The sequence below is a fragment of the Rhipicephalus microplus genome, chromosome 7 (assembly GCF_043290135.1).
Source record: "Rhipicephalus microplus isolate Deutch F79 chromosome 7, USDA_Rmic, whole genome shotgun sequence".
In the NCBI taxonomy this organism is placed as follows: Eukaryota; Metazoa; Arthropoda; class Arachnida; order Ixodida; family Ixodidae; genus Rhipicephalus; species Rhipicephalus microplus.
This window is the reverse complement of record NC_134706.1, coordinates 116,648,328-116,792,506: the sequence shown is the minus strand read 5'-3', so window position 1 is coordinate 116,792,506 and position 144,179 is coordinate 116,648,328. Positions and strand designations below refer to the sequence as shown.

Below are 144,179 nucleotides of genomic sequence, written 5' to 3'. Positions count from 1 at the left end.
GCATGCTGAACTTGCATGAGCAGTGTGGAATATTTCACATCTCTTTTTCATTACTACTTCACGGACGTCAGAAGAGCACATAAAAATTTTTTCCTATAGTGCCATGCAATCTCTGATAGGTCTTTTGATAATTAATATGTGGGGGTTAACTTCCCGAAACCACCATATGACTATGAGATATGCCGTATATAGTGGAAAGCTCCGGAAATTTCCACCAGCCGGGGTTCTTTAGCGTGCACCCATATCAGAGCAAACAGGGCCTACAGCATTTTCGCCTCCATCGAAAATGCCGCCGCCACCACCCGGATTTGATCCCGTGACCTGCGGGTCCAGCTATAGGTTTCTTGCGGCTTCAATAAAAAGTGTTAGTTGCTACGTGCCAAATTTAGAATGATATGCAACAAACTGAAGTGCACGAGCCTTAGCATTTTACACTCATCAAGATTCAGCCGCCATGGCCGCGATGTGATCAGAAGTCGTACATCATGACCACAAACCTAGGTGGCGGATGCTGTACCGAACATATCACGAATTTGGAAACATCCTTCGAATGCATGCGATCAAAGCACGTTCAAGAAACTATCATACTCGCAATGTCAGAGTGTTTGGGCAAAAATTTCTGTCAATCTATGTTTTCAGAGACGCCACAGCATACCAAAGTACTCCATGGATGACAGCCTTACGACTTAGATAATTTCATAAGATTAGCTATGATATATCACAAATCGAAGATTAACCTTGCCAGATATAATTTCCTATATTTAACTCACCGACAGAGAGCCTACTTCAATTAAATGTGTTTTGTATGTGAACAAAAACTTGCCTGAAGTAATTGAAAATCAACATTAGCGCAGCATTTGCGCATTTTTACGCAGGAAGCCAATCGAGCAACGCATTTCAAGTGCGAAACGTTACGCATATATTGATTAGCCTTTGATGAAAAACACAACCCGTACGTTACACGACGAAATAATCTAAATTAAACGTTTTTCCTCCAATAGAGCATGCCTCAGCAAGGTGGAGGGCCTCTCTAAACGCGAGGCAACAATACGCTGTCGCCGAAAAGACGGCGCGCTTCATGACTGGCCAGATCGGAAATACCGCGGTGCGTCTCCGTCAACCCTAGTCTGGCCCACGGGTAGACCCCAGAAGTTGCACTTCTCCGGAAAGACGCCGTCGGGCTGCGAGCACCCGAACGCGTCGGAAAACTCCATGAGGTGCGTAAGCGGCACGTTACACCTCTTCTCGTCAGTGCTGTACAGGCCGCGCCGCCCTCTGCGACCCCGCCGGGAACCCCCGCCGTCCACGTTGTCCGGCGAGCACAGCTTGAAGCAGTAGTTGAGGAAGAACAGCTGTTCTCCCGAGAACTCCAGGAAAGTGGGCGTCTGGCCTAGCTCCCGAATGTACGACCGGTACCGGTACGCCCCCAGGGCCGCCGGGAGCGAGGCGAAGTCGGCGACGTCTTCTACGGTGATGTCGACGTCACCCCCACCACCATTTCCGTAGGCCTGTGCCAGGCACCCGACTCTGTTATGGTACTCGACGAGAACGTCGGGAGACCACCAGGGCCGGAGCCTGCCTCGGGCGTCCCTCTCCTTGCCCCGCTCGTCGAAGCCGTGCATAACTTCGTGGCCCACGACGGCACCGAGGCCTCCGTAGCTGAACGCGGTCCACCTCTTCTCGTCGAGGTACGGCGGTTGCATGATGGCGGCGCCCACGAACATGGCGTTCAGCTCGCGCTCGTAGAAGGCGTTCACCTCGAGCGGGTTGAAGTCCCGAGTGGCCACGTGAACGCCCGCGGTGAAGCTGGTGAGAAAGAGTCGTGTCGCGGAGCGGGCGGCGCTCAGCGACGAGGAGAGGAAGTCGGCCTGAATGGCGAAGTCCGCGTAGTGCTGGTCCAGGGCGTCCTCGTCGACGAGGTAGGATGGCTTGGCGAGCACTTCGTCCATGGTACGAATCTTGGCCTCAGCGGCGCTGCGAGTGGGCTCGTCCATCCACGGAGTGTTGGCAAAGATGGCGCTGAACTCCCGTCGGACGTCCTTGGCGATCTTCTTTGCCAAGATCTGCGAGTCGAGCGAGATGCGAGCGATATATGGGAAATCAACGTGAACGATCAGTTGACTGAACGTATACGGCAACCTAAGTTCACAGGGTAGAGTACAAGGATATGTCTAAGAAGACGCCGAAGACATGTCTCCTAGGCCCAGATTTAACCAGCATGTACGGAAAAGTTTATAACTTAGGAAAAAGAACCACCTGGCAACTATAAATAACATGGGTCTATTGCTGCTTTAAACCCCACACATAACTGAAATTCGTTTTGTCATTTACCATTATCGAATCAATACGAAAATTTCCTTTCGGAATAAAAGCTATTTCCTCTCATATACGTTAATATTCACAATATACCGACAACATGGCTCCTACCGCACGAAGAAGATAAGCGAGAAAATGCGCGAAAAGGTCCCGCACCAGCTCACCGTTACGTCCGATTTCGTCAAGGGTGTTTGCTAAAACCTATGTAATTGTTCATTAGTAAAAACTGCTTAACTTATGTTCTGAGAAACCCATTGTCTAAACATAGGAAGTTTCAGTACATTTTAGTCTACCAATGCCTCCAAAAATGCCAATGACTAAAATGCGTGACTTCACACTGGCCTTCATGCTCTAGAGTTCCTTGCGCGAAATTCAAACATAGAACTTTAACATTCGATCGCTTCTAGCTGTAATCGGGCCTCGTGATGGAAAAACTATTGACGACTTGACTAATGACTAACCGTTTCAGTCTTTAACATTATTTAACATTAGTACCAACTAACACCTGCTTTAACGCTTATTAATAGATGGCGTTCGTGCCAGATACGAGGTGTGATTACCATTCTGGAGATCGCGTAATTTAAAATGCAAGGAAAAGATCAACTGGCAGAGTGGAAGCTGCCACCCCTCACCTCAGCATCTGGCGTCGGAGTGTTGTTGAGAAACGGGTACGCGGCCGCCAGCGGCATGACATCGACGACGCGTCGGAAGCAGTCGCGCACATAGCTCGGTTTGTCCTTGAAGACGAAGGTTGCCGCCTTGTAAGACGCTCGCGGAGCCAACTGTCGAAGCAGGGTCCAACCGAGGAACATGGGCACCATGAAGGGGTCGTCTTCACGTCTCAGCAATTTCCCAACCTCTTGCAACGCGGCGGCGTTCTCGACCTTGACGTGGTGGTCACGCTCGACTCGCGTGTACGGCTTAATCTGCTTGTTCACAGCGTCCACCCAGACCTGCGGGTCGATGTCTGGAACGAGCGTCGGCAAGTCGTCGTAAGTTATGGCCTGTGCCGGCTCCTCTTCCGTCCTCAGGGCGGCTATGATGCGTGAGTCCGCGTCCGTAATCTTGGCGGACAATGCTTCGGCTTCGGAAGGCCGGAACTCCGGCAGAGCCTGCAGTAGGATGAGGAAAAACTCTTCCAGCTTACCCGAGTCCCGCAGGATGTTTCTCCACTGAAGCCACGAGATGAGCCCAACGTTCCTGCTGATTTCGACGGTTAGGCGTCCACCGTCCTCATCATAGTCAATAAAAAGGTCGACTGTGAACAAGACGTGTATCTTCCAGGTCAGCGACAGCTCAACCATGGAGGCCACCAAGGATGGAGGGTCCTGAGCTTCCACATAGGGAAACCCAGTGTACAGCTTCATGAACTCGGCCAGCTTGTCCGTCTCGGACTTCCTGTCGGTGACGACCTTCGTACAGGACTCGAACATTCCATACGCTTTTAGCACGGCCGAGTACCCCATACTGCGAGTCGAGCCAGACTCCAGTGGCACCGCTCGTCTCACCAGAAACGGGTGTTCTCGCTGTCTCACGCTTTGCCCCAGCAGCGAGTGAGACGACATGCTGTCGTTTCGCGAGAGCTGAGCTACGTCGGGAGCAGCGGAGCGGACGACGAGTTTTCTAGCCGGTGACTTCGCTTCCCGGGCTTCCTTGGCTGCACGTTCGAGGGCCTCCTGCGCGTCGAGCATGGTCTCTTCAGCCACCTTGTCGGCAACGCTCCGGTGACTGTGTGAGTGGTCCCGAATCCAGCCATCGCAGACGAAGCGGTAGAAGTTGTCGCACGGGTGAACGCTGCGCGTGATGGATGCTTCGAGCAAGCGCGTGAAGTTGGCGCTCTTGCGACCGCTGGTTTCCGTGGTGGGTTCGTAGAACAGCAAGTACCAGGCCAAGGTCGCGACGAGGGCAACGACGCATACCAGTCCGAAGGCAACCAGGCAGAGCTCGGTGTAGTCTGCGGTGACGAATTCCGCATCCGTCTCGGAGAAGGTGCTGTCAGTGGTGTCCCCCGAATCCTCTTGGGCCATGGCCCAAGATGGCGAACACGACGCAGGCGTTGGCTCAAAGCAGGCTTCGGTATCTGGGGAACGCAGTTCCACGAAGGAAGCTGTGGAGTCGTTCTATATTTCTTTGTCTCCGACGCAGCCACGTCTAGCTTGAACGTCGAGAAGCTCAGTGCGGCCTATTAGTGAACGCGACGCAAAAGACAGGCTTGTCTCATTCCGTCCAATCGCGGATCTGCGAGGCCTAGCTCCAGAAATGCTCTGGAAGGTCGCGTGAGAGGAGATGCTGATGATGCTAATGCCCGCGTGCCAAAGCGATATCGCATGTTCCAACGAAGAAGATGGTTTAAATGAAAACATCCAATTGAATTAATGTGCTTAGCTCCAACTTCGCAATTTACGATTATAAATTTTTATTCCTTATGCTGAATCTTATAAATAGTCATAGGGCTCATGTGGGTTTGTTTTATTTTGAATTGTACTGATTTTTCTTACAATCCACACGATGGGTTTGAGCCAGTAACGTGAACTAATCATCTATATCATACCAATTCGTGTAACAATGGCAACATTACTAAAGAGGAAATAACGCGAAGGAAGAAAAATATAGTCAACAAAATTTTTTTTGCGTGGCGCGGTACTCGTGGGGAGCACATACAAGGGTACGAATACGCCAAAACTTTGTTTCATTGTGGCGTAGACATTATTAAAAATGCCAAGTAAGCATTTTATAAACAAATTTCTACGTTTCGAAATCGGGTCACTCCTGTGGTATGAAAATAACGTATGAACTGGCGAAGTTAACTAATCAATAGACAATTATTTATTTATTAATTGTACAATTAAATCAATATTGCTACGCCTATAAAATATATCTAATCATTTGTAATGTGTAAGACTCGTTCAATTGTCCTCCTGCTTTGTGTTCTACAGAGACTCCAGAAGAGGAGTGATAACATCCTTTATGTGTAACTTGGCGACACATTTTTTTTTTCTTGGCAGAGGGGTGGCGAGGCTTGACACGCACGACAAATGAATCTCTTCGGAGGGCGCGGGGAGGCGAGGAAAGTATGCATTTTGTACCTCCTATGCTTGCTTAAGGGGGCAGGTGTAATTGGGGGCTATATAGCAACCGACCAGAAAGAAAAGACGCAGCGTCCCCTGTCCTACATGGCGCCTTCGCTGCTTATTATGGCCTAGTGCAAAATGTGGCTAGTTGCCTTCAGCCCGAGAGCGAACTCAATTAAGTTATGCTCAAGTTTTTGTTGCAGATTCAATGAAATCCCCCCTCCCATCCTAATGTTCAATAAATTCAATACGGCTCATCATCATCGTGACTGTCATCCTCCTCCTCTTTGATGGCTCAAGGCAAGCAAGCAGCTTTGATGGCTCAAGCCATATTGCACTGTACAGTTGCACAACTAAATTATTACCTTCACAAAGCTCGACACAAGGCGTTACCGCTGTGCATTTTTTGCAACGAAATTGAAACAACTGAGTTTTTTTTTTATTCTAACGCCGTTACTCTTGTCAAAGAAAAATATATATAGAAGCCCCATTACAGAAGTTAGGAATACAAGTACCAGTACTTTAATCACTTGGCGGCACTTCATTTCGTTACTGTCACCGGGATATATGCTCCACTGTGTTTGACTACATCAATGCAACTAAAAGATTACCATGCTAGTGAACCCTAACCTTTTCAGACCTCAAGTGTATAATTCGTAGCTATGTCTGTCAGGAAGAAGAGATGGTTTGACCGCTTGCTCAGCAACCATTTTTGTTTATTGGCAGTTTTATCTCTATACAAATTTTTCAGATTGGTTTTAATTTCATTTTAGTTTCATATAAGTATCCTGCCGCCCGGATCATAGTCTATCCCCCTCTGTGGGTGAGCGCCATCCATCCGAGGTCATCAGCATCAGCATCAGCATCAAACAGCTGGCCTGATCATGCGGAGTGGAAACATAAAGAAGACAAGGTTTCTGAAGAGTCGCATCAAAAGGCGGCGTGAGGAATCCACTCTCGACGAAAGGTAGTGTACGTTCTTGCTTAGCGAACGGCATCCACCGTGAAATTACCTCATTCCACACTTTCGTCACGCGAAAAAAACTTCGAAACTGTGGCAATCGTTGCAGAATCTGCATTTTCCACTTGCGCTACAATTAATCAAACTGGCGTAAATGCATTCAATTGCGGTTTTGTTGTGGGACACGTGCTTTGGCAAATAGCTTGAAAAAATACTTCCATAAAACTATGGCATTTCAGTCCACTTTATTTTATGAATTGGTAAAACCAACGAAAGCATGGGATCCAATGTCCCCTGTGACTTCTCTCTTTTTTTTGGGGGGGGGGGGGGGGAGGGGGGTTCAGTTGTACGCAGGATCTGTAGTGTGCCTGTTGTAAGCAGCCCATATGAAGTTTTTCATGAGGAATGATGTCCAAAAGTAAGATGTGGGCCGTAGATCCACAGAAGACCACATCAAGGGGAAATAGCTCTGAATAGTTCCACATATGACTAGCTTACTCGGCAACAACTTTGCTTGGCAGTACTGTGGAAGCTACAGAACTAAACCGCAGGTCGGCTACCACGCCTAAAGAAAGTATACTTCAGTTGATTGATAACTTTCTCATTTCTTTTGCTGAAATAAATATTGATTCATTATGAATTCCCAACACTTGCAGGACCTCGTACGTAAGATACATTTAAGCCTCCCTGTATAAGAATGGCTTCCTTTCAATTTTTTTTATAGACAGCACCGCCATTCCAGCACATCCGTTGTCCAAAGCAAACATGACATCCGTAACTTGAGTTGGTCAGTGTGCAGTGGCAAACGCGCTGATAAGTCCCTACAATGTAGATTGAAAACTCGGATTGTCTCCCTTAATGAAAATTTTCTGCACACGTTTTTCTAAACGCGTTATGATGCGAGTGACCCAAATCGAAATCAGCCGCAAGCAGCCTTATGCATGCTTGCAAGCGGAGCAACATGAATTTGCTTAAGCCCCACCTTGGTAGCTTTCCCTCTACTTTAAAGTAAGCAGAGGCCGTGTACAATGGCGCGGTGCCTTCATGTTTCTATGCCGCAGACACGCTACCGCAGGAGCCGATGCCCTACTTGAAGCACATAGCCATTTAGGCGAAAGTCTCACATGCCTCGTGAAACACGAGGACACAGTGGGTGGCGCTGGCGTTTACACGAAGTGATGAGTCACTCTGACATCACCACATGACGTTCGCGCTTGGTCAGTGTGAACCGATGTCTCAGGGAGTGCTGCGAACACACGCTAGGTGCTTAAAAGTCTCTGCAAAAAGGCACGCATCAATAAAATCAACTGAGACGAATGAAGATGGTTCTTGCCTTCAAAACACCTATGACAAACGCAAGGAAACCGTGTAGTCTTTCATTCCGCTTTGCAGCACGGTGCCCAAACTTTTATTGTTAACATTTAATGTGGTGGCTAGAACGTAATGTGACACGCTTGTCACAGGAAGCATTAGCTCGATACTCTGATGTGAGTGGGTAACGAAACCGTCAAAGCCACTGTTGCCAAATGTTAACGATCGCCACGTGCGGAAGTCTACATCACTTATATGGGTTTAGCGCACCACGACAAGAACGCATAAAAGAGAGAGACGCACGCTTACACAGCGCTAACTTGGAACTCTGCAAGTTAGTGCAGTGTGTGTCTCTCTCTTATGTGTTCTTGTCGTGGTGTGCTATACCCGTATGAATGACGAACCCAAACCAACTATAGCGCGGCAGCATGCTTTAGGGAGTCTACAGATCTGGAAACGTTTACCTCGCACTAGAGCGACGAGCGTAGCGTAGAAGCCACAAGTCAACACGCACAGATCAGTGCCACGTATAGCCACAGACAACGTCGATTTGCCATTTGTTGAAGCTACTGCACGAAGCGAAAAAGTATTTGCGTAGCTATAATGACCCTGACTCGGGTGCTCAAAGCAGGCGAGGTTTCGTTCCGGAAGACGTTCCTTCCACATGGCATGTGTGTTGCTATTGACCAGGGCTACACTATTATTAAGAAAAAAAAGGGGGGGGGGGTTCACACCAAAAAACTCTGAGCGAAACCCTTGAAACGTTTCGTTCCTGCAACCATGCCCATGCGCAAATAATGCCGGAACGAAGGATAAACTATTTATTTTGCAGAAGAAACTTAGTTTCTAGCTTTAAACTTCTCTAACGGGAGATCTCGTAGTTCTGCGATATATAGAGTGAGTTAAGTGTCTGCTCGTGGCGCGACGACACCAATGTACTCCACCCGACGACGCTGCACCTATTGAAAGCATACTCATTTTGCACTATGCTACACGCAATAACTCATGCTTATGATGATGATAGGGATATGGAGTCGGAACTATATACCTGCAATAAAGCCAAGCAGGAAGGCCTCTATGCAGATGGCCGCCAATGCTAGGAACAAGCGCTCATGCACATTAGAACAAATGGTTGCAGTTGCGACTGGTTTTGCGAAAATGACATTTAACAACTCTTTTGGACTAACGGATCGTTGCAGAAAAAGAGTCCCAGAAGCACTATAGTATTTCCACGCACAGCGAAAGCGAAAGGAACACACAGCACACAATGGGACACGAAGCAGGCTGACGCGGCAAGCAGGCGAGGTCATGTCATTTCGGGGCACGCGTGTATTGGTGTGTAATCGATATCAACTACATTGTCACTTGGCGCAATCGCTTTGTCTTGTGAAGCGTAAAATAGCGTTCTGTGGTGATGCGACCGTGGCATATGACGTTTTCAAATCGGGCGGCATCTTAAGTTTTAAGTAGGTGTCGCTTTTGGGCCCTGCGTACGTCCGTAGATCTCACGCTCTCAATCAAATCCTCAGTACAGCCTTCAAACGAGGCTGGCAACGTGGAACTGGGGAAAAACAAACGAGCATGGTCCATAATAATATTAGTAACAGAAATAACCAACCAATAATTCGAATAATTCTCCTAAAATCGCTAGAAACACTTGGGAAACGTGCCGCTGCGACCCACGCCTAGGTAGAGAAGAACTCCCACCAGTGCGCCGGCACTTCTTCAGCACTTCGTCGCTACATCTGAAGTAAAAACAACCTGACGTAATCTGTTGCAGACGACACGTGACAAGCAGGAAGTCTTTAGGTTTCTAAAGCGCAGCGCAAAGGGAGAGCACACGTCGCACAGTTGGCGCATATTCCTAGTTGCAGTTCTCTTCGTGCAGGGATACCCACTCATGCCCAACTCGAGCATTTACGCAAGCGGTGGTTTTTTTATTAAACACAACAAAAGGAAGAAACTCTATATACGAACAGAAATGGCAGGGTGTCATAGTTACGGGCTTACTATGGCTTTACAGTTGTGCAGCTGCATTTAGTACAGTATTTTAAACCACATAGGTTTTTTTTGGGGGGGAGGGGGGGGCAGCACAAGTTTGTTTTGAATTATTATATGGCATAACGTAGTCACGTCAAAACGTAGGTTTAGGTGCCACACTCTAAAAAAAATATCGAGTAAAAAGGGTGTCTTTTTGTGCCACAACAATAATCGTCATCAGGCTTGCGTGCGCTTCCTTTCTTGAAAACTCGGCGCTGGCCCTTTTCTTATCGAGAATGCAATGTAACCCTGATAATGGGCATGTCGATCGTGTCCAGAATGTACCAGGCGCGGGGCGTAGCGCAAGGATGGAACGCAATATAGATGACGATTATTGTTGTGGGACAAAAAGACACCCTTTATACTCGCTCTTTTTTCAGAGTGCACTGCGCAATTACTTCCTTCACGGACACATAATTCTTGAGCGTGCAAACACTGCAGTGATCTTGCTGAAGGAAGCAGTGGTTCTTCTGGCGTCTGCTACGCTCGGACGGTCCGCTGGATGTGGCACTGCAGCTGTGCCGGGTCCTGCTGCGTAGCTGTGCCTCTGCTCGTGGGATTAGTAGTGTTATGTCTGCGAGTCGACAGCGAACGTCCGTGCCTCCGAAAAAGGCAATCTGTGTCAAGGCCAGCCGCGAGCCCGCCTGACGCGATCAACAACTCAACGGCGTCAGCACGCCACGGCGCCTTTCTGTCGCCCACGTGCAGTGAGTCACCGCAAGCAAGCCGTCGAGTAAACAACTGGCGTCTTCCTGTCTGGCGGGTCTGACGCAATGCCTTGCGACGTCAATCGTCCTTGGGTGCAGCCACCTGCAGCGCAGCCTCTCCAGATTCGGTGAGAAAGAAGGACGCGGCCCAGCGGCGACCCCCATTGGAGGAGTCTGACCTGACGACCAGCGGCGCTTCTGGTTGGACATTTGAGTTGGACCCGATGCATATAAAAGAAGCCCTGCGGCGCGTCGCGATCGGCGGTCCTAGGTGAAAGCTGACATGTGTGTCAGGGTGGACCCGTTTGAGAGCAGACCTATGTGTTAGAGAGGAGAGCTCGGCTCTTCGAGTCTCTGTCGGCCCCAGTGCCGAATTTGTAACGCCTCTGTATATGCTGTACATAAACCTTGTTTAACTCACCGTCGTCTCGTCCGCTCGTCTATCAGCTCTGCGCAGAAGCAGTCGCGAGCTGAGAAACCTACGCTACCAAACGGCTGGTGACCTTCCCTGCGGAGTTCGAAGCAGTGGCGCCTCCGGGACCGTGTTGGCGTCGCCGTCTTTCGCAACAGTGGTTGGCAGCTGCGGGATCGGCCGGCGTCAGCGACATCGATGCGGTGATTGCCTGATGTTTTCCCCTCAGTTCACCAGACTACTCTAGCTCAGGCTGTAGTAGTTTAGAGAAGGGCTGTGTGAAGCATTGAAGTGAGCTTTGATCGTTTTAAGCCAAGTCGAAGCGCTTTGAAACCAAAGTTAATGCGGAGGGGGTAAACACGGGAGTGTGAAAAACTGCTTGCGCGTCTTGCTAGTAGGCTTATATTGGGTACGGCAAGTAGATTCTTAACAGGGGCAAACAGCAAAAGGCTAGTGTGAACGATGGAGAACCTTAAAGTGAAGGAACTCATCGAAATTCGTGAGGAACTCGGCATTACTTTGGGCCGTGCGAAGCGAAAGCAAGCGATCCTTGAGATCATGAAGCATGAGGGAGTGTCGGCTGAGGAAGTCGATGAGGCCTGGGTGGATATCAAAGCACGCCGTGAGGAGGCTGAAAGGCGAGAAGTAGAAGCTCGCGAACGTGAAGAAGCTGAAAGGCGAGAAGCTCGTGAATAAGCTGAAAGGCGTGAACGTCGCGAGCGCGAGGAGGCCGAGAGACAGGAGCGCCTCGAGTTGAAACGAATAGAATTGGCAATCCTACAGTGTTCGCAGGCGCCTAGCGTAGCTTCTCTAACAGTTCAGGTCAGCGGTTTTAGAATTCGGGACCAACTGCCACCGTTCGTAGTAGGCGAAGACATGGCGAAGTATCTCGTCAAGTTTGAACACGTCTGTGAGCGAAACGCTTTGGAGCGGTCTCTTTGGGCGCAGAACCTGTTAGCTCTTCTTCCCGGCGAAGTGTCTGACGTGATAACTTGCTTGTCGAGGGAAGCGTTTGAGAGCTATGACGAGGTTAAGGAAGTGCTCTTGAGACGTTATAGGTTGTCACCCGAGACTTTCAAGCAAAGGTTCCGGTATGCTAAAAAGGGGAATGAGTCACACGTTGACTTCGCGTTTCGTCTTAAAGCCGATTTAATTGAATGGCTCAAGAGCGAAGGTGTTTATGACGACCGCGATAAAGTGGTGCTATGCGTTGCATTGGAGCTATTCTACCGCTGCATCGAGGAGGATGTCAAACTTTGGCTGCAGGACAAACTTGGTGAAGTACAGCTAAACAAGGCAGCAGAGTTAGCTGAGGAGTATTATACTCGTCGAAAGTTGCACAGCAGGGCAGTGCGCGTTGAAAAGGATGAGAGAAAAGAAAGCTTTTCAAAGAAACCTGATCAACGGAGACCCGCTCCGCACCGTAATTTCAAGAAGGACCCGTCTCTTACGAAGGACAGTGTAGGGGAAGGGCAAACAGAAGCGGAGAAATCGAGTGAGGTTCCTAAACAACGCACTGATACCACACGGGCATTTGAATCACGGAAGCCGCTAATCTGCTACAACTGCAAAAAGGAAGGGAACATCGCGATAAACTGTAAGCAAAAGTTTGCTTTTGCTACAATCCGAGAATCGGAAAAGAACATGCGGTTGTTAGAGCCGTATATCCAAGAAATAAGTGTGAATGGGAAAGCGTGTCGAGTACTTAGAGACTCCGCGGCAACCATGGATGCTGTCCATCCTTCATTGGTGTCTCCGGATGACTTTACAGGAGAATGCGCGTGGATCAGGCAAGTCGCCGAGGAGCAGAGTGCTTGCTTACCAATCGCCACAGTTGTCATTGAAGGCCCGTTCGGTAAGCTTCGCACCGAAGCGGCTGTGTCTGCCGCGCTTCCCGATCATTTTCCTTATCTTTTCTCCAACAACTCAGAGCAGCTTCTCAAAGAGCAGGGTAAATCGTTCTTCCCCAACTTAGCGTACATGGCCCTCACGCGATTGCAAGCGCGGAAGCTTTCGCAAGAGCTTGACCTTGTTCAAAGCGGTGAACTCTCAAGTGACCTTGTCAGCGGGTCGACGGAACCTCAGAGAGAAAATTTTTCGCGTGAGTCATGTGAGCAGTCGCGTGAGCGGCCCGTCGCCGAAGCGACCGGCGCGGTTTCCGTAGAAAGGGGAGACGACATGGCGCCATTGAATCAGAGCGAGAGGGCTGCAACGCTCTCACTTGTAGCGGAAAGTTGGAGTGAGCTGTCGAGAGTTGATCGAGAAACGCTCATTCGAGAGCAGCGTGAGGACCTCTCGATTAAAGCGCTAATGGAAAGCGTAAACTTGGGAAAAAAGAAAAAGAATGTTTCTTTTTTTGAGAAAGCAGGGCTTTTGTATCGGAGCTACACAAATGCGCAAGGTCGCAAGTATGAGCAGCTCTTAGTGCCACAAAAGTATCGTCGCCAACTATTGGAACTGGCGCATGAAAACGCACGGGCAGGGCATCTCGGCATAAAAAAAGGCAAGGCTAGAGTTTCCCTTGAGTTTTATTGGCCAAAATGCTGGAAGGATATCGAAGACTTTGTGCGCTCATGCGACACTTGTCAGAGAGCGGGGAAATCCACGGACATGTGGAAGGCACCCATGAAGCTTGTGCCAATTATCACAGAACCTTTTCGGCACCTAGTAATTGATATAGTCGGGCCATTGCCAGAGTCAAGGCAAGGTTATCGGTACATCCTGACGGCTCTCTGTGTAGCCACAAAATTTCCGGAAGCGATACCCCTTAAGGAGCTCAATTCTCCTCATGTCGTGGATGCACTGCTATCTATATTTGCACGCGTCGGATTTCCTTCTGAAATCCAATGCGACAATGGTAGTGTCTTCAACAGCTGCCTTACCTCTACCTTTATGGATAAATGTGGAATAAAAGTAGTGCACAGCTCGATCCATCACCCGCAATCTAATCCGGTAGAGCGTATGCATTCCGTTCTGAAACGGATATTGAGAGCTCTCTGCTACAAGCACAAATGCGACTGGGAAGCGTGTATTCCTCCCGCTATGTTCGCCTTAAGATCAGCTCCTCATGAGAGCACTGGTTTTAGCCCTGCAGAGCTTGTGTATGGCAGGAGTTTGAGAACACCATTGCGAATGCTACGCGAGTCCTGGGAGGGATTCGATGAGGACCCTAATGTAGTTGCGTATGTTTTAGACCTCCTTCAGAGGCTTGGAAAAACGAAATATCTTGTGGAAAGCCACATGAAGGCTGCACAAGTATTGTCGAAGGAGTACTACGACAAATCGGCGAAGAAGCGCACATTTGAAGTTGGTAGTCAAGTAATGCTGCTGCGGCCGTCCAAAAAGAACAAGCTTGAGGTTCATTGGGAAGGGCCTGCCAAAGTAATATCGAAGCTTTCTGATACCAATTATGAAGTGAAATTAGGAAGGCGGCCGAACAAAATTTACCACAGTAACTTGATGAAACCATACGTTCAACGTCAAGCGGTCGTAAATCTGCTGTTGAATGCTCCGGAGGAAGAGGGAGAAGAAATTTTGAGTTCTAGTGATGTAATCGAAAGGGGATCGGAGGTAATCTTGGAGCAGTTGAACCTAGAGCCTAGGTTAAGTGAAGTCCAGAAGGAGGACCTGAGAAGGATTGTTTCCGAGTTTCAAGACGTGTTTTCGGACCGTCCCGGAAACACGAGGGTGATCGAACACGATATTGAGCTAAGCGTTGAGGAGTCAATTCGTAGCAAGTCGTATCATTGTTTCCCTGTGCAACGTCGCAAGTGTGAGCCGCTCTTGGTACCGCATAGGTATCGTCGCCTAAAAGGGGCCGGTTACTGAGATGGAGCGTGATACTCCGACAGCGCAACTTTGACGTTCGCTACAAAAAAAAGGGAAAGCTATACGCTAATGCAGGTGCATTGAACAGTGCGTTCTAGCTAGTACCTTCTCAACCTTTCGGTTTCTCGCTGGCGATTCGGGGCAAAATTTTGACCTCATCACGACCTGGGCTGAGCGCTCTCGTTCAGAGTGATCTCAAGGGGCCAACTTTATGTGGTATTCTAATTCGTTGCGTTGTTGTAAGTGTGAAAAATTCAAGTTCTTATTTTAAAAGTCTTGTGTCCCACATGTGCCTCTTGATGTAGAGGGAACGAAATTCTGATAGACACGTAGATAGGCATATGTTGTACTATACTTTGTCTGGTGTTCTGTCGGGTGACCGAGGGCACTTGATTGTGTCGTGTGTTGTCTGTTGTCGAACCGTTCTTGACAAGCTGCAGAACCATCGACAAGTGGTGAAACCAAGGATCGTCAGAGACGAGCGAAGCTGGCCGGCAAGTTGTGGCGACAAGCCAGTGGAGCTGGGATCCGTCCTCAAGAATGGGATGTGTTCCCGGAACGGATTCTGGAGCTGTATTCTCCCCATGGCCCTGAAGGAGAACCTGGAGGAACCTGGCGAACGAGCACGCCTGACATACGATCCCCGTGGAAGCAGCTCGTCTTTTCGGCGCATTGTCTGGCGGCGGGGGTGCTGTTATGCCTGCGAGTCGACAGCGAACGTCCGTGCCTCTGAAAAAGGCAATCTGTGTCAAGGCCAGCCGCGAGCCCACCTGACGCGATCAACAACTCAACGGCGTCAGCACGCCATGGCGCCTTTCTGTCGCCCACGTACAGTGAGTCGCCGCAAGCGAGCCGTCGAGTAAACAACTGGCGTCTTCCTGTCTGGCGGGTCTGACGCAATGCCTTGCGACGTCAATCGTCCTTGGGTGCAGCCACCTGCAGCGCAGCCTCTCCAGATTTGATGAGAAAGAAGAACGCGGCCCAGCGGCGACCCCCATTGGAGGAGTCTGACCTGACGACCAGCGGCGCTTCTGGTTGGACATTTGAGTTGGACCCGGTGCATATAAAAGAAGCCCTGCGGCGCGTCGCGATCGGCGGTCCTAGGTGAAAGCTGACATGTGTGTCAGGGCGGACCCGTTTGAGAGCAGACCTATGTGTTAGAGAGGAGAGCTCGGCTCTTCGAGTCTCTGTAGGCCCCAGTGCCGAATTTGTAACGCCTCTGTATATGCTGTACATAAACCTTGTTTAACTCACCGTCGTCTCGTCCGCTCGTCTATCAGCTCTGCGCAGAAGCAGTCGCGAGCTGAGAAACCTACGCTACCAAACGGCTGGTGACCTTCCCTGCGGAGTTCGAAGCAGTGGCGCCTCCGGGACCGTGTTGGCGTCGCCGTCTTTCGCAACAGTAGCCTACTACGCGGCCGGAGGCCGGGGTGTAGACGCCGCTCCCCATTTCAGGGGTGGACGCCTCAGCGGAAGCATGCTTGTAGACGTGTCTCAGCAGCCCACCCTACTGGCGTCCCTAAACCGGTCGGCGAATCCGTGCCACAACTTCTATCGCTTCGTGTGCGACGGCTGGCTTGCCCGCCAGGGCGACAGGTTCTCCCTACTTGAAGAGGTGAGCAAGTGGTTCGCATTCACTTATTCTGATCATGTTACAGTACACTAACCTTCGCGCATTTTGCATCACTGCATTGTTTACAGCCTCACAGCGAATACTAGAAAGCACTGCATTCTGTTGCAACCTCAGAAAAATTGTGAAAGCCCCACAAAGCCATTTTTGTCACTCGCAGAAACAATCTGCAAAAGTTCTCCATTGAACAGCGCTTACTCACCCATATGACATAAAACACTTCTCAAACGTTTTAGGCGGTCGATTTCTCTATATAGACCACACTTGTGACTTGCATTGAACTTTTAATAGACGATAAAGAATCGGCTGCAGCAACTGTTTTTCGCTTGTGAAAAGCACGCGCGGCACTGTTCTGTGGGCGAGCGAACATCTTGAAGGCAAAAGTCTGTGATGCATCATCAAGCGCGAAGATTGACACTCGGTGGCGTTGGTGTTCCACGAAGTCGCCGTAAGCACGACTCACCCCAAACACATTCCGGGGCTGAAGTCATTATGACATCACAGGTCACCATAAAGGGCGACGTCCACAAAGTCTCAGATCACCATAAATGGTGACCTCACCATGGCGTCTATTTGACATTTCTTGCAATGACGTCAATTGAGAACATCATCACACAAACTCGTCAACTGGTTAAAGATGAGCCGATCACGGAGGCCATGCAACATCTGGTGAGGTGAAGAATGCTTGCAGCGTCTTCGATCTCGAAGGCCGCATACAAAAGCACGTTAAGTGCAGAAAGTAATATTGGCGGGATTGCTTGCTGCACGTGCCCCAAATACTCTTGGATAAAAATAAGGCGAAAAATACGACCAACAAAACGTAGAAGACAACAGGACAAGCGCATAACAGCGCATGCGCTTGTCCTGTAGCTTTCTTCATCTTGTTCCACGTGTCGTCGCACTGTGTCTGTTCATAATACATTACCCAGATACCTAACAGTCTACTCTCTTTAACTAAAATTCTATCCCAACATAGCTGGCCCTGACAGCCCAAAGGGACGCGGCCACCATTCTGAGACACATCCAAGTTCCTGCCGTAGGGGCAATAAGCGCCGTCCACAAGGCAGCTTTGCTGATGCAAAAGTGCCTCCTCTCGTCGCGATGGCCTCCGACCCGAAGTGCTGCTGCAGTTCATGGCCAGTGTGGGACTAACGTGGCCCCAGCCGACCACCATGAATACGTCGGGTCTCATCAGCCTCATGGTCCGAATGTCTATAAGGTCAGCATAAAGACAGGCTTGTTCATCCAGCAGTCAGTAAACTTCAGTTCAAATTGCAAGCCAGGCGATAAAATAGGCTTACGGACAGACGGACAGATAGATAGATAGATAGATAGATAGATAGATAGATAGATAGATAGATAGATAGATAGATAGATAGATAGATAGATAGATAGATAGATAGATAGATAGATAGATAGATAGATAGATAGATAGATAGATAGATAGATAGATAGATAGATAGATAGATAGATAGATAGATAGATAGATAGATAGATAGATAGATAGATAGATAGATAGATAGATAGATAGATAGATAGATAGATAGATAGATAGATAGACAAATAGATAAATAGATAGATAGACAGACAGACAGACAGACAGACAGACAGACAGACAGACAGACAGACAGATAGATAGATAGATAGATAGATAGATAGATAGATAGATAGATAGATAGATAGATAGATAGATAGATAGATAGATAGATAGATAGATAGATAGATAGATAGATAGATAGATAGATAGATAGATAGATAGATAGATAGATAGATAGATAGATAGATAGATAGATAGATAGATAGATAGATAGATAGATAGATAGATAGATAGATAGATAGATAGATAGATAGATAGATAGATAGATAGATAGATAGATAGATAGATAGATAGATAGATAGATAGATAGATAGATAGACGGACGGACGGACGGACGGACGGACGGACGGATGGATGGATGGATGGATGGATATTAAGAGAACAAAAAATTTGCTGATAAGGTGCATCTATAGCTTACGGGAATATTAAGCGCAAGAAAACAAGACATTCACAGTACGAGAAAGCAGAATGAGTCTAGTTTGGTACATGGCCGTTTTCTATAGTGAATACGCGCCGAATTCTCTGTCGGTGGTACCAGCCTTATTACAAGTTTCAGAGGCCCCACTTTTAAACACTACCGTTCACCACCATTTAGAGCACCGTTAACCGTGGTGTAAACTTGACCGCGGCCCTGCAGCTGGGACTTGAATGTCGTGTTCGAGCTGGAGTTGCTGCCGATGCCAAAGAGGGCCGGCGGAAGACCCCGCTGGGTCCTGTCAGCCAGCACTCAGCTCAACTCGTGGCGTCAAGAGCGGAGGCGTCTCGGACCCGAGTATCTGACCCGAATACGGCAGTACGTCGAAGGATTCTCTGACGCGCGGGTGAGCCAAGCTTTAGAACATTGCCATAGCAAGGTGTGACGGGAAATTCGAACCGTCTACCCCCTCCTGCCGCCGAAATGTTGCAATTTTGCATCACTGACACACAATCTCACTTTCTTCAGGAAGAAAACCTTAATGACCCGGTTATCTTGTATTTGCGCTACGAGTCCGGACCATGCCAATTCCTTCTTGATTTCTACTAAAATCAGTCATTCAATCAATGCGTTACGGTGTCCATAACACCCGTTTATTCGCTGGCACGATCTGCTTTGTTCGTGCTCCTTAAAGTTGCACTAATCGTTTTCCTTAGCAGGGACCTCTGTGCCGTCCTTAGCAACTAATCTGAACAATGTACCTAAACGTCTCGGTTTATATGCTGTCGGTATGTACTGGTAAGATGGAGCTGTTTTATACATTTCTATAGATAGGTAAGATGGCGCTGTTTTATACATTTCTATAGATAGACAGTGTTAAACCATCCCTCACAATAGACCAAACTTTATTGTTTTAAAAGGTACCAATGCGTCCCCTTATGAAGCTCTGGGTGCTTTTGTACATGGACAAACTCCACAAAATCAAGAAGGTGTGTTATTTACAGCTAAGTTGTGAAAAAACTGTTGTGCAGGTCACCAGATCACTAGTGGACTCCATTTTCGAGGCCGATGACGAAATGCTGCGAGTCACCAATGTTTATAATGGTGGACGAGAGTCACGGACCATTGACAAGCTCTGCGAAGTTGCACCAGAATTTCAGACAAGCAGTCAGAGAGTTCGAGATGGAGGCGTCAGATACGGGGCTCTTCACCGCGACGGGGAGGGGAGGCTGCGAAATACCGAAACTATGCAGCAAACGACGAGGTATGCCAGATAATTTTTAGGGGATTGATTGTCTTTGGAAACGGCGCGCATCTTTAAAAACCCTGCAGCAATATACTCGTCTAGCTGCTCACCGTAAAAAAACTGGATGTTGTCACTTGTTTCATGAACATGAAATCAATATTCGTTGAAAAGACCTTATTACTCGACCATGAGATAGTGGAATCGCGCCGCCGCAGTGGTCTAGTGGCTAAGGTACCAGGCAGCTGGTCCTCAGGTCGCGGGCTCGAATCCTGGCTGCGGTGGCTGCATTTTCGGTGGAGGCGAAAATGTTGCAGGCCTTGGTGCTCAGATTTGGGTACACGTTGAAGAACCCCAGGTGGTCGCGATTTCCGGAGTCCTCAACTACGCCATCTCTCATAAAAATATGACAGTTTTGGGACGTTAAACCCCACATATCAAATCAGATAGCGGAATCGTAATGTACATTAAAAGGGAGATATGATTTGATTTGGAGTGCAAGGCGCGACGAAGGCAATGGACAGAGGAATGATCGTATACACGTGAAGCGTAGTAACTGGAGCATTCTTCCTAATAGCTTTTTTCGGGCTCCTCAGGCTCTGGTTTCGGGCTTTTTTCGGGTTTGTGTGATATAACTCTTCCTTTATCCGTCGAGGAGGTCACGCCTTTCACATCAAGGTATGCCGAACCGACACACCCGATCGGCTATTGCAACAGTCAGCCACGCTGCGAGTGCACTGTACAATAAGAAGCGTCTGTGATAGACGCTTACTTGACACTTAATTATTGGGACAGGCGATAACTTAAATAGGAAGCGTTGACAGGCAAGTTCACGCCATGCAGTCTTGACATCAGCGTTTTTTTTTTTTTGAAGTTTCAACAGCACGCTTAGAACTAATATGTTATTTTTGACACCGAGATTGAAAACGGAAGTTAAAGGGTAAAATTCATGGAGGTCCCGCAGTGACCATCGAACTCATGAATGAGTACTGGCTCGATTAACGCCAAATGTTAGTATTGTTTAGCCTTCAAAACGAAGAATTCCGCAAAGTTTGTGTCACAAAACATAAAGCACACTTTACAAAAGAGGCCGCGTTGGCTGTGCACAGGTAAACATTGTTTGTCTTTTTTTTCACCTGTTGCCCTCAATAAACTTTGTGACGTTGAACAATTTCTTAACACATCTTGCTTAGAAAAAAAGCTAAGAATATTCTGACGCTTTAAACTACAGCACTCCATGAGAGGCCTATCGACATATTTAGTTAGATAGGACTTTATGCTTTTATATTTCTGGAACGTAAAATATTTCTCTAATACACGACCGATTCTAGTGACAGCTAGGCTAACGGCCTGTCAAAGAGGACCATTTCACAGTTTCGGGTATGGGCTTTCTTAATGTAAAATGTATTCATAATATCCAAATATAGGTAACTGCCAGTGCATGGCAGCGCAAAGCGTTGTTCTCAACAAGGTTGTCGTCAACCATCTGGTAAGCTCACGTTAGTATAACTGTAGCTAAATATGGCCTCCAAGAATCAGCGGTGCGTGGATCGTTGTTCCATCACGGAGGCCGCGTTTGTCCACCGGCGCTTCTTCGAGTAACCCGGGGTCTCTTTTTGTAAATGCGTTTTCTGGTCAGCTTGATTCGCCTACGATATCGCCCACATTGTGACAAGCTGTAATGTTCTTCGGTAAAAATTTGAGACCTATGCACGACCTTTTTTTGTTAATTTACGATATTCGTGAATGAATTTCAGACTGACGTGCACGCGCCAAACCCCAGTGGACATACTTTTTACTATATAGGAACTACCATTCACATAACCCTCGTTCCAGAGATGTGTTAAAGCAAACGTTCAGGAAGCATTAACCACATCGTCTGTCTCTGACAGTGGTCAAGTGGTTATAGCCCTAGACTGTGCACCCGAAGGTGCTGAGATGGAAACCCAGCCGCGAAGACCGCATTTGCATGGAGGCGAAGAGGCATGTTAAAGAACATGGAATGGTCAAAATTTTCTAAGCCCTCCACTATGCCCCCCCCCCCCCTCATGGTCGCGTCGTAGTTTTGGGACGTGAAAGCCAAACAGTTGTTATTACCACCCATATCTACAACATCACATTAGAGTCGATACTAGCGAAAGTTGTGACGTGCCCAATGAAATGGTATTCTTTCCCGAACTGTGTGAATAGGCTACGCTTTTATGCGGCATATCCATTGTCTGATGTACTCGGTACGCTCTTTCACAACGCAGACCTTGGCATGGTTGGACGCCATGAACGGAGTGACGCAGCCGTACTATGAGGTGAACGGAAGTGACGTCATCAGCGTGTCCAACGTGCGCTTCCTGGCGGCGCTGCAGCGCCTCCTGCAGAGCCTGAACGTGCAAAAGCCACGCGTCGTTCCGATGTACCTGAGCTGGTACACGCTTCGCACCCTGGGGTGGACCGTCGCACCGAATACTCCCGAGTGGCAGCAATCGAGTGGAAGCGAGCAGCAGCAGCGTTATTTCGGCACGGTGAGTCGGTTAAGCCAACAGTATTGGGTGCCTTAGTCAACAACAAAATCGACGATGGACTTCTGCGAGATTTGGCGAGACCTGACGGTAATCGGCTTTTTCTATGATGCCATGTCACATGCGCCCTTGCTTCGCGGAAAAGTCGCGAAACGAGTCCTGGTCTCGGAGGCCTTCGTTTTAGCAATGCCAGTTTTCCTGGCCTCTACCAAACCCTACCAAGTTTGAGAGGGCTGCTTAGAAAAATAGCAAAACCAGCACGAGTGATGCGAAAAACCACAGACGTGTCATGGTGTGACGCTGTAAAGCCATCAAGAAGCACAAATCACCAAAATTTCTGCAGTCATCATAATGTCATGGTGTTGTAACGGACGTCAAGTAATGTGACGTCACAAGATGACGTCTTTCCGTGACGCCCCTGCTTTTGTCATAGCTAAGGAGGTGTGTGAGGTGCAGGAAGCCGATGTCTCTGATTTACGAGGCGGTGTTAAACCAGGCAAGGTGCATAAAGATATCGAGGGTGGAGGGTCCAATATGATTCACTGAAAAAAAAAAGATGACCACAGCCTTCTAGTCAAATGAATATATAAGGAACTTTCATGCAAGACAAGCAAGCGATCAGCCGAAAATAGACCTAATGCTCGACTTTCCACGAAGTCAATGCCTCAGGGCAAAAACCAGGAACCGATATTTATCAGCCAATGTAGTAGAAGTAGAGAGAGAGAGAGACAGAAATATAAAGGAAAGACAGGGAGGTTAACCACAGGAAGACTTCGGTTTGCTACTCAGTACTTGGGAATACTCGACCTGCACAATCGATCTGCAATGTTAGAAAGCCATACTCAGATGCAGACTGACGGCGTTCAGGCCAATTTGTAGACATTGTACTAACCAGCCTCCTTCTAGTGTCGAGTACTGCCCTTCGTAGTTTTTTAAAGGTAAGAATAAGCGATATCGCCAGAATTGAAGCCTCCGAGATCAAGAGTCGTGTGACGACCTTGCCGCGATAGGAAAGGCGCATGCATCATGTCATAATTAAAACCACAGACATCCTCCCCTGACTGCCATGTGGCTGAAGATGCCAAACTCCAGCCCGAGCTCACACTTGCGTTACATGTGTCTTGTGAAGCGTCTTTTCTAGCAAACTATCCGTATAGGGACACCCATATCACTCGCAAGTTGCCGTAAAAAAAACTTTTCGTTGACAATGATGTTGGCACCGCTGCAGCTCATCTACCAGCGCCACATACAAGAGTAATTTTTCTGGCCGAGCCAAGTGAAACAAATGTTTGTCCTGGATGTGAACGTGAATCAGGTTATCGTTGTTGTTGATGATGATGATCACTATGCGTCGACTATCAACGATGATCACTGTGACCACAATGTGGTGATCGTCATCGGTTCTTATCAGGGCGGTTATACGCTCGCGAAATTTTCTTCTTAACACCGAGATCCCAGAAAAAGTGAGCGTAAGGAAGCATTTCGTGTTAACACTACGGCAGTGGTTTAGCCAAAGGAGTAGGAAGGTGCGAGGTTCAAACACCCCCGAAAGTTTTCAATATTGTTTGCCTATATATGCACGCACGAACATACATAATGCATAGTTGAACACCCCTCCCCCCTCACCCGAAAAAAAATTTCTGGCTGCACTCATGTACCAGGGTGTCCGTTTGCATCAGTCAAGTACGTTTGGCCTTATCTTCCAAGGAAGTCATACATGTGAGGAGATGAGATAGTTTGAGGGTGAACATGTCATTTATCTTGAATGCTTCGCTTTGCACAACGATGTGCATGCGCGTGTGATAGCCTAGGATAAAGTTTCGGTATATACACCTTTTCACAGGAGGGAAAAACAACACCGCCATGATGGGTTGCGCGCGGGAGCACAAAGGCCAAAGGCGCAGCCTTGTCAGTGCATTTTTGAGAGGTCACGCCAATTTGCGCAGCCCAAAGAGGGCTATGACGGCGCCCAGGGAGGCATTCTTCAAAAAGGCCTAGAGTTTCTTTTGAAGCTATAAATCCTTCAGTTGCGAATAAATGCTCGTGCTGTGCCCTTTCTTGCCTCTGTTTGTTTGAGCGCTGGTGATTGACAAATGTGGCGTCAGTGTCGCCATATGGAAGACTTTCGTTCAGCGGACCCGCTACGCAGGTTCACCAGGTCATGCCGCTGGCCGCAGCCAAGCCCTACGCAGACGCGGCATCTTGGGACAGAGGCCTGATCGAGGAGCTATTCGAGGCCTCGAAGCGATCGTACAGGAAGCGCATCGATCGAAGCACGTGGATGGACGAAGCGACGCGTCAGTTCGCCCGGGACAAGATCCGCTCGGTGAACGGAGTCGTTCCCGTGCCGGGTCTCATCTGGAACGCGAGCGCGCTTGAACGAATCTACGAGTGAGTCCTTGAATCAAGTTTCATTGGATGACTGACCGGTTCGCTTTCAGGGGCGAAGCTCCGTATTGTGTGGGCTGTGCGTCCCCTGTATGTAGCCACCTCTTGTTTAGTTTTTGTAGTGTTCACTAGGTGGCGCCACTTGTAGCTGATTATGAAAATATGCAAGATGTTATAAACTTTACGGAGGTACGTGTACTTGATGATGAAAGATGCGATATGTTATAAAATAGGAATGATTTCACATATGGCGCGTGTCATTGGTGGAAGGCAATCGTTCGATTTAGTGCGGCGACGTACGCTTGGGGGAGCGTTGTAATAAAATCGAGTGGGCAAAATGTACGGAGGATCCATGGTTTACCAGGTTTACCTCCGGAGCTTCGCCCACTCATCATCGTTCACTTCGTGAATACGGTTGCGCTTTTTTGAATTGTTAATTGAAGTGTGCGCTTTACATGTTACATCAAAGGCGAAAAGGGGCCCTTGGCGTCAAAACAAGTGATGTGGAAAAAATTGTCACGATCTAATGACATCCCCCGATATCTTCGTCACTGCATCATGGGTCGCAATAATTCGCGACGACATAACTGCGTCACTGCAACGTCACTTAATGTTACATTACGTCAAGAGGACGTCACCACATGACATCATCGTTTGGTCAAAGAGACGCCGAGGCACCACAAAAATAGGCGAGGGCGGCAAGCTGCGCCTCTAATCACGGATGCATGAGAATCAATGCAATCGAATGGAAGAAAAACAAGGAAAAGGAGATGGCTTACAGTGGTATTCGGGATACCTATAAGAGACGGATTACTATTTTATGCCTAATTTTAATGTGTCCCATTCCTGCAAGACATTCAGTAGGTTGCGGACAATTTCCGTCGGTTGCGGAGCACACCATGAAGATAAATCGAGAATATGTATCGTGTACGCAATACTTGAAGAACACGCATATATAATGTTGAAATCACGTTTGACGCAACGACATTGAACGAAGCACACTTGGATATACGCACATAATATATGCAAACACACTTACACCTACCATGACAGATTGATATTGATTGATTGATTGATTGATTGATTGATTGATTGATTGATTGATTGATTGATTGATTGATTTAGAGTTTAACGTCCCAAACCCGCCACATGATTATGAGAGACACTGTAGTGGAGGGCTCCGGGAATTTCGACCACCTGGGGTGGAGAATAATATCGAAACGCGTGGTATTGTTCAGCACTGAACGCTTTGTTGAAAGCTAATTGAATAATTGATCGATTGATTGAGCCTAGCATCTAAATGTGTAGCTGTTCCAACATGCTTTGGCATAATACTCTAATAGAATATAAATGAAATAGCATAAAACTATTTGATGCACAGAAGAAATTTAGGATATTGGCACAGAGCTGAATGAAACGATGTACCACGTCTTCGAGCACATGGCTGTTAATCGATTCTTCAGTGTGGGCAAAGTAGAAAAGACTGCTCCTCATAAAGTTTTTATCGAAGTTTATATTCAAGAATACAAAATGCACACTTTGGCTTGGGCATCCAACAGACTGAAATTTGCCGTCTGAAACATACAGATATCACTGTATCCTTTGATAGGTTCTAGGGAAACGTCAGCCTCTTTTTTTTTTTTTGCCCACATGAATACAGCAAAAGAGGCAACAAAATCGATTGTCCAACGCGTAGAAAACAACCCGTCTAAATGGGTGCATTACAATACACCTGCTGCGGATACAGGCTGATTTTTCGGCGACACCTTCATCTGTGCACGTAACTATTGACACAGCTACGCGCATGCCGAAAATGGCTCGCTTGCCACTACCATTTCGATCGCGAACAGTACAAGCTGGAACAGCAGCGCTATCTCCGCTGATACATGGTTCAAGTGGCGCTTGTTCCCAATGTGGTTTCTCTATAGCTAAATCATTACCACGTGGGAGTTGCGTGCATTAACTCCATTGACGTCACTTCTCGCCTCACGAAGTGACAGCGTCTACATAGCGACTATAACCCACCACAGTGGTTTAATGGTTACGGTTCTGAGCTGCTAAAATAAAGGGATTTGATCCTAATCACGGGGACCGCGTATCAACGGAGGTTAAATGTGAATGGCCCCCGCGCTTACATCTTACATTCGGGCGCTAATAAAATTATTCTGGTAGATTATTTAACTACGCACGTAGATTAATTAACTACAATGTCTAATAAAGAGAATATATTTAGGCGCTCTCTTTTCTTTTTTGTTAGGTACAGTATTCATGGGGACAAGAGAGAATGATGCCAAGGAATGCATAGCGGATAATACTGGAAGTAATTCTATGGTAATCGAGAAGGAAAAGTGGACGAAAGGACCATTTGCCGACGGCCATGACCAAACCTGCAACCTTTAAACGTGTCCAGTGCTCGGACGCGTCGATTCACTTTGCTCTGTCACGGCGTCACACCACAAGGTGCAGTAACAATGAAAAATGAAACAATGAAAACACTGCTCAATAAAGCTAAAAACTGATAAGTCGGTACTATCAATGCATCCACGCCATTTTGAGGACATTGTCACTAATAACCATCATCTCACGTTAAAGTCACTACAATAGTCACGCAATTTCCCTGCCCATTTGCTTAAGACTAAGCAAAGGCTCATGCCATCTACTGGCCCCTTCTCCCCCTCCTCCACCTTGAAAGCTTGCGGCCCCCATAGCGGTTTCGCCCTACTTTCGCGATTGGCCCATCTTTAGCAAGCAAACTAGTATGGATGATGACGTCATCATGACGTCACGTTATGCAACCACGTGGTAATGTCATATTGACGTTACTATGACGCCACAAATACTGACTACCTTTGGTGCCGTGACGCCGCAACTTCATTCTGATATTTTTCACCCTCCGTGTTAAAGCCGGCGCTGCGGACGCCGAAGATCGCTTATTTTTTGATGAGGCACCATCTTGATGACCATAGGAGCTAGATTCCCACGACCACACTGAAATGGCCTCTCTCGGCGCAAGTGTCGATTGCTGTTACGGCCTCATGGGGCGCGCACAATTTCGAGGCGTGTCATTTAAGAGAACGCTTTGCAATCTTCGGGACGCGCATGCGCATTCGCAGGTGCGTCTCGCGTGGCCGGGAGCTGTCCTCCCTGCCGTACCTGTTGGAAACAAGGCGGTGCAAAGAGCGACTACTCCTTAGCGTGGCCGGCAGCGGCCAGAGCTCGCCAGAGACGATCACGTGGACGTCGCCCACGGCCTACCTGGTGCGCTACCTGGATGTCTACAACAGCGCCGTCCTCATGGGCTCCGTGCTCTATCCCCCCGTGCTTCAGGTGAACTAAGTGATGAGCCCGACGTTCTTTAGCACGTCAGTTACATCTTCCTCGGCTCTTATCTACCATTTGCTTCAGTCGCTTGCAATATGGTGCCCCATCGCGGTGGTCTAGTGGCTAAGATACTCGGCTGCTGACCCGCAGGTCGCGGGCTCGAATCCCGGCTGTGGCGGCTGCATTTCAGATGGAGGCGAAAATGTTGAAGGCCCGTGTGCTCAGATTTGGGTACACGTTAAAGGACCCCAGGTGGTCGAAATTTCCGGAGCCCTCCACAACGGCATCTCTCATAATCATATGGTGATTTTGGGACTTTAAACCTCACATATCAATCGCTTGCAATATGGTGGAAAAAAATCAATTATTTTGTGAGCACTTTCCTTGCATCTGGTTACTCGTTTCATTCACTTAGTGTATGCCTAGTCCTGCCATCTTTAAGTTGCCATAATGTATTTGTTGCTATATTGCGGAACGGATAATAGGAAGTCACCCTGGCAACTTCGTAACTGTCCGCGGTGGTGTAGCCGTTATGCTGCGCAGCTGCTAACCCGCAGGTCACGGGTTCGATTCTGGCCGCGGCAGTCGCATTTAGATTGAGACGAAGTGCTACAGGCCCGTTTGTTGTGAGACTTCGGTGCACCTTAAAGAACACGAGGTGGTAACAGCAATGCCGTCGAAAAAGAAGGCCCGGCTTCAGCAGACGAGTCGTTTCTGTGCTGCAGACATCCGGTGACCACCGCGACGTATTCAACTGCGCCGGTCTGGTGTTCCTCTTCTCCAAACTACTCTACGGAGCCGTCGGCCAGCGGGGCAGTCTTCGCGACAGCGTGGGCACCCTCAGGCCCTGGTGGAGCAACGCGACGCACGAGGGCTTCTCTCGAGTCGCGCGCTGCTTCGAAGACCTGTACCAGTTCGACGCCCGCTTCATCGACGACGACATAGGCGCCGCGGTGGCGGTGACCGTTGCTTTCGCCGCGTACGAGCGGCGCCTCCGAGATTTGTACGCGCTGCACTCTGCCGGTCTCTGGAGGTGCGCTCTCCGGTGGATGCTCAGATGGCCTCGCTGGTTCAGCAGTGCTGGACGGCACGATTTCGCGGACGACCAGGCGTTCTTCATGAACCACTGCTTGTTCTTTTGCTCGCGCAAAGCTTCGAGCTTGTACTCGGACGGTTGGTTGTCGGCGGAGCAAAAGTGCAACCTGCCCCTTAAAAACAGTCCCGATTTCTGGCGCGCTTTTCAATGCGGGAAAGGTGATGCTATGAGGGCCAGCAAGTCTTGCGAGTTCATTTGAAATGCGGGCGAGGATGCCGCATGTGTGTCGTCGCTTGATTTATAACCATGCATTAGATGAAAATACTGGCGCATCACGGTACGATTCTGATGGGCGTGGCCTCATGCAATTTGATGAAGCTGTGGAAACTTCTGCAAAGGAGTTTTGCCAAGTCCTTTTTTTTCTCACAAACGAAACAAGTATATAGGTTTCCATATCTGACACTCATGATTTGTACCGCCACGACTGTGTTTATGATAGCGTATTGTATTGTCCTACGTTTGTTTGAACTTTCCGCTACCCTTGAGAATCGTCGGCCTCACCTTGATTATATATAGACGTTAACACTGTTCTGTTAATTGTAATTGCTTATTACTGTAAAAATATAACGCACAGCGCTCGAACTGTCTCCTCTGTAGTAATGCCTTCAAGGCAACGCAGGTATTTTGGAAATAAATGAATCATACGCGAGGCAGTAAGGATACGCTTCATTGTGACTGACCGTAACGTCTCCTCGGGGAATTGCCATTACGACTTCCCGAAGCGGATTTCTCGAGCTCGAAAGACCAAATTCAGCACAAGTGTTTTTTTTTTTTTTTGTTTCTCAGCAATAGGTTCCGCGTATGTAACATTTTTTTTTGTTTTAAATTATTGTTGGAAGGAAGTGGAACAGGAAACAAGTGCAGCGTGACGCAGAAAAAAATGAGACTCGAGAAACGTTCCACGCTTACCTTATCGTCGATCTTGTGAGCAATGCATGTCAATCCTTTGTCGACCTCCGATGGCAGGATAGGCCGCACCCTCAGCACCACCTGCGAAGGTCTGTAATGGCAGCATTAACGTAATGAGAGCGGCGTTGCGGGAGGGCTGGTAATCCATTACTTTAGTACGATCTGCGTGGCAAAAAAAGGGAGGGGGATGAACTGGCGCGGCCTAAAGGCCCACGCCTCAATCCGCTCGTCCGAATAAAGTTTGTTCACAACCACCGCGGAGAACAGACGAGAGGGCACACCCAGTGCAAACTTTTAACCAAACTTATTGTTTCACTGAGCCTATTTACATATATTGACGCACTATAGGTAAAACATGCGGATAAGCAATCATATAATGGCGCAATACAGCCTGTGCCATAATCGCGACCAATTTACATGCAAATATACTCGCTCTCAGGATTTCGTGCCGACCGCCTGTGTCCACGCGATCTCCGACGACAGCTCAGCTCTGGCCGACTGGGCTCCCCCTACGCCATCTCCTGACGCCGACAAGAGCTCTCGCCGAGTTGTGCCCCGTCCTCGGACTCCTGCGACCGTGTCCATCTTTCCTATCTTCTCTATACTTCCGTCGTTTTCTGTCGTTCACTGTATCTGCGCCTCGCTCTTTCCTTCCTCTGCATCTCTCTACCATTTAATGCTTTCCCTTTAATCCCTCTTTTACCACCACCCCTCTTGAGCTACTGTTGAGGTGTTCTCCCCCACTGAGAGACAGTTACGGGGCTCACTTTTCTCTTCTTTTCATATAACATCACTCACGCTCACATACGTGCAAACTTACATGCGTACTCAAACGTCTAGGTTGACATAAAGCGTTCCTAAGCGTCTAGCGTTGGTAACGTATTCAAGCGTTCATGATCTAGTAAATTCGCCAGCGTTTACATTTAGGTAGTCGCGTACTTGTGTCCAATGAAAGAGCATGCATAAAAGCCGTCAAGATGCGGTAGGCTTGAATGTTCGCTGAAAATGACTTATTTAAAGAATGGTTTGCCCCGCCGTGGTGGTCTAGTGGCTAAGGTACTCGGCTACTGACCCGCAGGTCGCGGGTTCGAATCCCGGCTGCGGCGGCTGCATTTCCAATGGAGGCGGAAATTTTGTAGGCCCGTGTGCTCAGATTTGGGTGCACGTTAAAGAACCCCAGGTGGTCGAAATTTCCGGAGCCCTCCACTACGGCGTCTCTCATAATCATATGGTGGTTTTGGGACGTTAAACCCCACATATCAATCAATTAAAGAATGGTTTTCCTTCTTACTGTATGCTGGCGAGACAACACTGCCCGAGCTTGTCACGTTCTCAGGCAGAACATTACTTTTACTCGGTCCCTCATTCCCAGCGGCGTGTTCGTCCCGCACAAGTTGGTATTTTGAGTGTTTACAGCTGGCGTTATTCGAAGTAGTCATAGTAGCGTATGCGCACAATAAATTGACACTGTGGCCTGACGTCATGACAGTATCAGCGCCTTAGGAGGGTTCACCATGCAAAACATGGACTTCAATGTCGAAATAAAATTCTTATCAGCATCCAACTAGCTTGACTGGGAGCCCTCTGCATGCTGTATATTCGTGTGGCAGACTAAGCTCATATTTGAACACTGCTTTTAATACTCCTTCAAAGAATCCACAAAAAAAATCTGCAAGCCACGATTCTACCTACTGAGAGAGGGGACACTGTTTGCTCGCTGCCGTCAATGACCGCCACTTATCAGCAAAGCAAATCTAGTAACACCTCCACGTCATAGTGGTGTGTGACGTGCTCTTTATAATCAGAACTCGGCAAATGTGTTAGGTCTTTCTAATTGTTTCGATACGTTTAGTTGGGACACGCAAAAAGCTCCTCCCTTTCATGCTCATTATCGGGTTCTTTCTTTTTTTTTTCTTTCTTGCTTCTTTCTTTCTATTGCTTACTGGTGCCTCCATAGCGAGTAGTGTCTCCCAAAGTATAACGCCCTGTCACGCAAAAAAAAAATTCTGGTCACGGAGGAGTGAGAGGCGCTTCTGTTGGCACAACCAATGACCCGCATTCAAATTGGCGACCGCACTTTCGAACCCCCTGCTTTGTCATTCATCGTAACTCTTTGTCCCCCCCCCCCCCATTTTCTTTTCTATTGAAGAAGAGAACCTTATGCTGTTCGAACCAATCTGAGCTTAGGCGACAGCCACAGAGAGGTCATCGTTCATTCGACCCAAACAGCAATACTTTCTTGTTCTTATTGCGGTAAAGAGCAAGAATGGGGGGGGGGGGGGGGGGCAGAGAGGAGGTCGGTGGGCTACGGCACTGCGTTTGGCTTTTCGTATGTAAGAGATGGGTTATGCTAATCACGCCAATCTGTCTCAAATCAGCTGATTGACTAGGGCGTGGGCCAGACCGCTCATCCTGCATTTGGAGGCCAGTGTTTGCACCCTTGTCTGTTATAACTTGTATAATCTGCAGCTGTGGTTTTTTTTTGCTTATTTCTTTTACTTATTTGTGACCCAACTGCCCATGATTTCCGAGTTTCTGTATAAGTAAAGGTGGACGACCGAAATCGCTCATTTCTGTCACCGCCCCAGAATTTGATTTTTTTTTCTCCTCGGGGCCTAAGTCAAGTTCGTACTCAATGATGAATAAAAACGACAACGAGATGGTATCGCATTTATGGTGGCGTTTTCTGCACTTCTTCGCTACACTGGGTGTTATCTGCGAACTTATAGCACGCTTATGCGGTGCTATAAAAGAAAACTTACAGTTCTTTCAAATTTACACATACGTTTTTAACTAGACGTTGCCGTGAACAGTCAAGCCCACCTTTGACATATCGCTTCCACGCGTCATGGTATACACTGTCGTGCAAGCAACCTCGTTCTGTTGATTCTACACTGTAATGCTGGCAGTATAAGTGAGACACTACGAATAGTTCGTCGTTGCTGTTGCCCTTCATTGAAATCACACTGCTGAGAGTGTGATGCTATGGAAAAGAATTTCGCTGAGAATTTTCATTTCGTTCAAGAGAGGAATGTAGAGAAATTAGCAGGTGCCAGGCTTTGCTCTAATAACTAAAGAAAATACTATTCGAAAACGACGCTATAGCCCCAACCGGCATCAGATTTGTTCCGTTACAGATGGTGCTTCTTCAGCCATCTCGAAATAGGTCAACAAAGCCGTCTGAATAAAAAATGCCACCAATGAAGACTTTTTTTTTTTTGCATTGGTGGTACACCGTATTCATATGCTTCACATTCGTAGATGTATGTAGAAGAAGAAGAGAGAACTTTATTTAAACCTACCTTAGTATAAAACTTTCATAGTATTTTATAAAACCACTCAATGCTTGACCAATACACCAGAGTAGGTGGGTGCCACAACTAATGGGTGAACAAGAACAAGTACCAAAAGAAAGTTTGCAATGTCTTGCGAGTCCTTGTAAGACCACTTTGCCAAGCCTGTCGGTGCAGTGGTGTCATACGTAAGCAGGTGTGGCTGTGTGTTTCCTAAACAAGGGACACGTCCGGGTCACAACTGTTTGTGCAAAAAGGGCGCTTAAGCGGGTACGTATCCGTTGAAGTCGCTACCCGACAGTGCAGTGACCCACAAGGTGGCCATCGCGAGAAGCATACCATTGACAGACGAACGTAGCAGACGATACTCTCCCCCTCGCAGAAGCCTCGATTGATTGATTGATTGATTGATTGATTGATTGATTGATTGATATTTGGAGTTTAACGTTCCAAAACCACTATATGATTATGAGAGACGCCGTAGTGGAGGGCTCCGGAAATTTAGACCACCTGGGGTTCTTTAACGTGCACCCAAATCTGAGCACACGGGCCTACAACATTTCCGCCTCCATCGGAAATGCAGCCACCACAGCCGGGATTTGAACCCGCGCCCTGCGGGTCAGCAGCCGAGTACCTTAGCCACTAGACCACCGCGGCGGGGTCGCAGAAGCATCGATATGCATTAAAGGGGCCCCGCAACACTTGTCTAACCCCCGTATTCAGAAACGCTCCTCGACTCGACTTTCACCCTTCACTTGGCAGAGTTGTGCACTGCGCCGCTACTCGGCTGAAAATGACGCTGCACTACTCAAGAATAGCAGCAAGTTATCGCTAATACGCCGTGACTTTTCCTGCCTAGAGATAGCGCTCCAACGGCTTTCTCAAGTGAAGGTGGAGCATTGAGTGAAGGGGCGTTCCAGAATACAGGGGTAAGTAGCCATGGATTGGATTAACTCACGGAGTTTATTGCCTCGCGCATTCTCCGCTGCAAACATTTTCAGGATCCATCTACTACGAGCGGAGTTACGAAGATTTGTCGCCCGACGAAACTGCATTCTTTCTTTTCTTGTCTCATCGAAATCCCTAGAAGATAAGCAAGGATGGATGACACAGGAGTAGAACATACACCATGCTCACCACATAACCTGGGGCACTTTGTTTTCTTTCCTTCTTTCTTTCTTTCTTTCTTTCTTTCTTTCTCTTTTTACGTATGGCTTTTCAGTGTGATCGCGTTTGCGCTCTTGGTCATACCGCGGCCTCCCGCAAAACCTTAGTCTATAGCCACCGAGCCCACCATGCTCAAATCTGCCATTTACTAATACTTGGCCTGGGACGTAGGGACATGGAGCCTGTAGCGTCACTTAATGAGAGGTGCGAAATGTATTCGTAGCTGACCTAGACGTTTTTTTTTTTTGTATATTCCAGGAACTCATGTTACGTTATAATATTTGGCACGCAAGTTCTCCGGAGCTTCGACTACAGATCGGCAGCGTTTTCTGACCGTGCTCAAAAATGTAATCCGAGGCCCCTTCAAAAGGCCCGTAAACCACCCAGAGGCAGAAATGTAGATGTGGCGTTGCAGTTTTGTTCGTGATTCTGCGGTGAACGCTGGCGGAATTCCACGCGTTTCCCCGTTTCACCCTTTCCTTCGCTATAGGCTGCATTCGATCGGCTGGTTTGACCAACTCTCCTAGTGGCCATCCTCAGCGCCCGAGGTGGAAACGCAACAGGCACGTGCATGTGCTAACAAAAAACAGGTTTCATTTCGGCCAATGACAGTGTCTCTAGTACTCAGCGTCACTTGTATTGTACCCAGCGTCAGTTGACGTCATGCCAGTTGGTCTCGATAGAGGGAAAGCGCGGAGAGCAGCACGCGAGCGTCTGTTGGTGGTTTTACGGGCCCTTTAAGCAATAGGCATTTGTTGGCGTTAAGCAGGAGTTGGACTAATTAAACATTACACAAGAAGTTTGATTGGAACAGGTGCCAGATTAAGCTCGAAGTTGATTCGAGACGGCCTTTTGTGAGTTCACGATACAATGAGGGATTGCGCTATTTTGATTTCAGTTTCTTTGTAATTGAAAGATGCATACTTTGGCGCATTTATTTACTTCCAAGAAAAGGTGCCGAGTTTCGGTTTCTGTATTTGGCTCTTCGAGAAAGAGCAACGCCTCAGAAAACATCGTGGTTCCATCCCATGTTTGACGACATTCTCGCCATCTTGGTACACGCGCCCACGAAATGAAGGACAAACGGCGTTCAGTTTGAACTTCGAACTCCTTCCACGGCGTGTAAAGTGGTGAATTTCGGCAGACGTTAAAGTGCGCACCATTCTATGCATTGCGCTCGTCAGTGCAAAAGGGTCACCCATGGCGAGAAGCCCTTTAACGTCGCTGACGCCCCTGGCTAAATTTATGGGCTCTGATTGGACAAAAAAATATTATTCTTCTCCCCCGATATCAAATCGCATGCTTGTATCACAAATGATAGGTCAAAGGGTCTGCGTCTGAAACGAAGTTTGTTATTGCTGTTTTGCTACTATTTAAAAAATAGCGAATATTTTTATTGTAATCGATTTTGCACTGATGTACAGAGGTTGTGTAACTTTGAAGGTTTTTTACCTTAACCATTAGTTACACCTACATGATCAGTTCGCTGCCTTGGAAAGTCAAACCATGCTATTGTTTTTGGCCCACAGCTCTCCCATAGTAGAGCACCTAGTGCTCGAAATGTTAACCATAGAGAAATAAAGGTTAAGAGTGGACACTCCCGTAGACCCCAGCGGCCCAATCGACCCTAGCACACCTAGTGGTTGGTGAGAGCAAGTGGCGTGCGCTTCCGGTTTCGGTTTCACTGGCGCAAATTTTGAATTACTTTGCATAACCGACGTTTGGCTATGACGAAAGTTCATGATTTCAGACCACTATTCATCGCCCAAATGGATAGTTTTTGTAGGTCGTTTTGATTTAGCGATTCCCTGTTTTGTTTTGTTCAGTGGTTCGTGCAAATCAGTCGTGACGTAATTTTTATTTCGATTAAGTTATAATAAAAACAGATGCAGGTAATGATAATTCACTACGGTTTTATTCATCGCGCTTATGTTTTTCTTTTGGAACAAGTGATCAATGTATATATCAGTCAAAGAAACAGAGCATCCGCAATGTTTTATTCAAAGGCAAGGTAGAGTATGAGAATATAAAAAGCACAATATGACAGAGGTAGACAACAAATGCATCTCGCCTTACAAATAAATTGTAACAAATATTGTAACAAATACATAGAGAACACAGACAACGCACACATCGCTAGAGTTGGCAGAAGCCGAGAAGCTGGTGAAGTATGACACACCGGGCCAGTGGGTAAGGATCTATGGCAAAAACACTGCGCACAATGCTGATGAAGAAGTGACATATACACAGCAATGAAGTCGCGAATCACGCCTGGGCTTAACCGAAATAATGCATAGAAAAAAAGAGCGCACAGAAACCACACGACACAATATAGCAGAAAGGCAAAGGTGTAGTGTGCTGGCTGTGCTTAAGAACAGCTAGTCCAAAATGAAAAAAAAGCAGACTTGATGCCTGTTTGTCCTCAGAAAGGTAGGGCTTTGCAGCTTGCTCACTACGTGAAAGACAAACTTTATGCTACAACACTGGCAGTTCTTGTGGCTTTTGTTATGCGTCGCCTTCATCAAAAACTTAAGATCCCAAGTGATTTGCGTCTGGGTGTTGCTGTGACGCTTGCGAGCTAAAATAGATTGTAGTCATCACTTTATCCAGAATTGTGGACTTTAATTGGTGCTACGAGAGCAGTATTACAGGGCTAATAAATAGCAGAAGGAAACCACTTTGGCTCATTATTTTTCACAAAGGCTCTACAGCGTACGTTATCACTCACAAGCTATATAAAAAAAAAATGGCAGCGTCCGCAGCCCCATCAAACGCTACAAGTTTGGGTATTCTTTTGAAAATTTTGATGGGCGAGATGAGGAGGTTGATGAGAAGCTAAAATACGAAAAGCGTGATAACGTGAACCGTGTCCACTTCATACTGTGTTCCTTACCCGCTCGAAGACATTTCAACAAGCGGTTTTGTTATCGATATATTACTTGAGCTGGAGAGATAAAGCATACACAGTGACAGAGTGAGCCACAGTAAAGTGTACAGTTTGCCCGCATTTGCTACAAAAATACAGAAAGGATACCCAACATTCTTTTTAAGGTTATGCAAATCACTTCGAGCGAATACACAGTGTCCCTACTCCTCATAGCGGGTAACCTAAACAATGTATGCAACGAAGGAGTGGCTAGTCCAGTTGAGCTGAATATAAGCATTAAGACCATAATGAAGTCTGCTGTAACGAAGTAATAACATAACAAAGCTGTTGCAGGATTCGGCTCAACTCGAATACTTTAGTGTAAACCCGCCGCTAATTGCTAACCTTTGAACTTGTCAAGCTGTATGCCCGAGATTGAAGACTGGAACCTAACCCTATCTAAGTTTCGGTTCACAAAACGCACATGCCAACATAAACGAACCCGGCAAAACATTTTCAGAAACTTCGCGCGACACCCAGCAGAGCAGAAATGAAAATCGCCAACACTTGACAGATGGTGATACAAAACATCGCACACTTTCAGGTGATGTGCAGTGGCCTCAATTATGGCAAGAAAGTGAGATTTAAGTTGTTGTATGCAAAAGCTGCTTCTGATGGCACAGTGAGATTCCCAAAAAGTTTGCTGGGGACGTGGTATGCTTTGAGCATTGTGAAATACTGGTAGGTACCCTTAAGCGTCTCACAGTCGTCTTTCAGTAACTGTGGGCAACTGCAACCGTCACATGCATTCCGAAGGAAGTGTTTGATGAGAAAACCAGCTACATAATATGCAGCGGAGTCATCGATAATATGGGAGTGAATGTTTGTCGCAAGTTCAGAGAGATCGTCTAGAGCGGGAAAGTCGTCAGGCTGTGGCTGTGCACACTCCTCATTATCCACAAGAGACGCACTGGTGAGGGAGAATGGCAAGAGCTGCTCCTGGAGGAGGTCACATTCATCATCCTCGACATTTCCTTATTCTGACAGCTTGAAGAGTTTTCTTATGCAGATGAGCTTCAGGCCACAAATAAATTGTGCTACATTGGGGTTGGTGTTGCAACCCTGTTTTTGCCTAATGTGGCCAAATATGTTCTCCAGAGGATCCTGTCGAAGCCTGCGTGTTAACAGGTATTCAAAATTGTAATTTTTGGAGAGGTCGTCCCATAGTTGACAAATTGCCTGAATTGTAATTTGCCAACCTACAATGGTTTGTGGTTGACGTCTGCCAGCAAACTGCCATGATGCAATCCAGGGAAGCTGGCCTCGGAGGAAGTCAATCAGCTCTGAATCATTTTTCATGATTGCATGCCGCAGCTTTTGCGAAGTTCTTTTTTACTCGAGCTGTTCAAAGCATCGAAAATCCTGTCCATACGATCACAAAATTGAGCTGTAGTGATGGCCGAGGCAGGCAGCACCTTCGCATACACCATTGCCGTGATAGCAATTGAAACTGATGCACTGAGGACCTGAGTTGCTCTGCTGACCTTCATATTAGAAAAAGGTTTCTGATGAACGTGCCGTTCAGTCAACTTTGGAGCCAATCGCAACCGCAACTCATGTGAGGATTGGTAAAGGCTTACAATGTGCGACCAGTTAACGATGTCATCCCCAATGTATAACTTGTGTGCTTGGACATTATTGCGCGTTGTTTTAATTAAATGCGGAACATCAAAATTGTAATATACCCGCTCACCATTAACTTCAAAAAAAGGCATTGCTACAGTCACTCTTGGTTAGCTAGACTTACATTTGAACTGCCCTGGTCACAAATGACTGCTTTCACTGCAATAATAATGCTCCTAAGCTCCAAAATGAGTGACACCAGCAAGTTATGCATAACAGATGATGGTGTTGATGAGTGCCCTATAGTAAAAGACACCGGTTGAACCCACTTTCTTGAAACGCCAACAAGAAGAAAAACCAGTGCTCGATCAGCGATGGTTGAAGTGCGATGAGTGCCATCATCTGTAAAACCCTGGACAACGTCTCTTGCAGCATCATAGTACAAATTCTTTTTGAGTGCTATTTCGTCGAAAACTAAAGCGCACACTCGGTCCCGTTCATTCCAAGCTTGAGTATTTGTTGCAATGGAAGAAAGGATTCCTGGAATTATGCCTGGAGTCATCTTTACATTAGCTAGCCACCTCCTTAATGAACGCCGGGAGGGCAAAGAAAAATATGGAGCCAGAAATCGGTATGCTCGCGGACCTCGGAAGTTTAAGTGAAGAGCGAATTTCTTGAACCACACGGGAAACCGCTTGCCCTTGCGTTTGGGCCTCAAGCGAACATGTGCAGAAAGAAGTTTAAAAACCTCCTCGGTGACGTGCGGTCGGATAACTTCAAGGGCCTTCGAAGTCGATGACGGTGCTTGGTGAGGCTGTCTCTGCAGTCTTTTGATAGTTTTCCGCTGTGCTGCTACTTTGGCTTGCAGATGTTTAATGGTTTGCTTGTACTTCATTGATGGAGACATTGTCGCTGGCACACAGGAACGCACTGCAATAAACAAAAAAATTGATGTAAAAGCGAAGAACAACTAACCCCATACGAGCACTTTCCTCGCTCTTTCAGACCCAAGGTGCACAACTTTCTGTGGTACAAAGTTTTCGATTCCACTACCTAAAAACAAACCATTCACAATATTGACAATGCACAAAAAAAATGAAAATCACTGAGAACCCACCCTTACATTTTGTAAGTGCACACGTAGTGTCCTTTTGAGGATAGTTTCCTCAGAATGTCCTAAACATAAAATAGCACATTAAAAACTGCTGCAATAGAAGCATAGTCACCATTTTCTCTAGGGCACTCAGGCGTGGAGCTGTTGGCGGAGACGTCTTCTGGAGGGTTTTGTGAAGCTTGTTCAGTGCCTCGGACAGTGCTGTCGGAACAATCTTGCAAGCGGCCTGCGGAAGTCTCTATATCAATCCACTCTGGTGTTGAAGTGAACATACAACTTACCGGTCACACATGTTCCTTTTGTGACAGCTGAACGACTGGTTAAGGTTTTCTCCGGCAAGACGAAATCAGCAGAAATTCTTTCACCAGCTACAACGGAGCTGCCACCTGCAGAGGTTTGGTCAACAGTCAATTTGGGTAAAAAAAAAAGAAATCGCGGCACTGAACGCACCCTGTTCATCGGGGCACCTCAATGTGTGGGAGCCGCTTTTTGAAGCCTCTACCGCAGGTCCTGAAGAAATGAAATTACGACAATGTGTCAGTAAGAGGCTTAAAATAACACAAACTGAAGCTCATCCGCACCTTGCAGTGCAGCTTCTGCAGCCATGTCACAGTCACTACTTGAAGCGACGCTCAGAGAACCTGCATATATGTGCAGTTGGTACAAGTTACAAAGCTTGTAGCATGGGGAAACTTAAACAGCTCTTTCAAACGCATAAATTGGTCGAACGTGGAAGAAAAGAGAAGGCACCAACTAGGAAACAAGTAATTTGTGATTTTTGGAATTATCAACAGTGGCAGCTTTCACTGATGAAAGGTATACGTACATGTGCACTCAGGCTTGAAGATAACGTAAAATAGCCCTTTAAAGTCTTTCAAAACAATTTGCGCAGGTCCAGAGCATCAAAAAATGACAGAAATGTAAAGCTGCTGTTAGGAAGGTAATAGCCCACAATTCACAGAATTTAAGACTTTCCAAGTGTTACTTCTGTAGTGAGGTTTCTCCATCGGCTACAAAGATCTTCACGGTTAACTGTCGCCACTGATTCAATACAAGTGGCTGCTATGCACATATTTGAGTTTCAGTCAATCACTTACATGGTGCAGCTGGTTGCACACTGGGAACAGCCATTCTTGTAAGCCTTGTGTGCCCAGGGTCCATGAAACTTTGAGCAGTAAAATGGTCGCTACAAACCCTGTACGTTGCGTACAATAGGCTGGCCGGCTTACTCAGGAGATCATCGCGTCCAGCATACTGTATCCATGCTTTCATCCTGCATTGGCAATGAACTATCAGCTGAAAGGGGAAGTGCTTGAATAGTGATTTTTTATTGTTACCCTCACTTAGCAAGTACGAACAGTAAGCCTACAGACATGCAAACCATACAAAAGCTTTAACACACCTGCCGTCCCGTGGTACGCGGAAGAAACTCGTCCCAGGCTTCTTGTGGGTTCTGCCATTGTTGAAGCACCACGATACACAGCAGTAGCTGCCGTAGCTTGGACCGCCGGACGGCATGGCGTCAGCACGGTCTGAAAATGTTAGTAAGTGGATGCTTCGCTGTCAAATTACGAAAAAGATATGTGCACGTCTTAAGTGTACCAGCAAACCCCTTTGAATTATTAGCTAATCGATGCACAATACAAAACCAGTGATACATCTCTGACCCATAGAACTCTGACTTACAAAGATATACGTCAAGACCACGTACAAAGATCTTCAGAAGTTTCCAGGCCGCTATCCCTTGTAATGCAATAGTATCGTGGCCTGGAAACTTTAGAACACCTTCGTGCGTACGCCGTATCAGCACAGTACATTGGGAAGAAAAATCGTAGTTGAAATTTGTGCGGTAAAATTATATTGGAAACGTCAAAAAAATTTGTGGGCAGCTAGCACTAGTGGCACAAGGCTAGCGAAGAAACGAAGATGATGGCCACTTGGCTAGTCCAGATTTGCCTCCGGCACACCAAGAATTATTCGTGTTCCGAGCCCTCGGGAAACGCGTCGTGAAGCATGCGAGGCCCAGCGAACGATTCTCAATATTTTGCACCGAGCCACCGAGCCTATGACCTAGCTGCCCAGCTATGCTCAGCGCACAGACGCTCGCGTCCGTGGCAGACGCAGCACGCGTCGCCTCGGCTTGACGCCGTGCCGCCTTTGCTATAGTGCATACGTTGCACAATGTTCCCGTCTAGCCGCCGCATAGAGCCACAAACTTTCTTTTTAGCGAACCTCCCAGTCCTTACAAGCTTCAGAAAAAGGTTACAACTGCGTGAATGAGACGCCACGTAAGAAACAAACTCGCACACACGAAGCGCAACGTGTGTGTGTGCATCTTTCTATGTTTGTTGCATGGTGTCTTATTCGCGCAGGCGTAATCGTTTTCTGAAAAAATGACCCAACAAGACCAACAACATGTCATTCAACAAGCTTCGCTTGAAAACGTGCCTCACCTGTTATCTCACGCTTGAAAACGCCGACGCAGCCGACGTTGACGAAAGCGACGAAAGCGTCTCGCTGTCAGTCATGCATGGGCTTGTCGCTGGGTAGATGGTGTTTATGACAGTACGGCTGAAGAAAAATAATCGCGTAAGGTGTGTTGAATAAATCGTTTTTATTTATAAAAAACATACCAAATTTGGGCGTATAATTATTAATTTGTCAAAACAATTCTGTTGCATTGATTATAACTGTGTTTTTTTTTTTGCGCTTGCGCCCTCTGACGTTTGGTGGGAGCACTAGTTCGTTACGTAGTCGTGACGCACTTCCTGAGGCCAGGTTTTGCGGAGTGTCCGCTCTTGTCTTCTTCTTTCTCTATGTGTTAACTGCTTCTTCTAAACACATGTTCTGGCCATGACCACTCTACCATAGGTACATAGTATATTTCTCTATGACTCTATCGTCGTCCGCTCAAACTTCAAACGCAGCGAGGGCTTTTCCTTTCCCGACTGGATGACCTGCCGTATTGCCTGAACAAGAACTTGGAGCTGTGACTCTGGAAGGTATATTAAAAGCAGAACAAGTGTGCTGCTTGGCCAATCCCTTAGAAGCCTTTTTGCCAGCCTCACCAACAAGAAAAGACACCACGGTCGACATCGCACCCATTTCAGTCGAACATATCGAGCCATGTTTACCGGTGCCAGAAGCCTCCTAGGCCCGTATTCATCAACGCGGCAGACACTTGCCTAATTCCAGCGGCTGAGTGCTCCGCAGTCACCGACACACTGAAGTGAACCGACGCTGGCGTTTTGTTAGGGACACCACTGAAGGCGAATAGGTCAAACTGATTGGCTCGTTCAGAAAGCCCGTTTCGCAACTTCCGTCAACAAATAGCAAGACGTCATAAGAGCTCTTTGTCGAAGAGCAGCCTGTGCTCAAGCTCATAAGGGGTGACAACGTTGACCCTGTAGCCCTACCACTGTCTTATTTGTCAGAAAGCAACTTGAGCCTCCGAGTGGACAGTAGCCTCGGGCTCTCTCCAACAGTTGTGATGTGTAAATTTGCGGCCGACGAAATCATAAGCCCTGCGAGAGTGGCCTTATGATGTCGTTGGCTAAATCCACAAAACAAGATGAGTGAGAAACAAAAAATGGCCCCGTATGTGCATGTTACACTGCCAATTTCATCGAAAGGCTGATAGTCTTGCGTCTGGAGAGAGCGAACGAAACGTTCGTTTGATGTTTTGTCTGTCTTTTAATTTGGGGCACAACTTCAAAAACCAATCTGGACAGGCTGATAGTTTTACAAAAAAAAAGTCTGTACGCTACATAGAAAATCTCCATCATCACCCTTCATCCCTTTTTCCTTTCCCTTTCCCTTATCCCCTTGTGGAGTAGCAGGCTAGAGCGAACTAGCTCAGGCCGACCTCTCTGCCTTCTAATAAATTCTCACTCACTCTCACACTGCAACCTAGAGAACATACTCCTCCATTTTGGCAAGCTTCAGACACCTACTGTCTACCAATTATACAATCTTAAACTCAGCCTATATGTCATTATTGAAATAGGAAACACCATTGGCACTTATATGGAGCATTGCTACCCAAGCGATACTCCCTATGAACTACGCTTTGATCGTTTTCGATTGCCTTTTTTCACAACAACATATGGTAAGCATACTTTATCATATCAAATACCTTATCTACTCCACGAAAATAGCTATGTCCGTAAACTTTTGAAAGAACATTACACTAAAATCAGTGTGAAGAAAAAAGTTAACATGTACTTCCTTTCTTGTAAGGAGCCTTAATTGTATTATTTATTATAAATATTTCTTTTGTGTCGTTCGTGCTTTTGCATATTAGATGAAAATTGCTCAATTTCTTTCTTTTCAAATGTATTTATCTATGGTACTTGGTAATTCTGTCAGAAATTTCACCTTGTTGCATTTTTATATATATTTTTTATATTGGTACTGCGAATTGGTGATGACTGTAATGTGTTATTTTAAAACGTATGTGTCGACATCTGTTATACTTGTTGAATTTGAATTTTGTGTCCCCTCATTTAAAAGCAGAATGAAATTTGTATCCTTTGTTCCACTTCACCTGAGCAAATGTATGGGTGGAAAGACCTTCGTCAGGCAGAGGTAATCTGCCTTTAGTCCCTTCAACCTAGGCAATCAATGTTTTTGTCTGAATAAACAGTGAATGAATGAATGAATGTTCTGCGCAAGAAAATCGTTGAATGGTATTTTATAGAGGCGCTTCGTTAGGGTGCCTCGAGCGTGCAGCGGAGGCGAACGAGCGCATTAAGGCACGTAACACGTGAGGCATGAGCGCCATCTGGCAGTTATTCTGGAAAACCAAGCGCGCGGCGTGCGCGCCCGTCTCTGAGATAATAAGGTATAGAACGCAAGGCGACGGGCAGATGCCGCCACCATGTCGTCTTAGCAAAGCGTTGGAAAAACCTGCCTTTTTGTGCAAGCGTTGCATGGTCAGCGCAGCGTGTTAAACGCTACGGCCCTTATAATTACTTATGTATGCCTTTTCCAGTAAAAAAATACACTTACATAATATCGACGTGCGGTTATGGTGCTTCATATATGCGATATAGCTGCTTTTTAATTGACAATCGCACAAGTATAAACGCGGAACCCGGAGCAATATTGGTGGGCGCTGCGTATGGGATCGGCTGTTTGGAGTATCGATTGGCCACTTTGGTGCCGTTAAGGGTACCGTTAAGGGCACCGTTAAGGGCGGACAAACAGACAAATGAACAGACAGACAGACAGACAGGCAGACCAAAATTTTAGCGTCGAAGGTCCCCAAGAAAGACTATCGTCTTTAAAAATCTGTGCTTGTATCTAGACTTTGCCATGGCACCTTCGGCTAAATCTGCAATGTGAGACCTCCCAAATCCGGATGTGAAAATTATCTTGGCATTTTCCATCCACGCCGTCCGCGGAACTGATGGCACAAATCTGTGGTTCAAGGCCACTCGCCGCGCCGTCATCAAAGGAATAAATCTGTCGTGTGCATGCACGCCTAATGTACACTTAAAATATAAGTACACAGGTCACGAATGTTCTCGCCTCTATTGAAAATCTGGTCGCCATGACATGGATTCGAACGTGCGATCTTTGGGTCAGCGATCAAGTACCACAACCGCTATATTCCTGTCGACAGAAAAAAAACAGAACAATGCCTTTCGACTTCCAGTCACCATATGAGAGTGCCTTAGGAACCCTGAAGCACTTGTGGTTAAAAACACACTTTCAAAACATTTTCCTTACTCTACAACAAGCGACTTGTATGCAGCTACGGCCACTTAAAAAAATTATCGAGTGGCTGTCATGCAGCTGATCCTGAAAGTGTTTCGAACAAACTGGAGGGCCGTGCATGCTGAATTTTGTGTCTTCAGAGTAAACCACTTTGTTTCTTCTTGATGTTCTCTTCGAATCCCGGCTGCGGCGGCTGCATTTCCGATAGAGGCGGAAATGTTGTAGGCCGGTGTGCTCAGATTTGGGTGCACGTTAAAGAACCCCAGGTCGTCTAAAATTCCGGAGCCCTCCACTACGGCGTCTCTCATAATCATATGGTGGTTTTGGGACGTTAAACCCCACATATCAAATCTATCATTGATGTTGTTCTCGAGGCCGCTTTGCCTGCCTTCTCATTGTTGCTCGTGCCTACTGTCTTTGGCGCAATCGCTCTGAGGCTGTTGCAGCAGGTCGTCGCCGTCGCGCTCTCTTCCCGATATTGGAGCGACTGTACAAAGAAATGCTATCTGTTTTGTCAGAGGAACTCTTCTTCCTGGGCGCTTCACTGCGACTGCACGGCTACGAGCGGGGTCCGTCAGAAATGAAAGCGAATTCTAAGGAAGGAAGGAAGCAACAAAAGGGAGAAGGCAGGGAGGTTAACCAGAAAGACATCCGGTTGGCTACCCTACACTGGGGAACTGGGGAAAGGGACAAGAAAAGAATCTCTCAGAACAATAAAGGTAAGTGCAAAGAAAGCTCTACCGAATCATGGATTTATGAAAATACTTTTGTATAGTGACACGAAAAGTTGTTGACGTTCGAGCGGTTCTTTCACAAATTAAATAACTGATAAAGGGCACAATGAATAATCGTACCCAAAATTTGTCAATGACATGTTTTACAGCACGCAATCAACACCTGGCGTATTTAATCTGATCCAAGCTTGAACCGGATTAGCTTGGGCCATGTAGCAGGGGTCATAAAGTTGATCGCGATCAAGAAATCCGATCCGGATAATCCTGATCCCGTTCAAAACTGCCCGTGTGACACCGGTATAACGTGCACTCAAATCTTAGCACATGTGTCTACAAAATTTCCGCCTGAATTACAGCCGCTGCAGACGGGATTCCATCCCGCGACCTGCGGGTCCGTCCCAAAACATCTGTTTTTAGAAAGAGTGGGTAACGATTCAGAGTGCTATGTGTTTAGACAAATTTATTCTCACGAACAGTGACAATCAATTACAATCCAACAAAACATCGCGACGAACCACAACACCCACAGACACACCAAAAATGTTACAAAAAGATATGTTTGCATATGTAAACGGAACACCCACAGACACACCAAAATTGTTACAAAAAGATATATTTACATTTGTACAATACATGGTAAACAAAGAACACAAAGATGAAATGTAGAGATCTATATGTTAGGTATTTACATTGTATTTACAAGGTATTTGTGCGAGTACTAAACAAAGATTAACCCACCAAAACCAGGCAGACCTGAAAACAAGCTTTACACGTCTCTCACAGACGAACACAAACTGGCAGCACCAGTGTTAAAGAATTCCTCCTCACCCAAAAAGAAGAGTTCCTCCGACAAAACAGATAGTATTCCTTTGTACCGTCGCTATAATATCGGGAAGAGAGCGCGACGGCGACGACCTGCTGCAACAGCCTCACAGTGATTGCGCCAAAGACAGTAGGCACCAGCAACAATGAGAAGGCAGACGGAGTGACCTCGAGAACAACAACGAGAAGAAACAAAGTAGTTTACTATGAAGCCACGAAATTCAGCATGCACGACCCTCCAGAAAACTCGAGCAACGACGCATTGTCTTAAAACATGCTGGTTTGTTTCCCGTAGGGAGCACAGGGATGTTGCTGACTGGACCATTCTCCACCTTTCGAGGTGGTCAAAGGTAGGAAGAACACCCCACCCCAGCCGCCACATGAAGACCTGAAGGTGGCCAGGTAGAAATGATGCCGTCAGCGTGCTCCAAGACACATGACTAGAGCGGGTGCAGCGTGCCCGAGGAGCTAACGAGAGCAACAAAGCGGCTGCTGTGTAAACGATAGGATTGTTTAACACATCTACCCCAGGGCAAAGCAATTGGATATGGCGAAATACCGCGACAGCTGTTGCATGAAACGAAGGAAGTGTTACTGATTGTGAGCCCCGATTAAAGTGCACATTAGGCACTAAATACCGAAGGTAAGAGCCTAGAAAATAATATGCCAGAGTTCGCGTGGGAGATTCCTCTCCTTGTACGAGGCGCAACAGGAAGCGCAAGGCCAGTAGCCGGCAGCGTATTGATACCGAAGGGAAAGCAAAACCTCCATGGGAACGCTGCTGTCCTAACGTGGCACGAGAAACCAACTCGCCGGCTGGATTCCGTGCCGACCGGTTGTGCCCTCGCGATCAGATCTCCGACGACAGCGTAGCTCTGGTCGACTGGGTTGGTCCTATGCCACATCCTGCCGCCGGTCCCCTGCGACGACGACAGCGTAGCACAGGCCGACTGGATTAGCCCTACGCCATCTCCTGTCGCCGACAAGAGCTCTCGCCAGTGGTGCCTGTCCTCGGACTTCTGCAAACGTGTCCTTCTTTCCTGTTTTTTCCTTACTTCCGTCACTCCCTGTCTCACCGCCTAGCTTTCTCCTTCCTCTCTCTCTATCTCTCTACCTTTTAATCATATCATTTTAATCCCTTCTCTACCCCCTCCCTCGTGATCTACTGTTGAGGTGTCCTACCCCTGAGAGACAGTTACGGGGCTCACGTTTCTCTTCTTTTCTTTTAAAATCACTTCCCTTCTCCAACTCACTGCCACCGGAACAAAAGAAGAAAGACAAGACAGATTGCAATGACCTCACGATGCGTAAAGGTGGCTGCTCCACGTGAGAAAGGTAACAAATGGTACCGCAGAACACTGTCTGCGCAAGGTACGTGAGCTCAACGAGCGGGAAGTCGAAATCCCGTGCGTTCTCAATTTTAAATGCGAAGCATTTTTTAGTGAACTTCGGCAACTTTTAGCGTATCTATCTATCTATCTATCTATCTATCTATCTATCTATCTATATATCTATCTATCTATCTATTTATCAACTTTTATGCTCACAAACACACACGTGCAATATACAGCCTTCAGAATACATCATGTAATACCGCTGTCATATCGTTTAGTACAAGCATACATTGCCATCAGGCGTCAGACCATGTGAATATCACAATGTCTTCGTGTTTTAAAGTGGGCCATTCATTACAAAAGATACACACGTCATGCGCGTATTCACTTACAATAGCGCAGTGGGTTCAAAGCAAGTTCGAAAACATTTCATCTGTCCAGGAACGATGAGAACACACTTGGGTAATTTTAACCCGTATGTTTAAGATATACCCAATATCGGTAGCGTCGATTCGAGGAATGCAAAGAATAAATTTCAGGGCCTCAGCTGGAATCGAACCCAACCATCCTGCGTGGCAATAAATAATTTTACCACAGAGCTACACCAGGTCTCGCAGCTACTTTTCAGATAGCCGCTCATCTTCGTAAAACGTCGAGAGTGGTTGCAGTGCTGCCTACCCACTTTTATGAACATTATGTATACTCTTATACAACCGTCACGTCTCGTTAGCGTTATTGTGATTAGTTGCCATGCGCTGAAGTTGATTTACGTAGCACTGTCCAGTGCCAGTATCCTCGCGAGCATCAGCGCTTCATATCAGCTTCTGGTGTTGCTAATACGCATTGCGCAAGTGCGAACAACCTGATATATAAACATCTGCAACTCTTCAACATATGTGTGAGCGTGCAGCAATTGTACATATATTTAGCGCCATTTCATTACGTGTCGCTCAATAAAAAAATTCAACACTTCACCTTCCCTCCGCATGCTTCGCATAACTTTGATTCCCAGTCACGTGGGATCTGCCGAATTTTTTTCGTTTTACTTCGTCGAGGGCGTTTGACCTAACTGAGTTACAAACGCCACTGCGGTTGTATAGAATGTCTGAAAAGCAGACGTAGCCAAGAAGATATGTGGAGCTAAGTGTGGGGTTTGGACAGCCGATGAACGTACACCGTGATTTAGAGAGGTTTGTGTATTTAGAAAGAGGTGTTCTCGATTTAGAGTACGCAGTATAATCTAATATGGGAGAGCATAACGCCGTCCCGTGACCCTCAAGCCAGTAACCGACAGGGGGGGTTAGAAAAAGTGAGTAACGATTTAGAGTACTTGATACTCTACTATGGGAGAGCCTAAAGCCGAGCGAGCTAAAAAGATTGCCCGCAGCTTCCCTCGGGGGAACACTGAGGAGGATGCGGAGCATATAATTGGTTAATGGGGTGTTAAAGTGCGACTTACTTGGGTCGATGGCTAAATTGGTTAACGTGGTTGTGAAATGGGGTGTTAAATTGCGACTTACTTGGGTCGATGGCTAAATTGGTTAACGTGGTTGTAGGAGGGGGTGTTAAATGAGTGAACACGTACACACGTATGCGAAAGGGCGGCGCTGGTCGAAGGGACGTCGATCATTGTGTTTGTGGATTCGTTGGAATTCATTTCACCGCGACCTTGGACGTCGACGCGCCGTACAAACCAACCGACGAGTGGCAACTGAGCGAGCGAGCGCCGACCTTGTGTATATATACAGCGCGACGGCGCATGCACTGTCAGCTGTTGAATGTTCTCGAAGCGCGACGGCGCATGCGCGTCCACTGGAGAATCAGGAGAATTGTAGAATGTTCTCGAAGGGGAGAAGCGCGCGCGGCACACATGGTGGGTGACGGTGCATGCGCGCGTCAGCTGTCGAATGTTCGAGAAGGGAAGAAGCGCAACGGCGCATGCGCGCGCGTCAGCTGCCGATGTTCTCGAAGCGTGACGGCGCATGCGCGCTACATTATACAGCTAGCGAATGTTCGTGAAGAGGAGAAGCGCACGCGGTGTGTAGAGGAGGAAGGGTGCACAGATGGTGGAGGAGTGAAGCGCGCGCGGTGTGTAGAGGAGGAAGGGATGCACAGATGGTGGAAGAAGAAGGAGGAAGCTTGCGGACGGCGCCGCACTACAAGCCTCGAGTATTAGATGCTCCGCATCTAAAAGTCGAGCAAGCTATTTCTGCAGGATTCGTCGTGTTATGATGCTCCAAAGCTCTCCATGTGCAGAGAGTGTAGGGTGATGCCAGACCAGAGGGACAAGAAAATGCCAAACGTTTTCTGTCGCTTCTACGCATTCAGAAAGCTATGCTTTGGCAAGAATGGCACTGTGCTCAGTGGTGGCTTCTCGGAACCAAGTGATGCTTCAGAAGAAGATTTAAAGCTGTGGCTGCCTCCAGTGGATTATACACCTAAAGACTTGGATGTTAACACCGCAAATATAATACTGTCCCATGTGGGCGACCAGTTTTGTGATCTCGTGGAGCAAGAGAGGGAAGCGCAGTCTCTACACATGGGCGAAGATAATACCATATCGTGGAAGCGCGTTGTGCAAGGTGTGCGTGAAATGTGTGATGTCTGTGATACAACTCTCTTCTACATTCACTGGGTGTGTCGCAAGTGCGGCTTTGTGGTGTGTGTAGACCGCTACAAGGCAAAGAAGAATGGCATAGTGAAAGCTGAGGACACACCCCCGAAAGACAGAGATCAGTTCCAGTGGCTCCTGTGTGCCAACCGACCGCCACATGAGCAGGATAAACTGATGATGACACAAATAATACCTAGCAAGGCTTTTTGGTACGTCAGCCAGGGTCTGCACTTGAGACGCCCGGAGAGGAAGAATGACTACAAGGCAAACGCCTATATTACGCATATCAAACAACTCATGAGTTCCGTCAAGAAGAGCTTTTCTGAGGAGAGCGGTGCAGTCAGCGGTGAAACGTGGCACCAGCAACAAAGAGAAGTTTATTGACTTCCAACCAAGGATAAAGTACATGAAAAAAACATCGAGCTTGACGACTACAAAGGGTGCATGTACAATCAGGAAAGCGCCACTACCGAGGTACAATGTATGTGGGAGAATGTACCCCTCTATTTACTGTACAGCGCGTGGTGCTCCAGCAGGCTTAATCATGCGTGGCGGTAGGTCTTCTCAACACGCGGTGGGAACAAGTAGCGACTTAGCACTGTACAACTGTAGGTATTATTTCTTTTTTGTCGCCTGAAACAATGCTGCTTTCGTACACAGTAAGTGCAGGTCCGGAGGTATAAAAGAGGCCTTGAGGCTGGGGGGGCGGGGGGGGGGGGGGGGTACAGGGGAGTGTGTGTGTGGGGGGGGGGCTCTTGTCTCCCCCCAAATAAGGCATCAGCAACAATCTGCGCGTAAAAAAACTGACTGAAGGCGCCAATCAATGAAGAAGGCGCTATACAAAATTTAACTCAAGTGTCGAACAGCACACTTTGCCCGCATCGATTACAAATAACAACGACAATGGGGTGATGAAATGAAAAAGGTGATATATATATATATATATATATATATATATATATATATATATATATATATATATATATATATATATATATATATATATATATATATATATATATATATATATATATATATATATATATATATATATCCAAGTCCCCTTCTGCATGTGCTAGACAGCGGGAGGGGGGTCACCAGGTAGTGATTGGGGCGGCTAGCTTGCCATTCCTCAGAAAAAAGAATTTGGTATGCCAGCGACGAAGGAAGTTTTCCTCGCCGCTGGCCTCGAGTTCGCCGGATAGGTGGGCCCATAGCAACCGCCGGATACGCGAGACTACCGGAAACGCGCTCCGGACAGGCTTTCTACGCGCCTCCGCTAGCGATCTCCTTTGCCCAATAGCTAGCATCGTGAAGATCAGCACAAGTTGGCCGAAGGCACCTTTGTTGCGCTTGTGGTAAGGAGGTGGGCGGATACCAAAGGAGCGGGCTACCATCCGCCACACGGGTTTCACCGCCACGCATTGGAACAACGCGTGATCCTGCGATTCAACTGCGTGACAGTTCGGACAACGTGCATCCGGGACTATTCCAAATTTATGCAGGCGTTGTCTGGTGGGGAGGACGGCCCAGGCCTTTTTCAGGAGGAAATCCTGTGCATCACGGGGGGTGCCGCAATGGAGCGAGAGTAATTCGCGCTTCGCGCGCTCGGCTCGTTTTTGTTCAGTGTCGCTCAGCTGCTTCCGCGTGATGGCTTCAACGATGCGCGCCGGCTGGTCCTCATCCACATCGCCTTCGGGCACTTCTTGCCTCAACATGCGCCAGGTAGCCGACGCCGTTTTATAGAAGGGCGCGGGTGCCTCAGCAAAGGGCCCAATGTGGTGGCCTGCATCCAGCCAGTCGTGCTTCACTCCACTCCAGTAGAGGAGTAGGTTGCGCCCTACGTAATCGCTCGCGCGCGCGAGCATGCGGGCGGTTTTCAGGGCCAGGACTCTGCTCGTGGTCAACACATGTGGTAGGCCGAGACCCCCTTCGGACACTGCCAGTTGTAGCAAGTTTTGCTTCAATGGTGGCGGTTTCCCATCCCAGAGGTATGCGTTAATGAGTTTGGTCAACTGGCTTGCTGTTCTTGTCGGCATCACCGCTACTCGGCTCGCATGCGAGGCTAGGGCGCAAATGCTTGTTTTGACGGCTACTGCTTTCTCGCATAGCGTCAGGCCTTGTAGGCTAGCGCTCTCTGACACTTGTGCAGCCCTGTCCACGACTCGGGACCACGTAGAGGCCGTAACTCCCTCGCGGGAAAAGTATATGCCGAGGACCTTAACAGAGGTGACTACCTCGAAGTTGCCGATCACGTGCGCCGGGAAATGGCCGAATAGGAGGGCTTTACACTTCCTCTCATTTAGCTGTGCACCTGATGCTAGGGCGTATGACGCGAATACCTGGTGAAAGCGCTCGAGACTGCTTGGATCTCGCACAAAAAGGGAGATATCGTCAGCGTATGCGAGGACTTTCAGGTCCGCAGTTCCTGTGAGAGGAAGGCCCCGGATGTGCGCGTCGCTTGCCAGGGATGTAAGTAGCGGCTCTATCGCGAGTACAAAGGGGGTTGGGCCAAGCGGGCACCCCTGCCTGATCCCTCTCGTGTACTGAAAGGTGTCCGTCGTGGAGCGATTTACTACTACGTGGCACCTGAGGTCTGAGTACAGGAGCCTTGTCACTTGTACAAAGTTTGCCGGTAGGCCAAACTCTCGCAGGGTTTCAAACAGGTAGGCGTGCCTGACCCTATCGAAAGCCCTGGCCTGATCAAGTGAAAAAAAGGCTCCAGTGACTCTTTTCTCCGAAGCGTACTGGAACACGTCCCTTGTCGTGGTCAGGTTGGTAAACATTGATCTGCCCGGGACTGCGAAAGCCTGGTGTGGAGCAATAATATCCGGCAGAAACATCTTTAGTCGGCTGTTCAAGATTGACGCCACGATCTTGTAGTCTACATTTAACAACGTGATTGGGCGCCAAGAGGCAGGGTCGTTCGGCGGTGCACCTTCTTTAAGAATGAGGACTACGCGCCCCATGCCGAAGGAGGCAGGTTTCGCATGTCCCTCGAGGACCGTGTTGACTATGGCTAGGAGCGGTTCACATAGGCTCTCGAAAAAGGTGGCGTAGAAGCCCGCTGTGAGGCCGTCCGCACCGGGAGCCGAGTTTGGTGGCATTGACTGGATAGCGGCCCTCAATTCTGGTAACGTCGCTGCGCCGCACATAGTCAGGCATTCATCCTCTTCCCGACGTTTAAGGAATTTACACAGCTCCGACAGGGACGCTGGCTCCGAGGCGATCACTGTGGCGTCCGGCTCGTGAAAGGCTGTCTCGAAGTGGTGCAAGAAGGTCGCCTCGATCTCTACCGGGTCTGTCGCGAGGGTACCATCTGGGCGCTTTACCTCTGCAATACACACAGAGCCGTTTCCCCTTACTTCACGCGAGACTACCTCTGGCCGCTCGTTCGAGGTGGCCCAAGTCGCGCGCTTTTCGCCAGTAGCTGCCCGAAGAAGCCGTTCGTACTGCACCTTGAGCGAGGCTAGGTAATCTCGTGTACAGGAGGTGAGGGTGTCAGCACTCTGAATGATACGCATTCTGCGCAGTAACTCGTTCATCTGGGACGTCAAGCGCTTTTTCCTTTTACGGCCTTCGTCTTGGAGGAGGACCTTCCAGGCCTCCTTGAGGTCGTCCCAGGTAGTCGATGTTACGCGGGGGGATGCTCTAATCGAGGCCTCTATGAGAGTCTCTATCTGTGGTGCAGACACCGGATCCTTTAGTAGTGCAGAATCCAGGCGCCACGATGCGTCGACTGGTTTGGGGCCAGGCTTTGCACGGAGGGTTGTTAGCAGTGGCGCGTGATCAGACAGAGCGGCCAGAAGGGGTGGCAACGGGACCACCTCGCACGCTGTTAGGGATGGAAGTAGGAGCTCCGGTAAGTACGCGCGGTCTAGCCGGCTAGCGGTGACCCTCGACACGCGGGTGGGGCCGAAGTCGTCGTCGTGGAGGCGGACCCATGCGTCTGAAAGTCGGAGGCGTTCGAGAACTTTGATCAGTTCTTTTGCACGGTAGGCTGAGCCTACGCAACTTGGTCCCCGGATATCCCTCGCAGTGTCGACCACACAGTTAAAGTCTCCAAGGACTACGTGCGGGAGGGGGGTCAGCAGGTACTCGCCAAGCTCCCTGAAAAAGGGGTTCGTCTCCGATCTAGTTACTGGCGCATACACGTTCACAAACCGAACTTTCTGCCCATCGATGAAGATGTCAAGCATTAATGTGCGGCCGTCAGCGCCAAACACGCAATGGGCTTTTTGCCTAAACCTCCCGGTGACGAACACAACCCCAACCCCGCATGACCTGGTTCTCGTCAATGAGAAGAAGGCTTCGACGTGACAGAGGCTGCGGAAGCGAGCGACGTCGAGGGGGGATCGGAAATTCGTCTCCTGGACGAACAACAAGTCGATGCTGCGGGCTTTCGCAAAGGAAACGACCGCGGTTTGTTTCGTCGTGTCGCGGAAACCGCGAACATTCCAAGTGGCGAAACGGATTCGGTCAGCCTTCAGTCGCACTATGGTGGAGTGGAAACGAGGGGGGTACGTGAGGGTGTGGAAGGGAGGGGTGGGGGCAAGGGGAGGCAGTGCATAGGGGAGTGAAACAGGAAGGGATAAACGGCGGCGCCGGCGCGCACGGGCACTGCGCTCTCGCTGCACCCTCGCTCTCACTGCACCCTCGCTTCGTTACAGACGGCAGTGCCGTCTGTAACGAAGCGAGGGTGTTATCAGATCGGCTCGCTGGCTTTAGGGGGCGGTTCCCCTTTGCCTGCGGCGCTTTGGCCGAGCTTCTGCGTCTTCGCCTTCGGTGGGGCATCGCTGTCGCTCGCCGTCGCTTCTGACCCAATTCGGCGTTGTCGCGCCTCTCTGCTTGTGGCTCTCCCTCTCGTTTCTTTCTTGTTCTCCTCTCCCTGGCGTCGGAGCGAGCGCGAACGAGCACTCTGCTCACGGCCTGACACCCGCTCAAAGGAGAGGGGCTGGTTTATTTGAGCACGGTCTTGGTCGTCAGGGAGCGCGTAATACCCGCGGCTCACGATGGGCAATTCGTCCTTGGCGGGGTCATTGGTAGCGTCGTCCAAGTCCTGGGCGCACACTGGGGCCAACACGTTAACGGGTGTTTGGGAGGGGGTTGGGAAGGCCTCACGTCGCTTGAAAGTTTCGGCAAGCACAGGGAAGTTGTGGCCTTCATCTTGGACTGACGGGGGGACGAATGGCATAGACGGGGACGATTGGGCCAAGACGGTTTCGAGGTCGCTCGATTCCGTTTCCGATGACATGGTGGCGGCATCGTCAGTCTTCTCGGGCTTGTCTTCCTCGTTGGCGGATGAATCCACCGCAGTGCTTCCTGTGAGCAAGCTGGCATCCGTTTCGCGGCCTTGGGGGAGGGAGGCCTTGAGGGGGGGGGGGGGGCGCGGGCCGCGGTCCTGGGTACGAGCACTTGTAAGCGAGAGGGGGGGGGGGGTGCCTGGCTTCTGCGACTGGGAGCCACTCGGCTGGACCGAGTTCGACGCGAGGTCCGATACCGAGGGGAAACCGCGAGCGGCTGACGCATAAGAGCGCCTCCTAAAACATTCTTTCGTTCCGTGGTGACCCCCGCAACGCTTACATTCGGCTGAACAGCCCTCAGTTTCATGACCGAAAATTCCTCATATTTGGGCGCACGTTAAAGAACCCCAGGTGGTCGAAATTTCCGGAGCCCTCCACTACGGCGTCTCTCATAATCATATGTTGGTTTTGGGACGTTAAACCCCACAAATCAAATCAAAATTCCTCATCGTATGCAGTATGGTGCGGAGCATGCGGTCGCCATGTGGCCCACCTCACTACATCGCGCGCACACCCGCCTCATGCCTCTATATTCGAACATGACCCGGTGCCCCGCAATGGTCGCAAAGTTGGGCACCGGCTTACTCATTTCGATTTTTACGACTCTGACGCCGTTCAACTTATTTTGGCGGGTGGCCACAGTAGCAAACGAGATGCCCCGCACCTTACCGTAGTGTGCTAGGGCGTTGCCAAGTATCTCGTCAGACAGGTAGGCGGGGTATCGGTAGACGTTGACGTACGTGACCGGCGGCCCGACGGCCTCAACCGGTACGCTTACTCCATTAACCTTGAAACCTTCCGCCACCATTAACTTTGTTGCCTGACTGGCGTTACGTGTACAGACGAGAAACTTGGCCCCGCCCATATGCTGCATAACAAAAACACTATCATCACCAGCTTCTAATTCTATAGCGTCTATAAGATCATCAAGGGATACGTCGCCATCCGGCGCTGTGAAGAGGAAGCAGTTCTCCCGCACTGGTAAGTCGGTAGTGGCCGCCATTCTGGAGGGGCTGTCGCCAGCGGAAGGGGGCGTGACTTGTTGAAAACTAGTAGCGTGCAGTCGAGCTGCACTCTGGTAAATCTGCGGCTAAGCCTGGGGAGACGCCGCTCGGGATCAGGAGGAGTCAGGTGAGCTGCAGGCGGGCTCCGGGAAGGTAGCGTGGACCGGCAACCGTGCTCCTCCTGGCATAGGGGTGGGGGGCTCCGGGCTGGAAGGCCCGAGACCCAGAGGTGGCAGTTGTTTGATATGCGTAATATAGGCGTTTGCCTTGTAGTCATTCTTCCTCTCCGGGCGTCTGACGTACCAAAAAGCCTTGCTGGGTACTATTTGTGTCATCATCAGTTTATCCTGCTCATGAGTTCCGTCAAGAAGAGCTTCTCTGAGGAGAGCAGTGCAGTCAGCTATGAAACGCGGCACCAGCAAAGAGAATAACGTGGGTACAACGAGTACCCACATTATAACGCAGTTTTGAAGTATACTTCACCGGACGTAACTCTGCTAGTCACTCCGGCCATTCGTGTACTTTTTCTCGCAATATTTCAATAATTCTTCAACAACTCACAAATCAGACAAAGCGCTCTTGAGACATCCTGCTTGGTGCGTGTTACTTTTAATTTAGAATGCTGCACGAGAGTTCGATTGTTTAATTCCAGGCCCCAGAGGTACCGTATTATTATTAATGTGGAAGGTGAAGCCATGCCTTGGGTGCGTGTGAAGGAGATTCATTCCTCTTTAGGGCGAAAAAAAAATGGCAGCATATCCACGGAGTGAATGATGGAGAGTGGGGCGAAGAATTCGTCCGTCCATTCGTTCTTGCTTCCGTCCGTCCATGCGTCCGTCAGTGTGACCGTCCGTGCGTCCATCAGCCCGTCTGTGCACGCGTCTGTTCGTGCGTCCATCCCTGCGTTCGTCCATGCAGCCGCCCCTGCGTTCGTTCATGCGTCCATCCATGCATCTGTCTATGTGTCCGTTCGTCCATCTATTCAACACTCCAAGTACCACCATCTCGCATCTTTTCATCATATATTCCCCATATAGAAGCACCGCCATCCAGCGGACATTCCAAGGACTAAACGAGAGGTGGCCCACGCACACTTTCTTACGGCTTGCGCTTCGGGTGCACTTCCCACCTCTAACCACCTCGAGTTCATGGTGTATATTAGTTCACTGTATTCACAGCACTGTGGCCGAACGCTCGCTAAACCTTTCGAAAACCAAGGAGGTTACGCCCAGCGAGTATGACGTAGCAAACTTTTTCAGTCAGATAGTGCTCAATGTACATGCCAATGGCTGCTAATGGGAAATGAGAGGCGGAGAATTCGACTTTTACTTTCTTACGGATTGCGCTTCGTATCTACTTCCCATTTTTAACCACCTCGAGTTCATTCATGGTATATACAAGTTCATTGTATTCATGGCACTGCTCAACGCTCGCTAAACCTTTCTAAAGCTAAGGAGGTTACACCCAGCGAGTATAACGTAGCAACCCTTTCTTGTCAGATAGTGCTCAATGTACATGCCAATGGCTGTTAATAGTGATTGCAGCTGGCGCGTTAACTAAAAGCCGAATGTTCATGTCTTTAATTTTCCATTAGCAGCCATTGACATGTACATTGAGCACTGTTTTTTATTGTTCAACAATGCACAGAAAAAGTCTCTCACCGGCACCACCTTAGAGGTCAAAATTTTATACTTGTTACATACTACGGGGGACGAATGGGTGCCGCTATCAAGAGTTTCGCCCCTAAAAGCCCTCCACATCTTCCCACGGGGGCAACTAAAGTAGATGTGTCGCAGAGTGGGGGTATCACGTGAATTTTGTGTAATTGGGTGTTTTTGGAATTCTTAATTGTTCTTTAGTTTTTATTATCCTTATTCATGAAATGAAAGAGAGCCGCGGCCTTCTATGAGTGGTGGGACGCTGATGCGGGGTTGTGCCACACTACTGGTTGAAGGTACTGTTGCTACCATCGCATCTACTCGAGTCAAGCAAGTTGTCAAGCGCTCCGTGGCGTCAAGTCAAGCGAAACCCAAGTAAAGTCGCCCATGACTGACTTCCGATCGCGCACTCCGCCGTTTATAAACAGACCACCCGCGTTCGAGGGAGAGGAGAACGGGGGAGAGGTCGACACCCCCACTGCGCATGCTCGGCTTCTTGTACGGCCAGTGGGTGCTACTCCTTTGATGGCTCCTGAAGCGACGCGTGTCTCGCTGGCGCCGGCACGAGACGTGAGCATGCCGCATGAGATGTGAGCGCGCAATGGGGGTGTGGATGACACCGCCGACGCCTAAGTACAGTGAAATCGAGCCGTTGCGCGTCATCGTAAAACTGAGAAATGCTCCGCATTTAAAAATGACGGCATCTCCCTGAAGGGGACCATGCGGTGATGCGGAGCATCGCGGTTGTGCAGAGTGAGCAGATGGTTGTTTTTTTTTTAAATGCGAAGCATTTCTTAGCGAATTTCATCGACTTTGAGCGCATCTATCTATCTATCTATCTATCTATCTATCTATCTATCCATCTATCTATCCGCCCACGACATTTAGCTCAACTGGCCGTTTCGATAATGGCGTCGTGGTATGGCATAACAGCCATAACATGAGAATCATGACATGCTGACATGTATGTCATGAATGTCATGATTCACATTTCATGGACCTGCAGCTCTTGCGGTGGTTTCGTTCACATTGAATTTTGCATAACTGGTATGGTATGACATGAGTGCATGGCAAACATAAGTTGCAGAGCCCAACATGAAAATCATGATATGCGTGTCATGTAACAACATGACTACATGCCACGCTCATAATGCGCTCGCAGGCGTTTCGATAGCGTCACATATACCAAATTCGGTATCACGGTACGTGAATGGATCACGAAGGTATGTGACTGGTGCAAACATAATAATCACGAGATGCGTGTCATGTAACAACAAGATTACATGCCACGCTCATGATGCACTGGCGGCCGTTTCGCTAGCTTCACTTGTACCATATTTGGTATTACAAGATGTGAATCAATGACGAAGATATGATACTGGTGCAAACAAGATAAACAAGAGATGTGTGTCATGTAACAACATGACTACATGCTACGCTCATGATGTGCTCGCGGCGGTTTCGCTAGCTTCACATGTACCAAACTCGGTATTACGCTACGCGAACGGATGACATGTGACACATCCAAACATGATAATCACGACATGCGTGTTATGTAAGAACATGACTACACGCCACACTCATGATTCGCTCGCGGCCGTTTCTCTAGCTTCCCATGTGCCAAATTTGGTATTACGTGACGTCAATGGATGGCGAAGGTATGTGACTGGTGGAAACATGACAGCCATGAGATGCGTGTCATGTGGTAACATGACTACTTGCCACAGTCAAGGCGCCAATACATGCATTTCGACGTGACCCAGCGCGCGTCCTCGCCGGCGTTCGCTTCGTCGCGGTCACACCGGCGTTGCCACGCCAGGCGCCGGTCCTTCCATATACTCGCAGGCGCGCGCCGCGCTGCGTTGCTTTCACGCATGCGCGTTTTAGCGCGTCCGGCGTCCATCCGTCACGAAAAGAGGGAGATTGATTGATTGATTGATATGTGGGGTTTAACGTCCCAAAACCACCATATGATTATGAGAGACGCCGTAGTGGAGGACTCCGGAAATTTAGACCACCTGGGGTTCTTTAACGTGCACCCAAATCTGAGCACACGGGCCTACAACATTTCCGCCTCCATCGGAAATGCAGCCGCCGCAGCCGGGATTCGAACCCGCGCCCTGCGGGTTAGCAGCCGAGTACCTTAGCCACTAGACCACTGCGGCGGGGCGAAAAGAGGGAGACGCAGTGTTGTCTGGGTAAGGCATCGGCACGAAATGCACCATGTCGCATTTCGCGCCGGTTGCCGTCGGGCTATGCCGACGGACGCTGGTCGCGCTGGTCGCGCCTGGCGTCAGACTATAGAGTTCTCGTGTTTTGCTAACGTAGCGTTGCTGTGCCCAGCATGCGCGCTCGTCAACGCTACATCAGAGCACATTAGACGCTTCATTAGTGTGCTCGCGGTCGTTTTGCTAGCTCCGCAATACCAAACTTGGTGTTACGTCACGTCAATATATGACGAAATATACGACTGGTGCAAACATGATAACCCTGGCACACGTGTTATGTAAGAACATGACAACATACCACGTGCGTAGCGTGCTCGCGGACGTTTCACTAGTTCCACATGTACTATATTTGGTATCACGCGACGTGAATAGATGACGAAAGTAAACGACACGTCCAAACATGATAATCATGACACGGAAGTCATGCACGGCATCATTTACCTCCACCTGGTAACGTTGTGCTAATTTCAAAGTGACATATCAACCTTTCTCATTCGTGCTTCACATATCATCGACTCCCAAAGGATGTGGGATCTGCCAACTGCAGCACACCCCATAAACTGTGTTTCTGGTGAGCCATCCATTGGGTGTGTAACTGAGGAAGCAATTCACTTCAAACGCTTTTTTTTTTTTTAAGCACTTTGCGTCAAGTGCGGGACGTCCCCAGGATTCCGGCCCACGAGCAGGAGGCGCGCTTTCCCGCATGGTTGGGGCGGTGCCCCGCGTCACTCTATGGGAGAGGAGAGCAAAACGATAATAACTCCTCTCCCTTTTTGATTTTCTCATTGCTTTCCCGGATTCAAGTAGCAACCGTATGAATCTTTTTTTTTTTTTTTTGCCGGAGTTATAGTATCGTGGTTGTAATAGTGCGAGTTCCCCAGCTTATTAAAAGATAATGCACAGCGCCTATGGGTGCTCTCGGAAATATCGGCTGTTTTACCGCATTTGAATCGCTACCGTGGAGCCGTGCTTGAAGATATCCAATTGCTTTCTGGGATTTAGATACTGGCATATGTCTAGTTCATGATGGTATAGAGCGTGTTTGAATCGCGTGGTAAAAAAAAGTTCCCTGGCCAGAGTTGTTCGGGGTGTGAGAGCTGGATGGATGGATGGATGCTATGAGCGTCCCCTTTATAACGGGGTGGTGACAAGTATGCCACCAGGCTCGACAAAAAAAAAAACCTTTTTTCTTTTTTTTTTATGTTGGCCTAATGCCTCTACTTCGATAAATTCTATCTTAATGGAAAAAAGGTAAATTTTCAGCTTAAGTTCTCTGCCATTTACGGCACACTGTCCATATTTTATTTTTCCAATATTTATTTTTGTCCTTTCTCTCTAATTTTCTGCCACCAATACTCTAACCGTCTCTTACTTATTTCAATCACGGGTGTGTTCAGCTTTCCATTGTTGTCCCTAAAACCCAAGGCTTCCTGTAGGCTCGTGCCCAAACGTACACCTGGGTGGATATCTCCACATTCAATCAGAACATGCTCCGCCGTTTCCTTATCTTTCCCGCAGCATGTGCATTGTTCTTCTTCTTTACTGAATCTTGCTTTATAACTACGCGTTCTAAGGCAACCCGATCTCGCTTCAAACAGTAAAGCGCTTCCCCTTGAATTATCGTAAAATGTCTCCCTCCTTATTTCATTTTTGCCCTTTCGGTAGTTACTCAAAGCCGGTTTTTTCTCCATAGCTGCCATCCAGTAAATCCTCTCCGCCTCCCTGACTTTTCCCTTAACGCTCTTTGTTGACATATGGCTCACAATACCAGCCGTACATTTACTAGTGAGTCTTCGAGTTCTTTTTCTCCACTGTGTGTCCACGCTCTTCCTATACAAATAACGGAACACCTTCTCTGCCCATCTACTCTCCTTCATATTTCTTAGCCTTTCTTCGAACCTTATTTTGCTCTGCGCTTCCCTCGCCTCAAAACCTGCCCACCCCATATCGCCCTTTACAGCCTCGTTTGTCGTCTTCCCGTGAGCACCCAACGCGAGGCGTCCCACAGTCCTTTGATTTACATCCATTCCCGATTGCACCTCTGCCCTCATGCACACCACTGAGTTCCCAAAAGTAAGCCCTGGAACCATTACACCCTTCCACAGACCTCGAAGCACCTCATACCTATTGTATCCCCACAACGCTCTGTGCTTCATTATTGCCGCATTCCTCTTTCCTTTTGCTGCCGAGGCTTTTTCCTGTACCTCCATGTACCTATCACTCTCATTTACCCATACTCCAAGGTACTTGTATTCACTTACCCTCGGTATTTCTTGGCCTTGTATGGACACCGTCTGATCACAGGGATCATTGAATACCATCAAACCACACTTCGTTACACTGAATCCTAGTCCAAGAGCTTCACCTTCCCTTCCGCATATATTCGCCAGCTGCTGTATATCATCTCGACTGTCCGCAAATAAGACGATATCGTCCGCATAAAATAAACCTGGAAGCTTCTGCTCAATCATCATGCCGCCCTGTTTGTGTGACAGATTAAAACCAATGTTGCTACCTTCTAGCGCTTTTTCCATACTCACCATGTACAGCATGAATAACAGGGGGGACAAAGGACATCCCTGTCTCAGACCCCTGCTAACCTCAACGTTCTCTTTGCTACGCATTCCTTCCCACTCTATGCAAACTGTATTTTCTCGGTATATCTCCCTCAAAAGCTGTATACAGTCGTCGCCCATGCCCATTCCTTTCAATATATCCCACAAAATTTCCTGATTAACGTTGTCGTATGCCCCAGTGATGTCTAGAAAAGCCACGTACAAGGGCCTATTCTCTATTTTAGATATTTCTATACACTGAGTGAGAACAAACAGGTTATCGTCTAACCGCCTGTCGACTCGAAATCCGTTCTGAAGTTCTCCCAAAATATCGTTATGTTCGGCCCATGTTTCTATTTTCATTTTTACTGCTTGCATCGCCAACCTGTATAGTACCGATGTAATGGTTAGTGGTCTATACGAGCGAATCTTGTCCTTTTCTCCCTTGCCTTTATAGATTAAGTTCATTCTACTTTGTCGCCAACTGTCCGGTATTTGTCCGTCCTTTAAGCTTTTTTCTACTGCTTTTAACAATGCTTCTTTAGTGTTATGTCCTAGTTCGTTAATGAGGCTAACGGGAATCCCATCTAAACCCGCGGCAGTGCGCTTTGGAATTTTTCCTTCGGCCTTTTTCCAGTTGAAATTATCTAGTACTAGCTCTTCCTCTGTTGCTTTCTCCGCCACACTTTTACTCACCGGGGAGATCCCCTGGACGCTCTTTTGAAACGAATCGGCTGTTACCTTTTGGATGTAACCTAGCGCTTCGTACCCTTCCAATTGATTTCCTCCTTCATCTAGAATATGTTGTTGCGTTGTGACGGACTTCCTACCTAGCGCCTTTATGTGGCTCCAAAAAATCCTAGGCGCGGCCTCCTTTTTTTCGTGTATCTCTGTCATCCAGCGTTCACATTCACCTTTAATTTTTGCCTCTACCAATTTCTGTACAAGGGATTTTTTCTCCAAATATATTTCCCATATTTTTTTGACTTCGTCCTGCGGCCGCTTCTCCTTTTTTGCCTTTCTATGCTCCCGTGATGCTTCGCGTCGCTTCTCGATCGCCTCCCGGATTTCCTTGTTCCGCCAACTTTTTGGCTTCCTTTTTCCTTTCCAGCAAACGGTTTTCTTCTCTTTCCCTATCTCCTTCGTCATTAGATGTAACAGCTCCCTATACCCCCAGTCCTTGCCTGGTATTTCACCTACTTCTTCCTCGACTCTTGCGGCTATATTTATTATTTGTTTGTCATTTAAATACGAGCTGCCAGACTTTGATTCCATGCTCATATTTTTAGTTTCGTATCCCATTTGTAATGTTATTCGTTTATGATCACTACCCAAGCTGTTAATGCCTTCCTCGTCTATCCTCATTTCTGTCAGTTTGTGGTAAATTCCTTCAGTCATGAGACAATAATCAATACTTGATTGCTTGTTTCCGACTTCCCATGTGATCTGGCCGTCACATTTAGGCCCCGTGTTAACTATCTCCAGACTATGTTGCTCGCAAAGATCTAGTAATAACTTCCCATTGGTGTCTGAATATCCGTCAAGGTCTTGTATGTGGGCATTCATGTCCCCTAGAAGGATGATTTCGGCCCCATTACCAAATTCCTTAATATCCGCACTCATGCAATCCACTATCTCCTGATTCTTTTCTCTGCAGTTATTCCCCGTCCACAAGTAGGCTACCCCTAGCCACGTTTCCTTTCCACCTACTGTGCCCAGAACCCAGAGGTGCTCTGAACACGTCTGTTTCACTCTAACCCATTTGGCTCCGCGGTGAATTAGCATTCCTACACCCCCACCTTTCCTTTCCGATATGGTCCTGTTACACCCTTCCCAAACATAATTTTTAATATGTGGTGGCTCTTCCAAGTCTCTAAGGTGTGTTTCTGTAACCGCATACACGCCTATCTGTTCTTTGTTTAACTGCTCCTCAATCTCTAACCATTTTGCCTTCTTTCTGCCACCCTGCATGTTTATGTAACTAATTGCAACACGCGCCTTTTTCCTTTTTCTTTTACCTCTTTTCTGGTTTTTCGAAATTCTACCTGTCAAAGCGTCCTCCTGTTTGTTTTCCCTGTTACGAGCTACCCCGGACTCCGAAGGGCCCGTGAGCCCCCCTAAAAAGCTACTGCGCGTCCGGCCAGTCGCCAGCCCACCTCGTGTCCAAGCCTCTTATCGAAATGAATCTTGTCTCTTTGGAATCCACCCCACCTGTGCACTTCCCTGTTTAAATCCACTACCTCGAAACCCTTCTCTCGACTAATTCGCCATATCTCTTTGTTTGCGTCGACTACCGCTCTTTGCAGGTTGACGTTGCGTACTGGTACTTCCGGTACTGTGCATACTACAATTTGCACCTGGGGGGACACGGTGCGCATGTCATCCACCCCTTTCGCCAAGGTCGTCGCTAGTCCTGACGATTCTTTTTTCAGGACGTCATTTGATTGATTTGTGGGGTTTAACGTCCCAAAACCACTATTTAATTATGAGAGACGCCGTAGTGGAGGGCTCCGGAAATTTTGACCACCTGGGGTTCTTTAACGTGCACCCAAATCTGAGTACACGGGCCTACAACATTTCCGCCTCCATCGGAAATGCAGCCGCCACAGCCGGGATTTGATCCCGCGACCTGCGGGTCAGCAGCCGAGTACCTTAGCCACTAGACCACCGTGGCGGGGCTTTCAGGACGTCATTTAACCCTCCCGCAATTACAACGAGGTTACGATTGTTAGCTTTAGCTGCGAGTTGTTCACCCGCTTGACTCATTACTGTCCCCAGCATTTGTCCTGGGAACGTCCCTATCGCAACTCTCTTGTCGCCTTTCACCCTTTCTTTGATTGCCGCTGCGCATCGGACTAAATTTGAGTCACCGGCGATGATGACCTGTTCAGACATTCCTTCTGAAACCTGCACCTGGCTGCTGACTAGGTGACTAGCGTGAGTCACGGCTGCTGGTTTGCTCCCTCCCTCCCTCAAAACTACTTCCCGGTAGCTGGGCCCTGTGGCCAATGTATCTGCCTTTGTCATGCCTGTTTCCCTCATCTCTCCCGCACGGGGGGTCGTCGCCATAATGCTTCCGCCGTCACCTGCGTCTTCGTTCCCCTTCACGACCTTTGATAGGCCCTTCTCGGCTGCCCGGAGCCTTTCCTCCATGGCTGACGTTTTCTCTCGCTCCTTCGCCAATGCATTCTCCAGCTCTGCGATTTTCTCCATGAGCCCACTCTGGACCGCCATCATATTTTTCATTTTCTCCTCGATCTCGCACTGTCTACACTTGGCGTCATCTTCTGCTTTCTCTTCCGCACTAATTTCCACCTTCCACCCTATCCCGCACTCTGAACACTTTACGGTCTTTTTGACCATGGCTAGCTCAGTTTACCGATGCCCACGTGTTAGAAAACTGTACTAAAATACACTGGTCTAAGCCAAAAAGAACCACAATAATAAATAAATACGCTACACTTCAAAGCACCTGCGCATGCACGTGGTCGGTCTACGCGCAGGCCTCAGCCACGTGGTGGCTGGAGAAAAAAAAAGACACAGTACAGAATACTAAAAAAAAAAACGTACACCGTACTAGACCTAATCAAGCTTTACGCTTGCGCCTTACGTTCTCATAACGCTACATACAGAGGCAAGCTGGAAACATGCAAAAATACTTATCTGTAGCTGTCATTCCGGAGCTCTCCAAAAACACGTCCGACCTCGACGAAGGCGCCTTTGTATCTCCAAGCTGTCGGGCCTTTGTAGCTCCATCTATCGTTGAGATGGTGTACTCTACGGTGCCACGTAAAGTTTGAAATAGGGTACGCGTGAAAAGAGAGGATTCCTATTGAAGGCACTTTTATGACCCCGCGAAACAATATTTAGGGTTCATTAAGGTAAAGATTGATAGTATAGCACATCAACAGGGTAATGTTAAAAAGGATGAAGTGCACGTTTTCGAACATTTAGTGTGTGTACCATATAGAGGCCTCATTTACAGCACATTCTCGAGTTTTACAAGTTACATGGAAGTTATAGTTATCGACTAATTAGTTAATAAGTACTAATAAACTAAATCATCTCAAGTCAGGCTTAGAAATTGCGAGCAATATTCACCGGGCGCGATATTACGGACGGGGGTATCAACTCGCCGTCCGCGCCGCTTAAATCCGGCATACCTCAAGGACTCTTTCGGGCCTCTTTTCTTTTCGGCTTATATCAATAATGCCACCCGTGATATCCCAGCAAATCTAAAGCTTTTCGCAGATCCCCGCGTGCTCCAAAGTAGTCAACGCTTCCAGTGACCAGGTTCTTTTAAATGACTCTTTATCTAAGATTCAAGTTTGGTGCACAAAATGACAGATTACCTTTACCGCGAGAAAAAATGGGGCGATAACCATAACCCGCAAAACGGATCCATTAAATATCCAGTACAACCTAGGCAATCAATTCTTGTCCTTTGTCTCGCAGTATACACACCTTGGTCTTATTATCACATCTGATTTATAATGGAACGAACCTGTGTCGTATACTGAGATAAAGGCTTTGTAAATTCTAGGCTACCCAAAACAGGCACTCGCTAAGGCATCCGGCGAACCTAAATGACTGCATATGAAACGTACGTATTACCAATACAAGAATATTCATCGGCTGTCTGGGACCCGCACACGCAAGCTAACACACATAAACTTGAATCAATACAGCGAAAAGCTGCAAAATTCATATTCAATACCTAAAAGTAACACATCTTTGTCAGTTCTTCTGGAAGGCGCTAAACTAGAAACCTTGGAATGGAGACGTTATCGCGAAATAACGAAGCTGTTCTATGGCATATATATTAATAAGCTGGCAATACAAAAAAAACTAATTATATCGAACCAGTTTTGCGCCACGAAACGCGTGCCTCCAATCTCGAAAAAGTGACGGAGCCCCTATATACAGTAACCTTATTTTTTTTTTCCCCAACAAGCAGAGAGCGGAACAATACGCCACCAGAGATTTTTGAAAGTGTCGTTCTCAACTAGTTTCTTCATGCGTTAGCTGTTTCACATGGCTCATAACTACACCTTGATATATATTACAGTGCGCTTCATTTTAATACCCATCTTGATCAGACTGATTGCTTGAGGTTCAATGCCTCGCTTCTGCACGATTCTTGAATGCTTCAATTCTGCAATGTCTCACTTTTTAATATTGCTGACTTTATTTTTGCTACAGTTAATATGTGAGTTCTTTTTTACTTTTTACCCAAACAAAATACCCTAGTGGACACTGTTTTTATAGTTTTTTTTTGTGTGTATTATGGCCATTCTTGGGATTGTGGACCATGTTTCATGTCGCTTCTATTTTTTCGTTTTGCGTTTTGAATCATCGCGCTTTCGTTCAAGACTATCTATACTGCTGTACCTCCTACACAATGTTGCGTTCACTGCGCCACACACCCCTGCCCAATGTCCGGCACTAGACTGGCACTTTTTCTCTAAAATAAATAACAAATCTTAAAATAATTAAATCCACTTCTTTTTTTTTTCATTGCGCAACTCTTCAAGTCAATGATAGAAATTAAAAATATTAAAAAAAAGTAATTTAAAAGAGAGAGCTATAATGCTGAAAGGTGGGGAGGTTGAATTAGTTAGGAACAAATAACCCTATTTGCATTATGTTATGTCCACGGTAGCCATAATACCAAGCGTACGTAACAGGGAACTGAGTTTATTACTTTCAAGAAAATCATTTGCGCGCAGCACAGTCCAAATGGTCCAAGCGCTGGCTTTCGAGTCCACTGTGGGCCATAAAAGGGGCAAGGAGCACAAAGGACAGGCAACCAGTGCGCGGGCGCACTGATTGCCCCAATAGTCCGTCACTCCCCGGGCGCGCGGCGTCCAGTATGGTGTGTGTGGGAGGGGGGGGGGGGGTTGAGGTGGAGGGCAGGGTGCATCCCTGCATCCCTGGAATCGGCAATGCCCGGTCTAAAGCCTCTCCATGCGTTTTCCGGTAGAATACGCGATAGACGGGCCTCAAATTCAACAAACCAAAACTCCGGCTGAATTTTTTTTTTTTACGATGGCTGCCGTTCGTTCGAAATTCTGTGAAACTGGCGGGCGATTCTGTGAAACTGGCGGGCGGTTCTGGCAGAATGGCTGAAATATGTGTTCGTAGCTCGCAAGGAAACATGAGATTCGCCGATACCTGGCCCGTCTGGCCCATTGTGAGTTGCTTGACAAAAAGAAAAAAAAAACGTTCAATGCGCCGCTGTAATGACCCCGCAGAGTATCTTGCAAGATCACGTTTTAGCTCTAGCACGTAGCATTTGACCTGTCCGTTTGTGGCTGGTTGGTTCGGTGCAGATTTCACCGCTGTGATGCAGTTGTCACTCGTAGGATTTCTGTATTTTGGCTGACAGGAATGCGATTCTGTTGTTTGAAACCACTTTGTGGCGTAATCCAAAAGTTTCGAACAAGCGCAGGAAATCGATGGCAGCTGTCGATGTTGTTCTGTTCACATGGCGACTTTCAACCAATTTACCGTAGGCACAAGAATAGCACAGCAGCGCAAAACTTGCGAACGAAGCAGTGACTAAGAATCTTGCTATCTCCTGGGATAATCACTTGACCAGTGACTACACGTGGGCGATCATAGCTGAGTGTCTTCTTTTGAAAAAAAATTATTCCGGGTTCCTCATGAATGTGCATGGTATACAATTGTTTTCCCAAGTTCTTGAAAGCTTTTATAATAAATTTCTCTAACATAGCCTAGGCTTCTGTAAACACAAGTAATGTTCATGAAGCTTTCATCATATTGTAGCTCCCTTAAGTATTTAGTTCAAAATGGTTCATATTTATTTATTGATTTCTTTTTTATTTGTTCGCTGTGCCAGCAGTGTAGCCAGAAACTTCTTTCGAGTGGAGACTCTGCCGTTCCTTATGCATGCTGGTGCATCTCTTTGCATGTGTATGTGTACACAAGCACTCCCCCCCCCCCCCCCTCACCCCAGCACTGCCTACGCCAGGGTCTGTGCGATTTTTGCAGCTGAAGTGAGTTCTGACACCAATCAGACGCCCAAATCGAGCATTCCTATGGTGTTATGCTTGAAAGAACTGGAAGAAGTTACTGCAGTGGTAATGCTTGGTCGGTGATGGGCTCTACCTCATAAAAAGAAAATTGTTGCTGAGGCTCGATAAGGACAAGAAATGAAAGTACTTGTGAATACTTTATTTTTTATCCTTTGTTTGAATGTATACAAAGTGCATTTATTACTGATTACTGTGCTTGAGCATATGTTCCTTACTTCTGTTATGATCTTGGCATTTGCATCTGTTTATAGGTATAATTTGTGAATTTGTGCACGCCATATTTCTTTTATATTTGTATCAAGATATGTATATAGGTTGCGCACATTTTTTTTTGGTGGCTTTCGTGTTTGATTTTTCGCGCATTTATTTCATATGTGTGCACAATGAATGTCTAACAATCTTTTTATTTGTTAGCCACATTGTGGAAATAGATATCATAACACAGTTTTACAAAATATTTTTTATAAAACGAGCTGCGTTGTATTTTGCATGTGCATTTTTTACTACAGAAGACAGCTAGCTCTATTGAGACTATCACTTCACACAGGTGCTTTACCTTATCAGTGGAAGGTATAAGGAAGGCAGTTCCACTTCTCAAATCAGGTAACAAAAGCTTAACGACCAAATATCGGCCCATTTCTTTTACCAGCACGTTCTTCTAAAACTGTTATATAATACTTCGTAATCAAAAGCACCCTCAATTTTCTTGAAAATAACATCTTCTTTTCGCCTTCACAACATGGTTTTAGGAAATCAGAATCATGTGAGACTCAACCTGTTCCTTTTACTGATCTAATTCTTTATCGTTCATCATCCTCTGGCTGCATGTGTTTTAGATCTCGCAAAAGCATTTGATAAAGTGTGTCATAAACTTCTCATCCACAAGTTACTGAACTTAAATCTTGACATTAACCTATTAAAATAGGTCGGATGCTGTCTTGCTAATCACTTACAGTACGTTACTGCTTACGGTTACAGTTCATAAATGCGCCATGTTATCTCAGGAGTGCCCCAAAAGTTTGTAATTGGTCTTTTGTTGTTTCTAATATATATTATGGACATACCCTCTGAAGTAGCTTCTAATATCCACCTTTTTGCTGATGATTGCGATACTTTTACAGCAGTTACTTCAAACGACTATTGTAATCGCCTACACTCCGATTTAAATAAAATATTTAACTAGGGCAGCTCGTGGATAATTGAACTAAATATTAACTTATGTAAAGTTAAGCATTTATTTAGGTCACCTAACTCTTCTCGGGTATACTACTTATTTTCAATAATTTCCCTTGAGATCAAGTAACCTCATAAAATACTTAGGAATTCATATCACATCCACTCTTACTATACGCATGGGCTTGTAATAGTGCAATTGTGACTACCCGGCGCCCTACTCAAGCCAGGGTGTAGGAAGAGAATACCCATTTGACAGACAGACGTTTTTTGTTATCTCGTTGAACGCGAGCAAGGGTTCGTCTCAAGGTAGGCGGACTGCGGAGGCAGCATGGTCCTCTGGCGTCGTCGTCCGCACAATGAAGATTCGGCGAATGCCTTCCTCAAACCACATTCCGACAAACACAAACGACACGTGGGGGAAGGATGGACGGCAACAATGGTCAGAGGTTCAGCCGAGCTCTCAACGAAAGAGAATGAACATTATTCTGTTTGCAAAGTCTACCCCCCCCCCCCTTTTTTTTTTCTCTCAGTAGTTGGCTTGACGGAGGGATAATCATTACCGCGGGAGCAGGTTTTTCTTGCCGAAGTGCCGGTGTGTGGACAAGTGCGGAGGAGTCAAAATCGTGTCCGAGTCGGATACGTGGCAGGATTCCGACACTGCTTTCGGCAGAGATAACCACAGCATGCAGCAGTGATCCAGTGCTTCCATTTTGGAATCGCTCACTACATATAAGGCCTTATGCTGGCTGCTCTCCGTCTCATCATATTTTGGTTCTGGTTTTACTGCGCATTTGCTATTGAACATTCTTTTTTTTTTTGTATTCCCTTTCTATGGTGTGCCTGGATGTTTATTCACTTGTGTTCTTACCGATGAAATGGGCACACGGCAGAGGTTTTGCTACATGATTCATTTCATTACAATAAAAATTGGCAGATCCCACGTGCAGTGGGAATCGATGATATGCGAACCATGCACGAATGAGAAATGTTGATATGTCTCTTCGAAATCAGCACAACGTTACGAGGTGGAAGTAAATGATGCCGCGCATGACTTCCGTGTCATGATTATCATGTTTGGATGTGTCGTTTACCTTCGTCACCTGTTCATGTCGCGTGATATGTGGAGCTAGCAAACCGGCCGTGAGCACACTATGAGCATGGTATGTTGGCATGTTCCTACATGACACGCGTGTCAGGATTATCATGTTTCCACCAGTCATAAACCTTCGTCATCCATTGACGTCATGTAACACAGAATTTGGAATACGTGGACCTAGCAAAACGTTGACGAGCGCATCATGAAGGGCCCAATATACTCCCATGTAGCGTTGACGCTCGAGCACACTGGGCACAGCAACGCTACGTTAGCAAAATGCGAGCACTGTATAGTCTGACGCCAGGCGCGACCAGCGTGCGTCGGCGCCGCCCGATGGCAACTAGCGTAAAATGCGACATGCTGCATTTAGTGCCGATGCGTTACCCAGACAACACTCCGTCTCCCTCTTTTCAGTATGGAGGGGCGCCGGACGTGCTGAAACGCGCATGCGTCAAAGCAACGCAGCGCTCCTGTGAGTATCTGGCAGGACCGGCGCCTGGCTTGGCAACGCCAGCGTGACGCGACGAAATGAATGCCGGTGAGCACGTGCACCGCGTCACGTCAATATGTATTGCCGCCTTGACTTAGGCATGTAGTCATGTTCTCACATGACACACATGTCATGATTATCATGTTTGCACCAGTCACATACCTTCGTCATCCATTGGCTTCACGTAATACCAAACTTGGCATATGTGAAGCTAGCGAAACGGCCGCGAGCGCATCATGAGTGTAGCATGTTGTCATGTTGTTACATGACACTCATGTCATGTTTATCATTCCTGCACCAGTATCATACCTTCTTCATCCATTCACGTCTCGTAATACCGAATTTGGTATATGTGACGCTTCCGAAACGGCCGCGTGCACACCATGAGCGTGGCATGTAGTCATGTTGTTACATGACACGCGTGTCATGATTTTTATGTTAAGTGTGTCGCTTGTGTTCGCCATGCAGTCATACTATACGATACCAGTTTTGCAACATGTCATGTGAACGAAACCACCGCAAGAGCTACAAGACCATGAAATGTAAATCATGACATTCATGACATACATGTCATGATTTTCATGTTATGACCAATCAAATATGTTCTTCATACAGTCATGTTATGCCATACCAAGTTTGTATTGATACCATTATCGAAACGGCCAGGAGAGCTAAAAGTCGCAGGGCGGCTGGATAGATACGCGGAAAGTCGCCGAAGTTCGCTAAGAAATGAATGAAGGAAAATAGGAGGAAAAGAACGGCAGGGAGGTTAACCAGCCTATAGGCAGCCGGTTTGCTACCCTGCGCATGGGAGGGGGGTGGGGGAGATGAAAGATAGAGATCAGAGGGGGAAATGAGATCAACACATTACATTCGGCAGCACACACGCGCACACTCAGTCATATTCCAGTCTTGTCTTTCGCGGTGTGTGACATTGCTGTTACAGCCGCTTGTGCCGCTTGTGCGTGTCGCGTAGGAATTTCAACAGAGCTTTTGTCGCCTTCTGTTGCAATGTCTTCTCTTGGGCACTTGACAGAATAGTGTCCACAGACATTTGGCTGTTGTCGATTCGCACAAAAACGGACGCCAGTGACTGTCTCTGGATGGCATACAGCAGACAGTCGCTCAAGATGTGGTGTAGCATCTCTTCGCAATGACAGGCATCGCAGAGAGCTTTGTCGGCTATTCCTATGACAAAGGAATAAGATTTTGTAAATGCCACTCTTAGCCATAAGCGATGAAGAAGGGTGGTTTCTCTTTGGTCGAGCCCAGTGTGCATGCGGAGAGCCATCAAAGAGGACAGGTTTTGTTGACAATTCGTCTCATTGCTTGTTGTGTACCATAGTGAAAACGTGATTTCACGCGCAAGTCGCCGAAGATTACTGGCAGCATCGGTCCGCGAAAGTGGTATGGCTTCGTCTCGTGTTCCTTCAAGAGCTGCCCGCGCGGCAGTATCGGCATGTTCGTTCCCTATGACGCCGCAGTGACTTGGCAGCTATACTGAAACGTCACATGATGCCCTTTCTCTTGTGAAGTGTGGAGGAGGCATCGAATTTCGAAAACAAGCTGTTCGTACGGACCGCGACGCAGTGCTGAGAGCACAGATTGTAGGGCAGCCCTTGAGTCGCTGAAAATCGGCCATTGTTGCGGTGGTTCCCGATTGACCACACAAAGTGCAGCGCGCAAAGCAGCTTGTTCCGCTGCTGTAGATGCCGTGGAGTGGTCAGTCCTAAAGCTGATGGTAACACATCTTGCTGGGACAACTACTGCAATGCTTCGCATTTAATATTGTGAGATGAGCAATGCGTGCGTGTGGGCGTGTCTACCCTCTCTATATGTAAAGTTTATTAGATCTTGTGGTACCACTCAAGCCTCGTGATGCTTTTCAGGCCTCGTGCAGTAGTTTATTCGTGTTTTAGGCCCGTAAGTTATTACTGAAATATTATGAATTTCTACTTGAAGCTTATCAGCATAGTGATTGCCGTGCATGTGTTGCAAATAACTAACGTTGATTGCGAATCAACCTAACCTCATTTTTTGGTGAATGAGAGGAACATAGCGGGAGGGGTGGCTTTACTGTTAGTCCCCTAATTCCGTGTTTTCGCCGGACCGCCTAACATTATTTTTGTTTTCTTCGGGACCCTCTTTAGTCAGACTTTAACGTGTATTTCTTTTACATCTCCAAATTATTTTTTTCGTGAATCATCGCCGGCATTACTAAAAAGCGCGATATTGTACGCAGAACTGAAATAACAAAGATATTATACGTTAAGCCTTATTATTTTGTTTTCGTTCTACTTCTTTATTATTATTAAAGTGCCGCGAATCCAATTCAAGAGCTTCCAACTCCTACTGAGCACATTGCCGATCATGATTTTCTTGCTTTTCTTGAGGTATACTGTGGTTATGAGGTCATTTAAAGCACGTAATAAACTGTTACGTAGCATAGGCTACTACGAATATGAGTATTGCTGATGACACTTTCTTTTATCATATTCATACTTACGTCATTGCTGTAAGCGTCTGCTTATATGTAAATATTCCTGTTTCTTTACAGGTTGATTTTTTCAATTTGTCTGGGGCAGCACAATGTACGGAACTTTTTTTCTAGAGGGGGAGGGGGAGCAGGTGTTTAGCCATACTTCATTATGTTCATGCGTGTAGTTTGTATGTGTGCGAGGCACTGCGCCATGCTCCCGACAGGGTTGCAGAAATTAGGTGCCTTTTCTTATCTTCTAACCACTACCACCACCACATAAACACATGCATCCACGCACTCCTGCCTTGGCCAGGCGTCCATACAATTTTCGCAGCTGTAGTTAGTTTTGATAGTAATGAGGTGTTCATAGCACTACCATGGTTTTATGCTTGAGAGAACTGAAAGATGTGGCTTTATTAATTTATGGCCCCGAAACGGTGATAGGATCTTTTTCACACCAAGAAAAGTGTTGAGGCTTGATAAGGACGAAAAACAAAAGTACTTTAAATGTAATTATTTCATTTTTTCGTTCTTTGTTTTGAATATCTCCACAGTGAATATAACATTATATTGTGCATGCATATACGTGCCTTGTATTGTTATGATCTTGACATCCGCATTCGTTTGCAGGTAACGTTTGCAGATTTGCACAGCATACTTTTGTACATTTTAATCGGGACATACATGCACATACGTTTCACACAATATATTGAGGTGTTTGTGTTATTAAAGAAAACTTATTTTTTATTGATTCATTAAGAGCACACAATGTTTCCAAAGATGTTTATATTTTTAGACACATTACAAAATATATCATAATATTGATTTGCTGCGTATATTTGAGTACAAATGAACTGCGTCGTATTTTGCAGGTATGTTTCTTGCTGTAGGCCACCACTCTATCAATGACTGAAATATTTCACTTTTCTCGGAATATTTTACAGGCTCTATATTTTCGAAGTATTTTACATGACTCAATTCTACAAAATGACTACAAATTGAGTACCAATTAGATTACTACAAATTGACTACAAGTTTGGTTACTGTGATTCGGTTTGTGGTGGCATCTATAAAACTCCGACGGCAGAAAGACTCATGAAAACATACGACTGACGACATCACTGACGTCTATTCCTATATTTGCTCGAGTACAAGTATTTGCTCAGTATTATACACTGCACCATGATTCAGAAGCATAGCCTCAGAGGGACGGGACTTGCACAATGTCGGTAAAAGAAGGATACATAGTTCCCACGCTGCGTGATAACACCTTCACACTTAGGATATTTTGTGTGCACCAAGAGTTTTACTAAGCACACAGTGTTCTAGTAGATTCCTCAAGGCCTTCAACGTGCTGTTTGGTGACGTTCAGGATGGTAACTATATGTGGATGAGGGGGTTCTGACCACCACCAGATTTTTTTTGTAATGCTTTAGCTTTTCCGGTGATAAAAAGTATCTCCATGACTTCACATCGACCAACGTTGCCAAAGTAAGCCGATTTACGAAAACCCAGGTGGGTGTGCTTAAATTCGTTCAATTATTTCTTCGTAGTATCACCTTCCAAGTCAAGCACGCTCCATGAATGACGATGGCACGAACGCAGACCAAAGCAGCAATTCGAATGCACAAGGTATATATCTGCTACTTCAGGTGCTTATTAGCAAAGCAAAACACTTGCAGATATTGACACAGACACACACACACACACACACACACACACACACACATATATATATATATATATATATATACATATATATATATATATATATATATATATATATATATATATATATATATATATATATATATATATATATATATATATATATATATATATATATATATATATATATATATATATATATATATATATATATATATATATATATATATATATATATATATATATATATATATATATATAGGAGGGTTGCACAGGGACGTGGCCCACGAGATGGCGCCAGCGTCGAAGAAGCAGCGCATCCATCTTTGTGGTCTCCCTCCCTGCCGCCGCGGGCAAGCAGTCGCAGAACGTACACTAGTACGTGGTACAAACACAGCTGCGCACCTGTGCAAGATTCCTGTGCTCATAATGGTGAAGTGTGCCTTATTTGGTTGCTACAATCACTCGAGTAAGAAGGCTGGGGATGACAATGCGTCTTATGTCGGCTTTTTTTTTCATGCCTAGAATGATTGTAAACCAATCGAAAAGGTTTGAATGGTTCAGCCACACACTATTCCGCGTGTGCGTTAAACATTTCTTTTCATTTCCGGTAAGTGTCAGAACCTATGCAACATCATAGACGTTTGTTTTTGAGGTGAGAAACTTAGGTTTTCGCGAAGTGCTATGAAGCTTTGTGTATACGCAGCAGGAGACGAGCGCGCTCACTGCGACCGCGATCGCTACTTATGAGCGGTATCATTCGGGTAGGTGCGGCGTGTTACTGATTTTGGTGTGTTAGTAAACAGTCAGCAACGCAGTGCGTTCTTGTTTACCTATGCTTTGACGAGCATAGGTAAACAAACGCAGGCAAAAACGCAGGCAAAAACGGAAAGAAAACAAAAGCCACCTAAATGCACAACGCTGGGTAATATTTTTGTCAGTTAGTACCTCTCGAGGAGCTTCACAAAAGTGTAAAGAGTGAACGTTTTCGTTCATAAATGTAAAACCAGGTTGCTGAGATGTATTAATAGTGGCAAGCTAACTGAAAAAAAAATGTTAGGAGTGATCTATGCTGTTGTACACCATAATTGAAGAAAATGCCGTAGGTAACTATTGTGTTACTGTGTTGCTTTTCGGCATTAAAACTCAGCTGTTGCTCCAGTAGTTCATCACGTACACCTCAGCACCAAGAATGTAACCCTACCATTTGTGATCAATAATTTAATATGAACATTTAGTGGGGCAAAAGCCGCTTAAAATTTCTATTTCTTTCCGCAAAAGCTCTGGTACTTTGCAACTACACTAGTCTTCTTATTAGGGCAGGTGAATTAGAGGGAGCTCTGGTGACTCAGACTCAAAAGCTGACAACGACAGATTCCATGAAACAGACCTACCTATACGGTGAACAGTTATAAAGAAAAAAAAAAGGCAGGCTTATCAACAGAATGCTATTCTAGTTCCATGATGCATTTTATTGTCACTTCCCTTTTTAACATTTACAAACTAGACCACTTCGGACGCTTTAGCACTGTGCGAAGAAATGCGAATTGTATAGCATTAATATATAAACGAATGTTATTGTTTAGCTGAAGAGAAAAAATGCAGATTTTACTGGCGCACACGAGAAGACTGTGGAAGCAACTATGCTGGTGTCCTACCCCAACTCCTTTTATTTACTTTACCCTTTACCTCTTCCTCAGTTTTCTTTCTCCCTTCTTCCCTTCTAGAAATGAAATGCTACATGTATCAAGCATGTAATTCACCTAAAATTTCATCCTACGCTCTTGTCTAAACTGTGGGAGGATCGAAGCTGTAACACTGTATACGATGGCACCAAATGTGAACATCAGTTTTCTTTCTTCCTGGAAGGAAAATAAAAGCATATTGCTGCCAGTAATGACCTCACGTTAACAACTAATGGAATATTATCAATAAATACCTGTTTTATAGACTAATACAAAATGTTCTGCATCACTTTTTTTTTGGCTACAGCATGATTAGTGTTCCTGCCGTTGCCATGTTTACACACACATCAGCGAGACCATTGAGTAGAAAGGTGGATTATCATCAATATTTTTTTTTTTTCAATTTGATATAGGCAATAATTATGGGGCATTCACTCTTCTATCGCAAAATCAAGCTCTGAATTCTGACAATATCCGGGCGCGAGAGGAAGCACTACGTATTTGAGATGTACACGTAAATAAACAGTGTGGGTTTAAAATTGCTTTTAAGTTAAGCATGTTATCCCTTACATCGTACGCCAAGGACCTCATTCGATAGCTGCTTCATTGCTGCGCAGGCCTTCAACACATATATCAACAACGCGGAGATCGTTGAACATTCGACTATCTGTTGCATAAAGCACTTGTAATGTGCACAATAACACTACGAAATTTCCTTTCACATGTCGCAATGAAATCTCGCCAGATGAAGTGTTACATAAATAATTTATTTTTTACTATTTGTAATATATCAAGAAGATTGAAATGAGTCAAAAACATAAAGACACAATATTCTAGGTGTAGCAAATCTTTTGTTAAACACACGATGCTGCATAATGTGGAGTTGCGAAGCTCGTTAATTAAATGTTGTCACGTAGTAGTGCATAGACAATCAGGAGGGACACGCTGCCCTTGAAGCAGGCATTGTTTGAAGTACAGTTTACGGAACTATGCTGTGTACCCTATAAATTAAGACACCTGCAATGAGATGACAGCAAATGAAATGTTAACACTAAATTAAAAAAAAAGGTCTACAAAAGCCGCTCCTCCAGCTTACACTGTAACTGCGCTGTCCGTCCCGAGCATCTGGTGCTCTTTTCTCTATGGAACTATACTTAGCTCCTTACGCACATTGACGCAAAGAATAAGCGCTAGAAAGAAATAAGAAAGTGAAAGAGCTTCCGCAAGGGATAACTGAACAGTACAATCTCGGAGTGTTTACTATGTAGTTAACAAGCACATTCCTTTCCTGCTCCATGACTAATGTACTGAACACATTATTTATTATTACTATTTAATTACAGTTACTGCAATCACCATTTGGTGATTTCAGCAGGGTGGTACATATACTTAGTCGCTGACAAAAACATGACGGTAAAAGTGATGCATAAAAGTAAGCAGAGCTACAGTCGGAACTGAAACCCCTTGAATTGCGGACAACATTGGCACGCTCTCTTCTACCACGAGAAAATTTTTCTCGGGTCAAAACAAACCTCGCTTTTGTTTTATAAGACTATTAACCTAACAGGGCCAAAATCAGCGCTCTTTCTAAGAGAATAGCAGAATGTGTGTACCTATATGTTCAACAAGTTAATCCCAGTGTCCAATATACTGGACATGCTTCTCCTGTCAAAATCGTTCTGATACCATCTTTCTTAATTTTTTGCGTGCTTTTCAATAGCCCAATAGCCAAAAAAAAACAAGATTAAAATGTTTTTTCTGCCCTACAAAAAGTTTGGATCGGAAAATAATATGACTTAGCCACAATTTAAGTATTGAACCTGATATTATGAATACAATAGATTACCTACGACGAGAAAAAACAACTAAAGAATGCAATGCAGTTGGTCGTAGCTTCTTCGTATGTAAATTATCTATAACTATATCAAAACTGTGAGGACTCGAATTCAACCAAGCCAAAGAAAGAAAGAAGTCCTCAGTCTGAAAAATTGTCCATGGCCGGTCCGGAACCTGTTCGCGTACTCTATACCGGCCGGCTCTTAAACGACGTGAGTAAGAGTGCACTGGCAGCGGGGCGCTATTCTTTGGTTCCCGCAATGAGGGGTGGGCGAGAACAGGTAGAAGAGCGAAGGCATTTCCGTAGGGAGCTCGTCAGCGTCGTGGTGGGAGGAGAAAAGAGGGAACAAGGGGGAGGGTTTAGGAGGGTTCAACTTCATGCGGCACGTGGTGGACGTTTAACGAACTAGCCCCTCGTGAGCCAGAATCCTGGCCTCGATTCGTGCAAGCGTTCGTTCATTCAATAAGAATACGGCAAGGCTTGCCCATGTGAACGAGGAAATGAACTGCGATAGAAAACGCAGACTGGGAACGTTAGCAGCGCCCTACCAGCGAACAAGCGTTCTTGCTGCAAAGACCATGATCGGGCGAAGGGGAACAGATTTTGACTTCGTCCCAACCGTCGGCTCTCTTCTTGTCTCTTAAGGTTACACCTACCTCCCACATGTTTACACTGAATCATGTAATGCTATTTTTTTTAAGTTCTCTTTACTTCTGGTACCTAATTATGACTCGATAATGGCTATTAAATGTTGTATTGCAGATCACTTCCTCACACAATAATTCAACTTCAGAATATTCTCTATTACGTCATCTAAATACTGGCCAAAATCTATGATTCTAGATACTGTGGTTACTGAGAAAAAAAAACATAGGCATTGAACATTTTAAAAAATATATATAGATCTCCCGATAGAAATATTGATGACTCCTTTTTCTTCTATTTTCGCAGTTCTGGGCCCATTCCTTTCTGCGTGTGCCAAATGCACTCCAGCTTGCAAACTGTAACCTCTCCATATGGCTACATCACTCCGCCATGGTGGCCTTGTGGCTAAGGTACTCGACTGCTGACACGCAGGTGACGGGATCGAATCCCGGCTGCGGCGACTGCATTTCCGATGGAGGCGGAAATGTTGTAGGCCCGTGTGCTCAGATTTGGGGGCTCGTTAAAGAACCACAGGTGGTCTAAATTTCCGGATCCCTCCACTCCGGCGTCTCTCATAATCATATGGTGGTTTTGGGACGTTAAACCCCACATATCAATCAATCTATAGCTGTAAGAACAGCAAAGAATCTCTAGTTACGTAAGAATGGAGGCATGGAAGGCCGCTGCACAAGTTTCGAAATATGTCTTTTTTTTTTTTTAGAAAAAAAAAATGACCGTAGTTTCCCGAAGGGAACACTGCATGGTTAGCATGCGGATCATATATGTTGAACTGCGATAACTGTGGTTTGTAATTTGCGACATGCATGTGTGTTATGAGTGAACACGAGTGAACACGCACGCACGTATGCTACGAAAGACGATGTTTATTGATGAGTCGTGAGTTGCGGCGGCGTCGTCGTCGTCGAAACGTTCCAGTCGGCACCAGTCTATGCGAACGTTGAGGTGTCTGTACAGCGGGGTGTTTTCCAAGTGTTCGAGCCAAGCGTAGATGTTGCTGCGCTTGACCAACCCTCGCTTGTACGTGGCCTTGCTCACCAGTTTCCGCTTGACGTGGACGTCGATGGCAGCGTCGTCTGGAACGTTGCGAGGCAGACACCTAACGACGGCTGGAACTTCGATGGGGACGTTCACTACCTGGCCCTTAATTCCGTACTGTCTGTTTCCGTGAGTCAAGCGTCGCATACTCATAAACGGGAGTCGAAGAGCGATGAGCCGTTCTTCGACAGCGTTGAACTCGGGTAGATGTTTCGGTCGGGGCGGGTAGCGGTAGCCGTAACTCACGCTGAGCGATGGAATTCTACCGGCAATTAACGACTGCTTGCACGTGGCACACGCGACGTAGTCGGCAAATTCGTCGGCGTCGCTTCCAAACGCATCGCAAAGAATTGACAACGCTTTGGAACGATGCAGTTCATTCTGAACGTTACCGATCGGCGTCGAGTTGTTGTCGAACCCAAGTCGATCACACACACCTTGCAGCTGTGGCCGAAGCTCCGGTCGAGGAAGTCGCGCTTGAAGCGAGCATAGGGCGTGGCTTACTGCTTGGCTCGCCACGCCGCTATCGCAGCGCGCTGGCCCCGGCCTGCGCATGCGCGCGTTAGCATACAGCTGGCGCACGTAAAACTGTGCGCGGAGGAGAGAAACGAGCGCAGCGCGCTGTGTTGAGAGGAGGAAGGGATGCACAGATGGCTGGCGGAGGAGGGGAGGCAGCGGACGGCGACGGCGCATGACTAGCCCCTAGTATAACATGCTCCGCCTGTAAAAATCATACTCTGGCAAACAAACGATTGATTTTGGTTGAGTAGAGGCTGCAGATTTCAAATAACGCAAGGAAAATGATTTCAAAAAACATTCTTGCTTACTCCGTCCTCTTAAAGGGGCCCTGAATTAGTTTTTCAAGTAACCATGGAATGTATTCACTGGAAGAGCCCATTGTCTTACGAATTCAACATCTCAAAAATTCTAAGAATCTGTCTAGTTCGAGTGGAGTTAGTTTTGTCGCATGCTGCAATTGCATTCTCTCTTCTCTCGTCCCGACGAAAGCGCCGGCAGCTAAGCAGGGAGGGATGGCAAGGCAAAGAAAATAGGTTAGGTGTGCCTCGTGGCCTTGAGCACGTTTTTCTTAGAATGCGCGGCCTTCTCTGTGTGATCGCGCGCGCACACGCGGAAAAGTCACGGCCTCCCAGGCGATATCTTTAACGGCAGAGCGTGCCATGTTCAAATCAGCCAATGACTGATATGAGTGATGAGCCTTTTATGAGTGATTTTTGAGCACTTTCCGTCATTTGTCGAGAGAAGAGAAAGCAATTTCTTGCCAATTTAGCTAATTTCTTGTGAATTCCAGGCCGCGTTCTGCGCTATAATATTTGGCTCGCTTGTTGTTGGGAACCTCTACTACCGATCGGCAGCGTTTTCTGGCCATGCTCAAAAAGTGTAGCAGGGCCTCTTTAAAGGCCAACTCCGGCGACTTTTTTTTTACTACATCAGGATAACAGTGCTTTCATGTTCCTGGGACATTCTTGTCACGCACTCGATAGTTGAAATGCTCGTCAAGCGTGTAAGTAATCTTTAATTAGCGAAAGAGACGCAATTCCAAAACTCAACTAGTACGCCTCTACGTGGGACGTAATCATTTGCCCAAACCTGCCTGATTGCGCATAATACCCGCTTGATGGCACTACCTGTCCACGCCGTCCAAGTTTGTGCGTGCGGCGATCAGATAAAGTACGATTACGCTGTTTTGTGAATACATGACGAATCGTATGCGGCCAGAAATGCAACACCACTTGCCACCTATCGCATGCCCACCAACACAAAAAAGAAAATCACACGTTCTACCAAGAAAGCGCCCGCCGGTCAAACCCACAAAAATAGACGCTGCATTGGCGCATCACATCATTCTGTCACTTCCGCCAGGCAAAACTCAAGGCGACACACACAAAGTTGCCATTATTTCTGGCAAGTGAGGTGAGCGTTTAGAGGGGCGAGCTCTAAAATTCATTTGAAAAGAATCTGTGAAACTCTCAAGCCTGTAATTTGGTATGAATGATGCAAACGTGCGAATGAAGATACCTAGTGAACTTCGTTGAAATCTAGTAACCTCGAAGAATCGCCAGAGTTGGCCTTGTTATGATCGCCTCCACGGCGTGGCGCCACTTAGACGCACGAGACGTCGCGCCTGAGCCTACCATTATTTATTCCGAGTCAGCGCTATCAGAGATGCACCAAGGGTGGCGACAACATCAAAGTCGTTCAAGTTTTTCACGAACGTCGCCACCCCTCGTAAAGCCCTTTGGACACACCTGACGGATTAGCAAGAGCTGTTAGCCGTCCAGGCGGCTTGCTTTGTCGTCAAGGCGATTGAGCAGAACGGCTGAGAACTGTTTGCGAATGCGTTTTTCACGTTCTCTGTGGCACCTTGATGCCGCCGTTTTCACAATTCGTGGTCTGCCTGGCACCACATACCCATCCCCGCAATGGTATACAGAGTTCATTTCCACGTAGGACTACACGTCTCCGTGGCCCCGCGGTGATGGTCTAGTGGCTAAGGCACTCGGCTGCTGACTCGCACGTCGCGGGTTCAAATCCCGGCTGCGGCGGCTGCATTTCTGATGGAGGCGGAAATCTTGTAGGCCCGTGTGCTCAGATTTGGGTGCACGTTAAAGAACCCCAGGTGGTCGAAATTTCCGGAGCCCTCCACTACGGCGTCTCTCATAATCATATAGTGGTTTTGGGACGTTAAACCCCACATATCAATCAATTACACGTCTCCGTGCTGTGCTGTGTCGAACGCAGTGTGCTGTGTTTTCTCCCTTGCCATGGGATGAACTCAGAGTGCCTTCTCCCTTTTCTTGCGTTTGGAAGGAGGCGGGGTTTGACTTTCCTTTTTTTGGAGGCGGAGGTGAAGATGGCAAAACTCATTGAACTGTCCTGGCCTCCATTGTTTTTTTCTGCAGAGAATCCTGGGAAGGCCAATGCTAGCGTCGAGGCGCTCAAGACTAGCAGTCAGAAGCTCCCATCACAATTCCATTGAGAGCTTCCATGATGCTAACACCATCATGTAGCAACACGCTACGAGTAAATATTATAAATAAAAGTTATTGCTAACAGTTACGGGCTCATCTCAACAACATCTCCCCAAGACTCTCGCTGGTACCAGTCCTCTGGGCAAACAACCCGACTACGTAAGCCTTTAAGCCATTGAAGTGCTAGTAAAAGTATAAAAAAACAGAAAAGAAAGCACACTACTAAACATGGCTTGCTACTATTAGAGCACAACAGTGCCCACGGTGCCTTGTTTTATTTGTCCAACAATAGCAAATGCAAACGAACTAGTTTAAGAACATGTCATATCCAGACATCTTCGTTTTTCATAAGCAAGTGTCTCATCATGCCACCAACTCGAGATTACACAGGAATCAAACAAAATTTGTCCAAAATTAACTCGCAGCATACAGAGCCTAAACTAACCTTTCAAGGAACCGACCAAAAATGAACGAGGAAAGAAGGCACTTTTAATACTTTGCCTAAAAGCAAGTTCTTCATAATTAATCAGTTATAAATGATGCACTCTAGTGACCATTTTCTTGCTTTATTTCTATCCACTCTGTCCAGCTTCATTTTTTCAGGGACAGACATGAGCTTGGGTGAAACCACCACTTCAACCATGAAATATGAAACTTGCGGCCATAATGGATGCCATCAACGCTTGTTTCATTTACCACAGAATCCAAAGGTAACAGAGCTGCACCGAAAACTTGTACCAACATCATGATGACCAATGCTAGTGTGGGCCTTTATAAGTTCCATGCTTCCATAGCTATAACATCCATCCGAAGTTATGTAATAAACGAATGTAGACATCAAGTGCGGGCCTGCGCCTTCAAAAAGCTAGTGCCAAATTAAGGCACCAACAAACACCTAGGACCACGTAAAAACAAGCCTACACAGTTTACACACAGCAATTTCAGCCTTTCCTAAATTTACCTTTTCCATCCTCCTTCTTATGAAAGTGCTAGGTGCCGTGTTGCAAAATGGGCCGACTTTAAACAGTGCAATCCACCAATGTTGCCTGGGGCCTTTTCACTAAAAGCTTCAACAAACACAAACTTCACAAAAAACATATGATTATGCAAAATGTGAAGCGTAGCATCTTCAATGCATACTGTACAGCTAACCATGGTTTAATGAAGTGGTGCCCAGAGAAGCGTCAGCAGTAAATACAGTATGCTGTCCAAAAAATAAACTGGAACGCAGCATCAATGCACTGCGAAAAAAAAAAAATTGAGCACGCAGGTTGGAATATCACCACGTATGTTGCTATAAGGCAGTGCATTTTCAAGAAACTGAAAAAACTTCAGTGTGAACTGGCACACAAAGCATGTGAGATCCAACAAAATATTGTTGACATTAGACAAAAAACTTTCCGTTTGGAAATTATCTGCCCTAGAGAAGCTACACATTATAGCCTTCTACTTGTTCTAGTGCAAGACAAGTAAACATCGTTGCATATCACCATTACTGAACCATGTGCTCCATTGTGCCATCACAGATTACTACTTCCCAACGAATTGTCTAGTTTTATATGACATTCTTTTTTTCAAATTTGTTTCATGAGAGCCTGCAAGTGCTAGTGACACTGTGACATTGTGGAGTGAAAACACTTGCATTTTTCGTCAAATAGCTTTCTTTTATTCAACCACCCGCTAACTGCCACATTAACAACTATCAATCAGGCAGCCATAGATGCCTCAACAGTGAACCGCATCAGTACACTCTGTTTCAATGACAGAGTTAAGAGTTAAAGAGGCTAGAGGATGTATTTACACCTGAAACTGCACAGCGGCACTAGCACCCTGGTGCCGCTGAGATGAACTACGCAAAAATACAAAAAAAGGGGGGGTAAAGCACGGCCCTGCTGTCTATGAAAAAAAAATTAGGGGAGGGAAGTGACAACAGTGCTGCTTTTTAGACGTGGTAGGTGACTGCGACGGTGCATGGCAAATGTGTAAAGGCCAGTTCATTTAGAAAGCACGTCTCAGACATTGCACGCTCCGCAAAGATCCACTGTCTTCTGCCGTTGCTGCTGTCCATTCTTCAACGTCGGGACTTTACCTCCTGCCAAAGAGTAAGATTGAAAGCAATCACCACCTCACACGATTCAGCTCAATGACGTAACATGGCAACGATTCTTTGAATTCACCACCTGCTGACATGTGCAATAACTCATCTACACACTGGCACTACCCTAATACTATGTACAGCAGAATGTCAAAATTTTTGCCATGCAAAAATGTTTCAGTAAATCCACACACTGCCTTTTAATTTATATGCGCAGTGCATACTGCGCATTTCCACTACAGTGATGCAAAAAAAGCCAACTGAGAGCTGTGCAGTCGAGTCAAATTTTTCCCTAGAACTAACTTTTAAAACCTTTCTTAACAAGAAAAAATCATAAAAAAAACATTTCAATCATTTTGTACCATTAAAAAAATCAGTACTTTCATTGTGTTTGGTAATTCAGAAGGTGAACGGTTTAACGGTACTTTTGTGTAAGGTGAACCGAGGAAAGCTACCAAATCAGAACCCCTACAGACAGTCAACGAACTGATCCGAGTCCAGTGTTTGTAATAAGCTCGACAATTACTGCAGCACGAAAAAAAAAAAGGAACGTGGCTAATCCCTCTGTCTAGGAATCGGTATAACACAAAAGTAAAGCTGTTTCACAGAGGCAGTATTTTGTGCATTGTTTCATCTCAAGGGCAAAGGAATGCATGCTACAGAAATAAATAGTAATGTCATGCAAAGAATGGCAAGCAGCTCGACACTTGCAGCACACACCTCGAGCAGAAAGCATGCACGAAATGAGAATACACGGGACGAGTGCGGACTAACTGTCACAGCTTGACAGTTAAGGCGTGCTGCTCAAACGGAAAAAGAGACACGAAACGAACGCACAAGTATGCACAGTATGAGAGTAAAGACCTGTCAAAATTCTTAGCTCTTTGTGCGTGAGCAACACATTTTCTTGCGTAAACACAGCCGCGGCAGCGAGCAAAAAGTCCTTCGAGCTCTCTTTAACCACTGTAACTTCAAAGCAGGCTTGCTGTGGAAACACAGGAGGTACAAAGCACCCCAATCACGAGATAAGCGTGCGCACATTAGCAACCACGCACTGTGGCGTGCATCGCAACACACATGACGACAACCTTAAAGTGCGCCTTATGCACTCTTCGCGCGATCTACTGACAACAAAAACGTGTTGAAGTTGCTGAGCTCTTAGAACTGCCAATGATATATGGTGTACATAAATAGCTTGCCATTAGAAATCTGAACGATGTTTGCTCTGTGGCCTAGCGATATTGCACCACGCGCTGTGGAGCAAGAGATTGTAGCATTTTAACATATGGTGTAGTAGCGCAACTTCGCCGGGGACACAGAGGATAAAAAAAACACGACACTCGCTACTATCTTATCCTCTGTGTCGCCGTCGAAGTTGCGCCACTACACCATATGTTAAAATGACATCGCAACAACTAGCCCACCTCTCAACCACGCTGAAGAGATTATAGGTTTGATGCCTAGCAACGGAACTTTTTCTTTCTCTTTTTTTTGTAATCTATTAGAGTATATTTGATGTCATATCCGTGACAGCAATCCGTCAGTGGAGCCGTGGTGGACACCAGCATAAAACACTTTCATGTCAAAAGGATTCCTCGAGCTTCCCCTCGAAACACTGGACACGTGAGTGTACAGTCAGACTCGATACGAGTTGCAACACGGTGGCTGTCGTTGAAGGTGCCCCGATCTTGAAAGATGACACCTGCCAGCATTAAAATGATTAAGAGAATGCTAGTAAATAAAATAGTGTTTACACCCCTAGTTTTTGCAATGCCTGTGCAGGAAAACTTGTAGCAACTCCCATTAGGCACGACTGTACAAGCGGTGTGTGCAAGTTAAAAAAAAAATGTCGACCAACTTTCCGCATTCCTAGGAGTTAAATTATCAAAAAAATGATGAGACCATGCTTCTTTATATCGCTCAAGAACTCAAATCCCCTACCAACATGCAATGTAGCCTTAATACCACCCAGTACACTTATAGGGCATTTTGGTGCAGACGAAGGCTTTCATCAATACATTCGATACCTACCCCGAAACCCATTTCACTAGTATGCCAACCACAAATCGCAGACTTGCATAAAGTGATCAGTGCTGCCATTAACAGCAAAGCAAAAAAAAAAATTCTGCCCCATTACAAGGAGCATTTAGAAAGGATGACACGGAACACAGACTGTGGGCAGTAGTACATCCGACTCATCTAACTCTCCACGATTACTGTTCACAATGGAGTCATGTGTTATCATACAAGATCTCCACTGACATGCAGCATTCATGCCTTTGAGACGCCAATAATTCATAGTTGAGTGCATCACATCACTTTTATGCCAATGCAGTCGCTGCCGGGGGTGCATTGCTGTGATGTACGCATGCGTTTGCCGGAAAGTGTAAATTATGCCCCTTCGTTACTGACTGCACAAGGGTGAGACAGTGGCGAGTTGCTTCCGTTCATGAAGGCAGTGCTTCTGTGTGGAATACTTAGGGGTTTCACACAAAGAGTCAGCACAAACGACAGCACGGCGCACTGGGTTGTCGCCTATCAAAACCCTGCAGTAGACTGAACTGCACTAAGCCACATTCACTAGCATGCACTCAGCAGACAATTCTAAGCGTTAGCAATGAATATGTTGTACAAGAACATCTGCTGTCTGCCAAGATCCAGGCATTTACGATGCTTATCTGTAAAGACACAGCCACACTGGGGCATGACAGTGGCCCCTTCAGATTTTGTCTGCTTTGCCCCATAATCAGGGCCGGATTAACAGTGCGGAGGGTCTGGTCCAAAAAAATAAGGGGGGCCCCTTTTCCTCTCCCTTGCTTTACCACTTTGTCAACTGGTCATGCTTGATACTTGACGATTTTTCGATGTAGCTGCAAAAAACACAAACCATATTTATTCTAAACCTCTCCGAAGTGTTTATTATGACCTGGACGTTTTTTTTTCCTAGCAAAGCACACGGAGAGCTTGTCATCTTAATAATTATATCAAAAGACAAAGACACATGGACATCATTAAGATTTGTCTGGTTTGTTGAATCATATTGAAGGAAGACTAAACTGGGCGAGAAGTTATGACGAAAAGAAGGAATGCATGTGACACTTGGAAGTGCAGTTCAAGCACCGTGTGTATTTCTTTCATTCGTCCTGACCTATGTAGCGTTGTTCACCCTTATTTCAATAGCCGTCATCTTCCCTCGAAAATCACTGAGCGCCTTAGTGAAAATAGCTTCCTCTATTTGCTTCAGCTTCACTAATTCAGTACTGCATGCTTTGTTTACTGGGCGCGAACCCTGCCAAAGTTGACAGGTGATCTTTACAGAAACTTTTTGCCCGTATATACTTACAGTAAATACGCTACCAATCGTTTAGCTAATTTTAATTTCATCCAACACACATTTAAGGGAGTATGGTAAGGTAACCCCCCCTCGAAAAAAAAAATGAATTTGCAATTTTCACACCAAAAGAACCACTGTACCCTGAGGAACTAACTTGTGGGAGCCCGACGTCAAGCGGCTGCATCGAGTGGTTCAAATGCCGCACCGAAGTGCACCGCGCACCCTCTGGCGTAAGCAGTATGCTCACGTAAAACTTCGTTTTTCTCAAATTATGTTTTTTTTATAAAATTTTCAAGTTCACTGTACATTTTCTCAAAACGGTGAATTGATTTCGAGGAAACTGTATGCACGATAGTTACAACAAGTTAGAAACAATCTCCACTACAAAATGATGATTTCATAAAAAGTGAAGGTGTGAAAAATTACACAACAGTATGCACCCTCTGTGGCCTTGTGCATGCAGTAATTTGTTTTTTTTTTTTACAGTAAGTTCACTTAATATGTAATATTTCTTTAGTTCAGATGTAACTTGTGACTATGAGTCTCTAGAATAACATGGCTGAATATCATCACATTGCTTTCGGTAGTTGGAGACTAAAGGTACAAATAATAAGTGAACCAACTTTAAAATTTGTGAGAGGGTCATAGGAAGGATAGGCAACCTAGGCCTAAAAGAAAGGGTGTCACTTGATATTCGGTGGCATTTTTCATGAGCACGTAAAACTTTATGGCAATACTTGCAGCCATATTTAATATACATATTACACTAAAACTAGCATATGTCATTTACACTAACATACCCTCTTGAGCTCTTCTAATGCAGCGTTTTGATATAGTGCTATTATGCATATTTATATGCCTACTGACCACGACAAGTAATATAGATCTTTTAAAATTTAAATATAAATATTAGGTGCAATAAATTAGGTGCAATGATAGACATGGCCGAGGTGAAGGCTACAATTAATGCCGTTTTGTACTGGAATTTGAGGCAAAGAGTCTGAAAAATGGGACGCTGGATGCCTGAAATTTCCGAGGTTCTTATACAATGATGTCTATGGGGCTCATGACAGAAGCGTGAAAGCTTCCAAATGTTCAGGTATCTCTGAAAATTGACAGCTATTGTTGCTGATCAACACGGCAGTTCCGTTTTCTGGCACAGTGTGCATATTCTTCGTAAGCAGTCTTTTGTACATGTGTGGATAAGCATTGCAACTGTTTCTCATTGTGCGGTAGACATAGTTGTACATGTCACCAAATTTCTGGTACGACTAGCAACTGAACACAGTACATACCACTTGTAACGCAAATCACAGGAGTCATGCATATCCACACTATAACCAAAACAACCTTTTTCAAAAGCCGCAGTTGTGCAAAACAATGTCGAATCCCGTCCGAAATTTCGCGCTGAAACACGCCGATCATTCATATTTCACGGGCACGGACCTGATTTAAAGACGTTGCAGTCGAATCGCGAACCACCATTCGAATGCTACATAAGCTGTCCTCGTTTTCAGTAATGATATGTATCCCTTTCCTGCAAGTCTAGCCATCGCAACAAGTTTGGTTGATTCCCCACCAAACTGCAAGTTGGACTGCACGTTAAAAAAAAACTGCAAGTTGGACTGCAGGCCAAGCCTGCCATTCGGCATAGTGTCACAAAGTCGGTCGAAGACATGACGATCAGGTGTCAAAAAGGTTGCACTCAATTTCTGAACCAAGAACAGTGTGCGTAATACGAATTTTGCACTCGCAGCCTGAGAATCAAGAACAACAGAAGCCCGCCAAGCTTATGTAAGAGTGCACTGGCAGCAAAGGTCGAAGCAGGCATCATAAACAGTCTTGGGCAGTAACTCGTTACTAGCAACCCATTACCAGTAACTACAGTGTAGAGCACTTATAACGTAACAACTTATAGTGCAAAAACCCTTACAATGCGGTCTTTTTCGGGGCAAGATTTTCATGTTATGATTGGTCAGGTATGTTCTTCATATAGTCATATTATGCCATACCAAGTTTGATATCGATACCATTATCGAAACAGCCAGGAGAGCTAAAGGTAGTAGGCGGTAACATACATACATACATACATACATACATACATACATACATAGACAGACAGACAGACAGACAGACAGACAGATAGATAGATAGATAGATAGATAGATAGATAGATAGATAGATAGATAGATAGATAGATAGATAGATACACTTAATGTCGCCGAAGTTCGCTAAGAAATGCTTCGCATTTAAAGGAAGACCCTGGAACTTTGACTTATATTCTCACATATGCGCAAGGCCACTTTCAACGCGTCAAATTCTGGACGCCATTCGACATACTTTCTATGTAATGCGCCTAATCGAGGTGGTCTAGTGGTTGGCGAATTTCCGCAATGGTGCTTTCATTTGTTAGAAACACACACCCCTCCCCTTTTCGTGTTCATTTCATTGGCAACGCGTGTCTTTGGATGTTACATTCATTTAACATTCAGAAATTTAAATGTTGGCAAGCACACATCACACGCTCCGATTTTCCGACACGCGAAGCTGCATGTTCAAAACCTTGAAAAAGGTTGTTTTGGTTACAGTGCGATACCGCGTATAGTGCGGATATTTGCGACTCCCACAAATTATGTTATAAGTGGTCTACGCTGTAGTTACCTTTTTCAGTAACTTGTAACTAGTTACTTTGACCTTAGAGTAACTTGTAACTGTAACACTGTTACTTTTCACTGAGTAACTGTAACGTAAAATACAGTAAGAGCCACTTTTGCTTTTGTAAAAAAATACCCAACAGCTACACTTGTTAAAGGCCGACCTTACACACTATCCATTTTTTCTAACTTTCTTATTCATAATATCCTCTCCATGTTTCAATTTTCCACGGCTCTAATCGCAGTTTAAGAGAACAGGTCGCTAAGAGGAGTATACATGTCTTAAATCAATCATGTTGCCACTGAACACCTTGCCAAGTTCACGTGTCCCCCATCCTGGCTTTCCTTTTTTTGGGAGTGGGGGGTGGGTAGATATATATTTTTTTCGTCATTCGAGCTTTTACCCCTTTTCCTGGTATGCTGGTGAAGCATTCCTCTGTCTGAGGCTTCCAGAAAGTCGCGCCTGACAGGTGACTAGAAAACAGCAGCACGAAACTGCTGAAAGCCTAAGGCTATCATTTAAAACGGGTTTATAACTGACTGTGAAAGCTCTACTTTGAGTTAAGTAAACAATCCTTAGCAAAGTGATTGACGTATCGCCTCCAATGCAGGTGACATGCACAGTATATGCTGGCAAAAAATAAAAATAAGCAGAGGTCGATCAGTCTATTAGTCACACATGTCCTTGCAAACATTCGGTAGGAGGCCACGGGTCGCCGTTGCAAGTCAGTGCATCGTAGCGAACGAACCACGTTTACAGAAGCCTCCACCCCCCCCCCCCCCACACACACACACATTCTTTAGGTCAAAAGTATGGTCGTTGTTATGACCGGCACCAGAGCTGACGGGGGAGCGGCGCTCTTTTAATCCTCAAACAAGCAGCCGACCGGCCGGCTGCCTATGCCCGCCAGGTATTGTTCCTGCTAGCCAGAGGATGAGACGTCGTGTCCCCACGACGCCTCAAGCCGTTCCAGAGAGGACAACAAAGACAGCACCTTTGGAAGAAACTGTGGCGGCTGCCGCAAATCGCCCTGCTAATTGAGCGAACAAATCGGCGCACCCTTTGATGTATGCTGTCAGGAGCTTGGGACCCCTCGACCAGCAACACACAAATGACGAGGAAGAGTCCCGCTGGCGCCACCTTGCAGTGCAGTGATCACGACTCAATATTGGATGTTCACGTGGGCCGTGCATGCTCGTACCCCTCGCCTGTTGTGCGTGTGTGATTGGTGTGCCACTCAAGGAGGAGGAGCCCGACAGGGCTTAAAGCGACGCCGCAAAGTGCTAGACGTCGCTCTGAACCATGTAACGGTTCAACCACCACGTTCGTGGTTTGTGAAACTCTCAACCTCTCTATGCTGTAAATAAGTGTAAATAGCGCCATAAACCTGTTTGCTTTTCGTATCCTGATTTTGTCAGCGTTCGTTTCCTCAACCCGAAGCTACACCACGCTACCACAAGAGACCGGGCAGACCCCAGTCAGCAACAACGGGTGCTCAGCGCTGGGATTCGGAGCGACAACTGGTAAACAGCGCCGAGAGCCGCAACAACTGGTGGCAGCAGTGGGATACGAAGCTACAAGTGACAACAACAGTCGGCCCAGGGGAAGCAGCTAGCTCGAGAAATGGATCACGTATGGGTGAGTGCTTGGCTTTTCCTTTGAGTGAACTAGGTTCTAAAAAAGGGTAAATTTTAGAACTGGTAGTTAACTTTGGCGAAAGACTCAGTTTTGCCATTTCAGGAAGTTTTTTTGGAAGTAGCGAGCACTCAGTACGATCATGGACTTATGGGAGCTGCAGAAGTCAGACTTGTTGCTGTTGTGTGAGGAATTGGGGATTGATACCAAGGGTTTGGCACGAAAACCCATGATCATTCAAGCGATTAACGATATGGGGGCTGATGATGAGAAACTAAGCGAAGAATGGGAGCTCATCATTGAAAGAAAGTTAAGAGCAGCTCAGATGGAAGGAAAGGGAGAAGAAAAACTAGACCTCAAGATAAAGTTTTTGAATTAAGATAACGAGTTCATGAAGAAGTTGGGACCCCAGCGAGGAGCACTTCTTCTCGACAGTGATCCAGAGTTCGAGATGTCTAGGTACATGCAGCCATATGAGCTATCATGAGATATGGGCCTGTATCTTAGACTCTTTGAACGAAATTGTAGGCAACTGAAGTGTGAGCGAGACACCTGGTCTCAGAAGCTACTCACGATTCTGCCCTGCGAGGCAGTGAATGTTGTTGCTCGACTCAGTGAGAAGCACGCGAACAACTACGAAGTGTTGAAAGCAGAGCTAATCAGGAGATTGGGTAGTTCTGTTAGCAAAAAGAAAGAAAGACTCAGACCGGAATCTGAAAGCGAGGCGCGTCACAAAGCACCAGAAGTTGAGGTGCGTCATAAAGCGCGAGAATAGATTGCGCCAGAGCAAGGCCCGCATATTCTTGAATGCATCAAGGTAGAGCATGCAGAGAACGAGGCCTTGGGCGGTCTGGAGCTGGGACGATGTCGGAAGACACTCCTTGCATGGATGAGGAGAGTTCTAGCAGCCCTAACGGGCCCAGTAAGGAGCTGGAAACCTTCTTCATGCCTCAAGAGGACGTTTCGACATCGTCAAATGTAGGCATAGATAGCGCAGTGGCGGATGAGAGCAAGAACGCCACGCTTCAGCAGTGCAGCCCTACCATCGAGGTGATTTGCAAACATCGCAGAAAAAGAAAGAAGCGGAAGCGTTCGTCCCTGCGTAAGCCTACGACAGGTCCCACCTTGTCACGAAAAAGGCGTATGGGTAGGCCATTAACCCGTTTCAGGAAACGTCCATGGTGGCGTCCATGGAGGTGCCAGCGGCGAGACAGGTGTGGAGGGGGAAAACATGGTGCGTCATCCCACCGAGAGGCGCGATTCAGTTCGACAACTTCAGGAAAGCGACCTTGTCCGAAGGGTGAACGTCGAAAAAGCACAATGGCTAAAGACCACGTCGGGGCGAGCACAAAGAGACAATGTCCCCTGTCTCAACCCTGTTTCTGGCGTCCTTTTCAAATTCCTGAGGGCAGGCGGCCGAAGAGCAGAATGAGGCATGACAGCAGGACACAGTGTAGTGTTTGGGCATTTTGTAGCCTCTGGCGTGCTCGAAAACCGCCGGAACCGCGACCCCATCATGTGCGATTCAAGCGAATCTAGTTGAGAAAAGGGGGCGGTCAGTTTGAACTTGTTGCACGTGCGTGTTACGCATGTTTTCTCAGTGTCGCATTGGAGATGCGGATTTCAGCCAGTTTAATTTTGTAAGTTACGTGACGCGGTGTCAAATTTTTTTAAAGGAAAACCGCTGTGCTAAAGGCTGAAGGTTAGTCAAAGTGTTTTAATCATTAGGGCGAATATGTGCAGAAGGTGAAAACTGGGAAATTGTGTTATTTTTCTAGTACTTTCAAATGTTATTAGTGCCGTGTCTTTTGCGATGCTGTACAAATGAGAATACTTGAAAACGCTCAGAACAACTCTGCTTTTTTTTAATCAAAGGCGTTAGCAAAGGCAGGTAACTAACCGAACAAACCAGCTAGAAGGCAGTGTTTGTTACTTTTTTGTTGTTGTCTTCTTTGAAGAATGATTGATCTAGTGATCATGAGCAGATCAAGCTTTCCCTAACCGTTGAAGTAGAACGTTAGGTCACAGCTTAGGTTAAGCTTTCGGGAGGCTGGTGAGCTTCATTTCTCAGTAGTAGACGGTTATTGGCGGCCGTAAACAAAGACGGACGTTAGAACAATTGTAGCGCTCACTGAATCCGAGCTTGTTCCGCGTTCACTTACTAGACCGATGCTCTCCACAGGACAGAACCGATGAAAGTAGTCAGCAAAAAAAAGGAGGCAGCCGTTCTATGTCAGGACGACAGTGGTAACGAGGAAAGCTGCGCTCTACATAAGACAGAATTTGGGCTCTCGTGAGATAACGTACTGCGCTTCAGGAAAGGAGTGCGCTTGCCTTTAGTAGGCCATTCATCAGTCGCAGTGTTATCTCGGAGGTGCTAAATTTAAATTAGAGACAGACCATTGTTCTCTTTCGTGGCTGCAAACCGTGACATCGAAGAACAGTCGCCTTGTGAGGTGGAGCTTGATTCTTGAAAAATATATTTTGACATTAGGTATAAGGGCAAATTGAAGGGAAACGCTGACGCGCTCAGCCGCTCTTTCTAAGCCATTCTGGGGTGCTCTTGATGTATCAAAATTGATATATATAGATTTTTTTTCGTGCAACTTATTATGTGAAATGTGTAAGGTAGCACGTCTGGTTTCTCAGCTCAAGTGAGTCCTGAGAGTTCTGAGTGTGAGCTTTTTGTTAAAAGCTAGTGAAGAAAATTGGTTTACCATCCCTCTTTTGGCTTGGTTTGTTCGAAGGGGGACGAGTGCTTGCTTGTGCATGCCGTCGAGTTTCAGAAACGCTGTCGAAGTTTTTGGCAATTACACAGACCATGAGACTAGCGAAGGCGAGTTCCTGGCATTACACTAAGGACCATTTCGTCGTCCCTTCAAGCAGCAGCGGTGACTGCTGCCCTCCGTGACTCATCTGGCGAGGGGGAAGCTGTTATGACCGGCGCCAGAGCTGACGGGGGAGCGGCGCTCTTTTAATGCTCAAACGAGTAGCCGACCGGCCGGCTGCCTATGCCCGCCAGGTATTGTCCCTGCTAGCCGGAGGATGAGACGTCGTGTCGCCACGACGCCGTAAGCCGTTTCAGAGAGGACAACAAAGACAGCACCTTTGGAAGAAACTGTGGCGGCTGCCGCAAATCGCCTTGCTAATTGAGCGAACAGATCGGCGCGCACTTTGATGTATGCTGTCAGGAGCTTGGGACCCCTGGACCAGTGGCACACACACGACGAGAAAGAGCCCCGCTGGCACCACCTTGCAGTGCAGTGATTACGACTCAATATTGGATGTTCACATGGGCCGTGCATGCTCGTACCCCTCGCCTGTTGTGTGTGTGTGATTGGTGTGCCACTCAAGGAGGAGGAGCCCGACAGGGCTTAAAGCGACGCTGCAGAGTGCTAGACGTCACTCTGAACCATGTAACGGTTCAACCACCACGTTCGTGGTATGTGAAACTCTCAACCTCTCTATGCTGTAAATAAGTGTAAATAGTGCCATAAACCTGTTTGTTTTTCTTATCCCGATTTTGTCAGCGTTCGTTTCCTCAACCCGAAGCAATACCACGCTACCACAAGAAACCGGTCAGCAACAACGGGTGCTCAGCGGTGGGATCCGCAACACCGTGTGCAGCATCATTCAAGATTTCACCACATGCAACTTTCTCTACCTGCATGCGGTCTTACATCTTTATTAATTAAAATCTATTATTTCTTGTGTAATCAATTAATTATTTTATATAGTAACGAAAAAGTAAGGAAATTACTTTTTCACTGTAACTCTAACAAGTTACTTCTAGAAAATCGGTAACTGTGACAGAGCTACTTTTTTGGCTTCACTAACTGTAACACTGTTACTTTTTACTGGTAACGTGCCTATGACTGATCATAAATCCGTAAAACATGTAAATTTACAGACGAGGTAGCAAATGTGATATCTGTAGCAAGCTCTATAACGACGACGCTTTTCCAGGCAGGTCTCTTGAGCTCAAATGAAGAGGACGGGATCACACTTGCCATGTCGAGCCGCGCGCGACCGATAAGTGGGCAGAGCCAGTGGAGCTGCGCCACGCTAGTACACTGCAGTTGCATAAGTACAAAAGCTTATTCGTCGCCTAGGCAACCGCTCCCCTACCTTACTCAGAGAGCCTTTGCAATGAATACACTGCAGTCTTTTTCTACTTTTTTCTTTCCTTCGCCCATTGTTCGTTCACTTTGCCCCCTCCTCCACCTCGTCGCCCTCTCCCCAGCGATGCGCCCTCACTTTTAGCCGTGCTCTCAACTAGGGCTGCAGAAGTTGCATCCTTTCCTCTCCTACTCCTACTCAGAGGAGCACCCAGCACAGCTCCTTTGAACAGCGCTACTACAGCGTTTGTCGCGATTTCCTAGCAACTGCATTATAACCAGCCTGTCATCTTGGGGAGGCTGCACAATAAGCGGTATGCGTATACATGGGGTTCTATGGCCAGAAAAAAAATATTGCATTGCAACTGATCCTGCACTAAAAGCCGTTACTTTATAAGTGGTCTGCACCTTATTACATGAATACAATAGGGTATTTGGTATTGCTTATTAACGCTCAGAAACAAATAGTATAGAAAGCATGCTACATAGATAATTTATGAATATGTTTACCATGTTTACTCACATAATGAACGCACTTTTTCCCCGAAAAATCAAAGTAAAGTTGAAGGAGCATTTATTATGCAGGGCCAACTTTACGAAACTTCATTCAGGATCAGTGAAAAATAGAGTAATGAGAAAAAAGTTAGCTAACTTAGCATTTCCCAGTTGACATACACGTATACTGTTTGGAAACGGCTTCTTTGTACTTCCCTTATCTTCGGTGGTTGACAGCGCCAACTTCTGCAAGTTGCCCCCACACTGCCTTCGCGACCTTCTTTTCTCGCAATCGTTTAACCGTAACACTGGTATCTGCTGTGATATGAAGGAGTGCCCAGAAGAGAGCGCCACAACACACTTTGCCGATTTTATGACAAACTCACACGACGACCGTGATGCTGTTCTTGATATTGCAGCAAATAACCAACATTGTAGCAAGCTACCACCTAAAAATCAGAACAAACCGTCTATAACAAGATTAAGAACAAAATATGGGCTCCACCTCGCAGTCCACGTAAGAAGTGACTGTAAAGGGGTAGCCTATATCTGCGTTCAATGAAGCATGCAAGGCTAATGAGCATGAAGAGCTAACTGCAACCAAAGCGAGAATGGGGGTGCTACCCCATTACGGAAATCGTCACACTTTTTTCTGGGTGACAAGCTATTCTTGTTTTCCGCAAACCTGCGACACGATGATGATGAATGGCCCTTTGCAATAGCAAATGCTGCCGTCATCACTCGAACTTGTGGTTGGCGTGTGTGGGTGAGCCTTAATGTTTTGTATTTGCAGGAAGCGACAGTTGGTTGGCACGGGCAGTTTGACGTCAGCCTGTCAGCTGCGATTTCTCTACTCTCGCAATGTTCGTGAACCCCAAAGTGGAGCCCTGATAAGTAAATAAGACAAGGGACGTGCCGCGAAGAGAAAGAATGAAAACCAAAACGACAGGCAGCATCGACGGAAGGGGGTGGGGACGGAGCAAGTCAAGATGGCCGAAGGGTTTCGGAGAATAAAAAATGGCATAGATCCAACGGTCAAGGAGACACCACGTGCCGGTTTGTGGGACTGCAGCGGATAAATGGAAGAGGCACGCTTAATACGCAAGAGAAAAAAATCAAAATTTTTACGACCGAAGTGGGGATCATGTGAGAGCGTTCATTACATGAGTAAATACGGTATTTTATAGAAAACATGATGCCTATCTAGGCTAAATTTACACAAAGAACTCTGTAGAACTTGCACCAAAAGAACACCACTGCATAGCTTATTATTAGAGTTCTACAGAACTCCCCACTCTACAGCACACTTGCATTGATATGATATAGAGCAGAATCTCGATGATACGAATTTGAAAAAGCACGCAAAATATTCATTTTAATGCGAATATAACATTCTTTTGAACTTTCCTGCCTTCCCCGTCTTTCGATAAAGTGCTGCGGTTTCCTCACTCATGCTGGTGGCGTAGTGCGTTCACATTAGACAACAAGGGGAGCGAAAGCGACCTAACACATTGAAATTTCATTTCGCTTCGCCGCTTAGCCGGCTGGAAAATTGTGCCATAAAACCACATGAAAAAATTCGGTCTTAGAAAATTCAAGCGAAAATGCCAGAGTGGCAGAACCACGTCCACACCCGTCGAAAACATTGACAATCGTTTTGCCCCTTGCACATGCCATCGCCGCTTGAGAATTTATTTCATTTTTCCTATTTGCTGAGCATTAAAATGCGTACTAAGTTCTAGTTACACATGCATCGCACTGAAATTAAACAGTTTGCACTTTAACAAACGGTCTTTCGGAAGATATGCTAGCAGGAACGACAAGCGAACACGCTGGTAGCGGCGGCAATGAATTCAGCTGGCAGTGAAAAAGTGAAACACTGTAGGGCATGCAGACTCCTTGCTGCTACACGTTCTTCTACTTCCGTTGTTCTCGGCGATCATTATTAGGCTTTCAATGAACACGTCCTTGTCAAGGCCGTGACCCTGAGGTGCTGCACAGGCAGTCCACGATAGCGTCGACACGATCCACCGCCGACGCCTTTGCCACAATGTTGAATTTGCGGCTGGTTGTTTATGTCACGAGTTTTGAGAGATAGATCAGCCAGTGAAGCCAAAGCCGTGAAGCAAAAAAGCGATCTGAAATCGTGTCACAGAAAAATTGGTCTCGGACTGACTTTTCTTTTTCTTTTTTTTCAATTCAGCCTCGCGGCGTGGGTTTTCGGCCACTAAAGCCATGAAAATTTCAGGAGAATTTTGCTCCCTTCGCAGCCAAGTGTGAAATGTGCCACAAACAAGCCACGTTGCACCACTTGCATTCAGCGGCTAATTGCATGTTTTTATCATCCGCGGTGGGTGGGGAACCCGTTGGTATAACAGCGAATCACGGTGTATTTTATATAATGTGATCCATCAGAAACAACCGCAAAATTCGTATCATTGCGAAATTTGCATCAACTGTAATTATATCCAGATTCTACTGTAGGTGCGGCTGTCCTGTAGACAGTTGTGGGATGGTGATATCAGATTTTGCTAAAGCTCCAAGTAAATTTCCAATGACTTCCATAAATTCTAATTAAAGTATGCCTGCTGGACAGAAAGTTTCAAGCAAACCCCTGCAAACTGGCACTAACACCTCTCAAAGCTTCATGAGTTTACAGGAAGCATAGCTGCCAGCCTTCCTCACCGTTGTTGTGGTCCAGGACCCATTGGAGGCATCATGCCAGGTGGTGCACCACCAGACACAGCTGCACTTGGACCCAGCAGAATCTGTGAGAAATACAGAAACAAGCAGTGTGTTAACACCTCCCAAATAGTGGCAGCAAACTAGACATGTTGGTCAAACTCACGAGAACATCAACTTATGCCTGCGTAGGATAGACATTTGGAAGACCTTTAAACCGACAGTCCATTGGCTTAATAGTAGAGTTTGAGCTGCTACCAAGCATTTTCAAAAAACATTAATGCGACAGTGTATAGAGTCATCTTGATAAACCTCAATGGCCATTTAGCAGCGGAAGCGAAAACAAAATGCGCCTTTTTGTTCAGTACCTCACAATAGGAACAAAAATGAAGCCAGCATGCTCTAAAAGCAGCCTGTGTCTATCTTACTATTTGAGATGTGCAGACTGCATCTACTCTTGACAACAGTGACATGCCTACATTTTGAAGGGCGTGTAGAAGTTGCCTAAAAAAGCATGAACGTTGCCGCAGCTTCACTGCTCAACTTAAAAACTAAGCATATATTTATAACAAAGTATAAACATCTCATTAAAATGTTTAAACACAAATAACAGACATATCTGTGCTCTCGTCAACATTAACATAAACATAAGATCCACAGCACCACGCAACTTTAGCTGAAATGCCTGGATGCCCCAACACCCATTCAAAACTGCCGTGTAGCAACGCCAGAACTCGGATGAGCTGATATAGTAGTGGTGTTTCAAAGGCTGTCAATGGGGGGTTGCACTTCATTGCATGCTGTGAGTGCTGTAGTGGTAACTAAAATTAGTAATTATAGTTAAAAAAAACCACAGTACGAGCTTTCGGTGGTGCATTGTTCTTTACTCTTGTTATTATCATGGTGCACCTGATCACTAGCGAAGTATGAAGTGCATGACACAACATGCACTTTTCAATGAAGACTTTTTTTATTCCTTTATTATTATTATTATTATTTCTTTATACGAGGCAAACTTCATGCAGGTTTTTAAACCCTTTAATGCCCGAGTTACGAAACTGCTGAAAAAAATTAAAATACTTTTTGTTTTCCTGCTCTACCGTATTTACTCGATTCTACCACGCCCTCGATTGTAATGCGCACCCGGTTTCCACGACGGAAAAAAAAAAAAAGTAACACAGCAATTGCAACGCTCTCCCATTTTTCTCGTTGGCCCGCACGATCACATTACTCGGGAAAACAACTCCTTTCGCGAGCGTCTTCCGTATAAATATGAGGAACGGGGGAAGCTTGTGCTTATCTGACGTGCAACGGAGCATTGCCGTCACTCTAGTTTTACTGTGGCCCGATGTCAGCACGCAAACTTGCTTCGCCCCTTTCTTCTCGACGGTTGTGGTGCCAGGCATGTCGAAGTAAAGAGGCATCTGATCGGCATTCCCGATTTGCCCAAGCAAGTAGCCGTTGTTGTGCCACAACTTTAGGACGAACCTCTGAAAACTGTGAAGCTTTTCTTCGTACTCCTCCGGCAACTTTTGGCATATGCCCGTTCGCCTTCGGAGGGAAAAGCTTTTCCTCTTCATAAAGTTAGTTAGCCAGCGCCTGCTCGCTTTAAACTGGCTCCGCATTAGCTCTTTTTCTAAGGCTAACTGCATAGCCTGCACTTAGAGTAGTTCTGTCGTCACGAGCCGCTGTGCCGCTCACTGCTCAATCACATACTCGCCGAGCATCTCTTCAATTTGCGGAAACCGACCCTGCTGTGGTCCACTGAAGCTTTTGCGTAAATCTTTCCTGTCGACAACATTCTGCTTTTGTTTCCGTCAGTCCCGCACGCACGTTTCGGGAACTCCGAACGACCGCGATGCGGCCCGATTTCCGTTCGTTTCGGCACATGCGATGTCTTTTCTTTTAAAAGCGGCATTGTGGTGCACTCGTCGAGTTTTTGGAGTCAGCCCTTCCATGCCGTCGATGCTAATACAGTACAAGATGACGAACTCCTCAGCACACGTACGAAGTGCCGCACATGGGAAACACATAGGCAGAAATGGCCGACACGCCATGCCGACGCACGTAGGGGGTGGCCATTTTGGAAATGCCGATGGCAATAGCCGATGGCAATACATTTTCCGAAATGCCGATGGCAATACATTTTCGTATGTCACGAATTCTCCACATGCCACAGAAGAGGGGAAGGACCTTGTAACAAAAAACAAACTTCAGAACCATGCAACAATTGTGCCACATCTTGAGCGCACACACACCAAATAAACAAAAGTATTGAAGATAGAACTTGCATCAGCCAGGCAAGAAAGAGCGACGAAGGGAGCGCTCTTGCACCAGCTCTCCGCCATCCGCTACAAATCAACTGGTTCTAGCATAAAATACATTACACGAGATAATGCTAGATTTTTCATGCTGAAAGCTACGTTCCTCGCGAGTACTTGACAGTCGGCATAAAAGGCGGCCCACATTCCATGACATGCTTGCTCGAAGTTTTTCGGTATGTCGCAAATTTGCGAAACTAGGCAGCAAAGGGTCAACATGAGCCCTCACTCACGTTTTCAATAAAATCCTACTCGCCTACGCTAACATGTCTTGATTGATTCTTCTATACACACTGGCACATAGTCACAATTTTCTCATGCTCACTTTGACATTTGTACTGGCAAACTTTTTTATTGTGCTTATGTTGACTACGATTCACGTCCATTTATTAGCCTTGTCACATGAGCGCTCATGAGAGGCCGCCCAACTGACAGTCTTCGAGATGCCACAACTTCAAATGCTTTGAGTTTTCCTTGATGATGGCGAGTAGCATACACATGATCGTGACTTATTCATGAAGCAATTATTGAAACGATGTAGTCATTCTGCTGCTTCTTCTCGGGCTCGTAAATTAGGGGTGGGAGTCGCAGCATTGCGGCTTTACTGCTATAAGCAGTGCCTTACGTGCGCTCTTGTGCATGGGCACGGTGAGACTGCTTGGAGCGTGTGCCTTCATCTGGCACTTTCTGGCGGCATCACGAGTCTCCAGCTCCTGTAGACGCTTCTGACGTTTAGTCCCCGCTTGCTGTGCCTTCAACCCCGAGATACCTTTTGTTGCCATTGCCGTTTTGTCAGTTTCACGGTGCTCTGGCCTTCTATTTTGTTCTGCGTAACAGCATTTGATTTTGTTCTTGTTAACCCTTTATTCTGTTTTATGCTTTGATCGATGGGTGGTTTAAATGTAGGTGTTTTTATGGTGTTGTGGCCTTCATTTTTGTTTCTTCTGGTAAACAGTGTTTTGTTAACCTTTTTTTGTGGTACACAGATGTTTCATTTGTTCACACGCACCAGCACTACATCTACTGTAGACGGCGGCGTTTCACAGACATACTTTGTGTGGTCTTTAGGTGCTTGACCCTTGAAAATCACTGTCGCACCACTTTGTTCAGATGGCTAACCAGTGAAGCTGAGAAATGCAGCTGCCACTGGGCTAATCTGGAAAGTTCATTAAAGTTTATCTCAATTACTGTTTAGAACATTTCCATTTCTTAATGGTACCAGGCTGCGAAGGAGAGAACAAGGCCACTGATGACATGTCCCTCTTTCTCCTTTACTGTTTTTGCACCTGCCCTGCATTCGCACCTGCTCTCCTTCACTTGATTCTTTGTGGGACAAAGGTATAAATGCATACCACTGTTTCCCTGCATTTCAAACATATAGATATATCAAAATATTGTCAAATGTGTCACAACTCTTACTGTTGGCACCAAGCTAGTCAAGTTTTTACTTCGTTACAACGTAGAGCGGATAGCAAATTGCGTTTTGCAAATACAATGATCACCGATTGCTATTCAATGTAGAGGCCTAAAGGAATGCGTTGAAAACATCCTTTCAACGGATCACTAAAGTGTCCAATTTTACCCGTTTACTAAATAAAACCTAGTGATTCACTTTTTCTACACTTGTTATTCAATATTGAACTATTTTGGGGTTTAATTTACAACAAAAACTGTAGTGACATCACGCCAGATTCGTTGTGACATGGGTCACCTTCGGACATCCGCAATGTGTGTATAGGCAATGCATTGGTTGCTATATCCCTCGCAGTTGCTGCAGCTTGCAGCAATGGCAACTTTCAGCGCATTTGTTTTGATGGTGCTTTTATGCCATGTGCGTGTCAAAGAAGACGATACTCAGCACTAAGTGAGTACCACTTCTTGTGCGGTCCTGTGACTGAGCCCCCTATTACACTGCTATGTTACTGCCCAACTCGGGGCCCAGAAACTAAAACTGAAGGTTGTTCCCATAAATACCATATTTTTGCACAAATAACCAGCACCAAAAACCCAAAAATTTTGGTGGCAACATAGGGGTGCGGAGAATACGCAAGGTTTTTTCTATAGTGCTGCTTTACGGCAATGGGCGTTGTGCCGTGAAGCCCCTGAACAGTGTAGCGAAGGATACAGAAGCAGTTTCCGCAAATTGTCTAGCTCCGCAAGTAGTATCGCAGCTTGCGGACGACTGCAGTTTCGCTTGCTTGCATCGTTGAAGCATTTAGGAAAACATTTGAGGAGAGAATTCGATTGTTCAGTGTAAACCACAGTGTCACATTAAAAGTATATTTTTTGAACGTTTTCAGCCGCACAATGACCCTTCACCACCCTCCACATGCCCCTACGTCATGTGTACATTAGAATAGGGCTTGCCGAAAAGTTGGTGCTGTCTAAAAAATAGAAAGAAAAGGAAGGCATTTTTGCAAAGTGAACAATATTTATATCTCACCTACGATTTCCCGCAACCATTTAAATTCCACAATAAATAAAGCCCTATTTATTTCAGCAAGGTAAATGAGATAGTAAATTTAGGCACTACTTTTGACGCGGTAGCAGGCATGCATTTCGGTTCTGTTGCTTCCATGGAGCTGTCAAGAAATGTCACCAAGTGTGAGCTCTTTTCACCTTACTGATATCACTACTTCTCCTCATCTCGACCCGTTCGCCAAGACTTACTCAACGTGTTCTCTCACCGTGAGTAACGTCCAACAGCAGTCCTTCACTGCACAGCAAAAGATCATCACTGCTGCCAAAGAATATGGGAATCCCGAAGCAGGAAGACAGCACGATATGGAGGAGTCTTGTGTGCGCCAGTGGAGAAAGAAGAAAGCCTACAAGCAGAGCACTGCGCGCACTGACCTGGCGCTGTTGTTGCCTGCTCATCTCCTCCATTTGCAGTCGCTCCAGCTCGAAGATGACGGGTGCAAAGAGGATCGCCGACGAGGAGAAGATGATCCAGAAGGCCGAGCGGCCGAAGCTGTACAGGCCCTTGGCCGAACCCCACGAGAAGTTGGCCACGTCGTACACCCCCTGGCGCAGCTTTGGGGGGAACATCTCCGTCAGTCCCCACAAACGCTCATACAGCGTCTCATCCAGATCCTGCGGCCACAAGAACATTCCGAATAACTCTTTGCAGGAAGCAACAGGCCAGAGTAAGCTTCCAAAGACAAGGCTTAGCTAGCTGTTAGAAAAAAGTAGAATATCAACCATAGCAGAATGTCTAGCATGCAGATATCCTGTTTCTATTTCCCCAAATCTAAGCCTGCACACCTCACTTTCTTCTATGACAATTCCAAGACATGCCGTGAAAGCAGCCTTTCCACAGTAACACAGCAAAGATTTTTAAAGTGGTTGAGGACGCAAACACTAACAGCTGAGTTGATTCTGGAACAAACGCGGACACTAGTGATAATGGTCAAGTGAGTGAGTGACCTTTATCTTGGCTCAAAACTAGCAGAAACTGGACGAGACCGGATCCCTGCCAGCTCAGCCAGGTCGCTCCACCCAGGAAGGTAGCGGGAGGTTTCAGCACGAGACATTTCGGCATGGCGACAAACGTATAACCATCATCCAATGGTTGCGAGTTAGTTTTTCATCGCCAGTGACATAACCTCTGCCAATTAACAGGCACGAACTCTGGTGTGATGAGGGGTGTAACCACCGGCATTAGAGGCTCCCTACCTTAATTGTGAACCACGTGTGAGAGACTGAAATCGTCCATAAGTTGTAATATGAGGCATAGTGTTTGCTCAGTATGCACACAGCATGTATGGTGCGGACATTACTGGTGCTACTACAGCGCGAGCAATTTTAGCTCACTACTACTTCGCGCTTTCAGCACGACGTACGATCCCACGTGAACAAACATAGCAGTTGAGGACTAGCATATGAGGTGTCTTACTACTGTGAAATTGGCACCCTCTAGTGACGCTTCCTAGTGGTCTAGCCTTGGCAAAATACAGGTGATTATGGCTCACGCACGCAGTCGTAACGAGAACGTTGCCTTGACTGCGGTTCGGAGTAAGATGAGCTGTGTGTGAGTTTAGGTCGTTTCTGAAGACAGGCGCACCGCTTTTCTCTGGAGGCTCTTTAATCCGATTAAGCACCAGCAGATCTAGCGGGGTCATTTAAAGGAGCAACATATTCTCGCATTTGATAGCGTTAAGGAAGCAGTAACAGGCAATTACATACCAATTCCCAAAGTCACGGCCACTCGCCGGTAGATAAGCTACCGGCACTTCCGTAACACAGGTGAAACAAGCTATCGTGCGATCTCAAAGCATCGACTGGCTTCACTGAGGCAGAGAATAAACACTATTGGGTGCCATCCCTTGTTTGATCAGAATTATGGGGAAATGAGGGCTTAGACGTCGGTGGTACTGGAAATCACAGCGCGAGAAGCGAAAACGTAACTTGCGAACAACAATCCCAACCGACACGGCGCTAGCCGGTAGGAGTCGAACTCACGAGGTCGTCTTCATCGCCGACGACGCTGGCTGAGCCCTCCGTCGTACTGCTCGTGGTCGGCATAGCAACGTCGAGGTCTCGCTTGGACATTTTCGGCGACGTCTCACGGCTCTCCGGCAAACTCATGGCTTCAATCCCGCTGTCCCCGTCGTCCGCTGGCATGCCCTCCGCCGCCGATCCAACCCGGCAAACGCGCCGTTCACGTGCGGAGCGTCAACGTCCGGGCACTCGCCTGTATCACGCGACCTCGTGGCTAGGCCGTGGAGCCTGCAGGTCGACGGCAACGGTTAAAAACGCGCTAGGACTATGCAAAGCAGCGGTAGCAAGCACGCTTTTTCGCTCCGTCCCAGTCCAGCAAGCACGCACGCGGACCGAGCAAAAAAGAGACGAAAGTCAATCCAAGACACAACGAGGCCGAGCTGATGGTAGGTAAAGAAAAAAAAAGAAGAAAAAAACCACGCCAAAGCGAAACTTGGACGTTGGTTGCACGTGAATATCAAACTTAATTAATAATTTTCATTGAACCCATTGCTCAACGAGGCTGCAACACACACTGCCTGATTTCGGAACTCACTAGCACGCTCAACAATCATGCAAATTAATTGTTTTTGTGAAATGCCTGTAGAAGTTGCGCTGTAACTGTCAGACAAAAAGCTACAAATGAACCTTCATGTGGTTTAGAAGTGTGGCAGCTTGGGCTAGTTGGTATGGCATGACGATAGTTATAGCGCGAGAACAAAACGACGACACAGAGACTCGTGTCTTCCTTGTCCTTCTTGTCCCTGTGTCGTCGTTTTGTTCTCGCGCTATAACTATCTTCATGTGGTGTCACATATCGTACCGGTTTTAAAATGTGCGTCTCAAACGACGTTCTTAGCGCGCAAATCAAATCCCCGTTTCATCGCTTCCACCCGCACCGCTGCTGGATGAAAAAGCGCACGCCTTTGACACCATGAACGCGTGATCCACTTGCGTGTTTAAACAAGTTAAACCATACCATGGTTTGAACCCTACGTGTGTTGAATGAACCGTTTACATAAGACACTCGGGAATGCTCGAAACATAAATCGATGGCTCAAAACAGCTAGAAGACTGCGCACCCTGTGTACGAAAAACGCGCTGCTCAGATGTCTGAAGCGGCAGAAGGGTCGATGCTTTTTCCTCGCAACACAGCTGTGCGAAACGCCGGAGCCACGCGTGCGAAAGACGAAGAGAGCAGCCTTGATCCCTTTACGAAACGCGTCTTCCCTCGGCAGCTGCTCGTCACGAGGCGAGCTTGATTGCCGCGCTGTCATACGTCGAGTGGGGCGCGTCGATCTCGTCAAGTGCTTCTTCGGAGCGCGGAGATTACGCCGCGCAACACTCGATTACAACGCCGAGCAGTGCGGCCAGCGCGTGCCTGCAAGAGGGGGCGAAAACTGCGATGGCGGCATCGTCCGGTGCCTACCCGAGCGTTTCCGAGCTCGCGCTGCGCGCGCTCAGCAAGTATCGCTCGGAGTTTGGCTCCGAGCCCGCTTTCTACGGAAGCGCGCCGGGCCGCGTGAATCTGATCGGCGAACACGTGGACTACTGCGAAGGCCTGGTGCTCCCATGCGTGAGTTGCATGCTCGCGCGCGACTGCACAACGCGGGCTCGCATACATCCCGCGCACACTGGCAGTGACGGGAGTGCTGCTTCGAAAGAGAAATACCGCTACATGCGCTGCATTGATCAAACTGCGATTTTCGTTCGCAACGGCACTGAGAGAATGAAGCCGAGGGACGTTAACCGCATCAGGCTCGCGCCAACTGATACGCCTAAAAATTAAGCCAGAACAATTGGTTTAATGGTGTGTTATAGTGTGCAGTTTTATCGACTCTCATCTCGTGCGACAAAAGCTGAATATGGAGCGTATAGCACTTTCAGTTTTTTTTTTTTCAACTTCACATGCATACGTGCTTACATAAAAGTTGCCTGAGTTGCTTTGATCACAATTTTGTTTGGCAATTGTATATATGGTTACTTATTATGTAATGTGGCACTCAGCTTTACTGCTTGGACATTATTTCTGTGGCCATTTCAGTTATTTGTCTCATTTCACTGAGCATTTTGATAACCAAAACCATCATTTGAATGAAAAAGTTTGTTTCTTGCAATTTACGTTGTTTTCTGTAAAGTATGCTTCATCTATAAATATCAATATTTATCAGATGCTTCAGGGTGCTTTAAGCTCCAGGCATCGAAAAGAAAGGCAAGAGGGGGAAGATTGAAGCTTGCGATAAGAAATTTCAGAACAAGGGGTGGGGCTGGAGCTGACATTTCAACAAGCGGACGACAAGCTTGCTTGTCGAAGCGTTGTCCCCAGCACCCACCCCGTTTTCAAACTTGTCATTGGAGTAGTATGGTATATTTTGCCATTCGCTCCTGCGACAGCTGCTCCAAGCTATAGCATTCCTTCTGCTCTGACAATACTGACGGCTTCTCGGGAGCTGTAATCATTCTGCTACTAAATCTTCTCCGAAAAGTGAAACGTCTCCACCGCCATTGTCGCAGTCATATATACAGGAAGCACTTTCAATCGTGATTTGTGCACTTTCACAAGCTGCGGAAAGGACCAGTTGATTAAATGGACATTCGATCTGCATCGCAGATTCGATCGATTGTGGTCGAAGGTGCTCCGTCGGGCCTTTTTATCTTTGTGCACCTGATGTGTTCACTGCAGCATTTACAGTATATGCCCTGCCACGCTACATTCGAAGTGAGGCGAAATGTAGAATTAAAATTCATGTACATCTATTTAATGTTTAAGAATTCCCCAGCTGTTCAAAAATTAATTCGTTTAGCCTTACACATCGTCACTTTGGCACATGACACACAACGAAAGTAATTAATTAATGTAGGATTACATCGCACACTGCTGAAGACAAACACAATGAAGCGGAAAACATTTTACAGGTTCTGAGCGTGCTTAAATTAGTTCATCCATTAGTATATATAATTTGCAATCACTCCTTTTGAATTTGATCAGCTAGCGTTTCTGGTCATCAGGACGTTTCTTGGAATACGCGTCACTCTGTGTTTGAATATGGAGTGGGCAGGACAAAGACCTTTAACATGCTTTTCTTTTTATATATATATATATATATATATATATATATATATATATATATATATACATACATACATACAGAGAGAGAGAAAGAGAGAGAGTTTACCTAGTGCTGGTTAAGCAATATTTAAAGTTTTAAAGTGTGAGCGTGAAAACTGCCAGTTTTATTTGCTCAAAGAAAAACAGCAGCATCAGCTAACATATTGTTACGTGATTTCGGCTGAATGTAACAGGAGATAGTGGAACATACCCAAAAAGAGTGCCTCAGACTGAGAGTGAACAAGTGGACATTGTTGGTGCGCTGTGTTGTGGCTGCGGACTGACTACTGGTATTTTTCATGTAACATTTTGGTGGAAGTGCTGGGTGCTCTTTTGACAACAGAGCTACGCAGTGGACGCCTCCTTAAGTCTGCTACCATGGCTCCGGGTGATGATACGCTTTCACCACCTACCTCAACAACGACAGCAACCCGGCACGTCGCCCTAACGCAACCCTGTGATCCCGATACCTTTACTGGAGAGGACAACGTGAATGTGGACAAGTGACTTAGTATGTACGAGCGCGTCAGCAAGCAATATGGCTGGGACCCAACCGTTATGCTTGCAAATGTCATTTTCTATCTTGACAAAACCCCTCGCATCTGGTTTGAGACCCACAAGCACGAAATCACAAGCTGGGAAATGTTTAAACTCCGCAACTTTTTTGGCAACCCATTTGGTCAAAAGCTTGATGCTCGAAAGCAATCGGCCGTACGTACACATACGTCCACCGAGCCCTATTTGACTTATATTCAAGACGTCTTAGCGTTGTGTCAAAAGGCCGATCCCAACATGACTGAGGTTGACAAGATATCGCACATTTTAAAAGGAATCGCCAACGATGCATTCAGCCTGCTTGTAATTACGAACGTAATGACCATCGACGCCGTGATGAAAGAGTGCCGCCGTCTCGAGCAGGCGAAGAGTCGACGCATTTTACACCAGTTCCAGTGCCTACCCAACACTGCTGCAACGCCATCTTGCGAAGCCACTCCTTGTCAGCCGTCTACAACCGAAAACGTGACGCGCATCGTCCGACGTGAACTCGAGGCCGCTTACCCGGCTGCCAACAAACCGATGTTGCCCGACGCCTCAACGCCAGCTGTCTCCTTGATCCAGGCTGTCGTCCGCCAATAATTTGCTAACCTGGGTATCCTGTCTACTGCAACCACCCTGAATAATACTGATCCCTCGATACCTTCTGTGGACATAAGACGTCGCCGTCCGTACTCTCTTCGAACCAGAAACCCGTCTGAATGGCGAACAGCTGATAATAAGCCAATCTGCTTCCGCTGTGGTCGCGCGGAACACATAGCTCGTTACTGTCGCAGCCAGTGGCCATCTATGCCTTCTGGCTTGTATCCCACTTACAGTACCTCATTCTGTCCACCGAACCACCGTTATGCACCCCACTGAGTTTACACCATTTACTGCCCCTGAGGACTACGGCCACCCTGTCCTATCGTCGCCGCCGCCTCAAAGCCGCCCTTTTCGTTCAAATACGTGTCGCCACTCTCCCTCGTCATCGTCTAACCGTCGCATGTCTCCGGAAAACTAGGCTTCGCAGCTTCGGGAGGTGAAGCTGCCCTGTCGACCTCACCCAAAAATCCTCTGTTGGCCTTACGTTTGAACCGGAACACCCTTGAAGTATATGTTGATGGCACACCTGTTGAAGCTTTGATTGATACGGGCGCTCATGTCTTAATTATCAGTTTGCATTTTCATCGTCGCATGAAGAAGGTCCTCACGCCCCCCTTGACCAGTGTCGTCCAAGTTGCAGATAACGCAACACTCTCGGTCGTCGGTATGTGCACAGCTCAACTCACCTTAGGCGGTCATCAAGTGGTCGTCCTTTTTACCGTCCTTAGAACATGTCCCCACGACCTCATACTGAACCTCAATTTTCTTGCCGCCGATTTTGCTCTGATTGATTGCTCCGGTGGCGTGCTCCGCCTTGAACTGCCACAAATCAGTGACGCCCCGTACCAACCTACATGCCGATTACAATGCAGCGACTTTATTCACTTGCCCTCCAAGACTGACGTACATCGATTTTCTGTGCTCACCAGCTGTGCCCGACAGTGACTATTACGCTAAGCCTCTCACCGAAGTACTCCTTGCACATAATGTTGCAGTTCCCTACACGGCGCTCAGCATCACAGATAACAGAACTTGTCTACCACTTGTAAATTTCGGCTACATGAATCAAGTGCTTCCACAAGGCATTTCTGTGGCCCACCTGTGTTTGTTGCTCGATTCACAAACTGAAGTGCTTGCCTTAGACACCCTTGTTTCAACGCAGCACACACCACTCGCAGCACATTCGGGCAGCCATCAAATTGTAGACATGATCGCCACTGATCTTCCGCCTCCGCAAGTTGAAGTCCTACAGCATCTTCTCGAGGCCTACCAGGATATTTTTTATTTTGACGACCGACCTCTAGGGCAGACGTCCTTTGTCCAGCATCGCATACACACAGGTGATGCCAACCCTGTTCATCGCCGTCCCTATAAAGTGTCTGCTTTTGAGTGGAGCATCATTCAGAAGGAGGTGAACACCATGCTAGCGAAGGACATTATTGAACCATCCTCCATTACCTGGGCATCCCCGGTGGTATTAGTTAAAAAGGAGGATGGATCGTTGCGATTTTATGTGAACTATCGCCACCTTAACATTATCACCAAGAAAGACGCATACCCTCTGCCACGAATTGATGAAGCCCTTGATTGCCTCCATGGTGCCGCCTACTTTTCTTCCATCGATCTTCGTTCTGGTTATTGGCAGATTGCCGTGGACCCCATGGACCGAGAAAAGACGGCTTTTGTAACACCTGATGGCCTCTACCAATTCAACGTCATGACTTTCGGCTTATGTAATGCCCCCGCCACCTTTGAACGAATGATGGACTCCCTGCTCCATGGATTTAAGTGGTCTACGTGTCTTTGTTATCTGGATTACGTGATTGTGTTTGCTCCCACTTTTGAAGCACACCTTGAAAGACTGTCCAAAATTCTTGATGTATTCTGTCTCGCTGGCCTTCAGCTGAATTCATCCAAATGCCGGTTCGGTCGCCGCCGCATTACAATACTTGGGCATGTTGTTGACGCTTATGGCGTACAGCCTAACCCAGAAAAAGTTAGAGCTGTGAAGGACTTTCCTGTGCCAAAAACTGCCAAAGATGTCCGCATCTTTGTAGGGCTCTGCTCCTACTTTTGGCGGTTCATCAAGAACTTCGTGGAAATCGCTCGGCCCCTAACAGATTTACTCAAAGCAGATAAGACGTTTACCTGGGGTCCCTCCCAAGCAGGAGCATTCTCGGACTTCATCACTTTGCGTCCTTTCCATCTCCCAGCTGCTTCATCTCGGAGATGAGCAGCATTGCGATCCGAATATCAGCCGCCTAATACAACAGCTCGAATCTTCACCGCAAGACGCTTCTGTTCGCATGTTTACCCTAAAGGACCACACCTTATATCGGTGTAATTTATCGCCCAATGGTCACGACCTACTTCTGGTCATACCAAAGCACCTGCACTCCACAATCCTCCACAAGCTGCACGACGCGCCAACCGCGGGTCACCTTGGTGTCTCTCGCACATATGACCGTGTGCGCCGCCGCTTCTATTGGCCTGGCCTTTCACGCTCTGTAGGTCGTTATGTCAACGCTTGTGAAATTCGCCAGCGCCGCAAGTGGCCGTCGGGACTCCCTTGTGAGTATCTTCAACCCATCGACATCCCATCGAAGCCATTCTACCGTGTTAGTTTGGACCTTCTCGGTCCCTTCCCAACATCCCCCTCCGGAAACAAGTGGCTCGTGGTTGCTACAGATTACGCGACCCGCTATGCAGTTACGCGAGCCATGCCAACAAGCTGCGCTACAGACGTCGCTGATTTTCTACTACACAATCTAATCTTAGTGCACGGAGCTCCTCGTCAACTGCTGACAGACCGAGGCCATACGTTCCTTACGAAAGTAGTTGACGATATCCTGCATTTCTGCTCTACCCAACATAAGCTCACGACATCGTACCGCCCCCAGACAAACGGGCTTACAGAAGGTTTAAACTGCGCCCTGACGGACATGCTCTCGAAATACGTCTTGGCCGACCATCGTGATTGGGACCTTGCAATACCCCACGTGACGTTCGCGTACAATTCCTCCCGGCATGACACTGCTGGGTACTCGCTAATTTACCTTCTGTTCGGACGCGAACCAACATTGCCGTTGGATACCTTCCTGCCAGCTGCTGCGCAGTCTACTTCTGAATACGCACGCAACGCTATTGCCCGAGCTGACCATGCTCGTCAGCTTGCCCGCAGCAGATTAACGGCGTCTCAAGACTCGCAGAAGCATCGCTACGACGAACGGCATCGCGACAAACACTTTCCAACAGGTTCCCTCGTTCTTCTTTGGTCCTCTACGCGACATGCAGGCCTTTCAGAGAAGCTTCTGTCTTGTTTCACGGGCCCATACCGCCTGCTTAGACGAGTGACTGACACTACATGTGAAATTGTTCCTGATGATGCATCAACCTCTTCTGCTTTGCTGTCCCGGGACATCGTCCACGTATCAAGGCTCAAGCGTTACCACACTGCTCCTGCTGTGGCCCCGTAAGCTCGCTGGGTCGGCGCTTTTGTCACAGGGGGTCGTGTTACGTGATTTCAGCTGAATGTAACAGGGCTTAGTGGGACAAACCCAAAAAGGGTGCCTCAGACTTAGAGTGAAGAAGTGGACATTGTCGGTGAGCTGTGTTGTGGCTGCAGACTGACTACTGTCTCCACGTAACAATATGCACATTGTTGTAGCATGGTCATGTAAATCAGTTCACTGTAGAGGTCCAGCACATCTGTATCATATGATCCCGAAGAAAAACGGCTACTGTGTGGGCAAGGCTTAGTCACACCGAGAAGTATCCTAAGGGAGAATGGTACATTATAATCAGTGGAGGGAGTGGCACACCAGGCCAGTGCCCCCGCCCCTCGAATTTTTTTTGGCCATGGCATGCAGACTCTTTTTTCCCTAGTGCATGGTAGTAAACCGGTTTTCAAGTTCCGATCAACCTCCCCATTTTTTTCCTCCATCTGTACCTTTCTCTCGTACTTGCTTTATGACTGTCGTTACCAGAACGAATAGGTTCGACGCAGTCTAGCTCGAAAAAATTGGGGCAGCTATGCAGTAGTGGTGCGAAGAATGAGGAAATAGCCAAGTTGATGGCATACCTCTCCGCCTTTTCTTCTCACCACCCTGCTTCCCTTTCCCACACTTTGCTATGCTATACTACATGACTGTGCTTAGTTAACTAGTTAACGCCCTCTCCCACAAACCCCCATTACTCACCTACACTACCCTTTCTTACCCATTGCTATGTTATACCACTTTATAAGAGTATACTATGCTGTACCATCTTTCCTGCTTTTTTGCACATCACTTCTTTTTACCCTGTTTCTTACTCCCCTTGCTATACTATACACTCAAACCTCATGCTAACAAGTTGTATCTTACACAAAAATAGGTTTGCTATAACCAAAAACTTGTTATAAAGGTGTAGTCCTTCATTATATCTATTATAAGACTGTTCTTAATTAATTTCATTATAACGGATATTTCATTATATCAAGGTATGAGCATGGTTATGCTACACTAAGAGCTGCTTTGCACATACCCATTTCCAGTGACACACACCTGCACAGTTATTGCAAACACTTCACAGCAGAACCTCCACTTTAAACAGCTTATTTTTATTTTTTATTTACAAATACTGCTGTCTCACAGTTCGAGACATTGCAGGAGTGGGTCCATAACAGTGAATACACACTAAACTAACAAAACACATGGTTTGGTAGTTCATTAAAAAAACTATTGTTAGGCAACTTTCGGAGAGAAACATCCAGATTATTCCACAATTCCACTGTGAAAGGAAAAAATGAAAACTTAAAACAATCTAGAAATGGCATGAAGGGTGTGATGTTAATGGGGTCTGACCTGCGAGTGTTCGCAACGGAGTTGGCAAAGGAAAAGGGCATGTCAATGGTGATTATCTTGTTCACGATTTTATGTAAAGTGCCGATACGCTCGCAAGTACGTCTGTGTTCAAGTGATTTAAGTGATAGACGTACAGCGTGTGACGAAGGCGAAAAATTGTGATCATAACGGTGATATATGAATCTTATTGCTTTTTTTTGAACACCTTCCAAGTGTTCTATGTCACATGCGCAGTGAGGTGACCAGACAACGGAGGCGTATTCAAGAACAGGCCGTATCAGGGATTTGTATGCTGTTAGTTTGCATTCGTGAGTTGCATCTTTTAACGTTCGCTTCAAGAAGCCCAATTTTCGGAGCGCTTTCGAGCAGATTAGGTTTATATGTTCATGCCATTTTAAGTTCGGTGAGAATGTTACGCCAAGATACTTGTATTCGTTGACATGCTTCATGTTCTGGCCATAGGAAAAACGTAGGGGTTCCTTCTTGTTTGTGAATGTCATGCTTACCGTTTTGTTAAGGTTTAGTGCCATTTGCCACGTTGAGCTCCAGGTACGGAAAGAAGAAAAAACATTATTTAACTGTATTTGGTCACGGGAGGTACTAATACAAGAATAGAGGACACAGTCGTCGGCGTATAGACGGAGTTTGACCTTTGTATTTTTTGTTATTTCGACAACATCGTTGAGATAAATTAGGAAAAGAAGAGGCCCAAGGACCGAGCCCTGCGGCACACCTGATGTGACAGGGAGGGATGACGAATGCGAATTGTTAAATGCGACAAACTGCTGCCTTAAATTTAGGTAATCTGAAAGCCAAGATAACAAGCGAATGCCGTGAGTGCCGCGCAGAAAGGCTTTTAATTTGAGGAGGAGTTTATTGTGGCAAACAGTGTCAAACGCTTTCGAGAAGTCAATAAAAATGGCGTCCACTTGACCGCGATCGTTTAATGTCGAAGCGATGTCATGCGTAAACCCCAGCAACTGCGTGACTGTTGAAAATATCCTGCACGAAAGCCATGTTGATTTTGGGAGAGGAGGTTGTTTTCAGTTAAATATGTGACTACATGTTTGTGAATAATGTGTTCAAGAATTTTACAGCAGGTGCAGGTTAATGAAATAGGTCGATAGTTTGGAATTACTTGTTTGTCGCCAGATTTAAACACCGGAACAACTTTTGCATTTTTCCAAATCTGCGGTACAATTCCTGTTTCAAGAGATCTCTGAAAAATGACTGTTAAATACCTCGCATTCCATTCAGCGTAACGTTTTAAAAATGTGTTAGGGATGTTATCAGCGCCGGCACTCTTATTTGTGTCGATGTTCAGTAGGAGATTGACAACTCCAGCGTAACTAATCTGTAGTTCTGGGAAGGCAGGCAATGTACTGTCAAGACCGAAAGCGGGACTGGTGCCATCATCTGTACTAAACACTGATTTGAAATAACCATTGAATGCTTCCGAGATAGTTAAAGAATCCGAAGAAGGCTGTTTGTTCACAATAAGTAAGGAAGATGTCGGGCCTGCAGGATTAAGAGTTTTCCAGAATTTAGACGGGTCGTTTTTCATAAAGGTTGTTAACGAACTTTCATAGTAGAATTTGCGGGCAGCATGCATTTTTTCTCTTAGCTCTGTTTTCAGAGAGTTCAATAAGTGCTGGTTATTTAGGAGAGTGTTACGATGCCTTCGAAGTCGCTTTATTCGCCGAGTAAGCTGAATAATTTCTCTGTTTAGCCAAGGATGCCGAGGGTTTCGTTTTAGGCACTTCTGTGGGACATATGTGTGTATGCAGTGTTCAACAATCTTATAAAACTGATCAACTAACAAGTCCACATGACATTGGTTGCTATTGAACAAGAAATCATCAAAAGACGCTGCTAGAACTGCAAGAATTGAATTGTCGTCTGCGTGGGTAAAATCCAGAACCGTTTTGTATGTCAAAAGTTTGGGTTCACAGGCAACATTCAAGCTAAGAAGGACTGCCTTGTGGTCAGATACCCCATTCACTGCTTCACATTCAAATCCATTTTGCTGTACAGCCTCATTCAAGAATACAAGGTCTAAAATTGCATTTTCCCGCGTAGGAACATCGAGTACTTGGGTAAGATCAAACGACACAACAAGGTCAACTAAAGCTTCACTGAGTGCCCTATCGCGACCAGTGGGTAAAAGTAAATTCCAGTCAACATGCGGTACATTAAAATCACCACATAAAATCAGTTTAAATTTGTGAAGCCTGTTTTTCAATATATAATCACTAATAGCAGGAAAAACAACGTGGTCAGTACCAGGAGGCCGGTATATTACGCCTAATACGGTTATTTTCCCCCAAACGCTGATTTTGCACCATAAAGATTCTGACTCGGGAAGGTCGGGTAATGGATAGAACTTCAAACTATTCTTTAAGAAGATGGCGACACCACCACCGCGGCTGTCCTCTCTGTCTTTACGTAGCACCGAGAAACCCGGGGGTCGGAATTCAGCCTCAGAAATAGTATTATTTAACCATGTCTCAGTAACACAAATTAGTGATGGGGCGTAAGTTTGGATGAGCCAATTAAAATCTACAGTCTTATTCACCAAACTGCGAGCATTTACGTTCAGCAGCACTAATTTACGCTGGTTTCCGGAAAGTCATTCATTGCTACGAGGAACACGATTGCTAGACGCTTCAATAACTGACTTTGTGACGTTGTCCCAGACGTAGCGAACACTGTCAATTACTAACTGATCGTACTGTAGTCGTACTTTTTTGGCTACTTTTCTTAGGTCAGCAGAATGTTGCCATAGTTCCTTGCGGATTTGTCGAACCCTGACTGAAAAATCTTCGTTGATGAAGATATCCGTTCCTTTTAATTTGCTAGCCTTGCTTAAGATCTCGGATTTGGTTCGAAAATCGAGTAGCTTGATAATTACTGGCCTTAGACTGTTGCTTCTGCGTGTTCCTGCTGCTTTCCGCCTAAACCAAGTTGGTTACTGCAGAATGTTATCGGTCGTCATCTGTACGCATTCCAGTTTAAAAATTCGGCAGATCCCTCACACCTGGGAATCATTGTTATGCGAAGCACGTGAGGGGAAGGTGACCAAGTTGCAATTTTTTTATTGAGCGACACGTCATGAAACGACGCTAAATATATGTACAAATGTTGCAGGCACAGACATATGTTGAAGAGTTGCAGATGTTTATATAACCGTTTGTTTGCACTTGTGAACTGGAACATGCGTATTAGCAACACCAGAAGCTGATATGAAGCGCTAATGCCCGCGAGGATGCTGGACCTATTCGAGGAGCTAGAGGGTGTTAAATGGGATATAATAGGGCTCAGTGAGGTTAGGAGGACAGATGAGGCCTATACGGTGCTACAGAATGGGCACGTCCTTTGCTACAGGGGCTTGGCAGACAGAAGAGAACTGGGAGTGGGGTTCCTAATTCACAGAAACATAGCTGGTAACATAGAGGAATACTATAGCATTAATGAAAGGGTGGTAGGTATCGTAATTAAACTGAATAAAAGATACAAGATGAAGGTAGTACAGGCTTACGCGCCTACATCCAGCTATGATGACGCTTCAGTTGAAAGCTTCTATGAAGACGTGGAATCGGCAATGAGTAAGGTAAAAACACAGTATACTATAGTGATGGGTGACTTTAATGCAAAGGTAGGGAAGAAGTAGGCTGAAGACCAGGCAGTAGGAGATTATGGCATCGGTACTAGAAACGCCAGAGGAGAGCTACTAGTAGAATTCGCAGAACGCAATAATTTACGGATTTTGAGTACCTTCTACCGAAAACGAGAAAACCGCAAGTGGACATGGAGGAGCCCTAATGGCGAAAATAAGAACGAAATAGACTTTATAATGAGTGCACACCCAGGAATCGTGCAGGATGTAAAAGTGATTGGCAAGGTACGATGCAGTGACCATAGAATAGGTACGGTCTCGAATTCGCCTAGACTTGAAGAAGGAACGACAGAAACTGATACGCAAGAAGCCAATCAATCAGCTAGCACTGAGAGGGAACGTACAGGAATTCAGAGTGTCGCTGCAGAACAGGTACTCGGCTCTTAGTGAGGAAACCAACCTTAGCGTAGATACAATGAATGATAATCTGACGAGTATCATTACGGAGTGTGCAGTGGAAGTTGGAGGCAGGGTAGTTAGACAGGAGACTGGCAAGCTTTCCCAGGAAACGAAGAACCTAATTAAGAAGCGTCAAAGCATGAAAGTGTCAAGTACAACAGACAAAATAGAACTGGCAGAGCTTTCGAAGTTGATTAATAGACGTAAGGTATGCGATGTAAGAAGGTATAACATGGAGAGAATTGAACACGCTCTGAAAAACGGAGGAAGTGTCAAAGCATTGAAGAGGAAACTTGGGATAGGCAAAAGTCGGATGTATGCACTAAGGGACAAAGAAGGCAAAATAACTACCAATATGGATAGGATAGTTAAAATAGCGGAGGAATTTTACAGAGATCTGTACAGTAGCCGAGACAACCACGACCTTAATACTATAAGAACTAGAAGTAACCCAGATTACACCCCACCAGTAATGATAGAAGAAGTCAGAAAAGCTTTGGAGAGCATGCAAAGGGGCAAAGCTGCTGGTGAGGATCAGGTAACATCAGATCTGCTGAAAGATGGAGGACAGATTGTGTTAGAAAAAAAAAAGAAAAAAAAAACTAGCCACCCTGTTTACGAGGTGTCTCCTGACGGGAAGAGTACCAGAGTCTTGGAAGAACGCTAACATCATCTTAATACATAAGAAAGGAGATGACAAGGACTTGAAGAATTACAGGCTGATCAGCTTGCTCTCTGTAGTATACAAGCTATTTACAAAGGTAATTGCTAACAGAGTAAAGAAAACATTAGAATTCAATCAACCAAAGGAACAAGCAGGATTTCGAACAGGCTACTCAACAATTGACCACATTCATAATATCAATCAGGTAATAGAGAAATGCTCAGAGTATAAGCAACCACTATACATAGCCTTCATAGATTACGAGAAGGCGTTTGATTCAATAGAAATTTCAGCCGTCATGCAAACACTGCGGAATCAGGGCGTAGATGAAGTATATATAAACATTCTGGAAGAAATCTACAGGGGATCAACTGCTACCATAGTGCTTCATAAAGAAAGCAACAGAATACCAATCAAGAAGGGTGTAAGGCAGGGGGACACAATTTCCCCAATGCTATTTACCGCGTGCTTACAGGAGGTTTTCAGAAGCCTAGAATGGGAACAGTTAGGGATAAGAGTCAATGGAGAATACCTTAGTAACCTGCGCTTCACCGATGACATTGCATTGCTGAGTAACTCGGGGGACGAATTGCAACTCATGATTACGGAGTTAGACAAGGAGAGCAGAGAGGTGGGTCTTAAAATTAATCTGCAGAAAACGAAAGTAATGTACAACAACCTCGGCAAGGAGCAGCGCTTCGAGATAGGTAATAGTGCACTTGAAGTTGTAAAAGACTATGTCTACTTAGGGCAGGTAATAACCGCAGAGCCGAACCACGAGATTGAAGTAACTAGAAGAATAAGAATGGGGTGGAGCACATTCGGCAAGCACTCTCAAATTATGACAGGTAGATTGCCACTATCCCTCAAGAGAAAGGTATATAACAGCTGTATCTTGCCGGTACTTAGCTACGGAGCAGAAACCTGGAGACTTACAAAGAGGGTTCAGCTTAAATTGAGGACGACGCAGCGAGCAATGGAAAGAAAAATGGTAGGTGTAACCTTAAGAGACAAGAAGAGAGCAGAGTGGATTAGGGAACAAACGGGGGTTAAGGATATCATAGCTGAAATCAAGAAGAAGAAATGGACGTGGGCAGGGCATGTAGCGCGTAGACAGGATAACCGCTGGTCATTAAGGGTAACTGACTGGATTCCCAGAGAAGGGAAGCGGGTTAGGGGGAGACAGAAGGTTAGGTGGGCAGATGAGATTAAGAAGTTTGCGGGTATAAATTGGCAGCAGCAAGCACAGGACCGGGTTGACTGGCGGAACATGGGAGAGGCCTTTGTCCTGCAGTGGACGTAGTCAGGACCTGGACACTGTTACATAAATCAACTTAAGCGCATGACAACTAACCACAATTGACTTTAACTCGACGTGACGGCTGTATCAAAAGAGTACACACGCAATGTTTATAAAATTGTGTAAGCAGCCTTGCAACTACTATTGGCTTTTCACGAAGATTAGCGTCTATTTAAAAAGTAGTTCCGAGACCTGGCATAGCTCTGTGGTAAAATGCTTCATTGCCACGCAGAATGCTTGAGTTCGATTCCAGCTAGGACTCTGACCATCATTCTTTGCATTCATCGGGTCGACGCTACCAATGCCAGGTATTTCTTGATGCTCGCGCGTTCAAATTGCCCATGTGTGTTCTCCTTGTTCATGGGTAGATACAAAGCGTCAATCACTTGTTGCACATACCTGCATACCAGCGGCACATACACGCCCGTAGGTATGTGCCACTGTCTGGCGGCAAGTGTTTGACGACGTACGCAACGGGATTGAGACATTATCCGTGCCTTGACCAGCGCGTCATATTCATCAAACCATCTTACCCTCCTATGCTAATTTTGGTTCACGCCAAGTTAAGGGGATGACCTCGAGAGCACCTAAACGTAAGCAGCGAGATAGATAGATCACGCCAAGTTAAGGGGATGACCTCGAGAGCACCTAAACGTAAGCAGCAAGATAGATAGATATGCTCATAGTCACCGAAGTTCGCTAAGAAATGTTTTGCATTTAAAAGTGTTTTACTGTGTCGATGCCAGTTCTGCGCTAAGTGCCGCAGTCATCTTGGTATACGAATTGGTCTGCATACTTGCTAGACACAAGCACCTACACTGATAACAATACTTACTGTCAATTCATTGGTGGACCACTTGGAGGGAAGGAAGGAAATTGCTGCAAAGCTTTTGTCCGAGGACCTTCGCCTGCAATAACTAGACTTGGTGACAACCTAAGGGTGTGCTACCAGCTTCACAAAAAAAAAAAAGGCACTGCAGTTTCACTTTATCTCTGCAAGAAAGCCGTGCCACCTTGAGTTTGCTCCCAGGATAACTTATTTCACTCCGCGATTGTAAACTATAGGCTTTGAAAAAGCCTTTTGTGGTAAAATTTTGTGGTAAACATTTTGTGGTAAACATTTTGTGGTAAAATTAACTATATCAGAAAGGCAAAGCTACATGATGTGATAGAAGTAAGCAAACGATTGGCTGACTCATATATATGAATAATCTCCAAGTTGCACAGCGGTATCCTCAAGCATATCGTTACAAGCGTCAAGCACTTTCACCTCCATCTAAATGCAGTCGCTTTTTGATGGAGGCAAAAGGCTTAAGACCTTTGTGCTTAGATTTAGGTGCACGTTAAAAAACCCCAGGTGGTCGTAATTTTCAAAGCCCTCTGCTACTGCATCTCATAATAATATTGTGGTTTTCAGACGCTAAACCCCAACAATTGTTATTATTGTTTTTTTATTATTATGGACTAACTCCCATCATCTGGAATTGATGGAATGACCATCTGGAATGATGAGTGTCAAATTATTGAATGCAATTCATATTTTTATTTATGTGTGTTGGTGCTTGGCCTAAGAATGTTGTCATTGGCTTGTTAAGTCCATATAAGATTGCTCCTTCAGAAATAAAGAACCAATTGAAGTTTAGTGTTATGTCTTCTGTGTTCTTCCTTGATCCCCATCCGCGTGCTGCAATCTTCGTGGAAGAATGAACCAGTTTATATTGATAAATTGTACCCTGAAAAATCTAATGTTCATTTCACCATCACATGTTTATTAATTAAGAAAGAAACTGAGGTCGAACTTTCATTTTTAAATATATGCTGAAATAGATTTAAAAGTCTATTTTTGACATTTCGGCAATGTTGACTCGATTAAACTTTCCGACACTTGGTGTGTTAACTACATGGCTCTCTCAAAAGACAAGGAACCTGAAACTATGTATGACCTGATAGACACCATCAAAATCTGCAATGTCATGGCATTTGATGCAGGAACTTTAACATAAGGTTGACTTGTTGGCTAATGGCAACAAAAAATACAGACGACGAGGCCCAAGCAACTCGGCGGAATCGGCCGCGCGACCCCACTCCCGAATGTTGATAGGGTTTGATACGGTACTAAGACATCATCGCTACCCACCTTTTCTTTTCACACATTTTCGTACTTTTCAAGTGTTTTCTCACCATAGCAGTTCTGTTTTCAGTACTGCAATTTACTAATAGGTGAAAAAATATTTCTCTTTAGTGTCCCTATTGTGGCATTGTGTCTGTTTTACGATATCACTTGCAGGCCATGCCGCTGTACACTGTGGTCGTCGGCTCCCCTGTCGTGGGAAGCAGCATGTGCAACATTTACAGCGTTGACTATCCCGAGCCAGCAACTTTCCAGCTGCCATCGGAAGCAAATCCTTTGACACCAGGCGAACCATCGTGGAGTAACTACGTTCGAGGCGTCGTAGCTCATTTTCCAGGCAAGTCGGCGATTTTTGCGAAAAACAATCAGCGATGACCACTGCGGTGTCTTCTTACAACTGCCCACTCCATGAAAAGTTAGCTGTGCTCGCTTCTCACTTTTTGTCGCTTGCTTATGAATGTACAAACTTTCTAAGTCAGGCCTGAGCAACAGGAATCGCACTTGTAACCTGGCTGCTTGCATTACATTTCTCTCTATGCTGTTCCTTTACTTGAAAGGAAGGAGGGTCGACTGAAAGCCACTGTGATTCATAGCTTGACGAGATAGATGCTCCGTGGACACGACGGCGGCGGATCGTTGAGAGTATTGGACAGATGCAAAAGGCTATATCTACAAGATATGGTGGTGTTTCTATCACATCAGCCTCGTTGTGTCTAGTGGTGATGGGAAATAAAACTGAGCAGTGGACAGGACACAAGTAGAAGAGGCAGACAGTACAGGCGCAAAGTAACAACCAAACTTATTGACATTAAACTTCCACGTTTGATAGCACTTATGTACACAAGCGCGTAGAACAACACCATCTTACAGGCTCTTTATCCCAAAAATTCCGAGCTCTCTTTTATGTAAATGAACAGAAGGCTTGCTAATGGACTTATCAGAAGCAAGCCTCAAAAATACAGACACTTTAATTATTTCGTGTGCCCTTTATCCTCTGGCATGCCTCGGCCTGTGAGATGGTGCGTGATATTGTCACGAGTGCCTGTGCACGCAGTGCGCTGACAGACGTGGCAGTTTGATGTTTTCAACAAATTCGATTGTTTGTCCGCACCTCTCTTGTCTGCTTCTTCTGCTTGTGTCCCGCCCCTTGCGCAGTTTTATTCTACTTCTAATGCCATACCAACCAGCCACCCGAACACACATTTCTTAGGCCAAAGCCATTATCTTAAGTGGACGAACTGCAGTTTGGAAACAAGTGGCTGGCCTCTTCACTCCGGGTAGCTGGGAACACACAATGGTAGCATACTCACACATTGTGGCGCAGATCTACATGGTGTAGGTTTGTTGTTTGAGCCTTCCACTGGCCTTCTGTTGTAAAGATCATTGGTAAATGAACACCGATGTAGTCGTGTCAGTAAGTTACCCTTACAGAAACAATACATTTGCTACAGGAAGGCGTGTTTATTCATTTGCATTTATTGTAATATTTCACCATTATCATTAGCCTGACTACGCCCACTGCAAAGCAAAGGCCTCTCCAGGAGCACGGTCCGCCAATCAATCGGTTCTTGCGCTTTTCGTTGCCACATTTATACCTGCAAAGTTTTTAATCTTATTGGCCCATAATTAGTATAATTAATACTAATTTCTGATTTGTATTATTTTTCATACCTTGTATTTATTTCATGTATTTGTAGTATCTGCAACAGACTGACCCACACACAGAGAGCCCGCTTTAACCTTGTCTTCTTTTCTCTGTGAGCTCCCCATCTTTCATAACAGCACTTTTTTTTCAACATATCGTATGGCAGGGGCACTGTACAGAAGATTTTATAGGAGGTATGGGTTAAAAAGAAGTGACTTGATAAGGACAAAAGCCATTTAATGGTTGCTTTCATGTCAAACTGGGTTGGCACGAAGCAAGACATTTGAAGGAAAAGTGTTCCAAGTAATGCCTGCCTTGATAGGAAAATTATTGAAGGTGCATGGAAAGGTGGCAAGGAGAAGGGTATGCAATGCAGCTTTGCTGACGCTTTGAGTGACGCGATGAGCCATACACGAGATTGTGAAAAATTTCTATACAGTGAACCTCGTGCAAATTCGCAACATTCTTGGAGATGGCATGTTTTCTCAGTGAGGCTTCGGCATGGGCTATCAGCTATCGAATTATTTTGTTCACTGCGATTTATATTTCACACAAAAAACAATGCAAGATGCACGTGCGCATTTTTTCGTTTAGGTTATTTGCACGAATTAAATAAAAGCAACTAATGGCCAATTTTCTCAAATTGATTGTTAATAATCCATCATTGTAGGTTGAACGAAACTTTTCCAAGGACCGGTTCAAAAAGGACAAGTCTTACGTTCATGCGACTTGATCTCCTATTTTCATGCCACATACAATGATGGTGCATATGAGTACACTCAAACCTCTATATCACGAATCCGGATACAATGAAGTATTAGCTATAACAAAGTGAATTGGGGATAGTCTTGCATTAGATGTAGTGTTGGCAATATACCTTTATAACGAATTTTGGGATATAACGAACTTATTTTCGTGTAAAATACAACTTTGTTATGATGAGGTTTGAGTGTAGTACCATTTCTAATGTGTGGGCAAACTAAACGCCCTTCTTTTGTCCCAACCGCATCCAGGACCCATACGGAGTGGCTTCAATGCAGTTGTAATAAGCTCCGTGCCCGTTGGAGCTGGCCTATCCAGTTCTGCCGCCCTGGAGGTGGCCATGTTCAACTTTTTGAGGATATTGCTGCATCCGGAGGAGCTCAGGTGAGCTGGAAGTTGTAAGAGCCTCTCATTTGCACTGTGAGCGGGGGCTCTCAACGCTAGCTGGAATCCTGTGTTCCAGCAGCAAAGATCTGCAATGATTTGGAGCTTGAATGGCTGCCTCGCTTTGTCTCGAAACTTCTTGCATTTATGTGCCTTCATTACTGAAAGTGGCCTGCTCCCTCTGTCAGAGCTCTTTGACTTATTCAAAATTTGAACTGAGACGATTCAAGAATTGCATGTAACGAACAGTGTAATTTTGCTTATTTAAAAAGACTGTACAACACCTTTCTTAAATCGTTGAGTGGTCTTACCACTAAATTCTGTTCTTTAATGAATGTACTGCTGAAAAAAAAATGAAAAAAACGTTTGGGAGCCATCAAGTGTTGGTGCAGTTATCAAACAAAATCTGCATTTCCTTCTGTCTTTTTTACCAGAGAAATTGCAGGGATGCGTAGCAAAGAAGCAGTGCAATCTGCAAAAGTTATGTTGCCATGTGTGATGGCTTTGAGCGCTTTTTCTTCTTTTTTTCTGTGAGCATATTGGCCACTACTACTTCTCATTGAGATGCGCAGGGCAATGCTTTGCATCATCTTATTCTGAGTCTTGTCACAGCGCTCTAAAATGCGGAACTTACCCTCAGACACTCTCCACCACGGTATTTACAGTTCATAAATACAGCCACTACCCGTCACACCTGTGTGCTATCGCCTCTTGCCTGTTCCCCGAAAACATCACCAATGAGAGAGCAAGCAGTCTCTTCACAGCTTTTTACTGAATTTTCATTGCAAAGTTCCTGTCACATGCTGTGACATACAATCTGACTTGCGTATTCAGAGAAATGTCAGCTACAGATTGGCACAAGTTCCACAAAATCCCGAGAGTTGGCAGAAATTGAAAATTGGAATTCGATACGGATGATTTGATAACCTTTCTATTTCACAATGCAGTCATTACGAAACAGGTAGTTGTCAATTTTCTAACTACATTAAAAAACGTTTCACACAACCCCTTTTGAGCTTGTAATAAAAAGGCTGTAACTAACAGCTGTCTTAACCTACCTGCTGCTTGGAATGCATGTCGGCAAAGGCTGTTAATACCGGTGCTTCTGCGGAATTACGTTGAAATAATGTATATATTTATCTTACCTATAATAAAAATGCCATGCAACATCTGTACTTACTTTTAGGTGGCTTTCATATTGAGCCGTCTGACAAAAATTAGCCGGTTTTCAGTGCCAATTTGTTACATTCCGCATTGTCGTGCATCCTTTGTGTTGCATTACCACAGCATGCTGTATATTTGAACATCATACCAGCAATCACAGCTGTGGATTCAAAAAATTATATGTAGTAATTTGCATAAAACACAGTATTGTGTCATTAAAAACAAGCAATGAAGACTGATTATTAGATATGCATTATGGTTACTTTGATGCTGCGTAATAGTGCATGAGGCAGTCATAAGCCTAAAGCAGAAAGAAATGAACGTATAGTTGCATCCGATTGACAGTCAGCCATCTGCATTTAGTGAACGTTATGCAGATTTGCGGCAAATTTTTTTTTCTTTTCTCTGGTCTCCTATGTGATTCGAAAACTTCTTGTGGGGTGGGACATGCCTATGCTTGAAACAATTGCGCATTCAAATGAATGAACACTGGAAAAATAGTGTGGATGAAAATTTTTCTTGATAAATTTACCTTGGATGTAGTCAAGCGTGTGCATCCTGGCAAACAACATTCTCCAATGTCTGTGTTGGCACTGAAGCGATGCACACCGGACCCCCCTGTGCTGCCAGAAAGCAGAGCACGAGTTTGCCGGAGTGCCATGCGGCATTATGGACCAGATGGCTGCCTATTGGTGCAGGCCGAGCCACGCCTTGCTTCTCGATTGCCGGTAAGTACCTACCGTCCCAGGTGTGCCCATGCGATTATATGCGGCCCGTGCTAGAGTTGAACCCCATTACAAGAGGCATGTACTGGACAGCAATTCTCGTCTCTTATACAAGGCGTCTCTCATAAGCTGGGTACCACGTGTATTTTCTTATGAACCCTTATTGCAATGTAAGCACAGTGTCGTCTCACACATTAGTCTTTTACATTAGTCCCTCTTATGAACAGGTGTATACTCATTAGTCTTTTACATTAGTCTCTCTCATGAACAGGTTTAACTGTATAGAGTTTCCTTCGATATTTGCTAGAGGGAACCCCAATGCTGTGATCGTTCAGCCCTCGTGCGAATGATCAGCAGTACACGGATTCGCCTCGTCTTTGTGGTTGCGGTTCGCACATGTGACTTTGTTTGTTGTTGTGCTTTGGTTTTCATTTCGGGTAAAAGAACGGACCGTTGTGAACTTCCTGAACCGATTTGAATTGTTGAGCCTTAACGGGTCAAGGCAACAAAGTGTAGCTGCTGAATTTTAGCCGGCCTTTGTCTTGTTATGAAACAGCTGCACGCCACACGAAGCCGAATGAAGCTTAGACAAATTCGTGTACTACATGTCAATCACGTGCTGGCTGAAGCACCACGCGTTACCGCTCCAGATTTCCTCCTAGTGTTTTATAAAGATACTCTATGGTCCATACAAGACCATCAACTTTTTACGTTTTGACAGTCTTTTGTGGCCTTGTCATTCTTAGCTTTAAAGATGGCAGTTCTACACTAACATAGGTATTCTTAGACCCCACCATGACATATGGTGTGCCCAGACCACTTCTGCTTAATACAGCGGTTATTGATTTGTCTCTTTCAACGACGGCTGGTAATATATTGAAAACTAATATTCATGGTACGCATTTTTGGTTTGTGTGACGAAATGACTTACCTGAGAGTCTTCAATCATACTGTGGTAATTTGGTAAAACCTCGTGGAAAATTCCTTACAAGAATTTTTTTGTCACCATGAGGATGAAGTCGTAAGCTGAAAACAGCGATAAGCGAGGCTCATAGTAGTTGCACACTGGCTTCACCGTGAACCGTTACGATCTGCCTGTAGTGCTATCTAGTGTATGTAGTGTGTGGGGTCTTTTCATGGGAGAAAGACCGCAGTACGAAGTAAAAAGAAAAAAAAACATCAGGGCATTTATTGCACATTCTGTGAGGTATGTCAGGTAGCAAATAGCACATTTAATATACCGTGCCGATGGAATACATTGTGCAATTGAGGAATCAAGCCAGGTACATGCGGTTCGCCCATGCTGGGAGGAAAAGGCCATGTCGTCAGTGGCACAGTCTTGTGGAGCAATTTGTCTAGTGTGCAAACTATCTGCATGTGATGCACTTCCCAAGACAACAAAACAAGTTTCTCTTGCACCCGAGTAATGCACCAGAACTCAGTGGCAGTGCTGCCAGTGACGATGAGCAGAAAGAATGGCGCCTTACGACAGAAAACATGAATATTTCACTATCTTATTGCATGGTGTTTCCATTTGTTGTTACAAACTGCTACAATTCAGGCAGCTGTTGATCATTATGGATAAGCTCTATGATGAAGCAGGAGTACTTTGCCCTGATAAAGTTGTACTGATTTGACAAGGTAACACATGCTTGTTAATTAGTAACTTTTCAAGTACCAACTTGCAGGAAGTTTATGTGGAAAAACTCTAGGGTACCACAATATACGGGAATGCCCTTTCTTAACAAGTTAAAGAAATCACACGAAACTGAAAATATTGATAATCCAACTGTCCTGCAGGCCGATTGCAATGATCATATCTGATGAAAAATCAGTCTCACATTGGCGGTACTTCTGAGCATCTGATGTTGGTGACATTTACGACTCCAGGTCCCTTGCCTTGGAGCATGTGCCGCTCAACCTGACCTCTGCAATCATTCTGGTTACCGACTCGAAAGTGAAGCATGCCCTGACCGGTGGTGAATACGCCCGACGCCGCGAGAGCTGCCAGGCTGCGAGCGCCGTCCTTGGCAAGAGCCTGAGAGATGCTTCGCTCGAAGATCTTGAAGGTACGCTGCAGTTTTCCCAAGTCGTTTACAAGGTGCCATTTTCCGGAGACCAGTGTGCTAAATTATCCAATCACTACATCATCTTGTTAGTGCCCTAGCATTCTCACACCTTCTTTTTCTCTCTTGGCTCAACATAAGTTGTCGAAAGTATGCCTTTCACATGTTCCATATTGTCACATGATCGCAAGGCAGCAGTCGGACTGTAAAAGGCGAAGCTCTTAATTAAACAACTTGGACTATGGGAATGAACAGTAGTCGTACAAGCGACGCATGATGATACTGATAGCTGCGATCACAGTCATCGGCTGTAGTTGATCTCTTCGTCCGTGAAACGTGCAGACTTGCATAGATGCCTTATCAAACCTCCTAGCGCTGTCACTAGCACTTGTGTTGGCTACAGAAACAACTTGTTTACTTGTGTCGTGTGTGTAGTCTTTACAGAACAACTTGAAACAATCACTAAATTTCTAAACCGAGCAAAGACCACCCCTCTACATCTAGTTCAATAATTTTTCTTTCACAGCGCTTGCTCCGCTCGGGATTAAACGGTCTGCTAATGAATGGACAGTGCATTTTCTCCAAGTGAATAACTAACTGAGAGACCACACATGCCACTTGTCATGCAGGCTGCCGAGAACAGATGACGTCGGAACAGTACCATAGAGCTCGGCACGTCGTCTCTGAAATCCGGCGCACAGCCCAAGCAGCCAAGATGCTCCGAAAGGGCGACTTCCGGGGCCTGGGTGAACTCATGAATGCCAGCCACGCATCTCTCAGGTGCGGTTGCTTCTAATTCCAGTAGCCCAATCCTATCATCGTCAGCCTAATTTCTATACCCCTGCAGCATACGTCACTTTGCAACATTGCAACCACACAAAGCAACCTAATCGATCAGTGGTTATGTGCTATACATATTATACTGTCACGACGTCAAAACAGAGGTCTTGCCGTAGAGACTGAGACACCAGAAGCAGGTCGATCTTTTTAATCAGAACGCGCAAGCGAGTTCTTCTTCTTCGTCCATTTCGGAGTTCTTCGTGGCACATGCACAACTGTCATCGTCTTTCTTGGGCAAGCACGTGACATTTGACTTAGGTGCTCTACCAGGCGTATGAAATGGTCGTACGAAAACGGTAACCGGGAGCTAATTAACTCGATAAATATGGTTTCATACGCACGACGTGCACAACTTCGGGCAAACGCTTTTGGCGCTTAGAACTACAATTAGTGTCGGGAACAACTTCGTAGTTCACGTCGTTCAAGCGTCGCGTGACGCTGTATGGACCAAAGTACCGTCTTAGCAGTTTCTCAGACAGTCCACGTCAACGTATCGGAATCCAGACCCACACTTTGTCGCCTGGTGAGTAGCTAACAAACTTGTGTCGGTTGTCGTAGCGTTGTGCATCTTGATGCTGCTGATGACAGATGCGCACGCGCGCGAGCTGTCTGGCTTCTTCGGCACGCTGAGTGAATTCTTCGGCGTCTACATGGATGTCGTCACACTCATGCGGCAGCATGGCGTCCAATGTTGTCGTGACTTCGCGACCATAGATCAGACTGAACGGTGTCATTCCAGTGGTTTCTTGTCGAGCGGTGTTATAAGCAAAGGTCACGTACGGCAATATCTGATCCCAGTTTTTATGTTCTGTGTCAACGTACATACTGATCATGTCTGTGAGGGTCCTATTGAGGCGCTCCGTCAGTCCGTTTGTCTGCGGATGGTATGCAGTTGTTCTCCGGTGAGCTGTACCGCTGAGTCTGAGAACCGACTCCAAAAGCTCTGCGGTGAAGGCAGGTCCTCTGTCTGTGATCACTGTTGTCGGAGCGCCATGCCGAAGGACGATGTTTTCGATGAAAAACTGAGCGGCTTCTGCTGTTGTGCCACGCTGCATAGCTTTAGTCTCTGCATAACGGGACAGGTAATCAGTGACCACAATAATCCATCTGTTCCCTGTTGTGGAAGTTGGAAAGGGACTCAGGAAATCCATTCCAATCTGGGTGAACGGCTTTTCCGGTGCTTCGACTGGATGTAAAAGACCGGCTGGCTTGCTGGGAGGCGCTTTGCGTCTTTGGCAGTCGGTGCACGTTCGCACGTGATGGTTAACCGCAGCAGGTAACTTTGGCCAGTAGTACTTGCATCGTAGTCGGCACAATGTTCGGGTGTAGCCTAGATGACCAGAAGTTGCTTCATCATGGCACGCTTCCATTATTTCTTTTCGAAGAGAGGCAGGCACGACGAGCAAGTGCGGGTTACCAGTTGGTGAGAAGTTTTTCTTATAGAGAACATCGTTTCGCAAGCGAAAAGATGGCAGTCCTCTAGCAAATAACTGCGGCACGTCTTTACGTTGTCCTTCTAAATATTCAATGAGTGGTAACAGCTCAGGGTCACTGCGCTGCTCTCGTGCAATAGTGGCTGTGTTGACAACTCCCAAGAATGCCGCGTCGATGTTTTCGTCATCAGGAGCGACAGTTTCCACTGGCAACCGTGAGAGACAGTCGGCGTCGGTGTGCCTCTTCCCAGATTTGTAGACGATGGTCATGTCAAACTCTTGAAGTCTTAGGCTCCAGCGCGCCAAACGACCAGATGGATCTTTAAGGTTGGTGAGCCAGCACAAAGAGTGATGGTCGCTAACAACCTTGAAGGAGCGGCCGTACAAATACGGACGAAATTTGATGACTGCCCACACCACGGCGAGACACTCCTTCTCGGTGGTCGAGTAGTTCTCCTCCATGCGAGAGAGAGTTCTGCTGGCGTAGGATATTACTCTTTCACAGCCGTCTTGCCACTGCACCAGAACGGCACCTAGACCTACATTGCTGGCGTCAGTGTGAAGTACTGTAGGGGCGTCCTGGTCGAAGTGCGCAAGGACTGGAGGTGTTTGCAAGCGTTGTCGCAGTTCATTGAATGCCATTTGCTCCTGTTCACCCCAAAAGAAGGGGACATCCTCACGTGTGAGTCGTGTCAATGGCGCCGCAATAGACAAAAAGTCCTCGATAAATCGCCGGTAATAGGCGCACAACCCTAAGAAGCGTCTCACAGCCTTTTTGTCACGGGGTGCAGGAAATTGCGCTACGGCATCTATTTTGGCCGGGTCAGGTCGAACACCCTCGTGACTGACGACGTGGCCTAGGAAGCTGAGTTCGTTGAAACCAAAATGACATTTTTCTGGTTTTAAAGTCAGGCCGGCCGAGCGTATGGCTTGGAGTACGGTGGATAGACGGCTGAGATGTTCCTCGAATGATGCTGAGAATACAACAACATCGTCCAGATAGACCAAGCATGTTTGCCACTTCAGGCCCGATAGTACGGTGTCCATGAGATGCTGAAAAGTGGCTGGCGCCGAGCACAACCCAAAAGGAAGCACCTTAAATTCATAAAGGCCATCAGGCGTCACAAAGGCCGTTTTTTCACGATCTCTCTCGTCGACTTCTATCTGCCAGTAGCCGCTTCGGAGGTCCGTTGAAGAGAAATAGCGCGCATGACGCAGCCGATCGAGTGAATCGTCTATGCGAGGCATTGGATAGACGTCTTTCTTCGTGACTTGGTTCAACTTGCGATAATCAATACAGAAACGCAAGCTGCCGTCTTTTTTCTTGACCAAAACCACAGGGGACGCCCAAGGACTTTTTGAAGGTTGTATGACGTCATCCACGAGCATCTTCTGTACTTGCTTCTGAATCTCCTCGCGTTCTTTCGGAGCCACGCGGTAGGGGTTCTGCCGAATCGGTCGCGTGTTGTCTTCGGTGATGATGCGGTGCTTGGTCAATGGTGTCTGTCCGCTGGACCTTTGACGTACGCGAAAAGCAGTCTTTGAATTGGTGTATAAGTCCAAGCAGACGCTTCCTATCAGAGGACGGTAGCGTGGAGCAGATGTCCACCGACAAAGTTGTCGAGGCAGGGACTGTCGCGTCATCTGGTTGCAAAGCACAGCAATCTCCGGCTTGGTCTATATCGTCGAAGTAGGCAATTGCGGTACCCTTCTGGATTTGACGGCGCTCGTTGCTGAAGTTTGTAAGGAGCACTTCTGCTTGTCCACCAGTAAGCGTTAGAATGCCTCTCGCGATGGAAATGCCTTGAGTGAGCAAAAGAGCGACTATGTGCTCCACTATCACATCCTTATAGGAAGGCCACCCACTGGACACAGACACAAGGCAGCAGGATCTCGGTGGGAGCGTCACATCGTCGGCTATTCGCAAACTGCCGCGTAGTTCGTCGCTGCTGTCGTCGACATACGGATGTGTGCAAAACGTCACCATACGTTGAGGAATGTTGATAATAGCGCCATGATCTCGAAGAAAATCCATGCCCAAAATTAGCTCTTTACAGCAGTCTGGCAACAGGACGAAAGTGGCCACGAAGCTAGAATCCCCAATGCGAAGTCGAGCGGTGCATTTACCCGTGGGAATCATCAGCTGACCACCAGCACTCCTTATGTGTGTCCCTGTCCACGGTGTCTTTACCTTTCTAAGGCGGTCGGCGAGTTCTTGTCGCATGATTGAGAAGTCGGCGCCAGTGTCGACCAGTGCTGTAACGTAATGTCCGTCAATGAAAACGCCTAGATCAGCACGTACAACTTCACCGGCATTAGTATTCGTCGTCGTATTCGTCGTGGTTGTCGTCATACCTTCTTGCGATGATAGGGGGAACTTTTCGGTGTCTCGACGATTGGCAACCTTGCCCCCGGAGGTCGCAGCAGTTAGTTTCCCCGGCGCGGGCTAGGCGAACGGCCTCTGGTGACGTCCGCGTAGCTCTGAGGGAAGTCACGGTGACGCGCAGGAGATGGAGATCGCCAGCGACGCGGTGTAGTTGCTTGGCCAGTCGACAGTTGATCGGCATCGTGGGCACGACGGTCTTCAGAGCGGAAAGAAGCGGGACGAGAAAAGTTCCCGAAGCCGGAATCGCTATGACGGCAATAGCGAGCAATGTGACCTGGTTCTCCGCAGCGGAAGCAAATAGGTCGACGGTCGGCCATGCGCCACAAGTCAGTTCGGTGAACTGGTGGTCGTCTCATGGAATCCCGTTGCCACCAAGGTACGGCCGCGGGTCGTGGCTGGAAGGATGTCGCCACAAATGACGGTGGAGGACGACGGACCACATCAGCGTAGCTCGCTGGATGTGGCTCAGGACTTGGCGCCGGTGGTGTAACGGCTTGCCTCAACTCCTGGCGGACGATTTCGGCAACAGATGCGACGGGCGGTTGGGTAGGAGGGACGCAGAAGGCCCAAAGTTCCTCACGCAGTATTTCCCTAATCATTTGTCGCAGGGAACTTTCACACACGGCAGTGTTCTGAGCTGCAGCACTTACTGCCGTGTGGTTCGGCAGGCGGTCAAAGTGTCGGTATCGTTGTCGCAGTGCGCGCTCGATGACAGTCGCCTCTCTTATGAATTCATCTACTGTTGTAGGTAAATTTCGTACGAGGCCCGCAAACACTGGTGCTTTGACACCCTGCATTAGGTGACGCACCTTCTTCGCCTCGGGCATGTCAGGGTCAGCTCGTCGAAACAGACGGATCATACCCTCTGCGTACATGGCGGCTGTTTCGTTGGGTTTTTGTGCGCGAGCCTCAATCAGTTGCTGTGCGCGATCCCGTCGGTCCGTGTTCAAAAATGTGGCGAGGAGCTTTCGGCGGAAATCTTCCCAAGATTGGAAAGTAGCCTCGTGGTTCTCCTACCACGTGCGAGCGCTATCTTCCAGGGCGAAATATGCTCGGCCAAGTTTGTGCTGTTCGTTCCAGTGGTTAGATACAGCGACCCGTTCGAACTGTTCGAGCCAGTCCCTGACATCCTCGTACTCTTCTCCACGAAAAACTTCAGGAACGCGAGGATGTTCAAGAGTCACCTGGGAGGGAAGTGCGGTCTGCGATGGAAGGGTAGCCGTGGATGTGGTAGGAGCTGCCATGCTGGTTAGAGGCGGAACAGGTACGGACTTCGGACTTAGGCCTAGTAGGCGCCGACTGAATCGGTGCACCGGAGTCGTGACGAGGGGCTGGGTCTCTGGACTAGATGAACGGGTCCGAGCAAGACTGTCCGGCATCCGGTTGTACCCAGCACCTCCACCAGTGTCACGACGTCAAAACAGAGATCTTGCCGTAGAGACTGACACCAGAAGCAGGTCGATCTTTTTAATTAGAACGCGCAAGCGAGTTCTTCTTCTTCGTCCATTTCGGAGTTCTTCGTGGCACATGCACAACTGTCATCGTCTTTCTTGGGCAAGCACGTGACAATACCCCCTTGAAATTTCAATTTCTTCATATTAGTGATTGTAGCATTGTGCTGCTGAGCACTAAAATACAGGCTATAAGTTCCAGGCCACAGTGGCTTCATGTAAACAGTGTGAAATGCAAAAAAAATGTCCTTTTCTGTGCATGTTATAAAACTCCTTAGCGGTCAAAGTTAACCAGAAATGTCTCGTTTATTTATATCAGTGTTTTGTCCAGTGGAGCAGCAAAACCTAAATCATTCTTGAATCTTCCACTTAAATGCCCATCACGATATTAGAGCTGTTCGTTTGCTTACTTAATTCACATTGCCGTCTTCTTGTCTCGGTTAGGTTTATTGTCTCTTTTTTTCATCGCTAGAAGTGGTATTCTGAAAGAATTGCGGATTGTGACAATCACCAAATTGTTGCCTTTGACACACGCTGATTGGCTGTTGAGCATAACCAGAAAATTTATGGCACCATCTAGTATTCCCGTCGATGTCACAGTGCTCTGTGGCACTCTTAACATGAGTGGAACAAACAGACGTACCTTATCACCGTTGGTGGGTCGTGAGGTCTAGCTTTGAGTTACACGGTCACTTGCAGTATTGATTCTCTGGTGGATGTGCACAGCATCGTCTACGCCGAAGTTTGCAATGCGCATCAAGGTGGTCAACACAAACGATGACTCAACGGCTGTTGTTTGATGAGCGCAGGAAAGGGCCGACAAGATCCCCTCCGACTATTTCGAAATGTGTTGAGGCTGGTGTCAAAGGGTGGAGGAGTCCGACTGGGGAAGTGTTTGGGTGTTTGAATTGTTGGCATTTGTCACAACTGGCCACATACTTTTCTATAGTACTTCTCATTCTAGGCCAGTAGAATCTATACTGTGAACACGGCGATACGTTTTGGCGAAACCAATGTGTCCGGCGGTTTCATTATCATGCATAGCACAGAGCACGCCTCCTCGCAACATTGTGGGGACCACTAATGGTAAGCGTGCACCATCAGCTGCGTAATTCTTTTTATATAGCAGGTCATCTTTCATAACAAAGCCATTCTTGTTTGTCGGCTGAGCAGCAGAGTCGAACAGGTCATTCAAGCTGCGGTCATCGTGCTGTTCTTTCCTGAAGGTGGCGAGGTCGGGAAAACATGTTTCATCAATGGCGGTTAAGAATTCATCAAAATTATTACCGTCACAAGTAGTTTTAGGTATTGGGAGCCACGAACGACAGTCGGCATCGGCAAGTTAGTGGCCACTCTTGGAACGGACCGCAAAGCCAAATTCCTGCAAGTGTAGCGCCCACCAGGCAAGGCGACCAGATAGGTCACTGAGATCAACTAACCGACATTGTGAATGATGATAGGTAACAATCATCCTTCCAACTACGAACTGTGAGCATAAACTGCTCAGTCCAAGCCTCGCGTGCTGTCCATGGGTAAGCTGCACAAATTAGGCACCTGTATATAGGACACATGCACACGTGCCAGCAAGTCGAGCAAGGAGGCGTCCAAGCGGTAGGGGTGCATGTCTGTAGATCAGCAACGAAATTTCCACCCTCGAATAGCCTCATATTCGACCTCGGCTCAGAGTGGGCAAAAACAAATGCTTCGAGTGCAACACTTTACTTCGCGATTAAATGACATCACTTGCTGAACGTGCAGGGACGACTTCGAGGTTTCCTGTCCCGAACTGGACGAACTCACTCGACTGAGCTTGGAGTCCGGAGCATACGGATCTCGGCTCACGGGCGCAGGATTCGGAGGATGCACAGTGACGTTGGTGGAGGAGAGGCTATTGCCAGCTCTTATGGACAACATCAAGGTATGCCAATGGTTTTTTTTCAGTAACATGAACCGTAACTTCGCTTCTTTAATGTATTTAAAACTCTTAAGCCTGATTCACACTGCTGTAATATGTTCCACCATGGCATTGGCGATGAAACTGCCTCAAAGCACATCTGTTATCGTGGCCATGCAGATCTGTAGCATTGTGATCACAAGTGGACGTTATATCTTCAAACGACACATTTTATGATGGCAACGCACAGATCATGTTGGGTTGTGAAACAAATGTTATTTCAAAAATACACCAGCAGTTAGAATGTGCTTGACCATGTGTGCTCTTTAGTTTTTGTTCGTTGTGTGCAAAGGTGCTAAAAGATGAATTTGCCCAATCAGGTCGGCACTTTTCTCATGAATTGTTGCATGGGAAAAGCTCGTGTCTTTTACGTAACTAACTAGACAGTTAAAAGTTGTAACATGAACACATGAGAATGATACAGCCTCCCCGCATCAAAATATATTTTTGCAATTTTTGCATGGAGTTTATTTTATCGCAATAGCAATAACAGTTGAACCCCTTTATGAGACAATAAGAGACAAATAGGTATAAGACCAGTGCGCCTACATTAAATATGGGTTGAAAGGAAAATGCATACAACGTACCCTGATCATAAGAGATCTCTCTTATGAGAAACAAGAATTGCTGCCCAGAGTATGCCTCTTATAAAGGGGTTTAACTGCACATGAATATTTTCTAACGCGCAGAATTGAACAGGCGATCTCTAGCTCCGCAGAGTGCAATGCTAACCGTTTTGGCTACAGCAGCGCACGCCCTACAGCATACTAACAGCGAGCCATTTATACACGCTATTTATCGCTGGCAATACGCTGATTGCAGGGAAATACCAGCATGTTCTCCGCTTTATCAGCAAACCAGTGTGATGGCGTGAAGAGTGCACACGGCACCCCACTCGTCGCAATGCGTTGGCTCATAACATGCACTTTGCCCAACGAGGTGTAGTCGCCCCTGCCCGTGTGCCTATTTTTTGACGGGGGCAGTTTGTACTGCATTGTGTACTTTCGCCGCAAAGATAGTGTTTAGTTTACAGGGCATTCAAAGGTCACTTTGCTCACTGCAGGGGGCTGGCAAAAAAAAAGCACTCTTTCAAACACGGTGAAGTGACAACTGCGACACTTGTTAGTTAGCACTCGTCCTGTGTACCTGCACCATGTTTTGTGTTTTCTTTGTGTTCAAGAAGCACGATAAATGGCAGGTGTGTCGAGCACGACAGGTGTGTCGAGCTGTAAAAATTGTTAGTACGCACTCGTCCTCTGTCTGTCTCTTTCGTGATTCCTTTGTGCTTGTGCAACGTGCTCCAAGTTTTAACCTGCTTGCTGCTCTTCACATGAAATCCTGATCGGTTGCTATCGCATCCATTGCTTTGCACTTGCAGCAAAGCTGTGACTTCTTTTGTGGGCACGGCAATGCACCTTTTCTACTCGCGGTTCTGAATTTGTTTGCTGCGACATGTTTAATGATACTACTAGGGACTCATGGTACACATTAGAGACTCTGTTTTAAACAGATAAAAATACCCCATGAGTGGCTACACAGCTTTTTGTAGCAACGCTTCCCACTGCCGAATTCTTTCGCTGGTATGCACTGACCTCGTCAAGGCTGCCGTTTCACAGTACAGCCGGCACTGCGAAAAGCTACAGGTCACGCAACGAAAATGCACACGTCAACGTCACGCGAATACTCCGTATTGCATGTATGTGATCGGAGTGCTTTTGTCATCAAATAATGCGGCTAGTGTGGCACCATACATGAGATGACGGGGCTAGCATTGTTTTCTTTTTTTTTTCTCAGAGTAACTACAAGGGACAAGCCTGCTTCTACATTTGCGAGCCATCGGAAGGTGCACAGTACGGCTTTCTGAGCAGCCTTGCAAGTGTGATGAGCAGCTGAAGTGAGACTGCGGTCTAAAGAAGAGAAGAAATTGTTTTCTCTACAACGGTGACTGAAGACTGAAAGGGACAGTCTCCCGTGTAGATATGTAGTGGCTAGGCTAGTACAAATAGTGAATTTCAGTTTCGAAGCAAATAGTGATTGATGATTTGATTGATTTGTGGGGTTTAACGTCCCAAAACCACCATATGATTATGAGAGATGCCGTTGTGGAGGGCTCCGGAAATTTTGACCACCTGGGGTTCTTTAACGTGCATCCATATCTGAGTACACGGGCCTACAACATTTCCGAATAGTGATTGATGATTGATATGTGAGGTTTAACGTCCCAAAACCACCATATGATTATGCGAGACGCCGTAGTGGAGGGCTCCGGTAATTTCGACCACCTGGAGTTCTTTAACGTGCACCCAAATCTGAGCACA

The 144,179-nt window shown here is 46.4% G+C and overlaps 5 protein-coding genes across 7 annotated transcripts; 2 read left to right on the top strand and 3 right to left on the bottom strand.

The window, feature by feature from the left end:
• Positions 1-1,036: 1,036 nt before the first annotated feature.
• Positions 1,037-4,478, bottom strand: LOC119179102 (neprilysin-1). The gene is made up of 2 exons (XM_037430180.2): positions 2,949-4,478; positions 1,037-2,063 (listed from the first exon to the last, which is right to left on the bottom strand). Exons 1-2 carry the CDS (start codon positions 4,341-4,343, stop codon positions 1,077-1,079), a joined length of 2,382 nt encoding a protein of 793 aa, XP_037286077.2. The 5' UTR covers positions 4,344-4,478; the 3' UTR covers positions 1,037-1,076.
• An 11,083-nt stretch (positions 4,479-15,561) lies between these two features.
• Positions 15,562-29,855, top strand: LOC119179327 (endothelin-converting enzyme 1). The gene is made up of 9 exons (XM_075870087.1): positions 15,562-16,261; positions 17,253-17,527; positions 18,511-18,694; positions 19,320-19,463; positions 21,784-22,047; positions 24,194-24,435; positions 27,546-27,759; positions 28,479-28,786; positions 29,816-29,855. Exons 1-9 carry the CDS (start codon positions 16,124-16,126, stop codon positions 29,853-29,855), a joined length of 1,809 nt encoding a protein of 602 aa, XP_075726202.1. The 5' UTR covers positions 15,562-16,123.
• A 6,256-nt stretch (positions 29,856-36,111) lies between these two features.
• LOC142767601 (uncharacterized) lies at positions 36,112-42,644 on the bottom strand. Of its 3 annotated transcripts, none has more exons than XM_075869594.1 (6): positions 42,275-42,426; positions 41,224-41,353; positions 40,919-41,094; positions 40,403-40,462; positions 39,934-40,047; positions 36,112-39,637 (listed from the first exon to the last, which is right to left on the bottom strand). In XM_075869594.1, the coding sequence occupies exons 2-6, from the start codon at positions 41,337-41,339 to the stop codon at positions 38,868-38,870; spliced, it is 1,236 nt and encodes a 411-aa protein (XP_075725709.1). In that variant the 5' UTR covers positions 41,340-41,353; positions 42,275-42,426; the 3' UTR covers positions 36,112-38,867. The 3 variants fall into 3 exon arrangements, 2 of the variants coding, with proteins under 2 accessions (XP_075725709.1, XP_075725710.1); XM_075869595.1 differs by lacking the exons at positions 36,112-39,637; positions 39,934-40,047 and adding exons at positions 40,054-40,207; positions 40,272-40,331 and having other exon boundaries at positions 42,275-42,644; XR_012885042.1 differs by lacking the exons at positions 40,403-40,462; positions 40,919-41,094; positions 41,224-41,353 and having other exon boundaries at positions 42,275-42,435.
• A 43,563-nt stretch (positions 42,645-86,207) lies between these two features.
• mge (translocase of outer mitochondrial membrane 22 homolog mge) lies at positions 86,208-110,992 on the bottom strand. Its single transcript, XM_037431510.2, has 5 exons — positions 110,871-110,992; positions 109,771-110,037; positions 108,163-108,402; positions 102,992-103,074; positions 86,208-88,066 (listed from the first exon to the last, which is right to left on the bottom strand). Exons 2-5 carry the CDS (start codon positions 109,930-109,932, stop codon positions 88,060-88,062), a joined length of 492 nt encoding a protein of 163 aa, XP_037287407.2. The 5' UTR covers positions 109,933-110,037; positions 110,871-110,992; the 3' UTR covers positions 86,208-88,059.
• A 74-nt stretch (positions 110,993-111,066) lies between these two features.
• Positions 111,067-143,889, top strand: LOC119179819 (galactokinase). Its single transcript, XM_037430939.2, has 8 exons — positions 111,067-111,364; positions 127,208-127,388; positions 129,710-129,842; positions 131,606-131,734; positions 133,622-133,800; positions 134,427-134,577; positions 141,666-141,825; positions 143,656-143,889. The coding sequence occupies exons 1-8, from the start codon at positions 111,194-111,196 to the stop codon at positions 143,752-143,754; spliced, it is 1,203 nt and encodes a 400-aa protein (XP_037286836.2). The 5' UTR covers positions 111,067-111,193; the 3' UTR covers positions 143,755-143,889.
• The last annotated feature ends 290 nt before the right edge of the window (positions 143,890-144,179 follow it).

Excerpts from the sequence above, each read along its gene's own strand:
- LOC119179102 (XM_037430180.2), bottom strand. The coding sequence starts at position 4,343 with ATGGCCCAAGAGGATTCGGGGGACACCACTGACAGCACCTTCTCCGAG. Across the intron at positions 2,064-2,948 it reads CTCCGACGCCAGATGCTGAG|ATCTTGGCAAAGAAGATCGC; the intron begins GTGAGGGGTGGC and ends CTCGACTCGCAG.
- LOC119179327 (XM_075870087.1), top strand. The coding sequence starts at position 16,124 with ATGCTTGTAGACGTGTCTCAGCAGCCCACCCTACTGGCGTCCCTAAAC. Across the intron at positions 24,436-27,545 it reads GCGCTTGAACGAATCTACGA|GTGCGTCTCGCGTGGCCGGG; the intron begins GTGAGTCCTTGA and ends GCGCATTCGCAG. Across the intron at positions 27,760-28,478 it reads TCTATCCCCCCGTGCTTCAG|ACATCCGGTGACCACCGCGA; the intron begins GTGAACTAAGTG and ends TCTGTGCTGCAG.
- LOC142767601 (XM_075869594.1), bottom strand. The coding sequence starts at position 41,339 with ATGCCGTCCGGCGGTCCAAGCTACGGCAGCTACTGCTGTGTATCGTGG. Across the intron at positions 40,463-40,918 it reads TGTGCAACCAGCTGCACCAT|GTTCTCTGAGCGTCGCTTCA; the intron begins GTAAGTGATTGA and ends ACATATATGCAG. Across the intron at positions 40,048-40,402 it reads TGCAGAAGCTGCACTGCAAG|GCCGCTTGCAAGATTGTTCC; the intron begins GTGCGGATGAGC and ends AGACTTCCGCAG.
- mge (XM_037431510.2), bottom strand. The coding sequence starts at position 109,932 with ATGCCAGCGGACGACGGGGACAGCGGGATTGAAGCCATGAGTTTGCCG. Across the intron at positions 108,403-109,770 it reads TCGGCGATGAAGACGACCTC|GATCTGGATGAGACGCTGTA; the intron begins GTGAGTTCGACT and ends TTGTGGCCGCAG. Across the intron at positions 103,075-108,162 it reads GCAGGCAACAACAGCGCCAG|ATTCTGCTGGGTCCAAGTGC; the intron begins GTCAGTGCGCGC and ends TATTTCTCACAG.
- LOC119179819 (XM_037430939.2), top strand. The coding sequence starts at position 111,194 with ATGGCGGCATCGTCCGGTGCCTACCCGAGCGTTTCCGAGCTCGCGCTG. Across the intron at positions 111,365-127,207 it reads AAGGCCTGGTGCTCCCATGC|GCCATGCCGCTGTACACTGT; the intron begins GTGAGTTGCATG and ends TATCACTTGCAG. Across the intron at positions 134,578-141,665 it reads GCCAGCCACGCATCTCTCAG|GGACGACTTCGAGGTTTCCT; the intron begins GTGCGGTTGCTT and ends CTGAACGTGCAG.